Source organism: Alligator mississippiensis, chromosome 11 (assembly GCF_030867095.1).
Source record: "Alligator mississippiensis isolate rAllMis1 chromosome 11, rAllMis1, whole genome shotgun sequence".
NCBI classification, from domain to species: domain Eukaryota; kingdom Metazoa; phylum Chordata; order Crocodylia; family Alligatoridae; genus Alligator; species Alligator mississippiensis.
In genome coordinates, this window is record NC_081834.1 from 43,394,385 (window position 1) to 43,538,563 (window position 144,179).

A 144,179-nucleotide genomic window follows, 5' to 3' on the forward strand; every position below is an offset into this window, starting at 1 on the left:
GACCTTAATTTTTAATCCAGAATATTACCTTGTCTATGACACCATAACTACTTGGCTTCTTTAGTACCCTTTCTGATGGACTTCATAAAATTCTTTCTGAAGCTCTAAATAAACTTTGCAACCAGTTCTCCTTTATCAATGTCTTCCCTGACATGTTAAAAAAACCCTAAAACCATAGTGAAATAGTAATTTTCCTTTGCAGAAACAAATCTTATGGGAGAGATTTTCCAAGCCAGGCACAAGGACTACCTTCAAAAGCCAAATCAAAGAATACCTACAAATCACACACAAATAGAGCTCATGTTCTCTGTTGTATATGGTGAAGACATATACAAATTTGGCTGCATCTGGCCTCAGTGTCCCCATCCGAGAGTAATGACACTGACCTGCCCTATCTAAGGACAGATTTTCAAGTTGAAGGACCTCTCTTTCCATCTCCCAGAATACATGCACAAGGAAAATAACCCACAAGCTCGCATAGCCCAAGCCAGTACCATTTGAACAGCGCGACTTCAGAACCTGAGAGAGGTGGCTCATGAAAAGAATGTGTTCCATTTTGCCTAGATTTTTTTTTCTTGAGATAATTAATAGGCATCACAGGGCATGTCTACACATGCTTTAAAGCACTTTAGTTAATGCGTGTTAAATTTAGTACCTCCATTGTGAGGTATTAGGAAAATGTGTATTAGCCTGTTTTAATGTGCATTGACTAAAGAACACAAGGTGTCTGTACACAAGCACGGAGGCTGCTCCAATGCACTGTAATTACAGCATGTCATAGCAGACTTGATTAATCGAGTCCACTGGAGTGTGGTAATTACTGCACTCCAGCCAGCCGCCGCATCTCATGTATCAGTGTCCCTGCACTTCAAAATGGTGGCGGGGGCACTTTATCTAAAGCTTGTTCAATGCAGGGATGTTGATACACAAGATGCTCCAGGCACTTTAATTAGCACAGTTCTTGGAGCCACTCTAATTAAAGTGCCCCTGCACCCCTTCCCCCCCTCCCCCGAAACACATAAAAACACCCATGGTTTTTAAGTGATGCTTAATGCTCATTAGCCTATTTTAATGCACATTAGCTAAATAGCACATTTTTTTAGTGATGCTTCAATACACATTAAAATAGGTTAATGCTCATTAAAGCACATGTGTAGACACTCCCACATTCTTAATTATTTCACCTGGTGTTCACTGAAAGTGATACACACATCAGGCACCAACAACCAACTGCTAAGTAGCCAGACTCTATACAACATGTGAAGGGCTTATCTATTCGGTCAAAGACATCATTTAAAAAATGGAAGAGCAACATAAAACCCACAACTGCTGCATAGCTCTGTCTGGATTTTCATACATCCAAGCCCCTGTAGAGAATAAACCTCCAAATCAATGCAAGAATGATTCCTAATAAAGTAGTAGTAACTTTTAATCGTTTTAGATTATTGCAAATTGGCCTCTGCTGAATTTTGCAAGGTATTTACAATTACTTTTATGCATATGGCTCCCGACAGATAATAGCTCGCTGGGCTTTGTTGTTGTGGTTTTGTTTTGTTTTCTGTCAGCTGTTTTATCAAATGAAATGTTCAAGCTAATTCAGGAAATATCTTTGATCTCTCCCAAAAAGTGACAGGCAGAGAAAGCTTCAAAAAGAATACTTCCTTTTTGTCTTTCTCCATTTTTATCACCTCTAGGAGCAATCACAAATTCTAGAATGCAACTTTAACATTTTTATTTAGCTGTACTTTTCTATATGTCATGTGTTGTATATTAGAAATGTCTATTTAAATGTTAATGGTTCTGCTTTATGTCTTGCAGAGACTGTTTGGGAGGAGTTTTTTGTCCAGTCTTTGGGTGGTGCTACCCCGTAGCATAACAATGGGTGGGTGAGCATGGCATAAGCCCTGGGCACTGCCTAAGGTGGGGGGTGCCAGAATGGAGCTAGGGGGTGCCTCATCCTCCCATCCCTTGGTCTGTCCTGCCTCCCTGCACCTTCCTGGGAGCACTTCCAGCTCCAGCAGTGGGGAGGGAAAAGCAATAGTGGAAGCACATAGTAGAGGAGCAGCGGACAGAGGTGGGTTTTTTGCAGCTCAACACGTCAGCACCAAAAAAACAGATGATATCTCCCCTCTCCCAGCAGTGAATTTCTGGCCTCTGCTCCTGCCCAGGATGCAGCACTGATCAGTTATGCCTCTGGTACTACCATAGACTCTATATTTCAGAACTGCTTAGACAGAAAGGGCATTCCCAAGTAGTCGGACTATCCTTTTCTAAAGGATATGAAAATTTTCTTCAAGGATTTCATAGAGCAATAATGCATAGTTCCTGGCTTATCAAGACCACAAAAGCTAGGCCAAGAGCCTTTTACAATCTCATCTCTTTCCATACCTCTCTTTGTAGAATTAAAAAAAAAGTTTTAAACCACAAGGAGAATTATAGACACATTCTTATTAAAATTATTTTCTGTTATAAGCACATTAAAGGCTTCACTTAAATTTAAAGAAAACACATTTAGTTGGGAAATCTTTTCATTACTTGTAATCTCTTGTTTCCACAGGTGAAAACCTTTGTTTGGTTCTCAAGTACTGAGGCTAGAATATATTCCCTTCCAATAGTCATTTGCGAATGTCTTCTATCTAAATACAAGCACCTAATATAATAACTACCTGATGCCATTAATATGTCAATAGTGAGGTGTTTTATGTACAAGTATGAATCAAAAGGCTTTACTGTGGCTGGTTATTAATATGAGAAACCACTTGAGAATGAAATATTTTTATTCATTAGGGAATTTGTTTGTTACCTGGCAATGCTTAAGTTATGCTTTTTATTTAACTCAGAGACAGGGAAGATTTCTCCAAGGACTGCTAAAAAGAAATAGTGCAGCTTTCCAGGCCAGCTCTGCTTCTGCAATATGATGATATCACTGAGACTTCAGCATCATCAGTGAAATACTGTTGGTAAAAGCATTCTCAAGAGTAAATGCCATTGCCATTTACAGTACTAACAACTAATCCTGCTAACAGGTTGTTCCTGGAAGGAAGACCTGAGCTGACCTTTGGTGAACAGAGAGAAACAGTGGAGTTTACGTTAAATATAAGATACTTAGTATTCAATCATTTTCCTGTCCCAAGACCACATCTTCAAGTAAATGGGTGCATTTATAGGAAACATTGCTTTTTCATCTGAGTCACTCTTTAAAAGCCTTTTTAAAAACCCTCTTTAAAAAGGTTTGTTTTAAATAACTGACTTGTTTCTTCATTTTTATAGAATTTAGTTAAGACCTCTGCTGATATGTAAACTATCCAGGATCCTGAAGCCCATAAGTGAAATCTCCTTACCCATCTGCAAACCGTTTCATTATCTATAATACATACAAAGGAGACTCACTGCTACCATGGGAAGTAATTTTGCTTGATTTTAACTGAGAGAAGAGTGTCCCCAGCAGAAAGACCATCAGAAGAGACTGTGACTGAAGTAGCCCTTTTCACTGATTGCTTGAGTTTAATTTTTCTCCATTTTCCTTTCTGTATTACATATTCAGAGTTAACATGCATAAGTATTTTGCTAGCCTACACTTGTGGGGTCCCCTAGGCACAATAAATCTATGTATAACAAAAACAGTGGGGATCAAGTCCCAGGACTGATATTAAGAGAAGCAGTTATTAAGATTTGGTCCATTTTTTGTTTCTCCAGACTTATTCTCTTTTAGAATAACACCCCTTGATGCTTGGCACTTTAAACCACCTTTTCTTTCTCCACCACCACAAGGACACCCTGAGGTAATGAGCAGGCCTCTTTTCATTCTTGATCAAAAGCATCTGGGTATCAGGCCTCAAGATGTTCTTTCTGAGTCTGCAGGGCCTTTTGATGTTTGAAAGCAGGCTTGCCATAAACCAACTGCTTAAACAGCTTTTTGCCTTCCCTGAAGTTTCCCCTCTAAAGGGTTAATCATCAACCACTCACTCACTCCTTCAAGCTGCCATTCACTCAGAACCTGCCATTTAACAAGCAGCCTTTAGTGACACTTTTGATTTCAGATCCAATTTGTTCAAATCAACCCCCGGCACCGGTTCTCAGGGAAAGTTACAAGCAGGAGAAATGGGAACTCATACAACAAGGGGCTAGATTCTCCTTTCCCATATGTTCGCTGCGTACCAGGGTCACTCCACTGGTTTCAGGAGAGCAAGTGCACTTACATCAGGGAATGAGAGGAGAATCCAGCCCTAAGCTGTTTCTTGGTTCTACCTTCCCAAAGAAAAATATATTTTCAGTGGCCTAGAAATCAAAAGCAGTTCAGCCAATCTGCTTCAAGCTTTCTAGGTAAACTCTACTCTGGCTTGAGAAATGCACAACAAATTTCAAGCCCCAAACAACTGTGGGTTCATTTGGTGGAAAGGAAAAAAAAATTAGGAATTGATCCTGCTTTTACTGTAGTCAACAGCAATTGGCTGCAAGAGAAACTAGGACTAGTCACAACCTTAGCTACAGGATCAAAATCTCAGCTTCATCATTCCTAGGACTTTATTTCCCAGTTCTGCAATAGATGCTATTGTTGCATTAAATGTGATGGAACTCAGGCTCTAGCAGCTCCAGTCATCAAGCACTTCTGGTATATTGTGCAGGTCAATAAGGCTGGCACAGTGGTGTCACCATGGCAGTTCCTGCAACTCAAAGTTCATTGGCACTAAGTTTTTTCATCTTGGCTTCAGATTTTACATATCCTCTAATACAGGCAGAATGTATAGAGAAGAAGGGATTTTAAACTCCATTATGGACCTGTCTAATCCAGGGTTTTCTAATGGTCCCATTGTGAAGAGGTGTCCTCAGAACAAGAGCTGGCCACCTTCCCATATAAGCCACCTGGAATCACAGGAGCTTTGTGAAATGCACCCTTCTCATAGGTTCCCTTCCCTGTGGCAAACCAGAGACCACTTTCTTGGGATGAGTCTAATGTGGGTGGCACAGGAATACAAACTGACAAGCTTGCTGCCTCCTCAGCCCTGCCTGGTACAGCTTACCTCAGCCAGTCATGCACTGACTCTGAAATAGGGGTCTATGGACCCCATGGATGTCTGATTCATTAAAGCAGCACCTCAAAAGCCAGCATCTAAAAAGAGAACTGTCAGCAGAGTTGAGCCTCCTGGGCTGTGCTAATGGGGAGTGCCCCTGTCCAGCACTGTGCAGTAGGGCTGTGCAAAGCTCCGGGTGGTGATTCAATTCAGAGGAGATTCGGCCCGATTCAGTGGCTGAATCTCCAAATCTAAATCAAATCAGGGGACCAAGTTAAAGGTTCGAATAAATTCAAAGCTCTCCAAATCTTTGGAAAAGATTTGGAGTTCTTTGATGATTTGGGGAGTACCAGGTAGCTGCAGCAGGGAGCTGCAGCTGACTCAGAACTGGTAAGTACTAGGGGCGGGGAAGGGGGGGTGGGGGGGACCATGGGCGGACCCCTGCCAGCCCCTGACCCCCCTGCTCCCCCACCCCTGACCCCTGCCCACTCCCCCAGCCCCCACCATGGCTGCCCCCACCTGCCCCAGCTTTAAAGAAAAGCCCCAGTGCTCACCGGGTACTGCTGCACAGAGGGGCCATCCCCACTGCCCCTTGCTGCATGGGGGGCTCTTCCACCAGCCCCCCAACCTCCCCCTACTCCCCCAGTCCCCCCATGGGTGCCCCGCTTGGGCCAGCTCTGGCCCTTTAAGGAAAAAAAAAACGGAGAAAAACTCTGGGACACACCCCAGGGGGGGATGGGCCGGCCTGGCTGATTCGGCTGAATCAATTTGGGACAGTGATTCAAATCACCAAATCGAATCAGTCCCCCAAATCAGCTGAATCCAAAGCGAATATTACCTGCTTCGCACAGGCCTACTGTGCAGCAAGGACTGGGTGCTCCTCTCCTGAATTTATCTTAGAACTGGTTTATGGACCAACCAGGACTCCACTTGTTTCTACCTGGCATATGCTAGGTAGATGGCCAAGATGGCCTACAACTTTGCTGTTTGCTTCCTTACCATGTACTCTGAATCCAGAGAGAACTATTTTGTTAGATAAAGCAACGCTGTCATCTTCAAAAACAACCCAAAATAAAGAGTTCCACCGGACAGCACAGGGTGCATGCACTTCCTTCGTAGCAAGCTGCAGCAACCCAGACAGGAAACTGGCCACTGTCCCTCCAGAAAGGCTGAGTTCTTAGAAGTGCTTAAAGTATGCAGAAAACAAAGAAGTCATGTTTTGCAGTAACAGCCCCCACTGCCTTGGTAGACTGCTGCACAAGCAATTAACTTTATTGATCATGCTGGACCTGCAGGAGCGTTCACATAGCACTGACTAAATTCCCAAAGTCCTGTTTCAACATGTACTCATGGACTCAGCCTAATAAACCCTGTGATGAGAACCTTTTCTTTGGTTATTGCAAAGTCCTGGCCAGGAATCTGGAAAGGATGCATCTGAAACATTCAAGAAGCTGAAAAAATAATAGGTTTTGAATGCCTGAAGGTACGTTATTAGACCTCCACTTACAGACACAAAGGAGGGGAAGGCCATGTTGTACAACCCAGGCAAGGTTGTCTTCTCTAGCTCTAATGTAAAGGCCAGTATCTGATCCGCTTACTTAGGGGCGCAGCTATTTGGACATTATTGGTTTGACCATTCCTCAAATAGTATAAGCTCATGCTTTTCATATGTTTCACTTTCAGCCTCCTTTTCCTCTGTTATTCCATGGATTAGTAACTTAGTCTGCCCATCTGTGAAGTCACCTCCCCCATCCCACAAAATACATACATGTTAAAGGTTGATATAACAAGCCTCCCCTTTGATCTTTTGTTTTGCATTCTCCTTCTCTGGGTTGAATTTAGTGGTGTCTTCACCTTCTAGGGCCTGCTTGGTGCTTGCTCTTCCTGCTGAGACATACAAAGAGAACGTATTGGTGTGGGGCCATTTTGGATGATACTGGCCTAACTCACTTGTAAATGTGTTTTACAGATCCCACTCTATGTCCAGTTGCACAGAGGACATGACTCTGTTACTGCTCCAGCTAAAAAAGCTTTGATCCTTCATTCAATCCTGAAAGCATCAACCAGTTGTCATATAATCTCCCATGTTCTAGGAACTGTAGAGTGACTACAGTCTTATTTTGCATAGGCCTGAATCCAGCCATCAGGGTGTGACAGCTTTTATACCTAGCCTGGGTTTGCCATGGTGACCTAAAGGTATCAATTCTTTGAACCTACCCTTCCCACCAAAATTTGGGAAATGTTATTGTCCCCACTGACCAAACCAAATCGTGTGCCTCTCTCAGGATTAGCCATTGTAAACCAGGACAGGGAATGCCACAGGTACAGTGACATCTTTTAGTACATACTGGCCAGAGAAGGGAATTCTTGCATGTCTTAGGTGATCCACATCCACTTCCTGTTGGGTGGAAAGATGGTGACCATGACCTGGGCCATCCTGGAGACCATAGTAGTGGTCAAGCTGGGATGAAATGTCATACATATTGTCAAGGAATCAATCTTTGCCTCCATAGCTTACTTTAATGTGCACTTTTCTGGTGTTACCAGTCACCCTCTGTACTCAGCGCACAGAGGGTATGAGTCTGTTACAAACCCACCAAGTGGTGCTCAACATGGCAGCAACTGTGAAGGTCCCCAGCCCAGTGCGCAAGGTGCTACTGTAGTGACAGAAGTTATAATTTAGTGATGTTCCCTAGGCCAACTATAGAAGTTGGGAATTGGGAGATGGTTCCTTAGTGAGTTAAAGAGAGATAAATGAAAGGCATGCAGCAGTTGCCTACTGCTCCACAAAGGAAGTTTATTGTTAGCTATTCTCATTCATGCGTGCCTGTGCTTACTGAACCCAGGGGGTCACTTCATTAACCAAGATGGCAGCACTTATCAGTGGAACCATGCTAAAAAAGTGCCCCTTACCTTTCCCCAAGTAAGGCTGTGCTCTCACTCTGGTTCCTTATAATGCCACATTTTGGGCCAGTAGATGAAGGAGGAAATTCTTCAGTGGGTTGACCTCACGTAGGCCATAGGTAGAAGACTATGGCCATGTCTAGATGTTATCATGCCTGGAACTCTACTGCTATGCATGGGCTGGGTCTGCTAAGCACTTTGGGTTGGCTAATTAACCATGCTGAGCGTTAGTTAATTAGCCTACCCACGTTGCTAAGTGGATATGGCTACATTGCTTCCTGTTTACAAGGCAGCCAATGTGGAGCAGTGCAGTGTGGCTGAAGGCACAGTGAATTTTTCATTCAGAGGTGGTCTGTGAACTCAAACTCTGTAGCCAATGAGCTAATCCCAGCAGCAATTATACAAACCCAGGAGCAAAGTTGCCATGACATTCAGAGTCCAGCACGCTTTTATATGAAAGTTTCAGCATGTGACTGTGTTTGTGTGCATTTTAGTAGGTACTTGCAATCTCAGTCTGCTAGCAGAGCAGGAAAAGATCTTGGAGCTGCCTAGAAATCCCTACTGGAACACACCCCTGAAGCAGCAGTAAGAGGCGATCAAACTGGCAGTGTTAAATTAATCCAGATTAAAATGGTATTTCCCAGGCTGCAAGATTGTTGGAGAAGAGAGGTGGGTAATGGGAGGGCCAGGGGTTAATTATGAGCAGTATCTCCACTTTCATCCCCTTCCATAATTAGGTCAATAGAAGAACGGGGTGACCTTTATTTATTATTGATGGAGAGAGTCAAGCTTCTATTGATCGGAGGCAGGAAAGTGTAGCCTCGGTGCTTTCTGAAATAACCCAGCAAATTAGATTTTTGTTTTTTAAGAAATGAGGGTGTTTGGATGAACTCTCAGCCTCACCTGCCCCTGGAGAGGACTGAGTCAGAAGACGATGAACAAACACAAGCAAACTCAAAGAGCTGAACTGCAGCCAAGATTGATGCCAGCTTGCTACTCACTCCTTGCTCATGAATAGGATTAGTCTCTTCTCTTCTATCTCCCTATCGGCAGTAGGGACCTGTGCTGGACTTTCCTGTGGATGGGAACAGCATTGAATACCAGAGCTGATCAGCTGCCACTGGTCTCCCTGCTGTCTGACTGCATTAACTCTAGCACAGGCAATAAGGAGTGATCACGCTGGAGCTGTTGCATTCATCTAAATTAAACTGGCTGTTCTATAGGCTACACAATTCCTGAAAAGCTAGTGAATAGCAGGGTTTCTGTTTCACGTACAGCCTTCCTATCTGTTCCACCTATCCATCACCCTACGCAACTCGCAGTCACGGTGCAAATGTGCCCATTACAGGTTAATACAGCTGCACTCTGTCAGCATTCTTTAGGGAACCATGTCACATGGAGGTGTTGCATTTGGCTGTCAAGAGGTCATATGTTACTTACCCATGGATGGACGCAGGGAAACACAGATGCCATGGGCTCTCTGGGCTAAGGGCACACTTTGGCCCCAAGAAGAGAAGTTTAGGTTACTTCTACTGCGGAAACAATGGACACCCTGGATCCAACAGGAAGACCTGGATGTCATTTTGGTCTTACCAAGAGTCATTTCTTCCATACAAGTTTCTGGGCTGCTCTCCCTTGCTGTACAGCTCTCTTTGGATTTGTCATTGTCTTTCATGCCAAGCCTGCACCCCATGCCAAGGAGCAGCAGAAGCAGAGAAGATGCATCCAAACCCTGGCAGTTTGCCTACCTGAGGTGGAAGTCTCAGGGGATTGACCTTCAGGTTCTCCTAGTCCTTCACAGGCCCAAAAAAGGGCAAATGTTCCGCACAAAGAAAGACAACAATTAAAAAAAATGGCGTAAGGAATGATGGGTAAGAAATCAAGTCTGAGCTCATTCTCTGTAAGAAAAGATCCATCCCTAGGTTGAAGCCAGTGCTCTAAAGGGCACATGTAACTGAAAGAGACAGGTGCTCTACATCTTAATTATTAGCTTGGCTCTTTTCCCCCTTGCCATGCTCCAGAAGGACCTTGGTGAAAATGACTACTCTGCTTTTCTGTATATGCAACATGTCTTACTCAGCACTGTCACTGAAGACAGCTTCCCCCTCCAGCCTTGCTTTACCAGGAACTGTACTATAGGGCCTCTCTCGTCTCACCCAGCTAAAATTTCCATTGATGCCAGGGTGTACAATGGATGTTTTGCCTGAATAAAGACCCCAAGCTATGGCCAGTTGACTCCAGGGGTAGAATACAGTATTGTCAAAAAGAACCATAGAAAAGCAGGGCTGGAACAGACCTCAGAAGGTCATCTAGTCCTCTGCTCTAGGCAGGATAAAATCTTTCTAAACCACCATAGGCAAGTGCTTATCTAATCTGTTCTTTAAAACTTCAGGAACAAATCTCACATATAGCTGATGCCTGAAACATCAGAAACACTCTTGAACTTGCCACAAGTAAAGCATGGGGACAAGGGCATTGCCAATGTTCCGCCACTGCTACGACAGGAGTAGTTTGTTAAAGTACACTGCAGAGACCCAAGAAACAGGACTGTACCCTCCCTTGCAGAGAATGGCAACTCCCACATTCCATGCTGATCTGACCACAGGGTACAAGTTCTTCCTGATCCCAAATGTGGCATCGGCCTGACCCAGAGCAGAGGAGTAAGACCCTTTTAGCTAGGAACCTCAGTCCCAACAGGAGCGTCAGCATGCCCCAGTCAAAATCCACAGCCTATGGACTGTCCAACACCTGATGAGGAAGGTGAAAACAACCCAGACACCAAATGCAATCAGGAAGGAAAAAATTCCTTCCTGGCCCCATGTAGCCAGTAGTAAAAGCCCAGAAGCATTGATAACTAGACTCCTTCCACTTTGCACTGCAACTATTTATTGTAGATAAATAGACATTCAGTAGGGGTGTACAAAGCGGGCCCTATTCGATTCAGATTCAGCCCGAATCAGGGACAGTGATTCAACTCATTGATTCGGATCACTGTCCCTGATTCGATTTGGCCAAATCCGAATCTGAAGATTTGATGCTGATTCGGAAAATCAGCGATTCGGACACAGACACAGCTTTTAGTTTTTTCTACGTACCTCAAGGTACCAGCATGGCTCATGATCACTGCAATGCTATGGCACATGAAGCATCCCACAAGAGTGTGGAGGGGCCTCCACGTGCTTGGCGGCAAACCTGGAAGTGGACAAGAAGTACTTCCAGTCCACTTCTGGGTCTCTCAGGGTGTGCGCTGGGCCCCCCACCCCTGCACTGACCCGGCTCGGTGATCAGCCACGAGGGGACTCCAGGTGCCCCCCCCCCCAGACCCAGGAGGCACCGGTCGCCAAGCCAGGGAGGTGCGGGGGGCCCCTCTGCACTCTCCCTGGTGGACCTGGAAGTGGACTGGAAGTGCTTCTGGTCCACTTCTGGGTCTGCTGCCAAGCGCGCTGGGGAGCTCCCCGCGCTCCTGTGGGATGCTCCATGTGCCCCAGCATTGCAGCGACCATGAGCCGCACCTACTACCTAGAGGTATATAGAAAAAACATTTAAAGTTGTGTCTATGTCTGAATCTTTCTGAATCACTCCGAATCAATTTGGAGGTTTCCTATTTGATTCAGAGAGATTAAAGGGTCCTCTGATTCGATTTGGATTCGGAGATTCAGCCACCAAATCGGGCCAAATCTCCGCTGAATCAAATCAGGGACCAAAGCTTCCCACAGCTCTAATATTCAGATGCCCAAGTTCAAATGAATTTCCCAGGACCTTATTTCCATCCCTTTGGGCAGCATCCTAAGTGAACGAAGTTGCTCGTAGGCTCATTTGTGGGAAGAGCTCATTTTATGCAGACATGGGTGAACGCTCACAGGAAGTGAAATCTGATTTCAGCTACTGAAGGGATAGGGACAGCCCAACTGCTAGTGGATGGAGTGTCAGGGCTGCATTTAGCCACCCAGCTCATGGGCCACTGGCTTTGCTATACCTGATCATATCCTAAGACCATCTAAGCACTCTCTTGTCTAATACCACAGTCAATAATCACTGTATCATGGAAAGATAAGATCTGGTCACTACCAGCCCAGCTGGACCCAGCCTATAATACTTATGACTTGTTATGCGTGAAGGGGACAAATTGTTCCTAACCCCTCCAGTGATCAAGCTTTCAAGGATGAGTAGCAGCACAATCTGGACCTTGATATAGCAGGGAAATAGACTCACTGGCTCACTCCTGAGTGCCCGGCTTCATTTCTGAAGACCCCACACCTCCTTTACCTTTTGGCTCATTATTGCATTACCATTCACAAAATAAGGGAGCCCTTTCACATACCAACTATTTACCACCTGTGGTTTCCACAGGCTGCTAAAGCTTACAATTTTTCATTTGAAACGTTTTATTTATTTTTAATGGCTCTTGTTTCAGAATGAAAATAACTGATTTTGATGGATTGTTTTTTTTTTAGGGGGGGGTTTCCCCAGAAAACCAAAAACCCACAAACTTTTGAAGGCAAGTATAAATGAAAACTTTTTTTCTTACCTTTCAGCCATATTTCTCACAGAAACAACATTTCCTGTCCTGCTCTCTTTTGCCAAGACAAAATGGAAGAATGGTTTTGCCATGTTTAAAATATACAGAGCCCAGTATTAATGTCTACAAGATAAGACCAGTGGCATAGCATATAGAAATACCTCATTTTGATCTCACGTACACAGGAACTGTAGTGATCACTGGGTTCAGTAAAGATGTGAATGAGAAGAACTAAACAACAAACTTTAATTGTGGAGCAGTCTGCAGGTGCTGCAGGAGGCAATCAGGAGCTGTGTGACCCAAAAGGGAGCTGGGCTTACAGGATATAAGGCCAGAGCCTGAGCTGGGCCAGAAGTCTGATCCTGGCAGCCAAGATGTGAAGAACACCTGAACAGCAGGGCTACAGCCAGGCTCCTGGCAAACCCCTAAGCTAGGATAAGCAGGCTGGTTGAGACAAGGAGCAGTGGTGGTCTCATCTGGCATAGGAGTGGGGCCAGGGCCCAAAAGATCAGAGCCAAGGCCAAAGAGCAGGGCCACAGCTGAAAGGTCAGGAGAGCAAGGAGGGTCCCTACCCATAGCCTGTAAGGGACGAGAGGCAGAGCCAGGGACTCATAGCCCAGGAGGGATGAGCAGGACCAGGGAACCTGGAGGTCTTGACTGGCTTAAGAGTGAGGGCAGGGCCCAGGAGGGGCCACAACTGGAAAATGCCAGGGCCAGGGAACCTGGAGATCTCAGTTGGCCTAGGAGTGGGGCCAGGATCTAGGGAGAGGGACCGAAGGCTGGGAGGACCATAACTGGAAACCAACAGGGTTGGGGACCTGCAGCCCAGAGTAGAGTGGAGTCAGGGCCAGGGGCCCAGTGCCTCTGGAAACATCAGAAAAGGGTCAGGGACCAAGGGCTGCACCTGGGAAGAGCCAAGATGGGTGAAGTGCCCAGGTGTGGACAGAGACAGATAAAGAGTGGGTGGTAACAGCTATGAGGCCTGGGTGTGGTGTAAGGGGCAGCTGGAACCATATAATAAGCCCTTCAGGTGCTGAGTGATGAGACCTAAGCTCAGGAGTGGATGAGATCTTGCTCAGGGATCTCAAGGATAGCTTCCCTCTTCTAAGTACTTTTTTACATCAAGGCATAGCAAGTGAGCTGAAAGGGGAGACTGCTCAAGGGGCCACAGACATAACAGGAGCAGTGTGACTGCCAGGGGGTGTCACAACCAACCCTGGGGTCCTAGCCAGTTACATGGAGCAGTAGGCTTGCACACCTTTTGTCTCTACCTATCTGCTGCTCCCTAACTGAGGGACTACCCCCTAATTCCCAACTCCCTCTGTCTCCTGTTAGGGAGCATCTCTAAATGGTATCTTCTGTCACTACAGGAACCACACCACCTGCCAGTGAAACAGTCATTTCTGGAGGACAGCCCACCGCTGTTTGACAGTATGCAGTAATGTAAGGAGGAAGAACAGGTGCAAGGAAACTGCAGAGGATGTTAAGACTAATAAAGAGATACAAGTTCAGAATTTGGCAGAATAATGGGTCAAATGCCCCAGCCCAGGTAGAAACTGTCAGGGGGGTCTTTGACGTCCACGAGTGCCCCAGACTGCAGAATTACACTCTTGAAGGTGCATTTTACCCCAGCATCAGTCCCGTGCTCCAGTGCACAACATCAGCCAGCACCACAGACACCACCATTGCCTCCCTCCAACAGAACACATAGTGGGTGGGTTGGGTTTGTGGAGCTGAGTGAAGAGTGACACCTCAGTCGCCTCCCATATCCCACTGGGTTTTTGTACCAAACTGCTCACCAGGCCTGGCTTGTAAGAGCTGGTCATAGCCTAGTACCATCAGACTACAGACTGACTGTGTGGCTGTACATTCAGCTTAACAATGAGATGTGCTGCTGGCTCCCGGATCAGAGCAGCTAGTGTTCACACAATCCCCAGCCTTTGGAGAAATGCAAGAGGTTCTTCTTTTTGCCTGCCCTGGTGGACAAGGTGAATGTTGGCATCCAAGAGATGCACACATTTTTCTGCACGACAAAGCCATCGATTAGGTGCCAGCTGGAAAGAAACTATCATTGACATTTGCCACCTCCCTCAGGAATTGGTGTCATAAACTCTGGGCAGCCGCATGGCTCAGAGCAGTCAGGCAAGCAATCCACCTCCAGAATAGCTAAGAGGAGGCAGGCCATGAAGGCAATGGGAGGCCCCTGGAAATGCAGTGATAGAAGATGAGCTGGATTGGACACATTGTGCTACCTGTTCAGGCATGCAGCTGTATTCTCTTTCTGTCCCACCCCAACCTTCCCCCAGTTTGAATCCAGGCTCTTCTACCAGTTTATAATGAACACCTCCTGGTGCGGAGCCCTAGTCACTCAGCAATCCTGGCTGTGAAAGCCATGCACATCTGGCTGGGTGGCACCTCTCTCCCCTGCCAAGCTTGGAACTGGATCCAGCCTGAGGGAGTGCAATTACGGAGATTTCTCTATGCCCAGAGATTTATGCAGACTGACACGAAGGACCTGGTATGGCCTCCTTAACTCTACCTCTTGCTTTGAGGAAGCCTTCAGATTGCCTGGAGACCTGAGGGGAGAGTTGTCCTGTTGAAAGCAGCACAGGTGTCAATGATCCTGGTCCCTTCTTCCACTGCTGAGCCTGCCAATCAGCTCAGGATAGCTTCACTGTGATATGGGCAGCTGCTCCACAGCACTTGCAATAGCTCATCCTGCCCTTAAAATAACTTTGAACTGACAACTTGGAGCTGGGCTCAGCCTAACACCCAGGCTGCCAACCAGCTGATACATGTTCCTGCCTTTGCATTGCTCCTTGTCTGGGCTGGACTGAAACCTCTGCCTTTGCATAGGAGGTTTGAGCCATGATCCCCCCCCCCCCATACATTCCCTTTATTCCATCCCTTGGTTTCTTACCTCACTCCCTCCCCTTTATCTCACCCCTGATTCTCCAGACCCCGCCATCCTGTCCTGTGCCACTAGAACTATTTAACAAGCAATGAGGAGCAAAGTGAAAAAGCTCAGTCCCACACATCAGCTTCTTTCCTGTCTTCTCCCATTGGGCCAAGGGCGAAGGAGGGGAGCAGTGGCAGGGGCGTTCTGCTGGCCATATTCCTCAGGCCCTGGCATAGTGCCTGGGTGGTAAATTATATTAATGGCACTTCATGGCCATTTTTAAAAATTGCACCAAAGCTTAATTCAGGTCATATATCAAGCCCCACAAATGAAATAACAATCCATCCCCTCTCTAATATGAGTTTGATACCTGCAGGCTTTAACTTGTCTCACTTTTAGAAATATTTTTCTATTAAAATGCAGAACCTGGCTTTGCGCCCAGGAAGGACAGCTAAAAATAATATTCTCCCAGCTACAATATCAGCAGGTGATTTAGAATCGTCCCCTCTCCCCAGAGGTGGCCTGCTCCCACCTCTTTAGCCCTTCCTCTTCCCCCTTCCTGGCATCAGCATCCCAGTCAGATCTCCAGACTCAGCCTGCATGTGTGGCATATGTTGTACCTGTCTCTGCCATGCTGCTGTCATTCAGACAGAGATTTGCTGTCCTCTGGTTCAAGAGCTGGTGTGTGAAAGGCAGGCTGTTGGAAAGAGCCAGCTCTATGTCAGAATGTGATTTCACTGCATTGGTGTGTAATGACAAAATATCTGCCTGTTGCTAGATGTCAGGCCGTGACATTGGACTCCCAGGCCCTGGAGGTAATATGCAGACTGCTAAAATGTCAGGGTAACGTTTGCTGCCAGGGGGTAGACCATCAAAACGAAGAGATTCTGTTTTATTCACTCATACGCATCCTGCACTGAGGCACCTGCTTGCATGAGAACTGAAGAGCACTTTTGGAAATATCAAGACAAGAGACTATGCTAGGAAAGCACTAAGGAAAGCTTCCCTCATGCTTGCTGCCTCACCTATGGGATTGTGATGCACATGTGAGGTGTTTCAACCCACAACTGCAATATGAAGTTTCATTTCTACCTGGGAGAAATTTTACAAGCTTTGCATTCTCCTTTGCCTAAGGAAGGGCATGTGAGCCCAACAGCTTGCAAATAATGTTTTTGCAACTTTCTGGTTGGTCTAATAAAATATATTGACTCTACCACAAGAGTTGACTGCTTTCACCTTTAGATCAAGGCCACAACCTATACCCTTCAACCCACAATTGGTTTTCTTTATACCGCTGTCTAATTTTGTTCTGGATTTTGTACCTGTTGGTGCTCACAGTAGCTACTCAGGGGTCAACAAATATTTTCCCTCCCTAAATGGCCACACACAGGAAAACACCGTGCTATCTATGGCACACATGTTCGACAGAGCCGGGTAAGCTGAAAACCACACAAAGCTGCACAAGGTTCCAGCTCAACTGTGGAAGCTACAAAACAGGCACCATGATTCTCCACTGATTTGTCATTTGAAAGGATGCGCCTCTTCCCTGTTTCCTCAAAACAGCCATGGTTTCTTGATATAGACCTCCATGTTATTACCATGGAGAAGCCTGTAGCAATCAAACACTAGAGAAAACATAATATCCTCTCCCACCTGGTCACTGGCTCGCTCACATGACCTGTTACAGAGGCAACATGGTGCAGTGGCTATGGCCCAAGCCCAGGACTCAAGAGACGTGCATTCAAATCCTGACCCTGTCATTGACTTGCAGTGAGACTTGAGGCAAATCCCTTCACCAGGGCAAAAAATTAAGCAGACTAAGCCACACAACAAGCTTCCTCCTGTCTCAGGAAGCAGATGAGAAACCAGAGGTGCTCTCGGTATAAACCCTTCAGCACAGACAAGAGAGAGCTACTTTGGCTCCCAGAGAGAAAGACGGGGTGGATTCCTTCCCAATAGCTGGGAGATACTAGATAAAAGAGAAACAAATTCAAACTGGAACAAGGGAAGGTGATAATGACAATTTCTGTTACTACTTGGTGAGGGAGAGGGAGACCACATTGCATGACTGAACAAGAGAGCGTGGCTTGATCTACCCATAATAAAAGCTCCATCAGGTATGAAAAATACAATGCCCCTTCAGGAATTTGTTCTTTATTCTGCTGTTCTAGTTATTAAAATAAAGAGGAATTTTCAGGGCAGGTATCTCTCTCTCGCCTGCCTCAGCTGGAGTGATTTCTCTCCGCGCTTGGTGCTGGGTGATGGATGAGCCTGTCAAGGCATCAGGTGCAGAGGCAACAGTGGAGATGGGAGTTGAGAGAGGGAGAGAAGGGAGCAGCTTATCAGGAAGATGGAATGGAGGATGAATCCTCCCCACATGCAGCTTTCCCTTATCTGCAGGCTGAGTGACATGTGGTTGGAGGGAGGAGAGGGGACACGTTTGGGTCTTGCCAAGCTGCCTGGGATCTTGCATTGCCCTTGGGGAGCTGGGAACCATCTGTCCATAGGCTGCAAGCACATGAGCACCCAAGCTCCATTACCCACTGCAAGGTTTCCAACATGATCGATATGCTCATTTTCCTTTCCTACCACATACAGTTCCTTACTTTCCAATGCAAATCCAAAGAGACGGGGGATTTGTAGTGTGTGCTGAAGTGGGCTTGGTCTAGGCTGGAGTTGAATGAGTTTCTCATATACTTCAGTCTCTGCACCCTGCTCTGTGATCCCAACATGCAGCAACACCTTTCCGACTGCACAAAACCAGAACATGAGCAAAGCACCCTCAGTCTGACTAGCAAAAGGCCTGCTCTAGAGTTCCCAACCTTGCTCAGCACTTGTCACCCTACCTGCAGTACTTTTCATCCAGATCTTACCTTAATCCCGTATCGTAGCTCCTGGGCCTCACTCACCACTGACAAGGCCCCTCAATCCAGACCCACGGCTCCTTCATGTTTCACTTTCTACTTTACTTTTCCTCAGCCTCTCCACTGCTCCAACAATGCTCTTTGGCCCTGATTTGCACCATTCCCTACTGGCCTTACTCATAGAGTCCTCTGAATAATGAATGTCTCTCACACTGTCAATCAAGTTCTCTATGTTCATGTTCACCAGTGATTTTCATTATTAACAGCCAAAGTAAAATTAATTGAAATGGTGGTTAGAGGATATTAACAAATAACCCTGGGAGATCAAGACTAGGCCAACTAACCTCACCGCAATATCAGCCAAAGCTTCCTATTTTACGTTCCCTAGAATGCTTTCAGCTATTTCTTTCCTAGCCTCCCTGTCAAAGCCCCGCAGGCTCCACTGTTAGGAGAATATAGTCACATCTCATTCACTGAACACTGACCTACGTAAGACAGACATGCTCATATATTATTTCCTTTGGGGGAATAGACAAATTATGGGCTAATCTGAATCACCATTCTAGTTAACAGTCTTTGGGATTTCCTTGTTCATCTTGAGGTTGAGATAATGGAGTGCTAGGCTGAGATGACCTTTGATAGATGGGCAAAGGAACAGAAGAGACCAGATCAGGTTGGTAGAAGGGACGAGGGTTTCTTATTTCCTTGTGCCACACTTAGAATCTTTCATGAATCCAATGCAGAAATTTCCCAGGGGTTTCAGATGTTCATTAGAAGGCATCTCACTTATTGGAAGACCTCAAATATATCTTGTGCCCTCCCCACTCTGTACACACAAGCAATCACACTGCCGTTGCCCTGCTTATTAGAGTGATGGATGTTACAAAAAACTGAGCCAGATTGTAACAGGGATTAGAAGAGACTTAATGGATGATAAAAAATGGGAAACAATCAGAAATCACTCCCAGAAGCCATTTTCTCCTCTCCCTTATCCTTCATAAGCAATCTTAGACACATATTATAAAAGCAGATACTCCCATTTGTGGTAATCTTCTATATAAGAAGAGTAGAGTTGGTTAGGAAATGGCTTTTATTCCCATGAAACATTTGAACAAAATTGAAAAAGTTTTCATTTTCATTTAAATCATCCTTAAAAGTGTTCAGATTTCTTAACTTAAAAAAATGCTGCCTAAACCAATCACTTCCATTTTTTAAACTTATTTTCTGATACCATTTTCAGTTTTTGGTTGCCTAAATCTGAAATGTTTCTTGTTGTCAGTATTTTGGCACACCCTCTCCTACCCAAAACTCATGGGAAAGGATATTTTTGAGGGATGGGACCTGCTCGCTATGGCCAAAAGGCCCTGCCAGCAAATGAGGTCATTGAGACCTGGAATTGGGAATCCCTGGACTATGTTTGGCTCTGCCAGATATTTAGACACTTGCCCTTCTTTGCACTTGACTGATAAATTCCCCAGAGACAGGCTGCCCACAGAATCTGACAGGGCTGCGGCACAGAGCTTGCTCCTTAGAAAAGACCTCCTGTGGGACTGCAGTAGAGTTTAAGAAATGTGTCTTTCTTTCAGTTAATGATTTATACAGTTCAGGCCTTTCTATGACTGGAGATGCCTCTGCCTGATGACAAGGAGGTCTACTGGGCTTCGCACTCCAATCCCTCATATAAACCAGGCCCAGGAAACTCTGTCCAAAAAGATCTAAGCATTTATTTATATTCTCTAAAACATACTTGTCAAGGCACAAAACACTCCAGATTCTGGAATTTAAATAATAATTAAAAATACCCCAACACGAAACCATTGATTTTAGCCCAGTGATGACTCCCCTGCCTGCTTGAGCAGGACCAGAGATGAGTGCCAAAGGCTGCAGCGCTTCCTAGTCTGAGGTCAAATAGCAGGTAGCTAGAGTTAAAAGATTTGTGCATAGGACAGGCTGGCCAGGCAATGCTGACACCCACCCAACGTTAGCGCCTCCCTTTAAGTTTCTACTTGTGAAGGCAGCTTAAATGGCTCTGCTTCTGTTTTTTGCCCCGAATAACTTTGTCTTAGATCTCTTAATTCAAATGGCTGGGAGCCTACCCAGGTCTTTATCCAACACGCACACACAAAACAAGAATGTTATCAAAGCTGCTAAGTCAAGCCCTCAAAAGTTAAGGCAAGACTTATGGTTCCTTGTGTAACCTGCATTTGACTCATCATCACTGCAGACATGTTACAGTACTGGCTCCAATTACCTGATCCCACCGTGTTCTTCTCATAGGACCCATGCCTCATCCCCTGCCCAGGGCGGGGGGTGTTCCCTTAGGTCTGGGACAGGAGTTCCATAAACTGGGTTGACCTAAATCAATTAAATCTAATACTACATCCAATCAGGTTTATCTTAAGCCAGTTTCAGCCAACTTCTGTTCTGTTACAGGTATAAACCAGTTCCAGGGGAACAAATGGTATGTGGCCATGTAAGGAAAGCTGGCATCCTAATGTATCTGCACAAAGGGGCAAAATTAAGTGCTGAGTTAACCTTGAGTCTAGTAAATTTCTGAGTACCTGACATTCAGTGTCCTCATTCCCAATCTCCAACTCCAGTTTCCAGATCCCAGTTCCCCTGGCTCCCTGAAATATCCTGTCCCTTTCCCATGTTGTTTGACCCCTCCAGTCCCACTCACCAAGCATGCCCCAGTCTGCTCCCCTCCCTACCCACCAGTCCCATGTTTGTCCTCTCTGCCTTTTAATCTACTGGCTTCATCCTCCATGCTAAATGCCAGAGGTGATCCTTCAGCACACAGGAGAGACAGATGCCTTGTTCCTAGTCCCAGTGCCTAAAGCACCTGGGAGACTCCAGACCAGCTTTGACTTGGTGTCCCTGGGCTGGGGCACACTCAGTCACCCTGGGTCAATACTGCATGTGCATTCTGAGAGACTCAAGCGTAGAAAGAGAGATTATCTTTGGACAATTTTAGCTGCTGCAACCAAAGACATTTATATTGAGTATGTGTAAATTGTGATTTTCACTGTAACAAGGACAAATCTGAGCAGGTTCTTCATGGCAATGGCAAAAGGCACACCCCTGACATGAAGGCCATCAAGTGTCAAGTGCCTGGTGCAAAGTAGGCTGGTGACACCATTGTTCAGAAGGTCACCAATCTCTGTAAGGGAGCAAAGCAACTTTGTTTTCCCCATGCCTGATTCTCAGAAATGGCTAAACCATTCTGCTTGAAATTTATCAAGAGAATTCAGTCCGAGGCAGATACTCAGCAAGCACATTTTAGGTCAGATGGTTAAAGCTGGGTAAAATCATAGGCACTTGCAAACAGGATCTGAAAACAGGGGCATCAGGCAACCTTCAATCATAGGCAGCACTGCCAACCTCGTCTATAATAGGCATCAGGCCACCATACTCAGGTGGTGTAAATAAATGTATTTCCAGTGAAGTGAATGGATTCACCCCTAATTTACACCAGCTGCAAAGGTGGCTCATGGTGCTTTTAGAGCCAGTGAAACGTGCCCCACTGGCAGTCCCATAAACTGGAGCTGTATTTATCCATCACATGGACAATGATGGCAGGTTAAAATTCTACCTTCTCAGCTGCATTCAGGGGCTTCACATTGATCCTTATGGATCATCTGTGGGGCTGAAAAGACAGGTCAGCCTCCAAGGTTCATTGGATTCTCTCATCATTATCCATCCCCAGCTTCTCCTTTAACTTAACTTTTCCAATAGGTAACACACAAGGACACAAGCAGGCTCCATGTAAAACCACAGGGCATTTTTCATTCATTTCCATTTACTTTTGGTTTCCCCAACTAAACATGCAACTTGGTGGCACCAGCTCACAGGAAATCTCAGCTTCAAAATGGTTGCCAGAAGCCTTGGAACAGACTGGCTGGCCTGACAGCATTTAGGGGCAACAGGGAAGGCACCTTGAAATGTGCAGGGCCTCATGCACTGCTCATTGCTGCCAGTGGAAGAGGTACCACTGACCTTACTGGCATGGAGACCAGCCTCTAGGAGCTTGTAAAGTGGACAGAGCAGACAATGGGGATGACTTGCCTGTAGAAAAAAATGGAGTCGTTGCTTCTGACCATTAAAAACATGGAAAACTAACTCTACCTGTAGCTAGTGTCCTTCTCCAGGGAAAACACCCCATCACTTCCCATGCCCATCTCCCTTCTGCATCTCAAAAAAGTAGCACGTGCCTTGTCATTTTGTGTATTTGAGGGCTACACCCGACCTGCAGGTCCCCCTCCTAACTTTGACTTTAGGCAGGTACAACATCCAGTTTCACCTTCTTACTGACCCCTTTGATGATGGCAGACAAGGGGTCTTACTGACCCCTTTGATGATGTGCACAAGGAGGAGAGATCTATGAAGTCTCCTCTACCCCACCCTCACCCCCACCCCACCCCACCCCACCCCTGACAAAATCCACTAGGCAAAACCTACCCCTGGCATAGCACCATTGTTCCTAATGGAGTTATCTCAGAAACAGATCTGTCCCCACATGCTTTAAGGAAGAAAATACAATCAGAACTGCTGGCTGCCATGCTACAACATTATGAGTAATAATGCACCTCCGGAGCTGTGTCTCTGTCATGACCAGGGCTACGAGCATGAACAGTTTACTTTCCAGCTTATGCACTTGATCCTCCAAGGCCCTGCTGGGCCTGTCTCCATCTCTTCTTCTGCCTGGATCTGGATTCTTTGTCTCCATGGAGCTTTAAAGAACTTGTCCGGCCCACTCTTCATCTCCTCAGGTCTTGAGATTTGGGAAGGAGCCACCGAATCTCATCCCTAAAGGCACGTTGGGGGCAGACAGTTCCATTATCCCCACACTCCCTTTGGCTGATGGAAAGGAAGGCCGATTGGAGGGGGAGAAAAAATGACTCTCAGGGTCTCTGTATTTAGGGTGCGCTGGAAGACATCTCATCCCTTCCATGCTTTTTTAAAAGCTGAATTTGGAATGTGGGGACAACCTGGAGCTTGGTCCATGATGATATGAGGGGGAAGAGCAGAGGCTTTGGCAAGCCGGGGGTTGCAAGCATGGAGGACCTCCCTGGGCAGGATGGATCTGAGGGCTGCAGTTCTCAGGGGTATCAGGAGAGCAGCAGCAGAACTGGTTCTTGCGTTATTTATGCACTATGAAGGCCAAGACATTGACATCTGGTGCCAAAATAAGGCACTGGGGCTCCATTCAGGAAAGGTGCTGGGCACTCTGACCTGACTCAGCAAAGAGTTTGAACACATCCTTAAATATAAACACGAGTTAAAACACCTTGCAGGCCAAAGCCTGGTTCCAGTCACTGCCTAGGCTCCCCCAGTAAGCCTGATTCCCCATTGCTCTACATCTGTGCCGTCACTTACACAGTGCTAAACGTGTGTGAACAGTCATGAATAAGAGTATGGGGTACCCATTCTGCACTAGTGCTGTTGAGCCTTCAAGAGAAGCAGGCCCACTGGATTTTGGGCTTCATAAGCCTGGAAGAGAAAAACTGGTGAGGCATGAAGAGTTATCTGACATCTACAGAAAAATGAGACCAACCTAGTAGCATAGCCAGGTCTATGAAGTACATGTGGGTGGAGAGGGGATGGGTTTATGATGACCTGTTGTCTCTACGGGCAGAATATGTAGTGAGGGTTGACAGGGCTGGGATGTATTGTTCATAAGTTCCTGTGTTCCCTATCATACATCCCCATGGGAGAGTCTGAAGGTATGCTGCCTGCTACACTGTGGCACCAGGTGTTGTTTGAGCAGATCCAGTTCCTGTCAGGCAATTTCTTGTTCGTTGTCTGAAAAAGAAATAAAAATTGGTGAAGAAATACAAAATTAACTGACCTGCCATGGGAGGCTGGGGAAGAGGAAGGAGACTATACAAAGAATTTGAGATCTTCCCACGAGGAGCAAAGAGCACAGCCCTCTCTAGACGCAAGTTTGTCAAAGGGCCCAGCAGCCTGGGCAACCAGTGGAGGTCATACCACATTGACTGAATATTTCCTGACAAAATGATGGGAAACTGGGTTTTCGGCTAAAAACATTAAAAACAAAATGCCAATTCTGAAATGCCACACAAGTGCCTTATGAGAGCTAAGGTAAAAGACAGTTACACTGCAGCTCTCCTCTTCCACCTGGGCCTCCAGATGGACTTAACCTTATTCTCCAGGATTTTTTCCCAGTCAACTGCTAGCAAACTTGTCAGTTCCTTGGTGGGGAACTGTGGGAAGACACTGGAAGACTATCCATTCTCAGGTGATCTTGCCCATGTACTCACTGCAATTGGGACTGGATTTGTGACCCATGTCTCCACGCTGTGCAAAATTTAAATAAGCCTATCCTTGAGGCCTGTGTGTCTGGATAGTAGTGAAAGGAGCCCATGCCAACCACTACCATGTAGATTAGTGGTTGGCATGGGCTCTCTAGTGGTTCTGAAACTCTTTAAACCTCTGCAGGTTTTCATAATTTAATAGCACCCCATTTAAAAAACGAATCTACATATAGTATGAATATTACAATGTAAACATAACATTAATTAATGTGTTATTAATTAATCGTGTTACTAAATTATAATATAGACTGTAGCATACATGGAAATCTCACTGCCTGTTCCCTACCAGGTACCAAATAGTAGAGAAGCCTATTTTATATCCCCAAGTTCATTCCCTGCAGAGCACTCAGTCACCAGTGGTGTGGCACTACACACTTCCAGAGACACAAAACCAGAAGGAAATGAACCATTGGTCTCGATTCAGCTCTCAAACAGGCATAAATAAGAAGTAGTTCCAATGAAGCCAGTGGAGTGACACCTGGGCAAACGGGAGCAGGCTCAGAGCTAGGCTTTGCAAGTGGTCACAAGGTTTGGGGCATATTTTGAGCAGACAGAAGCAACCCAGACGGAAAGCGGTGACGTAAACCTCAGTCCCACAATGCTGGCACAGATATGCTGACAGTCATGCAATTAACCGGCCGTGACTCATGGTGTAAGTTTGAAGGCCAGGCCTTCTCTATGCTGCATGGGCCTTCGTAACCCCATGTTGATTTTCCCTCTTGGAAGCATAAGTGACATGAAACTCAGGCTCCCACGCTGTCCCTGGCTCTGCCTAAGCTGCTGATGGGTGACTGGTGCATTATCAGCTGCCTTCCCAAGCAGCTGGAGTGCCAGCTCCATCATAGCCCCCGGCTGGCAGCTCATCTAAAGAAGCAGAGCAGCCCTGCCTACCCAGCTGTGATACCAGTCTGTCTCAGAGCAATGCCAGCCTCCTTGCTACCTGGCACCCCTCACTCTAGCCCGCTTTATGTTGCATTTGCTTGATGACTCTTTGCTTGGCTGACAGACAGCTGGGAGCAGCAGGTTACAAAAACACCTTTGGCACAAGGTGGCTGCTGCCCAGGGTCCTCTGCTAAAAGCCACCTGCCACCATGTGCTCCCAGCTGTGACATCAGGGCCACTGAACACAGACTGCTTGGAGCACAGGGGCATGCCTTTCTCTTCTTGACTTTGATGTTAGCAGTGCTATATCTGGATTTCATATTTATAGTGAATCTCACTCCTCTAGTCCCTTGGGCTCACAGAAGAATCCTCTAGCTACTTGCTTCTGCATGGCCTATGGGAGAGAGCAAAGGGAGGGCACCCCCAGAGGGGACATTCTCATGGAGCAGCACATTTCTGTGCCTAGCGGATGAAACCAGGACTCCTGTAAACAGTGTTTTGTCCAGGCCTGGAGTCCTGGCAGGGTCTGAGGAGGGGAAGGTTGGCCACCATCTGCCATCCTCTCTCTCACTCAGAGCCGCTCTTCTGGACTATAAGACAGAGGCCCTCTACAGCCAATGCTCACCAAGGAGCTCAAAGAACTTTGCACACTGTTGAATTTAGGTCACGACCTGTGGAGAAACTGATGTACAACCTGCTAAGGGCCTTGACCTCATTCACCCTGTGACTGAAGCAAGAAGTAAGTCAGAAGCCCTGGCTGCCAGGCATGGAGCGTAATGACAAGGTCATGCTTTCACCCCCAGGGTAACGCCAGAGGAGCTGATATTCTTAATATAGCAGAGGTTTCCCCAGCTGGAAGCCTCCCCAGTCTGACAGCTGAATCCTGAGTGCCAGGATCACACCCAGGACACAGGGCACTCATGACTGCAGGTACAAATACCAGGCTTCTGGTTGCAGTGCAAAGAGGGCCTGGTTTCCCTTTGCAAGCTTCATGCTGCCCTCCTTCTCACGGGGCACCCAGCACTGGAGGGCACCAATACCTCAGTGCAGACCCCAAATTTTGAGGACTAAAGCCACATATGCCTAAAGTGACTGGCAAGTAGAGTAAGAAGTGCCCCTTTCTGTGGTGCCTCAAGCCTGCTCTCCAGTTCACTAACACCAGAACTTGGAGATCGGTGCCTATATATAAGGATTCTTCCACCCATCCTCAATTAAATGGGCAACCTTGCTATCAGCCATATTCTCACTCCTCCTTTGGAGTGGCTTCTTCTTATAAGCTACCACAACAGGGAGAACGAGAAGCAGCAGCAGCAGCCAGATGGGGTAGAGTGGCTTAATGCTGTAGCCGGCATTTCCAAAGGTTCGTGCTTTAGTGGTATCACATTGATGTCCCCATTAAACAAGTAGAGAGATGGTTCAGAGTCAGTGCTAAGAAATCTCCTACCACTCCCCTTTTCCCAGAGGTTGATTCTGCCCATGAAGCATGGGCTGGACAGAGACAGAGCTTGCGTGCATGTTTTCAAATCTCCTTACACAGGACTGAAGAAGGGGAAAAAAGAATAAAGCAGCAGGAGAATCCTACAAGAGGCCATTATTCAGGCTACATTTCTGCTGAAAAAGCAGTCAAAGAGCAAGCAAAGGGACTCCTCAAAGATAGAGGGTTAAGCAAACAATCTGCATGGGAGATGAAAAGTGAGGAGGCAATGAAGACAAGCACATGCAATCTGCTGAGGCTTGCAGGGAAAAGATAAGGCCAGAGAGAGAAGAGAAAAAAAAGCCAGGCAAGTTAGTCCTCTAGCTAAAGGTGTGAAGGGAAGTAAGAAAAGGCTTTTTATTAATCATTCAGGATGAAAAGAAGCACCAGAGAGAAAGCAGGGCCATTAATAACGAAGGAGGAGGAAAAATTAATGGTGACTTAACAATGGCTGACAGACCAAACCTCAGTTAAAACATCTGCTTTGAACAAGAAAGGAAATGTATTTCAACCACTGAGAAGATCCCAGGAAGAAAATAAGTTGGCAAAGAGTAGGTGTGAGAATATACAAAAAAAATCTAACTCTGCAACCCAGCTGAGCAGGACCCTTCGTTTTAAAGGCATTGTCTAATTAATTCAGGATGAGGATTTTCAGAGCTATCAGCCAAAGTCAGGAACCCTGTTTCCTTTGATTTTCATTGAGAATTCAGCCCCTAGCTGCCCTGTGGAAATCTCCTCCTCAGAGCACATGGGACACGTTTGGTTTCATCATGGAGAACTTTCAAAGTAACAATCATTTGAACATATGTAGTTCTAATCTTCCCAAACGCAATGAAGAGCAGTCTTGATAATGACTATTTCAAAGGCCCAGCTGCTAGGAATAGTGAAATAATAGACGTTAATAGGAGGGAAAAAAAGTCACTGAACAGCTAAAGCGTAATGGATCCATCATCCACAATGGCCCCATGATTGGATGAGATAAGCTCATGACTGAAGAGCAACAGGCTGAAACAGATCCTGAGCAAAAAGTAGGCCATGTGAATGGGCAGAGGAAAATGCATGGATGAATTAACAACCATAGTGCAGTCTCGTTTGCTGGAAAATAGTCTTAGGATCTTTACTGATGCTACGCCTTCGTATCATATCCTTGCCTAATGCTTCCTAGCATCTCTGGTTGGCTAGGCAATACCAGCCCACCATGGCAGACAGGGACCTGGCCTCAGCGAGTCATGCCTTCAACACCTCTCAGCTGGACTACAGTGAGGCAGGGTGTTTTGTCATAAAGCCTTTGACACATAAGAAACTCCAACCCAGAGCACTGCAGCACATCTCAGCCCCGCACATGCCTGCCAGCCCTTCAAACCTGCCCTCTACCTCTCTACAACAGCACTCTGCAAAATTTTTATTCATATTCAAGGGTTCGATTCTTATCTCTGAGGTGTTCCTTGGCTAAGGCCCAGGACATTGAAAGGATTGTCTACAGCTCTGGAATGCAAAACACGGCTGCACACTTCACAACAGACACAGTGGAATTTCCTCTAACAAAGGCAACAACTCATCCGTGCAGGAGACAGAGTTTTCTTGAAGGCTGGACTGAGACTCTGGAATGAATTCCCCTAGGAACTGAAGACAATCACACACCTCCCCATCTTCTGTACATTTAATACACTCCTAGCAGGTGCTCAGACACTACACTGATAAGTGCGGTATATGAATATGGCAGGAAGGGAAGGGAAGCTGCACTAGATACTTCGAAAAATACATTTTAGCCAACCTGACTTTTCTCTCTAAGAGATTACAAAATCAATGGATGATGGAAATGCAATAGAGAGAAAAATAATGTGCTTGGATTTTAGTGATGATACTACTGAACTTAGCTAAAAGTCTTACTGGAAAATTGGATTGTCTTGGGATAAAATCACTGATGTGAACTGAAAAGTAGCTGAAAGTCCATGAACAAAGAAATGGAGCTAAGCAGAAATGGATCGATGCTAGGGGCGGTGTCAAGGGGTACAGGGCGCAGACCAGGGCTAGCTCTGGTCTAACTTAACATCTTCATAGCTTAGCTGGCAGTGAAAGCCAATAGCTTGCTAATAAATTCACAGCAGGGTGACACAGAGCAGTGAGGCGCTGGAAACACCATGGAGATAAAGGGACTGGGACCGGAAACACACTACAGAGTTTTGCCAGCATCACTAGGTTGGTTAAGGGTGTGAGAACATCAGCGCTCAACCGGTGTCGCTTTGACAGCCATGCACAGCTATGGTCAGAGAAGAAGGCCTCTTTCAGTTTGGTTTATATTGTTGTGGAGATGGCATAGCTAAAAAAACCCTTCTGATGGTGAAAACAGACTCTCCACTTGGAGTGGAGGAAGGGAGGAGGCTGCAGACGCAGCTGTCTCTGTATAGCTACATCAGTACAGGTTCCACAGCCTTGGAAAAGCCACTTGAAAGATCAGAAGGGCCAGAGTTCAACACCATATAGCAGAGCAGGGTGGCCAACCTGCAGCATTCACACCACCATGGGTATGGGCAACTTCTATGAGTGCGACGGATGAGACAGGAAGCATGGGGCAGGGAGCAGAAAGCAAAGCAACAGAGCAGGCAGGGGAAGGGGATTGGAGTGGCGCTTGGGGAGGGCTCAGGGCTTACCTTCTGCCACACCTGCCAGAAAGGTTGGCCTCCCACTACACTGGCACAGCACCTGGTAGCATTTTCAGGGTGTGGGACAGAATGATCCAGCTTGGGTCACAAGCAAGTGGGTAAGCAAGCATCCGGACCCAGCCACTGCCACCGCAGCACCGGGAGAGCTCCAACCACTGAAGCGCCACATTTGAGAGCTGGATTAAATGGCTGGATTTGGCCAACGGGCTGTAGGCTGCTGGCCCCTGTATTAAAGCTTTCAGTGGGAAGCTGTGCTGGTTCATCAGGTGTTCAGTTAGTTGTGTATGCTGCCAAATGGCAGCTCTCCCTCCAATGGACCCTGCAGGCAAATGCCGATGGCAAAAAGAAAATGCCCCTTACCTTCTTTGTTCTCTGCACTCTTCAGAGGCTGCAAAGCTGTTGGAAAGAAGAGGAAAGATACAGAATGGTGCTTAATTCGCTAATGAGGGCTCAATATGTGACAATTAGCAGTAGACTTAGCATTAGGAAATAGACAAGACCTGACCATATCTCTGAACGATAATACAATCCAGGATCCCTCTTTCCCTCCACCCACTCAGTTTAAATCAGTAACCCTAGCAGCTGCTCCTGACTGTTGTTACAGGAGCGTTTGTTGTCTGCATATATGTAAATAGAGTTAACAGATAATATGCCAGTAGATCGCACTCATGTTTATGTAGCATGAGTTTTATACATTGCAAATGGCTCCCTGTGCAGCTGTTTCTATCAGTTCTTAACAAAAGCCAGCGTCCTGATCAGGCAGAGAAAGCCTGCTTCCTTTTACACAAACATTTTCCAGCCCCTCTTATGGAAACAGCTGTGGCAACATGAAAACGGTGGTCGCTGCATCTTCAGCTTCCAAATTTCAGCATTCACAGAATCCAAAAATTAACCACTGAAATTTACAATAGAGATTCAAAAATCAATCTTGTGTTTATTTGGAGGTGGGGCCAAACGACTGATCTGGGGAGAAGGGGTGCACGGTTTATCTTCCAGCAAAATTTAATGAAGGGGAAAAACATCTCTTTGACGATTCACAGCATTTATCAGCTTCCCACAACAACTGTGCTAGCCAGCTTCCACCACAAACCAAGCCTCACTCCTTACATCTTGCAAGCAGCAAAACCATCAAGGAGATGGGATCCCAGGCACGCTGACTCCCAATGAGAGATTAGGCACGAGCCAATCTGTACACAACAAGGCTATTGTTGTGCTCAGAGCAGATAAAGGGAATCACCAGGCATATAATTAACTCATTTGATTACAGCAGAGCGCTGCTATCGTTTTTTATTAAAAGATAACATGGCTTATCAGGGACCTGCCAGTCTGCTTGTGGGGTGGAGGGGTTCACTGACAAGCCAGCTGGGCTGACTCAAAAAGCTGCAGAACAGGATCTGGGTACCCGCATAATAATGTATGTCAGCAAATGCGTGCAATAGAGTGTGCGGGCATGTTGTGCATATGTGGCAGTGTGTACAAGGTCAGGCATCAGCATGGTATTGCATGCACACAAACCATCTGTGCAACACTTCATACCACTATACCATCTCTTTGTGTATCCATCTACCTGCGGTAGAACCATGGGCTCCTCACACAACTGTTTATGAGGCATGTGGAGGTGTGCGACCCGATATACGTGCATGACTGTGCCCATACAGCAGCATGCACAGAAGGTGCAGTGTGCATGGCTCTATGTACCTATGTTTGGGCCTCAGTGGCTTTACGTACAATGCGCACAGTTCACTGCATATGTGAACATGCATATGCAACATGCACATGGACAAGTATAGGTAGACAAACTGTGCACATGTGACCTGTGTGCTCTAGTACACACTCATGACTGCACATCCAAGAGGTGGCACATTGGCTTTATCTGCTGTCAGACATAATCTCAAGGCCAGGAACTGCCTTTACCCTTAGCACTCTCATGAGTTTCATGTTGTTGAGCACTGTGGGATTGACAGCCTGGGAACCGTCTGCTTGTGTGTAGAGGTGGGACCTTGGCAGGGCATGCTTCCAGAGCACAGCTCCCTGCAGACTGGATAGTGGGTTACCACAGAAAGGATGGGACAGGTCAGTCTCCCTGATCACAAAGCCCCAGGGAAATTAAATCTCAACTGCCAACTGGATTTAGCATGGGATGCAGTACACCAAGAACAGTCACTAATAGCATGTGCAGCCAGGCAAACCACTCTGTGCTCCAGTTCAGCAAGTAGGGTAGTGCAGGGAGGATAAAAACAATCCATCGTCTTCTTGGGTTTCTCCTTTATCAACCCTGCCCCTGACATTAAATCCAGGCTTCTCCCCCCAGCACCAGGCACCTATTCAAAGAACAGTACCTTTTTGAGACCTGACTCACCTGTCTTGGGTTCTTCTCCGTCCTCGTCCTGATCCTCCATGCCTGCAAAACAAAAGCCATGTGTGTGAGAGAGAGAACTGCACAGAGAAATCACTTGGTGAATGGAAAAGGTTTAAGAGGCTCTGCCGACGGTCCACAGTCCTAACCCACCACTGTGCTGCTATTCTGGGCCTGCCCCTCCCCGCAATTCCAATGCCCTTCACTTTTGGCCCAAAGCCCCTGCTAAGCCAGACTTTCTCTGCACCTCCCATTATGCCAGTGCCCCTGAGCCCAACCAGCAGTGCCACCACTATTCCAATTCTGTTCCATGCTCTCCCTACATGCACATGGCTCTGCTCGTGCCCCACTGTCCCAGCCTGCCCTCCCACACAAATACAGCTTTGCAGGTCCCAGCTATCCCCACCCCAGCTGCCAAGGGAAGAGGGTTGAAACATTTCCCCTGAAGAGGGGTGGATGACCCACACATTTGTGTTCATCAGCCCCAGTAAGGGGGGAGGGGCATGGAGGATCCTTGAGATACTAAATGATGGCCTTTCTACACCTGCTCACTGGATCAAATAGATACAGGCAGGGCCTTGCCTGAAGTAATGACTTATTAGCAGCACATATGGAAACAGGGGTATGTAGAGGCAGTCACTTGATGTGCTTAGTGGACCTCCCCCAGAGCAGGAGCCAAGGAAGGGGCTATGCCTGCCAGTCTGACCCACCTTTGCTAGCTGTGTTGGCCTCTGCCAGGAACACGGCATGTCTGAGAAGTTGGAGTATGCCTAGAGATAGCCAGAGCCTTTGGGAATGAGTCATAGAGGAGGAGACCAGCCCCAGGCTGCCCCCTCCATTATCTCAATGCCAGAGCCACTCCCAGGCCAAGGCTTCTGAGCTGTGAGGCATTGCAGCAAGCAGCCAATGCTTTGGTGCCACGGCTGCCTCGCTAGCAATCCCAGAGCAGAGCTGGGCCCAGTGACTGATGACTGAGATCTCCTCCCGTTAGAGGGGAGGCAGATCAGCCTGAAGTGGCATGGACACCTGGCTCTCCCCCACCAGCTTCTTTATTTATAGCAAAGCTGCCATCTGGAGCTATGCTTGGAGAATGGCTGAACGAGGCTCAGTGTTCCCAGACTGAGAGCTTAGGGAGGGGACGGGTCTAGAGGCCTGCAACAAGCCTCAGGCTCCAGAATTGGTGTTGCCCACAGAGCCTTTGCTTCACAATACAAAATGGCCAAACAAGACTGCCTCTTCCACTTCTACCCTTGCAGGTAGCATGAGTGCAAGCTGTACCATCAGACAACCCCTTCTAATACTTCTGCCAGCATTAACACTGATAACTCTGGATACTCTGCTACTCATGGAAGTGCCCAATCCCCTTTGACAGCTTGCTGAATTCTTGGCATCAGTGACTTCCACCCACAGTGAATTCTGTTGTCTAATTGCATGCCCTGTGAAAAGGAAGTATTTCCCCAAGTACGTGATACATGTGCCCCTTTTCAATCTGGTGGAACAATGGAACACTTCCTTCCATGTATGTTAGTTGCTATAGGTTCATATACCACCTAGCCTCTTGCAGAAACAGCTAAAATTGCTGCCCCCCTCCCCCATGGCTCTGGTTAGGCAGTAGGAAATGCCCTCTAACTACAAGGAGAGTTAAGTGCTGGAGTAGATTACCGTGGGAGCTTGTGGAACCTGTCACTGGAGATTTCTAAGATAAGGTAATATAAGCATCCGTCCGGGATGTTTTAGCAATATTTGATCCTGCCTTGAGGCAGGGAAGTGCACTAGATGAACTCTCAAGGTCCCTTCCCACTCTATTTTCTATGTTTCTAGTTTTATGGTGCCAAAAGTCTTGGGTTCATATTCTGAAGCAGCCTTGGCACCAGTGTGAATATTAACCCCGGTCTATGCTACGCAAGAGATCAGCCTAGAGGATCAAAACAGCCCCTCTGGCCTTAAAACTATTAATAATTTGTTACTCTTGGTTTGGAAGACATGGGAAATACACGCCCCCAATCCACCTTCTCTAGATGATTCATTACAATATGCTTCCTTCACTGGCACAGCCTTGGAGAGGTAAGACAGTGATAGAAAAATCAGACATTTTTTCTCTCCCTCCTGAAGCACCAGAATCAATGGATTCCGTCTGCAGCATCCTCCTTGCTGCCAGAAAGAGGAGGGCAAGAATTCAGTAAACCTGGGTGGGGTTTTGCAGGGCCAGGCATCAGAAAAAGCCATCTTTTGCCTTGAGAAAATGAGCGGGCTGGACCTAAAGTCAGCAGGGGACGATGTACAGGGCATACCAACAAAGCTGTTTTTCCAGCCGCTTTGAGCACACTGCCTTTTTAAAGGTGCAAAGATCCCTTTTCCATGCAAATGCCCCTCTGTAAATAAAGAGCTGAGAAAAGGACAAGGATGCAGAAACTACAGAGCGGGGGGGGAGAATGATTTTTCAAACAGGGCCTTTCAAAGTGCTTCCTGGGAGACATCGGCAGGGCTTTAATTAATTCTTTCAAAACTGAACACATGCAGGCAGGGATAAAGGAACAAGAGAGGCAGAGCGGAGAGCATCTGTGTCTCATGCTATTTCCTTGTGTCAATACGCTTGACATTTCCATGGTGGCAAGTGCTAGAGGCATCTTCTTAAATGAGAAGCTGTATGTGTGCATGTGAGGCGGACACAGACACAGAGAAAGCCTGCTTGTATGAGTGTGTGTATGTGTATGTGTTTGCATTTGTGTGCGACAGGGTGTGCGAGTGTTATGCGCCTGTAAGAGAGAGATTAAAATCTGAGTATGCCTCTGAGAGGGAAAACAAGAGAAACAGTGTTTGCTTTTAAGTGCATAAAGAACTGAAGTGTGTGTGTGTGTGTGCGTGTGTGTGTGTGTGTGCGCACGCACACACGCACACATGCGTGCCATCCTATGCGTGTTTGCAGCTGACTACCTGTCACTTCAGAAGTTGCCTCTCTTCCACTGGGGGAGGATGCTGCTTCAGTGAAGAAAATGTCAGGCCAGATTGGGAGGCAGGTTCTGCACGTCTGTCTCTTGGCTCATGCCACCTTGCTGCTTCCAAAACGTCTGCCACACATCCCGCACCAACAAACAAGAACAATCAACCCTCCGGGGCAGTTCAGCTCCTCAAGCAGAGGCTGGCGTAAGGGTCTCAGTAGATGCGTCTATCACCAGCATCAAAGGATAAGATGCTGCTGCCAAACTAGGATCTTACTCCCAAGGGTCTGAGAGGTCTGAGAACACCAGACAACCTCATTTAACCCAAGGGATAGGGGCACATCATAAATCTGGGAATAGGGTCTGGGGCAGATACCCAGTGCATACAGTACAACAACATAACGTAAAAACCTTGGTTCGCTGAGGCATCTCAGTCAAAGGGATTAATTTTGTGATCAATTTTTGGACACATCATTTTAGTGACAGCACTGCAAGCTTACATTCTGCTCCCACTAAAATAGCACGGCTACAAAACCAGCCACGTGAATCTAGAAACCTGCCTTTCACAGTCATTTTGCTTCACCTTCTGGCAGTAATAATGCCTTGCCCCTTCCTCCACAAATCTCACACTGCTGGGATGAGTTCAGCACCATGCCCAACAGCAACAATCCCTAACTCTTCCCTAATGTTTTTTACCAGTAAATCTCAAAACACTTCACAAAAGAAGTCACTATTACTGCCCTCTTTTACAAATGAGAAAAGCTAGTACAGGGAGATGAAGGGACTTGCCAGGGGTGAATCTGGCAGTATAACCCAAGTCTACCAAACACAAGTCTTGTATTCTGTCTGCTAGGTCACACCTTAGGCCAGTGCAGAACCCACCCTTTCCAAGCTAAAAAACCAGGCACAAATGTTTAAAGGCTCTCTTGCTGACTGGGTGGTTTTCCCTGGTCCCTTCTCAGCAGGAAACAGGTGTGACTGGGTAAGAAGCCCAACCCGCAGCTATGCTTTCTGCCTTTATTCAGCTCTCTGCTGAATACGTGGCAGCAGATAGAAGAGCCAGGGGAGGAATTCCTAGACTAGCTTGGCAGTTTTCACTGACATTTAAATGTTTTCACAGATTTTATGGACAAACAATTTTCCCTCTAGCATTCTCCTCTTTTCCTTTCTTCCGACAGGCCATAAGTTAACCTACAACCCACATATCACTGGGATGAGCAGTGAACGTCATCCGCATATCAAGCCAATTCCCCTGCTCCACTCCTCTCCCATCCCATTACTGCCTTCTCCAAACACACAGCTGGACCACCTTCCCATCCATATGAAATGGCCAGTGCCTGGGTGCAGCTGAAAAAAGGATGTTAGTAAACATGCTAATAAATGTACTGGTTAGTATACAGGAATCTGTCACTGCCCTCTCCTGGCTGGGGGCCTAAAGGAGAAAAAAGCCCAACTAACAGGACCAACAGTCAGATCAGAGTCTGGTGTTGCACCTGTGGTAGATACAGGGAGGCAATGTGTTTCATCCCCATTGTGGTGGGTGCATATGTTTGCTGGTGGCTGTGACATTTGGAGAGCTACAGCTCCTCAGCGTTGCGGCTTCCCAGGGACATTCTAGCCACACTCATTTCACCCAAATGTGATCCAGAATCACAGAAAATGAGGGCTGGCAGGGACCTCAGGAAGTCACATCTAGTTCAACCCCTGCTCAAAGCAGGACCATCTCCAACTACAGCATCCCATCTAAGGCTCTGACTAGCAACTTGTGATGCTTGTTTGGAAAAGAGAGGGGCACCCTGAGACTTCTCTACAGAGGGGCTCACCCTAAGACTTCTCTGTGCCTGCAGGTCATCTCCACTGCTACAAATGGAAAGAGATTTCTGTTGATGCCAGGAAGCCTGAAATTAAACCACTCCATATTTGAGATAAGCAAGCCACTGTGATCCATATCTCAAGCCTGAGTGGGCAGGGGAGCTAGACCAGATATGAACCCTGTTCTGACAAGATTCTTGGGTGTTTCTGTCCCTGCTATAGGCTATTTTAGGGTTATCCAACTGGTGGCCTACTGGCCACAAGCAGTCTGTGAGGGGTTAAATGGCAGATCCTGCACTCCCACCCAGCTGGCACAAAGTCTCTGGGCTTCCCCTCCCTCCTCTGGCTTCCCTTGTAGAGTGTGGCACAGCACAGCATGGGGTGCTCACGGTGAACCCAGGGCTGCACAATATGGTGCTGTGATGAGAAGGGGTGTCCACATGGGGTCATTGCTTAGAGGCTGGACAGCCCTGGGCCATGCGAGTGGCTTAGAGTAGGGTGGTAGAGGCACATGTGGGGCCAGCAGCAGTCTCTATAGCCAGGTATAATGCAGGCCAGTGTGGCAGCAGCCTCCCCATGCAGTGCTCTGCCAATGCACCTCAATCCTGAGCAGAGGTGTCAGGGTTGAGATGTACCAGGATCAGGCCCAAGGATTGGAGCAGTCAGTCATGCCAAACCTGGATCGCTTGGAAGCACTGTCAGGGGCCCCGGGGTGAAGTGCTCTCAGTCCCGCTCAGTCAGCCAGGAGATGCCCTGAGCAGCACCTACCTACGCAAGAACTGTCTCTCACCACCCCTTTCCATTGCTCACAGTCTTATTAAACAGGGCTCAAAATGTGCCCCATTCAGGACGCTGCCTGCCAGCCTCCTGGCTTCCCCTACAGAGATAAGAGGCCTTTCGGAGCATTGCTGAAAACCAGGTATTAGCTATTAGTGACACATGCATTCACACAGAGCAGTGGGACCTGTACTGCCCCGTCCACTGCACTACAGACCTGGGTGCCATGGAGCAGGCAGCTCATAGCCAGGCATGGCAGAGACCAGGAGAATCCCACATTAGACCACCATCCCCCCGCTCCTTTTTAACACTTATCTTATAAATGCCCCTTGATCCAAAGCATAGAGGGACTTCTCACCCTTCAGAACAGTCTTCAATCCATTTTAACCCATGTAAAAAACTTATCCCAGGCACCGGATATATATCCTTATTCCCCAAGCCCTGCCCCCACCAGGGTTAGGTCCCCGGAGGCAGGTTAATCTTCTGAGGCGACAAACCAGCAGTTGTCATCCATATTTCAAGAGGTTTTCTCTGTCCAGTCAATAACTGTCTTGAATTATCAGCTTCTCTCAGGCCACAAGCCAGAAAAACATGCATTACCCTCAGCAAAGAAGTCAGCATCGACTGAGATCCAGGGAGACAGGCTCCCATTGCCTTGTGCAGAGAGGACAGCACCACGGGCATTATGGCTGCCACCTCTCAATACCCTCCTGCCCAAAAAATTCCCAAGTGCTTTAAAAGCTCTGGAGCGAAAGGAAAGGGAACTTCCCACCACTTCCCTGAAAGGGAGTCCCCTGATTCCAGTGAATTCAGTGGGATGCAAACACATGCTTGAAGGCTTCCCTGAACAAAGATGCCTCTCTGAACTGAAGGCTGACTACCTCCACCACCACCCCCTCTTGGGCTGTTTACCTGCATTCTCTTCCTCTTCCTTACAGCTCTGGCGAATCTTCTTCCGGCACACATATGCCAAAGCACCCAGCAAACCAAGGAGGCAGATAGCAAGAGCGATGGTCACCCACAGGGCCACAGCAGGGAATGTGAGGTGTTGGCCTTGAGGAAAGAGAATAGAAAACCCACGGTTGTCAGTACTATCACCAGAAGACAGGGCAGGCACCTGGAGCAGCACCAGGACCTTACGTTCTCCATCCATGGTAGGGTCACGTCTGGTGGAACAGTGATGCTAGATGCTTGCTGTCCTGAGCATCAGCTTCAAAAATGCTCAAGCTCAGCAAAATGCTTCATGGCATGCCTAACTCTGCGAGCATGACTGCAACCCTGATTTCAATAGATCTGCTCTTAGGCTTTAAATTAGACACCTTCTTAAGAGCCCCACTGAGCCATGACCAGGGGTGATACATGTTGGAGATTTCTAGACCACATCTCTGTGAATCTCAGTGGTCCACTGACCCATGTTCACTCAGGAGCTCTCACAGTCCCTCCTGATGTAGTGATCAGCAGCTGTCCAGAAGGGTCAGATGACCCACCCCAATCTCGATCCTCCTCTGATATCCAGAAGTCTGCTGGTGACCCTCACCAGAAAGGTCGTCACCTTTCAGCACTTCCTGCTTCTTTGGGAAGCTGCTTAAACCCCAATTAAACCTTAGAATCAGACTGATTCCACTTTTGAGTGAATAGGTTTCCTGAGATAAAGATGGAGGTGTCTGATGTTACGATCCAACCTTAACCTGCCCTACCATAACAGAGCAACGCAAGTCTTTGCCCGGAGCATGAAGAAAGAGGCAGTCAGATCTGAGGGTTTTAGAACAAGTCAAAGTGGTCTCCTCCTCCAGCTTCAAATGGCCAGTCACCTGGATTTCGAGCTCTGTCAAGCGAATGTAATGACTGGCTAAAACAAGAACCATGCAACACAGGTCTTGGATACACAAGTTACACAGAAAGGAGAAGGCTCCTGAATCTGTAACTGACTTGACCAACCAGCATCCCATGAATAAACCTGCTAGAAAGTGAATGAGTCCCTCTCAGATGTGTGCAGCAATAAAAAAGGATGCATAATGTATGAATTCTGACACTTAAAGAGCTGCTCAATAAAGGAGCAGTTACAACTGTGAGGTTTTAAAGTTCTCTCTGTTACCTCCAAGTTTTGTGCAGCTCCCTGGGATGATTTGTACAAGCAGCCTAATTTGCATGTCTGCAAATAATTTGCCTCTAATCATAAAATTCAGCTTAAAAAAAAAAGAAGCAATTGTGTAGGTTTAAAGCTGGTGAAAAAAGGGTCAGCAGCAGAGCTCTGGTGAATGGAGCTCTCTCTGATTATCAGCAGGCCTTATCCTTCCTGTAAAAAGGAGGCATGATCCAGAGGTTAGGGCACTAGCCTAAGGTATAGTAATAGTACTTCCCCACTGTTATAAGGGTAAACGCATTAAAGACCATGAGGTGCTCAGACACAGTGCTAATGGGACCAGGTAGGTGCTAGACAGAGACAAGAGTCACTGTCCCATCTGCTTCCTTCCACCCCTACACCCCTGACATTAGCAACCTGAACTGTTGCTAAAAATGGTTTAATTGCAAGTGCACAGTCCAAACTGAACCAGTCTCAGCTGCCTGCCCAGGGCTGGGCTCTAGTACAACTTTTGAAATGGTGCTGAATAGGATTTGGTCCTACCTGAACTTGCAGCTTAACTGTTCTTAGCACTGCCTCAAGCCACAACCAGCCGAGAGTGGGTGGACCTCCCCCAGGCAGATGAGGCCTAAACTGTCCTAACTGGAAGCAAGATGGGAAGAGGGGGTGGAGGGTGTATATGAATTAGATAAAGTGTTTTTCCAAGCAACAGTTTCTAAGCAGAGTTCATGCTACTGGGTAACATGTTTAATTTTCTCTCTTTGGAGACTGTTAAATAATAGCTGTATTAATATATTCTAGTTATTTATGTGCACTGTCCTATGTAACCTGTGTGTTTTATTACAATTTGCTGGAGGAAACCCATCCTCTGGAATCTCTCAAATAATGAGCACCTTGGAAGACTACCCCAAGGAAGCAGGTAGTCAAGCATTGTCCTACAATAGTCTAGCCCCAGCCCTGCCAATGGCCTAGTCAATGACTTTAGGTTTCACCTCTCTGTGCCTCAGTTTCTTCATACATAGAATGAGGATGATGGACCTTAACATTTTTGTAAAAGTGCTTTGTGCTGATCAGTGAAAGGTGTCCTGTAAGAACCCCGAGTGCTTAAGCCTTACAATTATGGTGATGGGCCTTGAGATTTAGATTTGAGAGAGGCATGTTTAGAAACTCCTCCTCCAAAGGGCCCAGCTGCACTTGACAGCACTGGGCACTTGACAGCACCTGTATAACAGCTTCGTGCTCTCCGGCCAATTGCAGTCTGGGAAACAAGCACTGGGTGCACTAATTGCTGCCTTCCACAGTGGGTCTGGATACAGCAAGGAAGGCAGGAAATCAGCAGGCTGAGTTACTCCATAAAACACTTCATTAACCTTTAAATAATTACACTAATAAATTCAAATCAGATGCTGATCTGTCACTCGTTAAGACTCCAAAAAGGAGGCTTAGGTGCTGCTTCAACTTTCCTCTCATGCTTTTGCCTCAAATCTAACTCCATCAGAGGCAAGAGCAGGCAGGGTCTCTTCCCCTCAGAAGGGGTCAGATACAGCCTGGCCTGCTCCTCATCCTTACCCTAAGGATCACCCTTGCCACTCAACACCATGGTAGGGATGGGGCATATGTTCCAGCAGCAGCACTAAAGGAGCTGGGTATGTTCACATGGATTAGGGCACAGAGACCTTCAGGAGGGAAAGAAAAATCAGGTTAAATTACTTTTACTGTACAGTAATGGCATAGGTACTATAGCTATTCTGCTGCCAGCGTGCTATTCCCTCTAGGAGCTGTCCCCTACACACTCTAAAGAGCCTACTACCACGACTGCTTGATAACAGCAGGATTCTTCAAGCCCAGGTAGTAACATCCTAGGCATTTTGTACCAAAGGTTCAAACCCAGCTGATGTCCTGCAATGGGGAGAGGCACTACACAAATGGAAGCTTTTGAGCTGCTCCTGAATAATAACTGTGACTCCATGTGTCTGCTTTAAATAACAGAAGATGCAGCCTGAGAGACGCAAGGCAAGTAAATTAATAATAAGATGCTTTTCTTCCTGCTTTTGTCTTTTCCTTTTATATCCTTGACGCCTGTAAGTGACTGTGATCAAAAGGGACTTGGATTTCCTCTCAGGAACAGGAGTGCAAGAGCATCAGTGATTACACAAGCTGGGAGAAAAATGACAAAGCCCATCAATCTTCAGGCATCGGGACACCAGCCAATCGCCAGCTGGAATCAGGGAGGAGCTTCTTTGCATGTCTTTAATCAGGTGGTCACACATAAGAAGTGGCACTGGTCACTGCTGGAGACAAGAGGGTGGACTGCATTGGATATATCTTCTGACCACAGGAAACCCTGCTGCTGCAGAAGATCTCAATTAACCAAGCTCCCCTCCCTGACACGCGCACACACCTACCTGTTCCCAGGAAACAAAAGTGTAGCAAATGAGCCATTTGTATTTAAATATTTATTTGTCCAGCAATTACTTCTATGGTGAAATGCAACTTGGCTAGGAGTGAGGAGAAAGAGAAGTGTGTATGATGCCTGGGCTGCTAGATAAAATACTCATCCAACATGCCTATGATGCAGAGGGAGGACTGTGAGCTACGAAATGCTAGACAGTCCCAATTGACTGGTCCTGTTCTTAGCCTGCTGTGGAGTAAGAGAGTGCTGGATTCACCACAGGCACCATAACATCCCCTGAGCACATGACAAAGTGGCTGGCATACATGCCAAACACATGGAAATGACAATAGCAGGATTACCGAGGGAAGCCTCAAGTGAACTGAACATGGTCCAATCGAGATAAAGACTAATGCAGGCAGCAACATTTTTGGCTGGAGTGCCAAAAACACTCCAACCTCCACCCACACCTCGACCTGGCATGACAGAGGCAGGGGGCGGACTATCAGGTGGATGCATGCACGCCTCCAGGCAGATGGCAAGGCAGAAGCCCCAGGCTCCTTCCCGGCTGTGCACCCCAAGGTGCACGTGCAGCTGCTGCCACCCTGGAGCCGGTGCTGGGACTCCAGAGCCCAGCGCAGCTGTTCACAACCTCCTGGCTGCCTGTCACAGCTGGCCAGAGCGGAGCCCGGGCTGCTCACAGCAGGGGCTCCATGGCTGGCAGTAGCTGCCCAGAGCCCAGGGCAGCTGTGGTGTGCTGAGCAGAAAGGCCCCACGTGCCAGGCTCTGGCACACATGCCGGGGGTTGCCAATCCCTGCTCTGACACACTGCCCACTGCTCTTCCTACCATTGGAAGACACTAGCTGAGCCCTTTCTCCAGGGCAATGAATTACTCTTCTCTGAAGACATGGGACTGGCTTTATCAGGAGAGAGGATCCAGGATATGAGCTAAGCATACTCTAGGAGGCAACCAGGCTTGACTAAAAGCTTCAATCAGACATTTCTGCAGAACCAAGGAGGACATCTGCTTTCCTTTATGCAGCTGATTTTGGTGTCCCCCCAGTCCGCTACCTACAACTTCCCCAAAATTAAACCCATCCATTTGGAATGTTCTGCGGTATATTTTTCTCCCAGAAAACAGTTACCTGGGAAATCTGGCTCGCACTGTGTAAGCACTAGCCTCTCCCAAAGCAGCACTGGTCCTCCAGCCTCCAAGCAGCATGCATGCAGCAGTACTTAGGCTTTCTGGAAAAGACACTGTGCATCCAGCCAAAAGGTTTATGCTCCATCGGGGACCCTCCTTCACAACTGAGCAACCACTGTACCAAGGATAATTAAGCACTAATTAATGTTACCAGTAAGTGTACAAGGTTATAAAGAGCTCCAAGACATCGATAAAGCTGAGCTAGCGAGGACAACTGGAAGCCATTTATAACTAGGCTGTGAGCTAGGCACCTGCATGATCGAGAAGAGCCTCATAAAGCATTTTATTGAGCAGTCAAACTTCTCTGAAAAGTTTAGCCTGGGAATTGGAATTGCCTTGGACCAAATCTGGGTCCCAATGTATGCAATGGGGCTGGCTTTCAAGGGGCCACAGTTAGGAAGATGTTTCCAGGATTCTCTTGAACAGTGCAACCGGGGTAGTTCAAACAAGCGGAAACTGAATGACTATCCCCAAATATCCCAGATGCCTGGAACAGGTTCCCTCCAATCTCCTCATTTTGCATCACCTCAGTGCTAGAAGAAGGTGAAGCAAGACCATGTACCTACAGCAAGCAGAAGACCATGAGTGGTGCCCAAGACATAAGCAGGAAAGCAGGAAGAGGAAGGGAGAACGCAGCCACAGGAATGTCTTATGTGGCAGTCCCAGACCTGGCGTGCAAGGCACTTGGCTTTCCCTGGCCTTGCTTCCAGGACTGCAGTGGCCAGAAGTGCAGCCCAGTGCCTGTCCACATACTGATCTATTGCTCCAGACTGGCACACTCTAAACATGGCACCATGCCTGGCCCCAGCGTGGCTCCAGGTTCAAGTTCCCCAGCAACACAGAGTTTGGCAGGCCGTGCCTTTTGGGTGGGGGCAGTGAAAACGCAGGAGGGTTTAACACAGGACAGCAGGGCCGGGTGAATTTCAACAGGAAGATGGGAAGATGCGGATGGGGTCCAACGGTGGGAAAGGGGCCAAGTCGCACAGTGGAGATGGCATCAACAGGGCAGGAATGATGATTTTCCTGGAATGATGATTGCCTTTACAAGGCTTCAGGGGAAGACAATTTTGGATTAGGTCCTGCTCTGACAACTCAACACAACGAGGAGCCCTGTGTGTCCCCCTACACTGTCTAACCTTCCCTGCATGGCTGGTCCCCCATTAACCACATTTGTTGGGACTCAGCTTTATGGACTGTGGCTGCTCCCCTAGCACTCACCAGCACTGCAGTAAAGGCCTCTGCTCCATGTACCCTTGACTGCTGTGGTCCCTGCCATCACCATTCATTCTTACCCAACTGGGTGAGGTGGGTGGAGCATAGGCACAACCAACCAACTCCCTGGCACATTCTGCCCCCCTTGGTTGGGCCACAACTAGAGGTGGGCATCCCTATGACAGAACTGGACCTTTCAGGTCAAGCAGTTGAGGCTCAAGTTTTAAGACTGAAAGGTGCCAGGTTCAATCTCTGCTGGGGCAACCTACCCAAGATGCAGGAGGCCCCTATAGGAATTGAACCTACAACCTGAGCAGGATGAGCCCCACCCTAAACAGCCTCTGCTTTGGGAGAGGAGAGCTAAGGCACCTTCACCTCTGCCACAGGTTTGGTAATAAAACATCATCACACCCCATGCAGGGCCCAGGATCCCCATCCCCAGAGCCTGATTCACCCCTACCAGCCAGGGCTGCCTCATCAGCAAGGCTCAGTGCCACTGTCTCTCTCTGCTCCTAATGTTGCGCTGCCAGTCTCCTTGAGTGAGCCCTATTTGCGTTCCCTGACTGTGATAAATGCTGCTAAACTCTTATTTATCGGGCCATCAGAGCAAGACAGTGTCAGAGGGAAGTGGCTAAGCTGAAAGATGCTCTCACAGCGCAGAACCGCCTGTACGATAAACAGTGTTTAATAAACTGGGCCTGTTTATATTTATGATCTGTTTTCACAGCTCCCTCTCTCTCAACTCTTCTACAAACAGGGCTGTCACCAAGTCAAAGGGCCAGCCCTGAACTGTGAGGGAGTCATCAACAATCCTCTGGTGCCACTGTTAGCCTGCTGAGACCTTAATTAACAGCATATTAGCTGCAAAAGATGCATATAATGAGCAGAGCGCTCGCCATAAGCTTCACCAAGGCTGGAGCAGCAGTTCAAAATGGCAGTGTCCTTGCTGGAAATATTGCCATAATTACAGGGATACTCATTGCTTAGGAATAACAGGACTCCATTAACAAAAATTAACATAATTATTATGGTGCTAGCTGAGCTTAAAAGTCATCTTACATTTACGCAGTCTATCCTGAAAGCATCCAAGTTGGAACAGAAAGAGAGAGAGAGAGAGAGAGAGATCCCTGCAGCTGCTTCTGGGGTTGAACATACCAAACCCTGAAGAGCTCACAGGTACCAAACAGTGTGTGAAAGGAAATAAAAAGAAAAATCCTGCTCTGTTAAACTTAGGTGATTTAGGCCAGTGGAATACAACTATCTCAGCTGCAGGCTAGATAGGACACTGGGGCATTACTTAAAAAAAAAAAAAAAAGTACTGTGGTATCTTTAATGCTCTCAAGCTGTCAGGTCCTTGATTTACATTTCAGTTGCAGCTCAGTTTCATTTCTCTGACAACACAGAGCCCCACAGTGCCAGGCTGGGACACTGGCTCCATGCTGCCTGTCTGAGAACACCACCTATGGAGCCATGCACCCCACATCCAACAGCATCTGAGCATCCTATGAGGGGCCTCCATGCAAGCAGACAGCAGGGCTGCACGCTGAGCAGAGATGCACCTGGGGCAGATTTTGAACTCATGCCAACTGGTCTCCTATATGCCAACTCCAGCAATGTTCAGGGGCCATAAGGGGAGAACTCCCTCCATTTCACAGCAGTCTGACACTGCTCATCCTCTCAGACTCTAGTGCTTATTGACAGGCCAGGATGGAGCTGGGTGCAGGGATTTGCGGTCACACCTGTGTTTTGAGCTGCTCTGAGCTCCATTGGAAGTTGCCTGGCCCCTGCAGCAGGTGACACAAAGCTACCTCTGCCCCATCCTTCCAGCCCTCTCACACAGCACAGAAGCTGCCCCTCTGTGGAAGCAGGCATCCAGCTGGGGGAAGGACTGTTCATGTGTTCCTTTTCCTTTCCACACATACAGCAGCACATTAGGGACTTAGAGTGGACAGCAAGACCCTGATTTATGCAGCAAGACTTAGGCCTGGACAGCCAGGAGGAGGCTCAGGCTTGCTCAAGCAAGCTCCATGCCCCCGGCCAAGCTGATATCTGGGATTAAGGATTAGTTCTAGCCTTATTTTCCAGGGGTCCATCCACTGATCTTTGACCTGTGGTGCCAAGCTACAGCCTGAGGAGCTGAGTTCGAGAAGGCCCCACACATGGGGCCACTGGGTTTCAGATAAGCCCATCTCTGTCCTAATGCCATGAGCTCCTGCCAGCCCCACCCTCACCAACTAACCTGTGATAGTGACGGAGGCCTGGGTCTCTTCCTGCAGCACAGGGTTCCTCACCAGGCAGGAGTACGTGCTGGTGGGCTCTAGCACCACCCGCAAGACACTCTGCACGTCGAAGAGGCCTTCCTCATTGGCCACCTGGGAGGTGGTGACGTTCTCCGTGAAGTTGTTGCCTTGGCCGTCCTGCCAGAGGACAATAGCCTCCGGGTAGCCACGGAAGGTGAGGCAAGTCACTGTCACCAGGTCCCCCGGCTTCAGGTTCTTGTTGGGCTCCAGATTCAAATTGGGTTTGGAGTACGAAGCTGAAAGGGAGGAAGTGAGCTGGTATGATGCACTGGAAGTGAGTCAGCTGGTATGATCGACTGCTATCAAGGAGGTCATTCCCTCTTCCACCCCTGAGGCTTTTACCCCCATAAGCTATTGCCACACCACTGAGGCTCACACCCGCACCCCTCCTCACACCTTTTTGGAAGACAGCGGCAGAGCAAAACAAGAGCAGTCAGGGATATTTTTCCATAATGCTCTCTGCTGGGAAGCCATAGGCATGTCACTTCCTAGGAGTAAGGTGGGCCATCGAGTTGAGTGCAGGGGCAGAGGTGCAGGTCTCCACACAGCTTAACAGCCCAACAGGCAAAGTTCTGAGCGATGCAGCCTGAGTTCAGAGACTTCCCACAAAGACAGTCACCCTGAACCCTCCACATGGGGTTTGGTCCTATCTTCTAGGCCCAGTCCCCAAACCCAGTGCACATGCATGGTGCCATTTACCCCAACAGGTGGGCAGGAATGCAGCCACACAGAGCAAAGAGTTTCTTACCCCTAGAACCAAGGTTTCCAGGGGCAGCACATAGCACAGGAAAGGCCAGGGCCAGCCACGGAGGGTGGCTTCTGACCCCCCTTTTTGCTTGGACCAGGTGAGATGGTTTCATGTACATCGCTGCTGGGAGGTATCAGTAGCATGAGCCATCCCGTCACCTCCAGGAACAATGGTTCTGGGGGTTGGCTCCAAGACCTCAGTACAGTTCACTGGGGCAATCCTCAGAGTCAATCAAAATTGGGATATTCTCCAGTGGGAAATAAACTCCATTCCTGAGCCTTCCTGGAGCTTGGAGTGCTGGAGCTCTAGCTCCATCCCAAATGCTCAGCTCTAGATTTGCAGACAACCCTTGTTCCCACCTTCTCTACCCACCCCTCTGACATTCAGATCCAGCCCATCTTTCACAAGGAGCAAGACAGTCAGGGATCTGAGGAAAGATCCCTAGGCCTCTGATGAAGGGGGAGAGATGGGTTGCCTGTGAGAAGACAACTAGGGGAGGGAATAGGATAGAAAAATCATGGAGGAGCAGGGAGAGAGACAAAAAGATTCTGTAAGAGCACGGGAGACTGCATGAAGCCCCAGGTCAGCACAGATCATCCAGGGCATATGTGGGGGGGGGGGGGGGGGGGGGGGCGCAGCGCCCTGGCCTAGCAATCTTTACAGTGGAAGCCCTTCTCCATCTCTCACCAGCCACCTGCAGCATCACAGCTGCGCTGCTGTAGTCCTGGACTCTGACAAAGCAGGTGAAACTGCCCTCGTCAGAGATCTGCACCCTCCGCAGCAGCAGTGAGACGTTGCCCTGGGGCAGCTGGTCATAGAAGAGGGCCGTGCGGTTGACATATCCTCCACCCTGGTCGGCTAGCTGATCCTGCCCGCCAGAGAAGCTGTGCACCAGGCGCTTGGTGTCAGTCAACTGCCAGATGAGACTGAGCTTGTCCAGGCTGAAGTTGGCATCGGGAGAGAAGGAACAGCAGAGGGTGGCATCTCGTCCAAAGAGGGCAACCACAGGGTCATCAGGGACCTGGATTTCTATAGCACCTGGGGTCAGAAAGCACACAAACAGGCATAGCAGTGAGACAGGCCCAAAGCTACACAACACTGTGCAAACCAGGGGCCTTAGAGCAGAAAGGCCCCAGAGAACAAGAGGTCACCTCATCTCAGCTTCCCCTTCCCCTTCCCCTTGAATGGGTGCCAAGAAATCCTTGGGAAGAAGATGGAGGATGCCTTGGGATTTACCCCCAAGACCACAGCACTGGCGTTCCTGTCCATTTCCCTCTCTGCCAATGTCTGCTCCATCACTAGTGGGACCAAACTTTCTCCTTGCCTCTGTCTTTCCCTGGCCTGGCATTACATAGTGCTCTCACTGCTCATGGGGCTTGCCCTGAAATCAGCGGTAGCTCTGTGGGGGTCTTTCAGGATTGTGATGGATATAATATGCTACCATCAAAATGCAGCCAGTTCTGAGGATGAACATGGCAGCTGCTTGGAAGCCCACAACAACCCAACAGTTCATGGTAGAACGTGAAGAACTCCCCTGAATCCCACTTGTACGGCAGGGAGGATAGGATGCATAGTATCTACCTGAATCTGACCTGGACTCTAGAGCTCTTCTGAAGTCTAATGATCACTCATGGTCAGCAGGAGAATGCTCATCTGAAAGACAGTGCTGCCAATAATAAAGCAGAACCCCTATAATGGGGGTCACATCAGCGGTGATTCCTGAGGAAAAGCACCCCTTACTGATGCACACGGATGCTATCTTTCAGCATGCCGCTTCCCTTAGACTTCTCTTATCCAAGCACCAACCCAGCCCATGCCTGCTTAGCTTTGGGTGCTTTCACACCCATCCCACCACAAAGAAAGTCCTTTCTGAACACAATGCACACAACACCCTGCAGCCATTCAACCCAAGGTCAGGGCAGGATACAGGTGATCTGACAGCCTTCCTGAGCCAGGAGACTACTCTCAGGAGGCATGGAAGATGGGTGCTGTGTCCCAATCCTGTGGCACTGCTGCCCTCAGCTGTCTGAGAGCAGTAGCTGCACCCTCTTCCAATGACAGACCTGCAGATGGAGCTGTCGCAGGGGAATCACAGCCATCCAGACCTTAAAGTAACCCCCTGCTCAGCTCACCTCTGTATTGGGACAGTATATTTATGCTGCAACTTCTGCCTTGGTGATAATCCTGTAACTCAACCCATGTCAGCTCTGCCATACTGCAAGCATCACCAGTAAACAATCCCCCTCTACTAGAAACACAAAGGATGGAGTCTCATCTGCTACAGCTCTTTGCCATTCACAGTAGGGGGGCTTCAAGCAAGGCAAGGGTCTGCTTTCATATCTGTGGCTGTAATAGGAAGAGAAAGAGGTAGTCTGCATGGTTTTTACTCTGCTTTCAGAAGAAATTCAGAGAGCAAATCAGCATTGTGAGCAAACTGTAGCTGATCCTGCACTGATACACAGCAAAGACTGAAACTTATCACTGAAGCAACAAGAGAAATCTCAGCCCTGGAGGCTACTGTTCACATTCCAGCAATGCCCAGAGGCTGCAACGAGAACCAATTTCCTGGCATGGTAGAATGGCAGAATCATAGAAAATGAGGGTTGGAAGAGACCTCAGGAGGTCACATCTAGTCCAACCCCCTGCTCAAAGAAGGACCAACCCCAACTCGATCGTCCCAGCCAGGGCTTTGCCGAGCTGGGCCTTAAAAACCTCCAAGGATGAAGATTCCACAACCTTTCTAGGAAACCTCTTCCAGTGCTTCACTATCCTCTTAGTGAGAAAGTTTTTCCAATATCCAACCTACACCTCTCTTGCTGCAACTTGCTCCTTGTTCTGTTATCTGCCACCACTAAGAACAGTTTAGCTTCATCCTCTTTGAAATCACCCTTCAGGTACTTAAAGACTGATATCAAATCCCCCCTCAGTCTTCTCTTCTCTAGACTAAATAAGCCCAGTTTCCTCAGCCTCTCCTCGTAAGTCATGTGCCCCAGCCCTCTCACCATTTTCATTGCCCTCCACTAAACTCTCTCCTGTGATAGGCACAGTACAGGCAATTAGCAAGAGAGGATCTCTGCTCCAGATAGCTTATGGACTACACAGATCATACGGTCATGGGGAGCAGGAGGAAAAAGAGAGGCACGCTAAGGAAAAGTGACTTGCCCAAAATGCCCCAGCAGGGTAGAGGCAAGAGTAAAAAAACAGGTCACTGGACCTCAAATGGTACCATAGCTGCTAGCTGCCTTTGGGCACCTTTGCAGGATATCCTCAAGCCTTGATTTTCCCTGTAAGGCTGCATTCCCTCTGTCCTGACCTCTGGGCTCTGACCTGTTTCAGTCACTCGATTCCAACAGGAAATCCACCTTTCTCTTCAACCCTATTGCATCCTCTTCCGAACCAACCGGTTTCTCCTATATGTCCACAGTTTTCTTTCCAGTCTCAAGATCTCACTCAAATAAGACACTACAGCCCTTGGTGCACATTCACAGGAAGGAATCATTTTAACTCTGGTTCTAATGGCTCTTTGCTGAATCCTATTTTGTAATTGTCTGCCAGTTTATCATCTGGTGGGCTGTGAATAAGGCACCAATCTACTCCAATGAACACCACAGGTGCAACATTTCTGGCTTTGCAATCCTCCTAACTGCCTTTCTATGGTTCCCTGCAAATCATTAAAAAGAGAGAGAAAGAGATCTGTCAGCGGCGGGCAGCTTTTCCAAGAGCCCACCTGTGTTAAACAAGGACAGACAGCAAATACGGAGAGATGGGGATCAAAGGATGACGCAAGAAATATCTGAAAGAGAAGGTTTCATAAGGGAAAAAACGAGGGGGGTGGGAAATATTGTGAAAGGAGAAGAAATAATGGAATAACTAATTGCTTGGGGACTGCAGATGCAGGAAAAGACCTGCAGAGCAGACACGGCAAGGCAGAGGGGAAAATGGAGGCAAGAGAAAAGGAAAAGGCAGGAGAGATGGAGCAAGTCTTTTTTTGTTATAAAAAGTTTGCTCCAATTATCTGTGGGGGCACATTTCTCACAAGAAAACCATGCTCTCTCCAATCTCTCAGTCCTGATCCTCAAAGGAAACTTATAAAACACTTCCCAGAGACGAGCCTATGAACTCCACTTCATCAACCTCCTGGATACTAAAAATCATAGACTAAATATAGACGCTGGATTTTACGACACACTATAACCTGCCTGTCATCTGACTCCCCAGGTACTTCTCCATTATTCACCCCCCTTCTCTCCCCCCGACCCAGCCTGTCTCTCACCCATTGACTCCCCAATCCACATCTTCACTGACTGCCCATCTTGTATGCAGCCCAGCCCAGCCTCTGGCTTCTTTACTTTTCATTCCATCCAGGAAGAGCACACACCAACTGCAGAAACTTCCTCAGGTTGACGAAGGGTTTTTGAACCTGAAAGCTTGCTTAAAAATTGTTTTCCAATTTAAGTTGGTCTAATAAAAGATATCAGATTCACCCAAAGAACCTTGTCTGCCTATGTCCTTAGACCAACACGGCTACAACCTACACCCCGCTCTAGATCAGGCACTTTTCACTGATGAGGCAGGATTCAGTGGTGCTTCAACTGTTTCAAGGAACCCACAAACAATCTGAAAATGTTCCTGCTTCCAGAAACAGAGAGAGAGGTGTCACCGCTCTGGCCTCCTGCCATGCTGCAGCTGCCCCTGTCCTTGTCTTCAAAAGCTAACAGGTACTACCTCAAGCAGCCACTTGAGATCTTGCAAGGGTCAGCAACATGCACAACAGGGCCAGGTAGCTCTGTGCAACTCCTTGGGCGCTAGATGGCACCAGAGGTTTGACTTTAGTGCGGAACTGCCATGTCAAGGAACTACAGTGACACCTGCCTGCGTCTCCAGGCTTCATCTGCCCTGGCCTTTAAACACAGAAACACCAAACCAGCTAGACCGTGTGAATGCATCAGAATAGGATTTCCCTCACGTGGTGCAGTGCCATTCATCTGCCCCTCCTATTCTAGCCCTAGGGTCCTCTCTGATCTGCCACTGCGATTCATCCCTGACCTGCAATTCATCCCCGACCTGTGGCCGCCTCTACTTTCCCACCTCCCCACTGAGTGTTTGAGCACAGCTGTAGCATCATGGATTCGGCTCTGCTTTGTCCTCCTGCCGTGAGCAGCCCCAAAGCAGCACAAAGGCAAGTGACTCACAGACAAGCGACTGTCAGACAGCCCAGAGCCTCATCCGCACAGCTCAGTCTCTTCCCACAGCATCACCTGGTCACCATCAGGAAGCTCCTTGAGAGGGCTGGAGGCAAGTGAAGTGAAGTCATTTGAATTCAGTTGGGTCTTCCTGCCCCACAGGCTTGGGCACCGGCAGCAAGAGAGATTGTGTGACCTTACAGGGCCTCCTGATGGGCCAGCCAGGGCTGCCCAAGTGTTGGAGACACCAAAGGAGAGAGCTCTCGTCTGGCAATGCTCCTGCCCAAGAGGCAGTCAGGACACAGCTACATGAGTACAAGCATGGAGGCCATCAATGCACTCAGCAATGCTGAGACATCCTGAGGGGCTTGCCATGGCTGGGCCACTACCTTACCTCACCCTGCACCTTGAGAGAAAGAGGGACCTGAGCTACACCATCTTCAAGCGTGAAGCAAGGAACAGGGGCGAACGCTTCCCCAGAGGCAGTAATACCACCTTTGTCCTCAGCTGCCTCACAGGCTCCAGCCACTGTTTGCTAGCACAGAGCATCTCCTTCTACCACTCAGGTCAGGTCTACACCGCAATGTCTTGTCAAGCGAGTTACTGGCTCCATGGATGACAATGGGATAGGGTCTGGCCCAGGAACAGCCTATGCGGGATGCACTTCTCAACCTACACGCCTCATGCCCTGTCTGCCCAGCCCCACTTACCTGCAAGACTGAACACCAGCAGTCCTGGTATAAGCCACAGGCACTTCATCATTGCTTCAGCAAAAATCATCAGCGAAGGAAGGCGAGGCCCTCTGGGAAAAGGAATCTCCCCTCTCACAGCAGCTGCTCTGAACTGAAAAGAAACATGCACAGAAAAAATCAGCATAAACTTAGGTGATTGCACGGTAACTCAGCAGGCTCTGCCAGGACTCCTGAGGGACAGAGCATCATGCAGGATGCAGACTGGACAGACCTGCCACATGCGATGAGCCCAGAGGTCCATGTAGTCCTGTACGCTGTCACTTATTATCTACTGCACCTGACCTGACATTAGCTCTACACAGCTCAGAATCCCACCTTTCCACACTAGATCAGAGCTTTGCTCTACCCTGTTTGGCCTTGAAAAAGCCACTCCCTCTCTCAGGGATAAAAAGGATGTAATAATCCTTCTGTTGGCTTGCCCATTTAGGCTGCCAGTTCTTTAAGCCAAGGTCTGTTTCTCATTAGCTACATATCCAGGGACCCTGATCTCAGGGAGGCCTCTGGTGCTACTATAACCCTTCTTCCAGCAGTGACTAGCATGTCCTTCCTCAAGTAATTATTTGACAATGAACAGCCGGCCTTAGTTACACTGGCTTCTCTCCCACATGCCAGGACTGCCCAGCTTCAGGTTCATCCTAAGCAAAAGAAAAGAGAAAGATTCCTACAGACTTCAGCTGACATCAGAGGAGACTCTGGGGGCTGAAAAACCCCTATGGGCTTGGCTGGCATGTGGTGGTGTGGGCGGGGGTCTTCTGCATGATTTCCAAGTCATGAATGTCTTCTCTTGTTAGATATTTCTCTCCTCCCCTCATTCCTTCTCCATTGTTTCACTCTGGGTACAGCTTTTCCCAGCCTCTCCCAAGCAGAGGCAGGACCCTGCTACTAAAATCTCATTTCTCTCCTCCAGGAAACAGTATTTGCCAGCTCTCATAATTTTCTTGATATTCGTGGCTTGCAAGACTCTGGCAGTCAAGTGAACACATCAAAATCACAGCTTACTCATTCTCCCCCATTCCCCCAAGCCAAATTCTAGCCTTCTTGTTGCAAAGCGAAGCAGGGAAAATGTCCCCTAAAGGCTCAAAAGCCAAAAAAGCAAATAAAACACACACCAAAGTATTATTCAAAAACGTCTCAAGATTTTTAAGTTAATCCCATGAATTTTAGAGGGCCTGACTCAAGATCTTTGAACCTCTGGGTTGGCGAGGCCAAGGAGGTTTAGGTATACCTAGAACTAGGCCCATCTCTCAGATTCGTCTTGTGAGTGCAGGACCAAGTTGCCATGATGATGGGAGCAATGGAAGAGGAAAAGGAGGCAAGAGAGAGAGGGAGAAGTGATTGCAGGTTGGTCCACAGGGGAAGCAAAGAAGAGTCAAGACCTTAAAAGCTTTGTAAGGCCAATGGTGCTTTCTTCTTTTTGTTGGGCCAAACGTAGCAGATGCCAATGGATGTAGAGAAACTCGGCCCGCCCACAAGCACCAGTTTTGTCAGGGCTGCCAAGGGGGCCCCAGATATCAGTGGCAGTTTGCATTAAAAGATGGACTCATGTTATAGCTAGGGAGATGCTGAGACCATCTGAGAGGCTTCCACAGACCTGCCAAGGCAGCATGGTTACAGAGAGCCCTAAAGACAGTCACATATGAGGCAGAGGGACAGTGAGGGAAACTCTGAGATGGGCTTTGAGAGGCAGTCCTCACACCATCAAGCCAAGACTGCAGTGGCTGGAGAAGCCACATATGATAGTGGGATCCGACCCTCCTACTGAGGCTGCTGGTCACAGACCCTGGACTCAAACTGCTAGCGAAGGCCTGTACCTCCATTTCCTGACCATATTGCCCTTCCAAAATCCCAATGCTGTTAGCCCTCTTTTCCCAAGCCTAGGCTAGGTTAGCTGATGCCACCACAACTCCAGCAGCCCAGCTAGTCTGTCCCACTGCCATAGCCTGGTGGTTTCTTCTGCCATCCCCCATCTGGAATGAGGAGGTGATGTTCCCAGCTCCTCGAGCAGCTGGACATTTTGGTTGCCATGTTAGGGTGGGGAGGAAATTATAGAGAATGCAAACAAAGCAGACAGGGCAATTGTGGAAAATTAATGTCTTTTCTGAACCACAGCTCTCAGCCTTGGAAGCCGGTGACACCCATGGAAAGCAGAAAGCATCTGTAGACAGGGGCGAGGCATGCAGGACAGCTCAGCTTTCCAGTGGCTTTGCAACCTGTTTTCCTTGCTGCTAATCTTTTGGCTAGATTTTTGGTGCTCACAGAAGTGTGGGCTGGAGATCCAATATACATGCTATGGACAGGTGGACTGCGTGGTCTCCCCACACACTTGAGCTGCGATAGCCCAGAACACCCATATACACACAGTACAGTCAGTGCACCAGATGATGTAGAGCATATAGAGAAGCCAGATAGTCTCTCGCCTGCCTTGTCCTCTGCATCAAAATGCCAAGCTGCTGTAGTGACCCCCAGGTTCAATAAAAACAGGCATGCATGAATGAGAAGTTAAGGAACAAACTTTAATTGTGGAGCAGAAGGCAACGTCTCTGCAGATCCTCTATCCGGCTCTAACTGATGCAATAGAGGGACCATCTCCCAGTTCTTCCAACTCCACGAGATTTGACCTCTCCCTAAAATATGCAGGCTTCCCTGAATCCACTGAGGAAGGATCAGTTGCCCAACAGAAAAGGGTTGAGACCAACATAGTGGTGGAGGGCTACATCTATCATCTTTGCAAGGCAGGGCAATAAAGAGCAGGCAACCAGACAGTTGTTCTCACTGAACAGCCTGATCCCACTTGACATCTCCCAAGCCCTCACCCTCCCCTCCTGCATGCCTTCAAAATGTGCAAAAAATCTCACATTGCCTGTTAGTTCCAGCTCTAATTTTGGAAGCAAAACTGCTACCAGGACCCAAGGGTTTCAACCAGGTCAGCTACACATTCGCTTCCCCTACTCTTCCTTTTCTTATGGTCCCACAGCATCTTGTTGCGTGCAACCTGCTGTTGCAATGGCCTCTCAGACAAAAGCTCTGTTCACTGCCGGTACCAACATTGTCTCTTGAGAGACTGACCAAGCTCCCTGAGGGCAAGTGATGGGAGGACAGCGCTCAGGCTCTGGGGAAACCTGGACACTGAGGCCGGAGGTCTCAGATCCTGGCCCATTCTCCTGCTGGCACACACTACTTCATGGAAAAGGGCAACCCGGAGCTGGAGGCTCTAGCTACAAACTTCCCAGCTCCAGAAGATTGCCAGGCAGACTGGAAGCTTCCCACAGTACCTCGGAGATCTTATTGCTGTTGGATGTACTTCATGGCTCCACCTTGGCAGCAATGGGAGCTGTTTTTGGGTCACAGCTTGGGTAAAGTGGTACTGTTCCAAATGCACCTTCATCACTCTAGCTCCTGGCAGCAGAGGAACAGCCACATCCCTTTCAGGTGTCCCATACAAGAGACAAGTCTAAGGTAATGTTTCCTTCATTCACTATGGACCAGCCCCAGCACCTTGGCCAACCACAGCAAAGCCCCTGCATTAGATGACTCTAGGTACCAACAAAAGGAGCCCTGCTGAGAGAATGAGCAGAAGAAAGGCCTCACTCTGTGAAGCAGGAGGTGTTCCTGGGAGCATGGTGGATTTCTTTTGGGGATCTGTGATGCAAACGGGGTGGGTGGACAGCACTTGCTCCAAGTCGTGGGAGCTAAAGGGGCTGAGGGGAATAGCGGGGTTTTCAAACCCTCACTGTTCCTGTATGGAGCTGTTTCCAGTCTCTGTTCTACTTCCATTCCAAGTGCTTATGCTGCAGCCCTGACCTAGGAAGGTATGGGTGCAGAAACCTGCTCTCTGCTCTATAAAAAAAATCTTACTACCCATCCTTTCTGGTTTCTGCCTGCCACCGCTGCAGTGAAGGAATGAGAAACAGCTAAGGGGAAGTTTGAGTAACAACCCCCTATGCATGACATCGGCCTGCCTTGGCTCTGCAGGCTGAAGACACAGACTGCAGTGCACAAGGGAGGCTTCCCTACCTTTCCCATCCTCTGCCAAGCCCAATACTCCCCCTAAATCTGCCCTGCCAGGTATTGGAGAAGCCATGCACCCTTTCTGGAAAGCAAGGGGCACATGCTGCAGAGTCCCTCATACGGGTCTGTGATGCTGACTTCAGCCAACATAGTTCATATGGGACAAGTGGCTGAAAAGATTTGACCCTGACCAACACAGCTGTGCCAGGAAAAGCCCTTAGTACAGATACAGCACCACTCACTCGTTTTGCTCATGGATGGTGGTCTAACTTTTCCAGTTCAAAGCACAGCTTTGCCAGTCCAGCTGTGCTCATGTAAGGAATGGCTTGTTGGCAGAGCACACTATTCCTACTCAGGTTAAATGTTCTTCACATAGACCCTACCCTAGCCATGCTTAAGTGTTGGACACTTGGAAAAACCTTGGAATGCCCCAATTCCACGCCCATCCCTAAACTCACTCAACTGGAGCACAAGATGTGCTCAGAGCCATGGGCTCTGGCCCAGATCAATCTATAAACAACCAACCCAATGGATATGGCTTAATTTTTCGCACACCCAGCACTGAAGTCAAAGAAGCCAGTAATCAGAAGAATCTGTGCAACTCCCCTGATGCAGTCAGCTGGTGATAGAGGGACAGAGGATCATGGGAGACATAGTTCACCCAGGAACATTGGCCAATACAAAAGAATGGTGGTATCAGCCCTCCTGACAGGCAGTGCTCCCCGGTGGAAATAAATAGATGTTTTTATTAATGTTGCTGTTTTCTCCACCTGTCTGATATGGCATTCACCAACAATGGCAATAAAACAGTAGCCTTGCCAATGAAGCCAGTGCCTATGGGGGCACTTCCATGGCTATAGGTATGGGTGTACACTCCAGTGAGCAAATGCAGCAACTTGGAAAGGGGACACACAAACCAAGACCAGGAGGGTCTGGGGTCCCCAGAGCTAGAGAGACACCTAAGAGATGCCGTGTCACTGTATAGGAGAAGGTATCTGATGGGACTCTGCTGGATAACTTCAGCAGAGATTCATACATTGCCCAATTGTTAAACTGTCCATCCACAAAAGCATCCAGTAAAATCCACCAAGACACAGCTGTGAGTCACAGTGACTAAACATAGCTGCTTCATGTGCATATCCACCCACAGTAATCCAGGGGATTGCCAAGGGCTCCACTCCCTGAGGCCGTTCTCCTGCTGGGCCTGACTGGGGCAGCAGTACAGTGCAGATGGAGTTAGTCCCACGTGTTGGCATAGGGTTACAGAATATCCATGACTAGCTTCTAAGATGGCAGAAACATGCCCCAAGCCTTATCAGCATAAGGCCCAGGGCATGTTTCTGCCATCTTAGAAGCCAGTCATGGATATTCTGTAACCCTATGAGAGAAAGGATGCCACAATAATGGCTTCTTGGCCTCTGCTACAAACACTGCATTTCTGCTTTCAGCTGAGTCCAGGGATGGAGCCAGTCCCACTGCCCTGTATGGCTACAGTGGGTAAAAGCTTCATTCCACAGGCTTTCATCCAGAGAGGAAACACAGGCAAACCCATAACAGAAGGTAAGATCTATGGGGGTGGTTGCCACCGCAGCCAGCTAAAGGCTGCAACCAGGTTTTCCCTCTTACCTCCCCTGTGCACAGGATGCCTGGAGCTCTTGGAAGCCATTAGGGCTCTCCCCATTAATGAGACATTTCCTCGACTGCCACCACATCCTTCCCACACAACCCACCAACAGAGTGGAGGAAGGGTTATGCAACAGCATCTGCTTCCTCTGCTGAGATTCCCTTCCACCCCCACCCCCATTATCTCCAAGCCACTTTGCATAAGGAAAATACAAAGCCAACTTGCAACTTCAGCTTGGGTCACATGCACAACAAGTTGGGTGGGCCTCAGGTTGCTGGAGGGAAGACTTCAGGTGCAGTTGCCAGGTTCAGTTTAGCACAATTCTTTGTCACAATGAGCAAGGCCCTGCACAGAGCTGGAATACAAGGGCAGAAGGAAGGCAAGGCCAGATGTGCATCAGGAGAAAGTTGGGAAAAGAGGCCTGATACGAGCCTAGCTGGCTTGCTGTAGCCCAAGAGGAAAGGTTCGTGGCAGGACTCTCTCCAAACCTTAGTTAAAGCTTGGGACAATGCTGCAAGTGTAAAACAGCACATATGTAAAAGAGCACAGGAACTCAAGCAGATAGTTCGCTTTGTTGTGAATGAAACTCAGCTGCCCTCACAACTCCCTCCATCAGGATGGACCATGTCCTACTAGATGCTCTTCTCCATAATGAGTTTCCTGGATCTAGTTACTTCCTCACTGGAAAGTCTCAGCTGTAGCTCTGGGCTCTTTCAAAGGACCCAGTTCTGCCCCTTAAATAGCAATAGCTAAACTCCCACTTACTTTCACGGGAGCAAGCTTGGGCCCCCAGTATGCTTTCCAGCCTTAGTTTGATTTCCTGTGTAATCAGAGCCAGTACATGCCAGGAGGCAATGAACAGACGGAGCAAAGACTGGCCGCTAGGCTCCTGTGAAAAGCAGCATTCACCTTTCATACCAGCCCCCCCCCCCGAAACCACATCTACAGCCTCTTTATTCAGCAGGTCTTGAGCATTTCCATGTGTTGGCTGGGACAGCGTAAAGCAAGCGGCACCCATGGGAGAGCTTCCAGCATCTCTATGGATGGCTATGTATAGCAAGTCCTGGCAATGAATTATGCAGGGCTTTTCCAACGACATCCCGAAGGCCCCAGCTGAGATCAGAGCCCCACTATGCTAGGTGCTGCATAGATCCACTAGGCAACAGGCTCTATCCTGGAAAGCTTACAGGCTAACGAGTTAAAGTTTCAGCAGTAAATGAGCTCTGTCTCTAGCAAACACCTAACAAGGCCTTCAGGAGGCTCACAGCAAGCGTAGTTCAATGTTTAATTAATAATTCCCTTGCAGGGCACCAAATGTTTGCCAATGCCTTGCCAGGCTTCTGCCAAAATTCGTGGGTGCCTTCAACACATAGCTACTGGCACCCAAAAAAATGGTTAACAATGGCCAGTTCAGCACAGGACAATAATGAGGTTCAGCACTAAGGCTAATACTGGTTCTTATGCAATGGCCCAGAGAGGGAGGAGCGAAAGCTTGGTCTTCTTCTAGTCAGGGGTTGCAAAGGGCTGGTACAGCACTGGTCCCAGAGACTGGAAAGCCCTAGATACTGCAGAGGAAGGGAAAGAAACCTTATAGAAGATAATTATATCATAACTCGTCCCAGGAGGAAGTTTCTTCTTTGCTTTGGGCCAGCAGAGGTTGCTTTATGCCTTGAAGCATGAGGGCTTTCAGATCCAGTCCATCTAACAGGGCGGCTTTTATGCACAGAGAGAGAAGGACGAGGGTCCCAAGCCTCTGCTGGCCCAAAGCTAAGATGAAACTTCCCCCTAGGATGAGTTATATTATAATTATCTTCCATGGGGTTTCTTTCACTTCCCCTGCAGCATGTGGGACTTTCCAGCCTCTGGGACTGGTCCTGCACCAGCCCTTTGCAACCCCTAACTACCAAAAGCCCAAGCTTTCCCTCCTTCCTCTTTCAAAGCTTGGGCTTTCTCTATTCAGGGGTCGCAAAGGGTTGGTGCAGCACCCAGCATGGGCAAAAGCAGCCTGCAGGGTCACTCTACATTAGTGGTTCTCCACTTCTTTAGACTCAAGACCCTGCTTAGAAAATGCCAACTCTTAGCTCTGGGGTGTTGGAAGGCTCTGATGGGAAGCAGCCAGGAGTAGAAGGGTCAGTGAATGGTGAAACCTGAATCAATCCTTTGACATGGGACCTAGTTTAGCCATCAAACTCAACAGCTCCTAAAGTTGCCTAAAGATTGGATTAGGAATCAGATGTCAGTTTGCTAGCTTTGATGCAGCTCAGATGAGAACTCAGCTTTCCCTGACAGCTAGCTCTCTACTGACAGATCTGCTTCTGGAGGAGACCTAAGAAGTCACTGAGTGAGTGTAAGAGAGCTATCAAGCTGATCTGCTCTAGGGCCCCAATGGAGGTGCGCTACTTACCAGAACACCCCTAGGAGTAACTAGGAATAATGGCTACAAACTAGTGGAGAGTAGATTCAGGTTAGACATTAGGAAAAAAAAATTTCACAGTAAGGGTGGCCAGAATCTGGAACGGGCTGCCAAGAAAGGTGGTACTATCACCTAACTTGGAGGTCTTCAAGAGGAGGCTAGATAGGCACCTGGCTGGGGTCGTCTGACCTCGGTCCTCTTTCCTGCCTGGGGCAGGGGGTCGGACACGATTCTTCGTGGTCCCTTCCGACTCTATGACTCTATCTATCTTTCTATCTATGAATCCTAAGAACGGCCCATGAACACTGGCCCTTAGATACACAAGGTTCATAACGGGAGATCCCTTTGCAGAATCAGAGCCTTGAGTACAAGGCATTTTACACATGTCATAGACAGAAAGACGAAAGGACGGATGGACAGAGCAACACTTCACTGCAAGTGACAAACTGGCATCTTGTTTCAACTCAATGGAGTGAGATCAGCGACAAGCCCTTTTCTCCTTCCCTTGTTTACTTTAGCTCCTGTATGATGGAAATGCCAGATGACCCGATCCCATGTTATTTTGGGCCTAGAGCACTAAGAAAAACCCATGGAAAAGGTAGCAAAACACACCAGACAGACAGACAGCTGGGTGGAGTGGGGCCCCTGTGGAACTCCAATACACAACTCTGCTCTCTGGTTCCCATCTACTGCATGGGTATGGTCCATTTCTTTATTTATAAATATAAATCCTTTATTTCGTGACTGCAATGCCATTATTATACCTCGTGGGTGGCACCAGTCACAGAATCTGAGCCTCAAGCCAATGTCGTGTGTCAGGTACCAAACCATAATAACCATCCTAATGGCACAGCCAAACACCCTGACCTGATATGGGGCCACAAAGGTTTCCATGAATGTGGCACAAACCTAGAAGTTTGGTTCTTCATCTTCTTCAATGCATTAAGGCAATGGTTTTCAACCTATGGTCCACAGACCCCTGGGGGGTCCACAGACTATGTCTCTAAAGGGTCTGCCGAAGATGACTATGATCAATCAAAAGTATGCAAATACCCACACTTACAATTCAAAGGAGTCTGCGCTTCTATTCAAAATTTTTTAGGAGTCCACAAATGAAAAAAGGTTGAAAACCACTGCATTTGTGTCTGTATTTCTGCTGAAAGCTACATCTTTATCACAGATGCTCCCTTTCCTCCTGCCATTCAACTCTAGATTAATTCCAACTGCTTTTGTATAGAAACAGTTTATCTGATCTGAAGCATTTTTATGCAAATAAGTCAAAGTAGGCACAGAACAGCTCAGTCATAAAGAGGTGCAATTTCTGCAAAGAGCAACTGCTTCAGCAGCGACTTAGCCATCTCTGTGTTGGAGTTAAAAGAGACACAATTAAGGGCCAATTTGGGCTGCCCATTTCACAGCTCCAAAGGAGAGCAAGGAGATGGAGCAGGTGAACATTAATTGTGCTGTTTTGTTTTCCCCTGTTATAGTATGACTGTTTGAACCCTACAGGTCTTACACAGCATAAAATCCTCTTTCTGCCACACAGCTTGGTCTGGATGAGACCGTGTCCACAGTAGTATGTGTGATAGACACCAAAGAAACTTCTCAGCCCCAGGAACAGCCAAGTGGAGGGTTCAGCATGGTGGGATTGACAGCTTGGCTGTTGCAATATGCAAAGCATTTGAGGGCCGTATCCTGATTCAGTGAGATTTGCATGTCCACAAAAGATAACAAACTACTACCGTTACCATCTAATGCAGTGATACTCTGAATGTAGCTGGTGCTCTTTGCTTACTATTGGCTGTTCACGTGTCTCCTGACTATCACTGAGCTACTGGAATGAATTTTTCAGCTTTGCTGGTTTTGGAACAGTTGGTGCCTGGTTTGATCTAGGCAGAAGGGATGGAAAGGATGAATTCCTGCAGTGGAGGGCTTTTCACTTTGTCCAACAAGTGCCCCAGTATCCTAGAGAGAGGGCAGTCTACAGCAGTGGTTCTCAACCTTTTTAGACTTCAGGCACCCCCCTCCTTAGAGTCAAAGCTACTCCCCATAACATTTGTGAATTAAGCGGCACTCCGTTTCAAGAACTACTTTATTTATTACAGTGCTTACCTCCTTGCAGAGGTGCCGGGCAGTGGGATGAGGGGAAGAAGAACAACCAGGCAGGAGAGCCTGAGCCTGCTCTTATCTGCTTATATTCCTACATTTCCTGCAGCACCCTTCAAAGAATCTAGTGTCATCCTTGTTGAGAATCACTGGTCTACCAGCTGGAGCACAGCACACTGGGAACAAGTGCACCCAGGTTGCACCCAAGTTGGTCTTACCAAGTCCCTGCAAAGCCCTGGGTCTCTCTGCTCCCTCTATCCAGGAACCACTGTCTTTCCCCACAGCCCAGGAGCAGTGACTATTTGCAAAGAGGTTTGCAGGCAGCCAGAACCAAGCGCTGCGCATGCCACCACATGCTGTGCACTGACATTTCCCTTCCAGCAGTCTAATTACAGCCCCTATGGCTTCATTCCTATTTTTGCCACCCTAGGAGTTGGCTATTTATAAATACACGTATTTATATTTAATATTAATGTGCTATGTTTTCAATTCACGGCAGTTCCTCTCTCCTGCCCCAAGGCTTTTCTCTTTCCCCTACCATCCTGCTGGTTTAATCACTGTTTTCTGCCTGCAGCCAGCCAGCACATGTTCTCTGGGCCCACTCATGCCCTCACTCACCCAGCCTTCAAACAAAGGAGTCTGCTGCTAACCACAGTCAGTCACCCCCAGGACAAGGAAGCAGCCTGCTGCAAAGCAATGCCAGGTATGCATAGCCCACAGGCAAGAGGAGACGGAGATGGGCTGGGCTGCAGTACAGCCTTGGTTGCTGCAGTACCTAGACTTGGCAGCTCAGCTAAAACCCTGCACCCCAGCTTCATGTGGAGGGTCCACCTTGAACCTAATCCAACAGAGCTCCCTCCCCACCATTCACTATAACTCATAGCAAACAGGGAGTGTCCATCCTTTACCGAGCCAAGGATAACATTGGCATCAGATCAAGGGGCTTTTTGGTTTTGGTTGTACTTTTTTCCCAGTATTTGGCTGGCCAATATTTGGGGCCTCAAGGCCTCATTTCCATTAGGAGGAATAGACAATGTGACTTAGGTATATTCCTTGGTGCAATCCTAATTACTTCCAGAGAATGGGCACAAAGTCCTGATTCCCTGAACTTGGTAAGAACAAACAACAGCAGGCAGGTTCCTTGCTTCACAATTTCTGAACCTGTCTTTCCAGCCAGCCTTGCATCCTAAGGACTTTTCTCACTTTTAAGGCCTTGCTCATAACTGTTTATCTGGCTTTCCATTGGCTCTTCTCTTTGCTCTTCAGTTGCTCTTTCCTGGCTCACACAACAGCTACAGCCAACCCATGCCTCAGACCTTCTGTCTGCAATCAGGCCCATGGAAGCTGTAGCAGGGCACTAAGGTGTCTGCTCCTGAGAGAGCCAGGAAGACTCCTCAGGTGAAGGGAGCTAATGATCCGCACCTGCCTAGCCAGTTGACAAGAAGGGGCAGGGCCTGGCTCCTATATAAACCACAGGCAGGAGGCCGGTAGTAGTTTCCTAGCAGCAGCTAAGATAGAAGGAGCTCCTTGCCAGAAAAGAGAAGCCAAGCTGAGATGCTAGAGTTGTGCTGGTCACTGCGGTGGAATAGAGAACCCCAGTAGGCCTGAGTGCAGTTTGGCTGGAGGCTTAAGTTTGCGTTGTAGCCCAGGGGCTCGTGTTTATGTTGTTGTTTGTGTTTGCTATTGGTTACACCGGTGGTTTGGGTGAGGCTATTAGGGGATGGAGGAGGCCTCATAGGGGACTTGCAATAGTGTGGGGACCCCAGCGCCAGTGAGGGTGCTACATATGGGGTACATAGACCCCAGCCCCATAGAGGGGCAGTTGAGCAGCCCGGAGAAGGGGGCATTGTTGAGCAGCCCCAGTGCAGGCATGGTGAGCCCTAGAGAAAGGGGGCAGCCTTGTGGTGAGCCCGAGACCGGGGGCCTTCTCAATAGTGCCGCCCTGAGAGAAGGGCACAGAAAGAGAGAGACTCAGGACTGGAAAGCCCGAGTGCCATAGAGGGTGTGAAGATGGAGAGAGGGACAGAACAACGTCCATTACATCTGTGAGGCTTGGGGCGTGGTATGGGGGTGGTAGGAGCCACATAAGGCTTGGGTGCATGGGACACCCATGACAGGAGAACCGTGGCCAAGAGGACAGAAGGTAGCCTCCCTGTAAAAAGATATAACATCAAAGACGTGGCGGGCAAAAATCGGAGGGTGCAAGACGGCCACTTGGCATGGTGAAGGAGGCGGCAGGGGAGAGCATGGCGACCCTGACGTCCTTCCTATTACAGAAGCCGACTTATTCTTTCCAAACTCAGGACTTCCCACTGTCCATTACTTTGGGTGGTAACCCCCATCGCTTCCAGCTATTTCACTTCCAAATGGATCTTACTTGCTCCTTTCATTTAGTCTGGATCCAGAGTGCATCTATTGTAATAATGTCCATGACTGACTATAGATCAAAGCCACCTTCAATAGTAGTCATTAATACCTTCTGGCATCACAGCATTATGGAAGCACCTGGAAGCTCTAGTGTCAGATCACGGTCCCATTGCTCCAGGTGCTGTTCATGTAGTGGCCAAGTTGGCAGACAACACATGAGGGACTAAAACAATGAACAGCAGGGGAAAAAGGCACAAATATCTGCAGTTTGGACACAGCGGCATGCACGAGATGATGGCAAAAAGACTCCCAGTCTCTGCAGAGGGTGATAAGTCTCTCTCGCATGCACAGAGGCCTGTAAGGTGAGAAAGTCCTTGCCACAGAGTGCACAGTCTACATGCACAGGGCAAGCAAAGTCCAAGAAGGGCAGTGAGGGGAAGGGGCTGGCCCCAAGTCACACAACTTTATAAAGGATATTCCGCAGCACTGACCCAATGCACTTCAGGCACCACAGCGATGCTACAGGACTTCAGCTCCTGCTCGGGGGATGCCCCAGCACAGGCTTACTTTAAATACGAGGCTGCAAATTCTCTTTCCATGCTAGGACGTCAGCTCTAAGCCTCCCCCGCTTTTCACTGACAATCTGCAGCGATTCCCCGTTACTACCCCCAGGTAGCGGAGTGACCCTCCCGCCCACACTGCCATTTCACACAGCAGCCTGCACGCCATGATTTTCTACATCTATTTTTAAATCTCCCGTGGGCTTGCTCAGAGATGGAAAGCAAAGCAATACTGCTCCATGGCCCTCCCAAAGTGCTTGCCCCCTCAAGTGCCCTACAAAGTATCCTTACCCCCACTTTACTATGGGGGAAACTGAGACATGGCAAAGAGGGAGGGACTTGTCCAAGATCCCCCCTCAGACCAGGGTTGTCCAACTGGAGGCTTGTGGGCTGTATCTCCCATGGCTGCTGCTGCAGGAGTCTCTGGGCTCCCCTTCCCACCTACAGACCGCTTCTTGCCCCTGTTGGAGGGTAGGGCAGTGCAGCCCATGGGGACCTGGGGAGCCTGTGGCTGTGTGATAGGGGAGGGAATCACACTGCCCTCAGTGCCCAGGCAGTAGGGTGGGGGAATCCTGCTCCTCAGACACCGTTTCCACCATCCCACCCACTGCATCACATTGCCTCACAAGCCACAACTGTCCTATCTTGCGAACGCTTATGCAGCAATTCTGGTCACTGGGAGAAGAGCAGAGATGACACAGACTCTCTCCTCCCCCTTCCTTTTCTTTCTTTGGAGCACGAGGCTGGCCAGGAATAGGTTGGTGGTGGGGTTTTTCACCACTTCCCTGACACTGGATGAGCACATCTTTTTTCTAAATCTGGCCAAAAAGGAGCCAACTCCTTCCCCTCCACCAGTCCAGGAGGCAGGAAGAAAGTGAGAGAGGGTGACAGGGCACCCCTCATTATGCTCAGCCTCTGCTTGCCTTGAGACTAGGAAAATGTGAGTTACTTCTAGGTGGATTTGCACTTGAAACTGTTCCATTTAGCAAGAATTTTCACTGACAGGGGCATTCGCTTTGGCTATGTGCCCCAAGGGATGACAAGGTCGAACAGTTATAAACTCCTACAAGACCATTTCAAGCTGGACATAAGGAAGAATTTCTTTACTGTCCGAGCCCCCAAGGTCTGGAATAGCCTGCTGCTGGAGGTGGTTCATGCACCTACATTGAACGCCTTCAAGAGAAATTTGGATGCTAATCTTGCTGGGATCCTATGACCCCAACTGACTTCCCGCCCCTTGGGCAGGGGGCTGGACTCAATGATCTTCCAAGGTCCGTTCCAGCCCTAGTGTCTGTGAAATCTGTGAGAACTGGAGTGACCCCACAGGGATAGCAGCATGGCTGGTGGCTCAAACATCAGGCTAGGAATCAGGAAACCTGGGCTCTAGCCTCAGTTCTTCCACTGCTTTGGACAAATCTTTGTTCTGCTCTCTGCCTCAGTTTCCCCATCTGTTCCTTTGGAGCAAAGCAAAATGGCAGGAGTCAGTCACTGCCCAGAGTACAATTTCTAACTCCCTTGCATGTGACTCAGTAGGAATTAATGCCAATTGAAGTGATTTTAAATGTAGGATTGGATGGTCCTCCAAAATATAAGGCGCTGGACAAAACAAGCAATAATTCAAGGAGACTCTATAGCATGTGTTATAGCAGAGGTCAGCCTAGATGACCACAGTGGTCTCCCTATCCTTACAATTTATGAATCCAGCTGGGCCCATTGATTGCTACCACAGAGGATCAACCCTGTGGGTGGCAGCCCTATGGATAGCAGCATTTCTCCATGGTGCCAGAAGAAGAGGGAGAGGCAGAGCAGCAAGGAAGAGCAGCCATTGAAGCAGGATTCCCCTCTACCTTAGGAGGCTACATCCTTTTGGACCTGCAGCTTCCAAGCCCTCCCATCTGCAGGAGCAGTTATTTGGGAATTCTCTATAAAACCAGGCTTATGGAGTTTCCTGGCTCTCTACTGCACTCCGCGGAAGAGAATGATCTCTGTAGGCAGCGGTGGGTGCTCAGTGCTTTCTCAAAAGTGGGTGCCAGTGTTTTCAATGGGGCATACAGAACCAATGGCCACTTGGGACAGTGTTGGGTATGAAGCCACAAGATCTGGGAGGGGAAAACCAGGCACATCAAAGCTGAAATCAATTTAAATACCCAGGGAATGAGTCATAGGCAACATGTAGGAGGGGCTGGGGGAGGACATGCCCCCCTGACAGTGACAGCAAGAGCTCCAGCTGGTAGGGGGGCACGGAGAGTGCTAGTGCCCCCCCTAAAATTGGCTGTGTTGGTGGCATGCCACAGGTGCACTTGGCGACCGGCTGCTGGGGGACCCCTCCCTCCCAGTTGCCAGCTGGCCACTGGCAAACCCCGCCCCCACCCCAATTGCTGGCTGGCTGCTGGGGGAGGCCCCCCCTCAGACTTGGGAGGCACCAGTCACCCATGGAATGAGTCCTAGTCTACCTCCAATCCCAGCCATGCCTTCTGAAGAGAGATCAAAGGCACGGAAGTTGTATACTAGGAAAGGAAACCTTGTCCCGCTAGATCACCAACATAGTGTAGAAAGATAATGAATGATTTGGTGGGTCTCAACTGCTGGGGGAAAAAAAGCATCACAGTCTGACCTGGAAATCAGTTTCAGAAAGACCTAAAAACTGAACAGGCATCGGGATGAAATTCCCTTGTTCTTCCCAGATGTGGTCCCTCCAGGCTGCAGGAACACAGGAGCTGTTACAGTGACTAAGACTCTGGTTTGCCCAGTCCAAAAGTAGCTGCTGCAGGGGAAGAAACCTGTGGGTAGCCACACAATGACCTTATCCTTTACCTCCGATAGAGGGCTCATGCCCCAAAGCAAAATTTAGCAAGCCCTTTGCTTTCCTGCCAGCATTAATTATTTTAGATCTGTCATGCTGAGAAATGCCCAAGCCTTTTTTCAAGTGCTGCTGCCTCTAGGATCTTGGCAAGGAGTGCCACAAGCTAACAGTGTGAAAGAGTAGTTCCCTTCACAAGTTCTTGGCCGACTGAAAGGTGGGAAGCACGTGTGAAAGTCTGCACTGATGCTGTACCTGCTCTGCGGATAAAGAGAGGACTTCAGATGCCAGCTGGCGTCTTTCACCAGTGCCATAGAAAAATGTCCATCCTCTCCAACAGAAGTGAGTTTTTCCCCTATGCTTTAGCAATAGGAGCTCTGTCAGATTCTTCGGTGCTTTGCTGCATATCTGGCTGGGCTCTTCATCTTTCCAGAGCCCTCATAACATTTTCAAAAGCATTACACAGACAGTACAGAACCACCGGTCTTGTATTTACAGACACCACAGTAAATGGAAAAACGCAAAGCTTTGGCACTGGTCACATCCTCCAATTTGCCCAACACCACTACATTGCCTCCTCACTCTCCAACACAGCTCTGAAAACTCAGCTCAAGAACTTATCCTGCTCATCTGAGGGATGAAATGGCTGAACCACCCAAAGTGTTCCCTCTCACCAGGTTTTGTCAGGCTGTATACTGTTGTCCTTCCTGCTCAACAAATAGGTGAGCTGACGGGTGACCCCCAAGTTCTATGACTCATTCTCCTTCACCTTGGGCTTTGCTTTCCCAGTGTCCAACTAGGAGCCAGCTGACTGAGCATCAGCCCAAACTAGGGTTAGCTGATGCTAGCTGACTGATGAAAGCAAATGGGGCAAGTGCAGAGATGATATAAGGAATCCTTCTGGAGTGCAAGACACAACACAAGAAATCCACTTTTTCCCAGTCCCATGGGGTGCGAGTGGTCAGAAATGCCTTTCCTCCATTCATCTGTACTTAGGAACAGTTCTCCAGACTGTCAGTCCTACCATGGTGATCCAGATATCTAGGACCTCGGAGCTGGGTTAGATGGGGCTTCCTCAAGATCAGCTGCAACTGCAGCCTCTGGGTGTCAACCTCGCTCAGTTGTATTAACTGAGCAAATCCCATTTTTATAGAGCTTTTTTGATGAGCAAGAATTTATACAACAAGAGTAAAGCTATCAAAATCTGCCCCCCATAAGTTGTCCAATAAGTCACTTTGCAAAACATATGCAAACAATTTAAAATCTCAGTTAACGCACTTTATACAGAGCATGTGGCAATTATTAAACGTAAGCCACATGCAACAACATAAATCACTAATTTCCATGCACCACTCACCAGAACACCGCACAAATTCAGTTTTTCATAAAGGAGCAGGGCATCTATCTCCCTTTCAGGAGAGGACTCCACCCTCTGTGAAAGTAACACACCATGTTGAAATGGTGTAACACCACGTTTAAAGATACCCATCCCGTGCAGAGAACCTGCTGGCATCCAACGTATACCCTGAGGAATGTGAATTACCAGCCTCTGCCCCCTCAGATGATCAAAGAACTCCATAAGCTGTGACTAACCGGCAAGTGTCGCTAAACCAGCCGCAAGTAAGAGCTATAACTGCATGCAGAAACCTAGTGTGCCACACACTCCCTATAAACAAGTTTTCCCTATATCGTAAGAGGTCCATGGGAATTCACATTCCACTTGCAATGCTATATTGCAATAAACGATGGCAGTAGGGATACAGATGTCATAGCTCAGTGTTTCTCAACCCTTGGGTCGTGACCCAAAAGTGAGTCACAAGAAATATGAAAGAGTCACAGACAAACTTTAAAAATGGATCAAGCTTTAAAAATGGAAAGTAGAAAAATGTGGAAAACAGTGGCTTTTCCCTTGCAGGCTGGCAGAGGTCCAACTTGCAAGGAGATGCTTGGGGGCCCCCGTGCCCCACGCCCCCATGCCCACACACCTAAGCCACACACATTGGGGGGCTGATGGTGGGGGGTAGTGGGTTGAGAGTGAGGGGCATTGGTTTGGGACTTACCATTGTTGTTTACAAATGGGTCCTGGTACAAAAAAGGTTGAGAACCACTGCCATAGCTGATAGTGAACCAACCTAGGAAGTCCTGAAGGACAGCAGAGGCCTGGGGTCTTGGCACTGAAGATTCTGCTTCCCCTCACCCTGCCAATGCGCGTAGTGTGTTCATAGGCAATCAAGTCACAGATGCCCTCTACAGAGAAGGAGGGTGCTTCATTGTGACTCTGGAGGCAAAACCATGACATTATGACGTTGTATTAGAGCATTATGGAACTACGATAAATTCTAGTCACCTGGCTGGAGGCAGAAGCGGCAGGAGGTGACCTGCAGAACTGGTGGCACCACTTGACTGGAGATACCATGAGCAACCACCAGCCACGTTCTGTTCCTTGCAGGTGAGTCATCCCGCAAAGACATTTTTCCTGTGGAAGTGCACCTTGTCCAACCACTCCTGCCAACACAGGGAGTATGGAAACAACTGCTTCCTTTACTACAGCAGTTCCCAATGTGTGGTACGTGTACCACCACTGGTATGCAGACAATCTGTCAGTGGTAGGTGTTAACAGATTTATTATAATTACTTTATATGACAAAAATTTGCTAGTGGTACTTAAGGTTGTGTCGTTTTAAATTGGTTGTGTGCAATTTGTCAGAGTTTGGGAACTGCTGCTTTGCTATATTTGATCTTACATGGATGAAATCCTGAGTGGTTCATGCATTTGTTGTCCAAAGCAACAACTCTGGAAACTGAAGGCCTCTGGTCACCAATAGAGTATACATCTAAAAAGACCAAAGTTAGGCTGAAAGGGGAGTTCAGTGTCCAATGCCACTGCAGTCACCGGCATCTCTGCTAAGACTCTGAACGAGGGAACAGCCAGCGCTTGCTGTGGTGGTGGCTCATGAAGAAGACATTTGGCCACTAGGAAGTAGACTGCAGCCACCAGGTAATCTGTAATACGCTACTTATTTATGGTTCAGGAATGTAGGCCCTTTTTTTGCAGGGGACATAAGGAGACAACCCTAATTGTCCAAAAAAATCACAAGGCTTAAGAAAATAATCAATGTGGAATTTGATTTCTTTGTGTCTTGGATTTTGAGCCTTTAAGGCAGGGGTGGGAAAAATATGGCCTGCAGGCTCATGCCACACTCCCACCTGCACCTACCAATGGCCACCACCCCAGCCCTGGCCAGCACTTGCAGCTTCCTGGCAGGCTGCTCCCATGAACACCTGGGTACTGCTCACCTCCCCCTGCCTCCAATGGCTCCTCTTCCTTCTGTGCCGCTCCAGGGAGCAGATAGCAGAGGGAAGCCATGGGGATGCATGCTGGACACCACATGCCCAGCCAGGCGGCAGGGGAAGCTGCAGCCAGGCGGCTCCTGCCAAAGCGTGCACGGCTCCAGCTCCAGCCACCTTCCACCCACTCGCCCACCCGGTGCAATGAGTAGCCACCTGCAGGTGCCCCTCCCACCCTCTTTCCACCCACCCTACACACCATATACAAGAGTAAGACTTTATTTTGAGCTATTATGCAATTGCCTCTATATACACTGCTCAAAAAAACATAAATCAAGCCAAAAATTATTTTTTTTAATGAAATGTTATAGCAGTTGTTTGATTTTTTTAGTATATGACTTGTTTTTTATCTATAATTTGTTAAAATATCTTCTGAAGATTTTGTGTGTGCAGCCCTCGACAGCTCACCAAAACTCATTAAGTGGCCCACTAGCCAAAATAATTGCTCACCCCTGCTTTAAGGTATGTATGCTTGGTTCACATGTCCAGGCTTTTCTCCACAACCATGAAGCTACTTGTTAAAGAAATACATGAACGCTGAGGTTTTCTCATAGTCACTTGTCTCCAAAAACTGGGGCTATCAGTAAATCAAGTCTGTCAGATGAAAGCTCAGTATTTGTTCTAGATTGGATAGTTCCTCTGTCATTATCTAAAAGATCCAACTCTTGGAAAGAATTTTCTATTCATTTCCAACATAAACCCTCCACTGAACAGCAAAAGAAATGTTGGCAGGAAAGAGCTTGCCTCCAAACTATAGCAAAGTAGGCTGTATTCCTGAGCGAGGATACGGGTCCAGCGGAGTCTCTTTTTGATTTTAGCTGCATGTGGGCTCGGAGGGCAGGGAATGCAGGGAGAGGCAACTATATATAAAGCAGGCATCTCTTCAACAGAGAATTGGGACATCAGGTTTGTTTGTTGCTGCTGGGAGGGATGAACTACAGCAAATTATCCTTCTGCTCAGAGTCTGAGGCCTGGGAATAACCATTTCATTGACAATAGGCTTGTTGTGTAAAAATCATAGGGGGGGAAAAAAAGGCTGGAAGTGACCTCAGAAGTCATCTAGCCCAACTGCCTGCTTAAGGCAGGATCTCTCATGTCTAAACCACCCTAGAAAAGTGTTCTTCTAACCTGTTCTGCAGGGGGACTAGGGCAATGCTAATTTCCAGCCACAGCAGGGACAGGCTGTAGTTGTTAAAATACATTCAAGAGATCCTTGGTGCATTTTACATCCATTATGTCTAGCCCTTTCCCCAGCAGACACAGAAAACAGTCAATCACCATCCTCTTTCTAACAACCCTTTTTGTATTTGAAGACTGTTACCAAATCCCCTTCAGTCTCCTCTTCCCCAACTGTATAATCCCAGTCCTTCCAATAGTCTTCATATGTCAAGTTTTCTAGACCTCTAATCATTTCCATTGCTCCCTAGTGGAATATTTTCAATTTGCCCGTGTCTGTCTTGAAGTGCAGCGTGGTATATCCTTGTGCAACTGTGCAATGTGCCACTTGAGCTAAATAAATTAAATATGGCATTTAAAGAAGGATTTATTAAGTTAACACCTTTGTGACACCTCCCCTCCTTGCCTGTGATTTCATTCCTGTCCTTTGATGAATCCTCCCTTACTATTTTCCCAGCACTTTGGGAACCTAGTTCACCCACCATCACAATATCGGAGCACCACATAGTCTTTAATGCATTTCTCTTCACAACATCCCTGGCCATGAAGGTCGAGAAGGAAGATTATTCCCATTTTACAGATGGAGAATTGAGGTACCACAGCATATTGAGAGGACAGTAGGCAGATTTAGGCTAAGGACACAAGAGCAAAACTTTTTTATTGAAAGGACTTTGAGCTCCTGAAGGCCAAGTAGCACCCAGCCTGAACACGGATGCCCAGAGGCCACATACAGGAAAGAGCTATAGCACAACTGAAAAGGCAGGGTATGTTTTCTTCTGTCTCTGGGTGCTGAGTCCCTGAGAAGGGCGGGAAGAGACCAAGACCCTGAGGCACACTGCACTCTCCTGAACCTGGTGTAGCTCCCATGCTGCAGCGTACTTAAAAAGGCTCTGTTTCCAACTGGAAGAAACAGCCCCTGTGCCTATCCAGCATGCCAGAGGCCACTAATAATTCAACCTAATCCCCCCTGAGAGTTTTTGTCTCAGCTGAAAGCTTCCAGCCTTGGAAAGTCTGAGCTGATCATGTGTATCTGGAGAGTCAAGTTCTATCACACCTGATGCTTGGAGCCCAATGTCTTTTCCCCTAGGCCCTTAGCACCTGAGCTCTTTGATCCTTCCCCCACGTCCCTATGGAAGAGGCTCCATTCTCTCTTCATTGTTTCAATCACCAGAGACATGCCAGTGTTTAATAAACTGGTGAAGCAATCTCCTGCACTGTTATTCCAAACAACTATCAGCCCTTCTATGCATCTTGGCTCTGAATGAAGCATCTGTGTTTGAAACTCATTGAGGTGGGGGAGAAAAAAAATCATGGTGTCATCTGGCTGCCTCTTGCCAAAACCACAGGCAGGGATTGACTTTTGCGCCTGAAATCCTGGCCGGGTAAATAATGCCCTCTCTGATCTTGTCTATGGAGTGTGGGAGGAGGAGAGGAGGGGAAAGTCGGGCCCAGGGGGCTATGCCTGCAAGATTCACGTGCTGGATGGGCCTTGGAGAATGCTCTCTGTGGCCAGTCGGCTCTGAAAACACACAAACTGCCGAAGCAATTAAAGAAACCAAAGTGCTTCGTTATTTAAGGGTCTGCACATTAAGGACAGGGTACGATTCATTAGTTAAGTGTCCATGGGGTGCTGTGGACTACCAAAGCCTCCAATCAATGAAACACAGCCCGCACATGTTTCATAAACAGCCATCCTGAGATGCTAGCTTCCTTTTGCATCCGGCTTGGCCTCCCTTCCTTCCCAAAATATGACCTTGGTAAGCAGCTGGCTCCCTCCAGGATCAACCTCCCGCTCTGTCTCCTTCCCTCACATTCTTATTTCCTCCTGCTGTGGCACAAGGCAGCAAGATGCAGGAAGTTATATTCTCTCTAGTTTTCCTGCCGGAAACAGACACCAATACTGGCCAAGTGACAAACAAACCTCTGGTGGCTCAGAGATCCCCTACCCAACCTTTTTCCTTTTTATAGAAAACTGTTCCAATGGAGCCAGAAATGCATGCAGAAAAGCTTCTCCAGAGCCCTTTCTATACTTCCCCTTCGCATCTCAGAACTACTGGCAGGAATAGAGAAAAGCCATTTAAATAGCCACTGTCCACTTTGATCTTTTCAGTTGTCAAAGTATCAGAAACTAGATTTTTTTAAAGCTATCCTATTCAGCAGTACCTATACCTTGGCAGATGTGATAAGGGGATTTTGTTGTCTTGTAAATGATTCCCAAGTCCCTGGCGTGACCCCGAGACCATCGCCACTCATCATGCTGTGCCATTCTCTCCTTTGGAACTGGAGGGTGGTACCTCACAGGCTGGATGAGAGGTTTGGGGCTGGTCCACAGACCAGATCCCATAGGCAGTGGCAGTTCATAGGCCAGATCCAGCATGGAGCTGGCACCACTAGATCCAGCTGTGGAGCAGACCCACACACTGGATCCAGCTGTGGAGTAGACCCACACACCAGCCCATTCCCATATGCTGGATCGGGCTGGAGCAACTCCGCATACTGGCCCAGCCCCACCTGTAGCCCATGGGGCTTCCTATAGGTTTGGAAATTTGGCAGCAGGGGAGTGGTGGCAACATTAATTGCTGCAGCTTCCAGAGCCAGGGTAATTAATGCTACCCCTACACCACTGGCAAATTTCCAGACTTGTGGGGAACCCCATGGGCTAGGTGACATGGCCCCATGGCCAGCTTTAGACCCTGGGCTGAAGGCTGAGTATCACTAACCTCAACTGTTTTCCCCTCTGATTTTTTTCACTAACAGGAGTCTTGGGAGATATCTAGAATGCAATCATGAGATACCTAAACTAGACTGGGTAGTACTCACGGTAGCAGAGGCTAATTTACAGCTGAAAAGCAACACAGCATAGCATACGCTTTGTGGTTATCTGTAACGAGCAGGTAGGACCCTGAAACGGAAACGTAACTTTGAAGTTAACATTTTTTAATATCACATTCAGCCTAAATTCTAGATAAAAATTCAGCTCAGCTGTTTAATCTGACTCAGTCCCCCAGGCTCTGTGTGTCACTCTGGACACAAAGGAAATGGTTGGAACATGTCCACTCCCCATCCATTCTCCCAAAATGCTGAGGCCAGCAAGCACGCTGATGAATAATCTTAACCCATGGGAACCCTAGGCAAGAATTTTTGTTCTGCCTCAGAATACATGGGTTTTTCTGGGGTCAATTTTCCAGCTTCCAAGACGTCCAACCCGGCCTGTGCCCAGAACAATGCTCCTCAACCAATGCCATGTATCAGCAGCCTTACAAGTTCTGCTTCCCAGGCAGCAGCGTAGTCAGTGTTTCCCAGCATCATAATCACATGCACTGCACTTGAGAGGAGCCAGCTTCCAGGAACCCTACAGGGGAATAGACCTGGTGCTTACCGCGCCGAGCTGCATCCTGAACAAAGCCAGAGACTGCCCCTCCCAGCAGCAGAGTTTCCCAGGCAGCCACAGCTTCTAGCCGGTTTGGTATGAAAGATGCCCCAATGCAACTGAGCCCCTTCACAGCAGCCACCAGCAACCCTGTCCTAGGAAACTGAGCCTGCAGCTGACTTCATGCTCCAGGGGCAGGAGCCCAGGAAAATCTCTCCGACCGGACTGAACAGTATTGGGAGGTGGAAAAATTGGAGGAGCCCAGCAGCTTTGTAAGGGTAGAAACCAGATAGGGCTGAGCACAACAGACCAATATGAGTTATGGGCTCTTCTCAAGACCAGGTCCTCATCAGCGTGTGATGTACTGCCAGCCCTGGACAGAAACTCCCTGGCGGTGCCTCCTCTCCTGCCAGCACCTCAGGAACCTCCCTCAGGCTGGCCATCCGCCTACCCTGGGCATGGGCCAAGAACGAGCAGCAAGCCCGCTCCTTCCAGCACGGCAATGCCAGAGCCATGGCAAGCAGCCTCGGGCACTGCCAGCACCCACCCAGCCTGGGCTGGCCCGAGACCCTGCGCTCGGACGCATTGGGAAACCAGCAGGACTCTAAACACATCTCTGTCTTCTGCAGGAAGAAATTGGTGGGATCCTCCCCCAGCCTTTTCCCTCCCCAGGCAACCATGCTGCACAGAAACTCCCGGGAGAGTCGAATCTCGGCCCAAACAGTGAAGTTAAGCAATGGTGGACTGGCCCCACGCCCCCCGGGGGCGCACACTCTGCAGCTGGTGCGCTGGGGGCCAGAGAAGCGCACAGACAGTCAAGGAATACGAACGCCTGCCCCGGCCTGCAGAGCCTTCTGCTTTGGAGTCACTGCCGTGATTTAGGAGCGTCCTCTAAGTGGCTGAGAAGCCTCCCCAACACGGCTACAGCCTGGACACCCTCCCCCCTTACGTGGCTTAAGCTCCCCAATCGTTTAAGACCCCCTCCCCCCCAACTAAGTGCCCCTGCCTAAGTGGTTTAGGAACCCCCCAATCTAAGTGGAGTGCGTGCCCCCCCCCCGCCTAAGTGGTTTAGGAGCCCGCCCCAGTCCCGCCCACCCCCGCGGGCCCGGGACCCGCTCCCGCCCGCCCGCCCCGCACACGTGGCCGTGGCCGCCGCCGGCTCCGAGCTGCCCGCGCCGCCCGCCCGCCGGCCCCGCGCACACAAAGGCCGCGCCAGCAACTCACCCGCGGGCTCGGCCGCTCCCGCTCGCGCCCCGCTCTGGGCAGCTGCGCGGGCCCGGTGCGGTGCGGTGCGGTGCGGCCCGGCCGGGGAGGGCAGGGCAGGGCAGGGTAGGGGAAAGGCGGTGGCGGTGGCGGGCGGCGCTGCCTTTGTGGGGAGTGATCTCATGGCGCCCCCGGGGCCGCGCCGCCCGGCCCGGATTGGCTGCGCCGCCTTCCTGCGGGATGCCCGGCGCGGCCGGGGAAGGGGGAGCTCCGCCGGGGCTGCGGGGGCGGCTCCATGCTGCAGCCCCCCCGGCCGGGCCGGGCCGGGCCGGGGTCCCCAGTCCCCTTCCCCCAGGGCACGAGGCTTCGCCCCCAGGGGCCGCTGCGTTGGGGCTGCACCAGGGGGCGCCCACTCCGCCCCCGTTTCCTTGAGGCGTGCCCCGGGTGTCAGGCCGCGGCCGAGCGGGGCAGAGCCCTGGTCTGGGGCGCAGCGGGCCGGGCACCCGCGCGCAGTGTCGGCCCCGCGAGCGGGGCGGGGCGGGGCGGGGTGCGGCCAGCTCCCCACTTGACACGGGCGGGGTGTCGTTGGTGATACCGCTCCCGGCTCGTGGGATGACAGGGGAGGTCACCCGCGTTTCACAGCCGTGGAGGAGAGCGGGCGGGCAGGAGGACTGCTTTGCAGACCTGGACCTCGGTGTCTTTCCCGAGATGGCAAGGAATAAAGACATGCCAAAGCAGTTTCTCAAAGGAGGCACTTGGCACCAGATCCTGTGCTGGATCTCCTCATCAGTCTTCACGCTCTGAGAGAGGTGGCTACCAAGGTGCAGGTAGGGCCACCCTGTGCCCTCCACTCTCCACCTCCCAACCTGCAGCCTCTGCAGCAGCCTGGGGCTAAACTCAGATGTGGGTTTTCTCCTGCCTTTTATTCTGGGATCCTACAGAGGCACAAGCAGTTGTTCCCCTTCATAGACTCTCAGAAATTAAGGGCTGGAAGGGACCTCGAAAGATCATCGAGTCCAGTCCCCCTGCTCTGGGCACGAATATTGCCGAGATCAAATGATCCCAGCAAGGTGTCTGCCCGGTCTCCTCCTGAAGTCTTCCACAGTCGGGCACTGCACCACCTCCTTGGGAAGTTATTCCAGATTGTGGTCACCCTTAGGGTAAAGAAGTTCTTCACATCCAACCTGAAACCATCCTCTAACAGCTTATGGCCGTTGCTCCTTGTCTTCCCCTGGGGCGACCTAGTGGACAGTTTTTCTCCCAGCTCCCGATATTCCCCCCTTACATACTTATAGATGGCCACCAAGTCCCCCTCAGTCTTCTCTCCCCCAGGCTGAACACTCCCAGATCCCTTAGCCTTTCCTCGTAAGGGTTGTCCTCCAGGCCCTTAATCATTCTTGTGGCCCTTCTCTGGACCCTTTCAAGATTCTCCACATCTTTTTTGAAGTGTGTCACCCAGAGCTGGACACAGTACGCCAGCTGGGGTCTCACCAACACCGAGTAGAGAGGAAGTATCACTTCCCTAGCCCTGCGCAGAGCACATCAGCTAATTCAGGGGCAGGCAATTATTTTGGGCGGAGGGCCACTTACTGAGTTTCAGCAAGCCATCAAGGGCCACATGGCAGGCAGCCCAGGGCACATTAATATTAATTTTCTAAATTTTTTAGGGGCCCCACGGGCTGTATAGAATGACCTGGCGGGCCACATCCAGCCCCCAGGCCACATTTTGCCTACCCCTGAGCTAATACATCCCAGTACACTATTAGCCTTGTTGACTACAGGGCCATAGTGGTGGTTTGTGTTCATCCTGTGATCAACCATAGCCCTGAGGCCCCTTTCAGCCATCGTGCAGGTGAAGACCTGTGAAGAATCCTATGACATGACACTTTTTGCCCCCGAGACAATCAGGGGCTAATTCAAGTGAGATTCTCGTCAAGCTGTGGCTAAAAGCAAAATTAACCTAAAAGCACACACCCAGGTTGATTTGGATTTGAGCACTTTGGCAGCAAACTCCAGATTTAGAGGGACAAACCCATTGTCCCACATGATGTCCCTGTGACTGGGCCATGGAACAATTGTGGCTAATTCAACTTAATTGCCATCTAAGGCCTTGTACAGACATTCAGTTTCTCCTGGGAGAGTCACTGCTTTCCCATGAGAAACCACAAGTGTACAATATTTAGTGCGAGGAGCCTTCTCTGATGCGCTGGAAATCCAGCATGTGGGAGCAGACTTGATCAATTGAGTCTGCTGGAGCACAGAAATCAACACACTTAGGCAGCCTTCTGCATCACGTATATCAGTGTCCCTATGCTGAAAAAGTGGCAGTGAGGCACTTCAAACTAAAACACATTCAATAAGCTTTAGTTCAAAGCACCCCACTGCCATTTTTAGTGTGGGGATACTGATACACCTGACACAGAAGAGTCGCTAATTAGCAAGCCTTTTAATTAGTGCATCTTGCTAATTTAAGCGCTCAGCACCACATACCAAAACACCCTTATACTCTGGGCTTTTTCTCCCAGAGTAAAAATGGTCATTACAGGTGAAAAATAACCTGGGCACAACCACGGTTAAATCACTTCCAGGAGAGTTTCTCCTGGGAGAGTGAATGTTTGTATGTGCTAAAAGCACAGGCTGACCATGGGTAGTCTGGGTTAGCCAGTCAGGGCTACCCTCTGTGCTGCTATCATCTGCTATCATTTGTTGCCAGGCAGACTAAGGAAGCCTGCAGAGCATACTGAGACGTGCACAGGACCTTCCCCTGGCTGCACAGTGTCAGCCCTGCAAGCTGTCCACCCTTCAGGGCCCCAGCATTTGAATGCCTGTACACATGGCTCTGAGTAAGATTTTTTGTTTGTTTTTTCCCCACAAAAGCAAACCTGGGAAAATTCTCCCAGATTATTTCAATGTGTGTACATAGCCTAAGCCTTGCCGGGAAACAACTGTCCTGCCAGCCCACGGTTAAACCGATGGTCTGTTTTTACACTTTAGGGATCTGATCATCCTAGGCTTTGAGCCCCCACTGGCTGCTGCAGGGGCCCATGCTGGGGCCAAAGCGGGTGAGAGCAGCCTGCTGCTCAGAGCAGCAAATCTGCTCCTGTGTCCCTGCACATACAGACACATGCCTGGGAGAGTTTAGTCTTGAGTAGTTTACTCAAGATTAAACTGCTCACATATTATTGCATGTGTAGACACACCCATTGTGGAGGACAAAGGCTGGGAGCCCGATTTTCACTTCACCTCTGGCACTCACTCACCACAGGACCATGACCAACTCAGGCCCCCACTCCATGCCCTGCCTGCACATTTTGGCTCCTGATACTATTCTACCCTTCCCATCGCTCACAAGGGGCTGGGGGAATCCAGCAGTCAGTGGCTGGGCTGCGCTCTGATACAGTGAAGCAGAGGATGGTAGCAAAGTACACAATTTTGTGGGGAGGTTAGAAAGGATTTGGGAATCACAATAAAAAGAGGTTGTAAGAGCTGACAGAGTGGGACCCCCAAAATGTAGGGATCTGTGCAGCCACCACTAGCTCTGCTTACAAGGATAAGAGATCAAGGCCTATTGAAAACACACTCAGAGCAGAAACCATTTGCAAGGAGGGGGGTCATAGGCTTCATGAGTTCAACTGCATTGAATAACAGGAAACTGGACACACTTCACGATGGGGCTGCACTGCATCATAAACCAGGAAAATGGCCCAAGCCTCAGAGCTTGACAGGAGCAGTCAGGGCTAGGAATGCCTAAGAAAGGAGTTTGTCTGCTCTCCAGGCCCAGGTTCTGGGCAGGGGGAGACCCATCCCTCAAGGGAGATGAAGCATTGTCTACAGTGGAAAACAACAAAAAAAACCCACATGATGCAAGAGGCACAGGAGTGAAAACTCCTCCTTCTTTGTACCCTACCCCCCTCCCTACCCTTGTTTATGTGGTAGATGATGTGGATCAGCTGGTGGAAGAAAAATCCTATGGGATCCCTGCAGCAGGTGCATGAGCTTCTTTGTTTCAGCTCTCTAGGCCTTCAGAAATGGGTTTCATCCTGACCTAGTTCTGATGTAGGACTTGGTGGGGCAGGTTATGGTCAGATGTGGGCCAGGATGACCTAAAATCGCAGGTCTCAGACCTATTCGTGGAACTCCAAGAGTAGAGGAGAGTAGGCGGGAAGTGGAGCACAGACTTGAACAAGTCGCCTGGGCTCTGAGCGCCCCACGACCCACCCTAGCCCTAGGGCGCTGTTCATCACAGCCCTTGTCATAGATTCATACATGTTAGGGTCGGAAGGGACCTCAATAGATCATCGAGTCCGACCCGCTGCATAGGCAGGAAAGAGTGCTGGGTCTAGATGACCCCAGCTAGATGGTTATCTAACCTCCTCTTGAAGACCCCCAGGGTAGGGGAGAGCACCACCTCCCTTGGGAGCCCATTCCAGACCTTGGCCACTCGAACTGTGAAGAAGTTCCTCCTAATGTCCAATCTAAATCTGCTCTCTGCTAGCTTGTGGCCATTATTTCTTGTAAAAAGTCAAATGCTCCAGGTGAGGCTTGAACTCACAACCTTGGCATCACTTTCTCAGTACTGCCTTATAAGTACCACATGCTAACCCATTGCACCACTGGAGCTGATCTATTACACAACTGTCCCTGCCAGTGCCCTACTCCCTCACTCACTGTGGGGGCCTCTATCTGTCCCCCCACAACAGGCTTACCTGCTGTGGTGGGCAGCGCTCTGCACGCAGCCAGGATGCTGCAGGCTGTGGCTGTATGTCTGTGACTGCGTGCACCCTTCTCCTCCCCCCCAACTTCAGCCACCCGGAGCCTGTGCCTGGGCTGCCCCGCAGCCCTCTGCACTGCCACTGCTGCCCCTTGTTTTGGTGGGTTGAGCCCCATTAGCCCTGGCCTTCTACCATCTATGGTCCCAAGGTAAAAAAAACCCCCATGCTGCAAAGTAGCAGCATAGAAATGCCTTCATGTGCGATGTGTGGCACCACAAACAGGTCTGCAGTGCAATATACCACATGTCTGTGCTCATCTGGATGTGCTCTACAACGTGAGAGGAGTGGGGACATATTCCTCCCCCCCCAGTGACAGACACACACAAACACACAATGTTCCCTTTCAGCTGTAGCCATGAGTAATCTGTTCTGTGCATGAATGTACATGCAGCCACAATACTCTGCCCCCAGAGAAGGCTGAGAGGTACAAAAGGGTCTGGTCATACAGTGTGAATGGAGGGTAGGGACAGAGAGAGATCAAACAGAGAAGGGAAGAGAAGAAGGACTAAGACAGGAGAGATGATAGAAGGAAGGAAAGGGAGGGGCAGATAGCAAGGGAGAAAGTAAAAAAGAGTAAGTGGAGGTTGGTTGAAGTTGGAGCACTTTATAATGGAGGTGGGAACATATGGAGGTGGTGTATTTCTGTCAAAAAAGTTTGTGTGTATGGTGTTTTTCCTCAGGGAAGCTTGCTGCAGATGCAGATGTGTGTCTGTGTATCAAATATATTTTCCCAAGAGAAATGGCTTCTTGTTTTTAACCTGTTTTCCAGCGTGGCTGACAGGTGATAGGCTCATTCGGTATTGCCAGCTCTTGCATTATTATTGTAAGTCTCATGCTATTTGTTGTTTTTTCCTTAAAGACCCAGCTCCTGGATTCAGATGACTAGGTGTGTCTTGTGGCCGGTCTAATCATTGGCCCACCCACCTGTCTAGGGTCATCCACCCACCTGCCTTGCCTTTGATGTAACCGATGAGTAGTTGTTCATAAGGCAGGAGGCTGCTCATTCACTGCCCAATGCTAAGGGCATAATACACAGCTCCACACCATCCCTACACTGTGTCCCATGCCTGGCAGATGTCATCACTATATGGTTCTGGCCTCACAATGGGCCTCACTCTATGCCCGCCTGATGTTCAGACCCCACCTGGATGCCTCTTCCTCAGACAGTCTACTCTACCCTCATTCTGGATGGCAGAACTCCCCAAGCCCTTTTTCCCTTGTGGCTGTGGCCCGCTCTGGGATCTTTGGCCTCACTGGCCCTGACTTTGCTTCTAAGCCAGTCAGGACTCCTTGCCTCTAGCCCTGGCCATCCCTTGCAGTGGGCACCCTGGCCTTTCTACCAGTCTGGTTCTGGCCCCAGCATGGACCAGCGAGGTTACTTTTGGTAGGTACTGAGCCACTCACCCTCATACTCCCATACGGATCTACCTTCTCAGGCCCCTCCAGACACAGCTGCCTTTTTACTTAGGCTGGCATATGCACAGTTCTTTGGGCCCCTGCATACAGACCATACTCTGCACAGCCTACTCTCACACACCTCCTCACCAGGGCTGTTGGGCCTTACACCCCTTGGGTCTCAGGCCTGATTACATGCCTGAACCCCTTGCCTGTCCCCTCTATGGGGTAACCCACCAGGTCATGGGGGCTGAGGCTTTCCAGCACCCCCATCCTCACCTTTCACTGTGGAGACACTGGTGTGACAATTCCTGGAGACCATCCCACTACAGGCAGCCCCACCACACCATCCAGCCCCAGCAGGGTGTAGTTTTAGGTCACATTGTTGCCCTGTGGGGTCAAGCTAACTCTCGGGATCTCAATATTGCACTGTTAGACAGGAGGGTGTGACAATTACACATATACAAACACAAATCAATTAGGTACATACACACACACACACACACACACACACACACACACACACGACCCACTCAGGCATGTACACATCCAAACCAGCCTAGGCACATGCATACCTATCACCAATTCAAGCACATACATTATACACCCCAAAAGTTAGACAAAAATCAATTGTCCATACTCACACACTCAGTACACATACACAAATCACTAAATCGTATATCATGCACACAATAACAATAATTGTGTATATATATATATATATACACACACACACACATACACCAGTTCCCACATGTACAACCCACCTATACATACACACAGGTAAGTTCCTAACTTGGATGGTACGGTATGTATGTGTTTGCTTGGGGTACCTGGGATACTTGGGGGAAGATTAAGGAGAGACACAGAGAGAGAGTTGAAGTGTAGGGAGTGAAAGTTGCCAGAACCAGGATTAGAACTGATGGACTATAGGGAAGCTAGCTGAGGAACTGAGGCTTGGGTTTACTTAAGATCGAGAGGCCTCAGGGTTACTCAAGGTCACTGGCGCAAGGGGAAAAGCCTGGTGGCAAGGAGGAGACAGCCAGGAAAGAGAGAGAGGTAGAAACCTGGGAGCTTGGGGCTAGAAACTGAGGCAGACAGCTGAGATATTGGGGGGGGAGGACAGATAAGTGGTGGCAAAAAGGAGACAGCCAGGAAAGAAACTGAGGCAGAAACCTGGGAGCTCAGGGGAAGAGGCAGTAGGGACAAGGCAATAACAGTGTCTGCGATCCGGAGAAAAGGCAAAGGGGATAAGACAGCAGCAAAGAAATGGGGTTTGCAAGCAGAGAGGAGCTCAGGACAGGTGTTGGAGGTGGTGGTGATCCAGAAGCAGGAGAGGGAGAAATGAAACAGAAGTTAGAAGGGCGAGGAGCAGAGATTGGAGCAGGGCCGAACCGTAGTAAAGCAAAACCCACCTCAGGGGTCCAAATAACAGTTTTATTAAACAGACAACACACCACACAGCCCCATGAAGTTATCAGTTAGGGAAGTCCAGCTAGGGAAGTCCAGCTAGGGAAGAGAAGCAGAGTCCAAGTCCTTGGTTGAAGAGGGGATAGGGGGTGATAGCTACCTATCCAGGCTGGAAAGGTGTCTTTGTCCAGCAAGTGTTGTCCAGAGGGGGGTCACTAGCAGGGCCTCTGGGTGGATAGGTGGTGTGGCATGATGCTGGTCCAGATGGGGAGGGCATCCCAAGGACATCTTCACTACCCCTTTTATGGGGCAGACTACCTATGATCTTCTATGGGGAGGGCCTGTCCAGGCAAGGTCAGTCCTGTTCCAGAGGGCTCCAGGTATTCTGACTAAGCATGTGCAGTCTTGGCACAATGGTGGGTTGCCTCATCTTTTGTTTCTTGAATGCTGAGGGTGGTTCCAATGGCTGGATCGTTGGTCCCGGTATTGGTGTTGATGGTTCGGTCATTCAGAGGGAGCTATTTTTAGATCTACTGCCATTGTCTCTCAAGTACCCTCATTCATCCCCATTCATTCAGGAACCAAGTTACATAGGAGGGGTAGGTGTGAGTCATAAGTTACACAAGGGGGCCTGGAGACAAGATAGAGACTTAACAAACAAAATGGAAACTTGACATGACTTATGCTAACTTACATATGTAGGCCTAAATCATATAATACCAGTAAAACAGTAATATAGAACAGTAAAAATCAATATAAACATAAGAATTATACAATATAAAGAAGGACAAAAAACAAAACAAATACAACTTGCTACCAAAATAAAATGCTGAAGCTTATCCTATGTCTTAGCTCACTTATACTTATCTATAGGGAATAGAGAGGGAGAGAAAAAGGTGGAAATGATTGGGAAAGGGGAGGGAATGCATTTTTAAATTTAAAAAAAAGAAAACTGGGGGTTTTGCTACAACATCCCAGGACCAGGAACCTCCTCCATCCCCACAGCCCCTACCCTGACCTCCAGGTGTTGTGGGAGCAGCAACTCCAGCTGACAATGTTACTCCTGCAGCAACTGCCAGCTCAGCTCTGAGGGCCTGGGTTTATATAGTGGCTGCCCAACCCCATCCTCCAATGCAGGAGCCCTCTTGCAGTCATGTGACCGCCTCGTTAGGCCACACCCAACCTGCCAACTGCTCCATAGCCTGCTCAAACCTCTTAAAGTGGCAGGCACCAAAGGTACCTGCCACGCTAAGCAATACATTTGTCTTTTGCTTAAAATAAAATAAAGGAAGTGTCTTATCTTCGTGGTTAGAGAAAAACGGCAACAGCTGAATATGAGGAACCCAAAGCCTATGAGGCAAATAAAAATATCCTGAGATTGACTATTTTGAAGATCTCATGCTTTGGAGGAAGACGTTCTAATTCATAATTGTTTATATTTTGATCATTCTTGAGAAACTGGAAGTTATTAACCCAGCTGAAGCTTTGCACGAATATGACTGCTGTTTCCAGTACCCAAGCTAGCTCCTTCACAACTAACTCAGGTAGCACTGCCTTCTGCCATGCAGACATACTCACTGGACACATCTACATGAGACGCTTAATGTGCAGTAGCCTAATAACACTGCACAGTAGCACATCGCAACATGGATAGTGCTAATATGGTACTGCACAGTATTATTAAGCTACTGCACAGTAGCATCACCAAAAAGGTGTTTGCTGGTTCTACTGAACAGTAACTCTAGTTAGTGCGCATTTACTTAGTACTTCATTAAGCAAGTACTAAACTTAATCACAGTCACTACTGTGCATTAATGAACGTGTAGACATGCTCAATATGTCTCAAGTTGAGCACCCAGATTCCTGGGCCATTCCCAGACGCACTGGCCAATCTTGAGAATGGTAGCAGCAACCTCTCTTTGCCTTATTATGCTGATCCCAAGAGATACAGAGATGTTCCCACGTACAGCTGATTGCAGAGAACCACAAATAGTGCGCCCTTGGAAGGACTTATAGAAGAGGTCAGGTCTTTTGGCTGATTAAAATTGGTAGAGTTTGATTTTAATTAGTAACTGTCAGTCACTGTCCATTTTTCCTCCACCCAAGAGAAGCGACAATGTGAGTCATCACAATGCTGCAAGAGGCTAACAGAAAATGTTATTTGTATTGCCGTAGCATGTAGAACCGCCAGTCAAAGACGGATTGTATGAGGCTGTACCAACATAGAGCAGAAAGATGCTCCCTGCCCCAAACAGCTTCCAGGCAGCAGAGAGTATTGACAGCTTCTCTTCACTGGCTATTCCAGTGGCATTCAATATGATCAAACCTCATGGTTTGCACATAAGATTTTTTTTCTGAATCCACCTCATGTGGTGTCTTTTGTGTTCAGTCAGCTGTGAATAAGTAGCAGTCCGTATCCAAGCTGACTTTTTTAAATGCGCAAATCAAAAAAAAAACCCAGATAACATACTTGAAGCAGATTTTGTCATAGTAGCTCCATCAAATTTTTTAATTAGATATTTCCAAGGTTACTCTTAATTAATAATGAAAAGACTACAGCAGAGAAATTTAAACACTGGGTGCTCTTGGCCCAAACAATTATTTCTAGCTAATTCTTCCTCCTCAAAAACTGAGCCATCTAAGGTATGTGCATAACAGATGTGCATAATAATGAAGCCGTCACTGAAAAATATAGAAAGGGAAAGAAAAGGCTGCAATTTGCAAGTTTAATTTTGCACTCATCCAATATTTGATCAAGGAGGCAAATGAAACCTGGAAGGGATGTGTCAATGTGTCTTGGCAAGCCCTGATCATGCTGACAGGGCTTCAGCAGCAACTTGCAGATAGCAAGCACCATGAAAAAAGTTGGGCTAGGGGTCAGCTTTCTGCTTCTTAGGCCTGCTTGTGCTTACATCGGCGGCTCCTATGGTTTCTCCCTTTTCTCTTTCATTCAACAGCAGGGCTAGTACAGACAAGGTTTAAGCCTGTCTACACTATAGATGCTGCACACTCAGAGGCCACCTGGAGCAGCAGAACCATTCACTCCACAAGAATTGCTCCACCTCTCAGCAGCTGGCGAACATGTGTGAAGACATGGCATGGTTCATGGTCCCTTCACCGGCTCTGGGGGAGTTGCCAGAAGACTGCAGACGTACCTGTGCTCGGAGGGCTTGGACGCTGGCTTCCTCCGGAATTTCCTCCTACCAAGCCAAGTAAGTGTAAACATTGGCAGAGATCACTTGCAGTAAATACACGGCTGCTTGGCATTTCACTTTATGGACACTTGAGATTTCATGGCAGCAACAGGGACAAGCCTTGGGCTCCAAAAGATAGGCATTAGCAAGTCAGCCAGAGGAGAATCTCCACAAATTGCCATCAGTATGGAGCTTAAGACACACAGGAACATTATATTTCTCTTATTCCTTGAGAACTTGTACAATTTTTTCTGGAACTAAATGGCTGTTGTGTTTCACATCAGAGGTGGCTACAAGTGATTATTGGTGAGCAATCACTGATACTGTAATTTTATTGCTTCAGATCCTCAGCTGCGGCCAAAAACCTGCCTTTGTGTGGCTTTGATCCTGGATGTACCGATCCCCTAACATAAATCAGAGCTGCTTTCCACTGGTCCCATCCTCTCTGCTGGCTGCTAAGGGAGGGACGATATATGAGCACCAGTGCAAGCTATGTTGGCAGTTTTACACGTGCTCTGGGAGGCATGGGGGGGGGAGGTGCTTTAATTAGTGAGCCACGCTAATTAAAAGCACCCAAGCATCATGTATATTGGTGTCCCGCATGTTAAAAAATGTTGGTGGGGCACTTTGAACTTAAGTTCATTCAACAAGCTTTATTTCAAAGTGCCCTGCCATAATTTTTCAGCATGGGGACGCTGATACACAGTGACACTAGAGTCTGCCAGAGCACGGTAATTTCTGTGCTCCAGCAAACTCAGTTTAATTGAGTCTGCTCCACCATGCTGGATTTCCAACACGTTGGAGCTGACTCCCTGCATGTGTATAGGCGCTAGGGTAGCTATCATAGAGGACATTCTGGTTTTCTGCTACTCTGTCCTCTGTCCTCTATTGATACGAAACCCAACACCTTTATGTCCCCTATTTTATTCTTCAAGAGAAAAATAGAGGACATAAAGGCGTCCAGTTTCATATCAATAGAGGGCAGAGGACAACTGGACTGTCCTCTATGATGGCCACCTTAATAGGCGCCCTGTGCCACTGAAGGATCTCCCTACAGTGCCCCTCCATAGGGGCACTTTACACAAAGTGCCTGCATTACAGAGGTTAAGTCATTTTTAAGATGCAAGAAGAGATATCTCTACTCAGTGCTCAAAGTCCAGTCTCACGAAGTGGCCCCAACAGGAAAGGTAATACCTCAGGGCAGGAGAGAAACAGAGGCCAGATGCCAGAGTGCAGGAGCTGAAGTTAGTAGCTCTCTGAGTCTGCAAAGACCAAAGGAAGGTGAAGAGGCAGGCAGCAGATTCTTCAGGCTGCTTTGAACTGAGACCAGAGGGCTGAGCTTCCAGCCAATCCCAAAAGTAAATCTGTGCCAGCCTCCGGCCCCCAGGGTGCTGACCTTGCGCTCTGAAGCCTTTTAAATGGGGCTTGGCTGAAACAACAGAAACCCTGCTCACTTGTAAAGAACAGCGAGGAAGCATTTCAGGCATGCATGTCCCAGGATGTTGGGGTAGGGCATGAGTCACTCACCACTGCCTGAATCGAGACACATTTAAGTTCTATTTCTGTGATGAAAGGGGAGAGAAGGGAGACACAGCAAAGGGGAAATGGCTTTGTACAGAGCCCAGCATTACTGCAGTGAACAATGGTCATTCACAAGCAACCCGCCTGTCAGTGAACGCCGGATGGATGAAGTCACGGAGAGAGTGGGATTTGGTACTGTGCCCTTTCCTCCCTGTTCAGTTTAGATCAGGAGCAAAGGTTAGTTTCTACCTAGACTCTAGTGACTGTTTATCTGTATCTTAAAACCACAGTGCAATGTGTTGATCTTGGCTGAGGACAGACCTAAAATTGTAGTGGCCAATGGTCCAACCACCCAGGATTAAAATGTACTGGCACTGATATGTAGAGATTGCTGGCTTGGAATTGGTGGGTGCTTGTAGAGCAAGACTGAGTTGCCTTGGCAGAGCTCACTTAAGACCGAAGATTGGGACAAAGGTGCTTTGAGGAAGCATTTGAACAGCACCTGTTAACCTTATAGCCAATAGGTAGCAAGTACAGTCTGTCACTCAGTTGACTCATAATTTCTAAAAATGATTACAAATGTTCTTGTAATGAGTAATTACAAACTTGTTCCAACTCAGACAGGGTCTGCAGCATACCAGAGGTTCTCTGCTGGGTCCCAAATAGCCTATGGAAGGTCTCAGCTCACCAGAGAGATTTTAGTTTCCTGCAAACAGAGATCATATTTGGATTCCAGGCAAGTATTTAGGAGTTGGAGCTAGATTGTCAGTGACACGCCCATCAGCCCCTGAGCTCAGACTCAGGCCTTTCCTTCCAACAACTTAGTGGAAGCATATGACAGATGATTTTCTTGGCTTCAGCACCAGAGCTAAACGATGCTATCCCACCCCAAATTAAGGAGAGCTGTGATGAACCTGAACCAAATGCCTTTTCATAGCCAGCTCACTTCATCCTTCCTGCCTTCATCTGGGAAATACTTTGACAGGCAGCTGTTTGCAATGGCTTTTCATCCAGCCTCTGGAAAAGCTCTTGCTGCTAACCTACTTACCACACCACACAAAATCAAAGTCCTTCCTTTGTTTTCTCTCTGTTGCCCCCGGAGTGTCCAGGATCTAAAAGTAACCATGTCAGGCCAAATCACACAGCCAGCCCTTTTGAAGAACAGCGTCTACTGCAGAAGTCATAGCTAGGGTTACCACATGTCCGGGTTTTCCTAGACAAAACCTCTTTTTGGGTCCTCTGATCTCTGTCCGAGCAGTTTTTTGAAATATGAACAAATGTCCTTTACTCTGCTAGTCCTTTTACAACATCGATGCTGGTAGAAATGCATTTCCTGGCTTGCCCTAGCAGCATGCGTGTTTACAAGGGATCCATTTGCTATGCAAAAAAGTGAGTTTTCCTCTTTAAAGGAGGAAACTGTGGGCTTCTCCTTGCAGGCTGGCAGCTTTCCAGGCTGCAAGGAGCTTTGTGGGGCGACTGGAGACAGGGGACACTACATGTGTCTGAGCACACACATGTTCATGGCTAGCCCACAGCCAGGCAGGGTGCTGGGAGCAGCCTCGGCAGCTGGATGCAGGTAAGTCCATGGGGAGCGGGTGTTGGAGGGCCAGAGCTTGGGGACTGTCTGGGGGGCTCTGTGTGTGTGTGTCAGGGGGGTGGGTGCCTGCTGGCACTGAGGAAAGGTGTCTGGGGGCTGGGGCTGGGGCTGGGGCTGGGGCAGGGTAGGGGGGGCGAGGAGGAGGTGCCTGCCCCTCCAGCAGGAGAAGGGGCGAGGTGCCCTTCAGGGGTAGTGGGGAGCTGCATGGCTGAGCCAGCAGTACTGGGGCCAGTGCCCATGGTTGCAGGGGTGGGGCAGCCAAGAGACACTGCCCAAGGTGGGGGTCCATGGCCAGGCCACGTGACATGGCACAGGAGCCCCAGCCCAGGTCAGGAGGTGCCACAGGCCTCCTCTCCTCCTCCCTCCAGCTAGACTCACTCCATCACCACCTGCATGAATCAAAGCCACCGCAGCCTCTGTGATCCACCCCAGTCGGGACGATTGTAGCTGAGGGCCCCCTTTGGCAGGACTCGGAGGAGCTGGTGGCTGCGGGTCTGGAGTGAGAGGCACCAGCAGGGCTGGGGGGCTGTGGCTTGGGAGTGAGGGGCACCAGAAGGGGCAGGGGACTGGGTCAAGAGTGTGAGGCACTGGCAGCACCAGGGGGCTGCGGGCTGGAAGTGGGGGTCAGCAGCAGGGACAGGAGAGCTGCGGGTTGGGAGTGAGAGGCAGCAGCATAGGCGAAGGGGGCGGGGGACTGTGGGTTGGGAGTGTGGGGCACCAGCAGGGCCTGGGGAGGACAGGGGACTGTGAGTTGGGAGTGAGGGGCACGAGCAGGGCCAGAGAGCTATAGGTTGAGAGTGAGGGCCACCAGCAGAGCCAGGGGACTATGGGTCAGGAATGAGGGGCACCAACAGGGCTTTATTTTTGTTTTACATTTAATTTCTGAATCAATAACACTTGTTATTTCCTGTAACACTTAGAAACGGCCCCTTCCGATCATATTACCCCCCCCCCCCTCGCCCCCAACACACTCCCTCCCATCAGGTGTCCATTGTTTTGGAACTGGAAATGTGGTAGCCCTAGTCATGGCAAAGAGTGTACTGGTTTCCTTCCCATTTGTTATCTGTAGCAGGGCCATTGCCAAACTGGCAACTAGCAGCCTTTTAAAATCAGAAGTGCCTTTTTCAAAGTGTGGTTTTCTGTTCTCTAGCAACACTGAAGAGTGCACTAGATCTTATATGCTAAGCAAGGCCAGACTTGCTCACTCTTTTGATTAAAGGTGAGGGAAAATGTCAAGGGATATGGTGGGAAATGGGCTTGCTTTGAAGCCTGGAAAATGTGGAAACAAATCCCCAAAATTGAAGTCCCAACCTTGTACTCAGCTGTAAGTTCGGCGTGTGGCAGAGGCTGTTTGCACGTCACCATAGTGCCCTCTGCTGTCTAACAGCTGATTTCACCACCATAAGGCTACTTTGGAGCTCTTTCTATCCAAACCAAGCTTCCCTGAAATGGGCAGGAGATGGAAAAAGGAAGGGTAACAGACAGGGCAATCCCAGCAGAGGTACCACAACTGCAGGATGCACTGCCATCAGATTTGCACGAGTCTGATCATGTGTAGAAAATGCCACAAGATGCATACAGCTTTTCTCTTCTCTAACTGTAGCCCCTGAAAGTTTATCAACTCTGTCCTTTTAAATCGATCTAAAAAGGAGGTGGTGGGGGCGCATGTCAACTTTGCTTCTTTGTAATATACAGAGAGAGAGACTGAAAGTCTCTTACTACAATTCTTCAGCTAGCCGAATTGCTGTCGCTTCTTGGGGTCCCATTAAGAGTCCCCCTACAACTGGTGGGCGTTTCCATGTGCCTGGGTTACACTCACTCTTAGACCAGGATCTGGGTTACAGCTTCTGGAGTAATCATAACTACTTTAGCACGATCAGTGGGTGTTTAGACCCAGCAAGAGTTTTTCTTCAGGAGCCTGTGACAGCAATTTAGCAAAGAAACTCAAAAACAACTTATACAGAAGAAAGCATTATTATTTATTCTTTCACCAAAGTATGAGGCGCACAGGGCCAAAATAAGAAATCAGGAAGTATCCTACTTACATGATCCTTCATCTAAGTTTAGCCTCTCCTTCAGAAGCTCACTCAGGTTCAACTTATTCACTGTCTCAGAAGTGGAAGAAATAGCTTAAACTATGAGTAAATCTAAAATTTTGAAAAGAGGGGTGCAGATGTTTTGATGCCTTACCACATGTAGTACAACCCATATTTTTCTCCAGTTAAAAATAAACTAGAAGCTTTACTAATAAGCTAGGGGCCTAAAGCTACATTATTCAGTTTAAGATTGAAGCAAAAACAAACACAACTTTATTGGAATGTGCATTAATTTGCTATATCATATATTGTGTATAAAAATGCAATAAGCTAGGCAAGAAATAATTAAAATATTTGATTTCATTAGTTCTGTAGTCATTAGAATTAAAAGTACATCTCTTTTTTCAGATTCATAAAACAAAATCTAGCCTCCTTGAGCATCTTGACAGTGTTTCCAATGCTTGAGTGAAAGTTATTTCCACACCTGAGTTAAAGTTCACCTGTGTTAACATTTTAACACCTGAGTTCATATTTTAAGCTGGAGTTAAAAACAGTCCACAGGGCTGTGAAATAGAAGTGATGTTACCAGTGTCATAACCCAAGGGTATGATTTTGTATGTGCTTCGGCACTGCAGAATTATTTCCCGCCACGAGGAGCTTTCTTTGCAGGGTGCAATTCTCAGTTGCATAGAGAAAACCCCGGTGCAAAGGAGTTCCCGCCCTCCGCATGCAAATTTGTGTCCCACTATTGGCTGTTTCTAAATTATTCCCACATGGCAGCTAGTGATTGGCTTGCTAGCCGTATAAGAGGCTTGAGCCGTTTCCGCCCAAGTTGGAGGACTCCACAACCATCTGGAGGAGGAGAAGGAGGACTTCACATCTTGTGAAGAGCTCTGAGTGCTGCGGAGCCTAACAAACCCAGCGTGTGCCTTAAGGAGGATACAGGGGCCTGATCAACCTCTAGCCTCTCCCCGTCGCCGCCTGATCCTTCGACGTACCCTTCCCTGCGTGCTCGTTCCACGGAGCCTAGCAAACTCTGTGTGTGTGTGTGTGTGTGTGTGTATCCAGAGCTCTTCTCCGAGTTGTTTTCTTTGGTTGATTCGACGGGCTCGCGATTTTAGAGCTTTCAGCCGGCCTTGGACTAGAGTTCGCGGTTAGAACTCTTGTCCGCTCTTCTTTCCTATCTGTAACTGCAACGCAAGCAAGTTTTCCTGCCTGCACTGCGACCATCTACGGTGTAAGTAAAATAATCTTTAATCAACCGCTACGCGTCCGTGCCTAATTCTAGTCCGCCGGCCTGCATTCCCCGACCCACGTGCCAGGGCTGCTGGCCACAGCCCGCCGCATGCCCCCGAAGGCCTCAGACCGCTCCCAGCCCGCACAACCAGGAGTAGCTAATAGACAGAAGAGTTACAGAAGAAAGGCTCTCTTGATTAGTGGACCGTTAACACCATTAAAAAGGGTAGCGGGTCATTAACACCTGTGGAATGAAGAGTTTAGAAAGCTTCAGGCAGATTATAATGAGCCATTAAATTAATGGACTCCCTCACTTCTGCCTAAATAGAAATGCTGCTGCCACTGCCAGGCACTTGGTTTTAAACTTTGGATGGACCAAGGATCGAAGGGGGTTGCAACTGCACCACTCTGCATCTGCCCTTTGCTTGAACAGCCCGCAGCATGCTCCCTCTATCTCCAAGAGCTTAGCCACACAGATGGTTTAAAGTGGTGCTAACCCAGTTGCATTTATGTAACAAGATCATAGAATCATAGAAAATTCAGGTTAGAAGGGACTGCAGGAGGTCATTTAGTCCAACCACCTGCTGAAAACAGGACCAACCCCAACTAGATCATCTGAGCCAAGGCTTTGTCTAGCCAGGTCTTAAAAACTTTCAAGGGTGGAGAGTCCACAACCTCTCTGGGTAACCTGTTCCAGTGCTTTACCTACCTCCTCATGAGAAAGTTCTCTCTAATATCTAACCTAAACTTCCCTTGCTACAACTTGAGCCCACTGCTCCTTGTTCTGTCATCTGCTACCACTGAGAACAGTCCAGCTCTATCCTCTTTGGACCCACCCTTCAGGTAGTTGAAGGTTGCTATTAAATCCCCTCTTGGTCTTTTCTCCAGATCAAATAAGCACAGCAAGCATGTAACACAAACTCCCATTGACAAAATTGGGAAATAGTTCTAGAGTTTCTAATTCTGTTAGAGTCTTTTCATATTGTAGTATATCAGGGCTGTCAAACTCAAATTAGCATGCACTATTTTCTGCCAGCACCCAGGGGGTTAATGCTGCCAACAATCACCCCTATCATTCTGATTTTTGTTGCCAACAGTAATCAAAAACTTTATATTCAGTGGTAAGAAAAGGGTGGATGAGAGACTACCTATGTCCAGCAGCCACTGTGCTAAGCCACCAGCTGCTAGCCACACCAAAGCAGAGGCTCTGGCAGCTTCAGTGAGAAGCCCCACAGACTGGATGAGCCACTGCTGCAGGCAGATGTTTGACAGTCCTGGAGTAGATGATAGTTATGTTCACATGATAGCATCTGGGTTCTGAAGTATTTTGCCAGTCCTCCAGCCATAATCCCATAATCCTGGTTGCTTTATTTGTCTGCATGGTCTCTACTGCTTTGAGGTTATGGTACCCAGATGTCACTTCCCTGTTTAAATGCTGGCATATACTCTGGTTTTACCTGCATGCACCAGGAGTCAACATACTTAGCAAGCACCCCAGTATATTTTTCTAACAAACTGTGCCAAGCTTCCAACTGGACCTGTGCTGAGGTCTGGAGAGAGACTAAGGTTCATGAAGCCCAGAGGGTTCATGAAGCACAGAGGTCCAGATATAGACACAAAGACAAATTTAAAGAAATTGCACAGAGAAGGCCAAGCAGGGTCTCAAGCAGGATCCTATGCTGTACTTTATTAAAGCAAGGTATTTGAAAGTGGCTTATAAGAGAGTTGACAACAAAAAAAAAGATAGACTTCCAATAATGCTCCAGCCACTTGTTCATATTATGGAAAGTTGTTCATAATATGGAGAGTTGGAGAGGATTTTGGCATGAAAAACTAAAATAATTATGCACATTATCATGGAGACAGTGGATAAACAAAAAAAAGCTGACTGATGCCAACTTGTCTAAAGGTGTTCCTGATGGATTTGGAGCTCTTCAGTATACAAAAGCCCAACTGAAGCACTGTATAGATGGACCTGAACACCCAGCCCTCCAGCCCTATTGCCAACCAAACTTCTGCAGAAGAGAACATGCAAGCTGATAACAGCAGTGCAGAGAAGACCAGCCCAGTAAGCATTCTTGCATTTGCCTTAATAGTAAGTGCTTGGCATTGCCTGCTCAAATGCATAATTCCCCATTGTTTTTATTCCCAGTTCTGGGTGCTGGCATCTTGCACAGATGTGAAGTACCACCCTTTCTGAGATATGTTCTCCTCCCTTTGAGGTGCAAGATACTTCTGTGCATTCCAAATACTGACCACTTTGCAATGGCCATCTGCCAACTACAAACTCTTTACCTGTCTTTTCCATTTCCCTCTCCCATCCTCCTGATTAAGCTAGTGCCCGCCATGTGCCTACCAGGCAGGGTAGATTTGAACCTTATAGACAAACCAAGTAGATGTAGATCTATATAGCACAAGCTTTCTTGGGCATAAATTTATTTCATCAGGTGCTGTAAAAGGATGTACTGGGTCTAAGGAGAGAGAAATTTGAATACAAAAGCAGAAGGGAGGGGCAAAGAGGGAGAGAAAAGAGAGAGGAGCCAGGGAAGGGGGGCAAAATAACTGACCTGACAGTTATCTTCTTAGTTGTCTGCTTCTCCTGTCCCAAACTTAGGCTCCCACCAGTGCATCCACATAGGCAGGAACATGTGTTTCCCCAGGGATGAAGAGCAGCAGCACAATATGTGCCACTGATGCAGGAAATGCCCGTGCATACACACTCTGACGTACAGCATGTCCTGGGTGGGGTATGGGAAGCTGGGGCCAGCACCTGCGCTGGCTCCAGCAGCCTTACCTGTGGTCTTGAGGGCTTTCAGTGGCTGAAGTAGTGGCAATCTGGCAGCACATAGCCTGGCCAGCAGCCAGAGCATGGCTTTAGCTGGCTGGGCTCTGTTTTCCAGCAGTGCATGCTGCTGCCAGATGTGCCACCCTGCTTTTTTAAGGCACAGTTTTTTTGACACCAGGATCTCCCAGTGACAACCCCCTTCCCTCCCCTCCTCTCCTCCCCCCCAGCATACATACATGCTGCAAATTAGCGCAGTGTCTGCAGTGTATGGTGCTGCAGACACATCTGAGGCACAACATACTGCACGTCTGTGCTCATCTGGATGTACCTCATTTGTCTACCTACCCATTGTCTCATGTTCCAAACTCTTAAAAACATTATGACAGAAATCTTGTTTTTTAAGAGATGAGCATTCTATTAATTAGTTTCTGAACAAAGTACTTGTGGCATTTTAATTATGCAGGAACTTAATTCAGTTCTTCGGTGCATGTTTGTTATCAGTACAAATCTTAGCAAGTGTTTTCTTATCGATACAAACATCAAGGTCTTTCCCCTGCAATAAAACCTTAGCAAAGCATTTGGGATTTTTATCAACACAAACCTTAGAAAGGCTGTTTAATCAATAAAACTATCAATACAGGCCTTTCATTCTTCTAAAAATACATTAAATAACCAAACTACTGGTCAGCAAAACACTGCGCTGTGCAGTTTACAAGGCACCAAGATTATTTGCTCCAAAATGCCTAAAACTCATTTCAAAACAGATTAATGGTACAGCAACCTCCAAGTCTGTCCCGGGGGTATAAAACATAATTTTAGATAGACAAAGTGTTTTAGCAGGCCTGTAATATTGTGAGACAGGGTTGCCTTCTCTCTGGTTCCCAAAGTAGAAAGACGTAGTTAGCCATGTCAGTTTGAAGTCAGGCAGAAGGCAGGGCAGGGTGCACTTTAGAGACAAACTGGTTCAGAAAGGTATAAGCTTTCATAGACTACAGCCAACTTTGTTAGATGTATTGAATGGACTTGCAGAAAGCAGGAGTTCTAACTGGAGTCTAGAATGGGATTTATACACAGAAGATGGGATTGGCACAGCTGAGAGAGGTGAAGGTGCTTTGAATAGGTCTTTAAGGATAAACAAGGCAATTAACCCACTGAGGGACATAGGGGTTACAAAAGCTAGTCCAGGTAAAGGGATAAAAATCCTGAGTCTCTGTTGAGACCATAGGTAGTCTCTACTTGGGCCTTCTAACTGGTTCCCAAAAAGACTGCTGTTGCCTTGCAGCCCCACAGAATGTGGTACCCTTCTTGTGAATAACAGCAGTGAGTGTTTGGCTGGGTCCCCCTTAGCCTTCATAAATAGTTTCTTCATCACACAGATCCCGAACATGGTCTTGAATATTAGGGCTACGTGCAGAAACATAAATGCAATCACTAACCTGGTCTCAGCAGGACTTCCTGCCACATGCTTCCCCCTGAAATGTCACAATTATGCATTAATTCAAAACCTGACCCCATGGTGTCTGTCCTTGGACTGCCTTTCTAACGTAAAATAAAATACAGCAGAGCAGTAACCCAGCATGTCCTGCGCAGCAAAGTGTCATTGTGAGCCAGGGAGGGTTTCTCACATCGTGATTCCAAAGAGTTTGGAAGGAAAAGTGGAAAATGACTTCTCATTTCCAGAGTCTCCCAGGACTGGGAAGAGGCTTTGGGGTCAGTATTCCAATTGTGGGATGGAAAAATATTATCTTTGTTACCTTGAATACAGAACAATGAGTTAGAACTGCTTACTTTTCTTGTAGGTTAGGGCCAGTGCCTCCAACATCCAGGCCTTCAAAGGCACTAGTATTAACCACTGCCCAACATCTGGCAAACCCATGAGTTTTAACAAAGAGAAAACAAAGGAAGAAACTTTCTCAGTGGAAGCTTTTGAGAAACATGGGAGGGTGCCTCAAGAAAGGAGAATGTATCTCAGGGAAGAGAAGAAAAGGTAAAGAAAGATCAAGACAGGAGGTCTCAGGGTTGCCAAGGAACTAGTAAGAAAAGATTTTGTTTTGACACAGAAGCTGGCTGGGAAAAGACTCATTATGATCGACCAGAGTCTTGCTGTAACTGGGCATGGGGAGGCAGAGGCAACTGATGGAAGTAAAGAACAAGCAAAAATTGCTATAGGAGAATATACTCCATCAAAGCTGCCACTTGCATTCTACCTCTTACCCCACTGGCACCCTAATGAATGTAAAGCAGCTGCAAAGTTCACAGCTCCTGGTACTACAAACTGTGGGTCTTGATGATCTTGGTGACTGGACCCAAAAGCACTAGGCTTATAAATGGTAATCTGTAATCCCTCTTGTATATTTACACCTCTAATGTTTTCAGTGCAGACTGATAACGTATCAGTGACAGCATAGCCCTGGTGAGCCTCATTTAAATAGGGGCATCTTGTGGACTGCTCAGAGCTTGAAAGTCTCTGAACCTCTGTCTCCCAGACCTGGGTGAGACTGTCTGCTTTGCTCCCACAGATGTTGTGAAGAATTTAGCATGTCATTTTAATAAGAGGAAGGTATTGCTTGGCTGCCTCAAGCCTTCCAGTTAGCATTTGCCTCTCATCCTTCTCATCCTCGCCTACATTCCTATTCTTGTCTCATTATAGATGCAAGTGAGAAAGGGGAACAGTAGCTATAATTTAAGGGTGAGCAAAATATGTCATGTGGGCCAGATTGGGCCCATGGAGGGTCTTTGTCCAGCCTGCGGCACATCCCTCAGTCCCACCTGACCCAAGCGCCATCCAGCCTATGGCACATCCCGCCACCCCTGGGCATGCAGTGGGGCTGGGGTGGCTCTGAAGATGAACTGCCTTTCTAAGCAGCCCAGGTAGTGGTGGCTTCTTCTGGTTGCCACTACCACTGGCCCCAGCCATGCACTACTGGTGGGGACCCGTGAGCACAGCCCTGACCCTGGCCCAGCCCTGCACCTGCTCCACACTGCCCAGCCACATGGGTCAGGGGTGACAGTGCAGAGAAGCCACAGGGCAGGTTAGGGCCAGGCACAGAGGGGCAGCCCAGGCGTGGGGTCTGGGCACCTGCAGCAAGAACAGTGGTGAAGGGAACAGGCCATTTCTCCCCCATGCCAGCAGCAGCTTCTGCCCAGCCACTGCTCAGCATGGGCTGGCAGTGAGGAGCAGACATGGGGCAGGCTGGCATTGGGGCTGTGCCCATGGGTCCCCACCAGTACCACAAGGCTGGGGCCAGCGGTGGGTGGTAAGAAGCAGGCATGGGGTGGGCCAAGTCAGGGCTGTGCATGTGGATTCTGGTTGGTCCCCTCCATCCAGGGTGAGTCCAGAGCGGGTGCAAGGTGGGCCAGGGTCAGGGCTGTGTGCTGTTGGCAGTGGCAGGGAGGAGCCACAGGGTACGTGGGCTCCGGGCTGTTGGGGGGTGCTGACCTGCTCAGGGGAGTGCCTGCGTGGACCAGTTCCCCCTGGACCAGTTCTTTTGCAACCATCCCTTCTCCTTTGTATGGGGGAGACACACTAATCCCAGGGCTTGGAGGTGGTTACCCCAGGAGCTCACGTATACCGCACCCCCAGCCCAGGCCCTGCAGCTGCCACCACCATCGCCGCAGCTGCCACTGCCACGGGGGCCCATTGGCTTCCATAGCAAGGGCAGGGAGGATGAGGGGAAGCGTAGCAGGCCTGGGCTCAGGTGTCCACAGTCTCTAGGGGAAGGTGGAACAGAGGCACCAGTAGCAAGGGCCAGGGGTGCTACAAGCCACCGCCAGCAGCAGCTACAGCCCTAGGGCTCAGCAGGCCCATCTGCCCTGCCCTGCATGTGGGGGACGGCTGTCACCCTGGGAGCAATGTGTGTGTGTGTGCATGTGTCTGTGCACGGGTATGTGCATTTGTGTGTTTGTGTGTGTACCCCACACACACCCCGCCATACCCACACATCCTCCCCAACAAACCACACAACCACAACCTCCCCCACAAACCCCACACCCCCATACCGTCCCGCAAACCTGTCAAAGGGTGGGGCTACCCTTGCAGCCCTCCACAGCTCACCAAAACTCATTAAGTGGCCCTCCAGCTGAAATAATTGCCCGCCCCTGCTATAATTGCTACAAAAAGTGCAGCCTAAACTGCTTAAAAGTAAGTGTTGTGGTCAGTTTGCAAAGCTACTTAATACAGCATAGAGAACTGTTCTATCCATAATGATCTATTAGGGGTTTGAAAATGGCACTCACTGCCCAAAGAAAGATGAGGAAGGAATCATGGAATTTTTAAAGTGTAGCCCCCTCCTCAGTGTGAAATGAAATAACTTCCAGTTAGCTTCTGCTAGATTACCTCCCATGTGTCACAGGACCAGTCTTACAATGTAGAGACTAGCAGGAGCCTAAAGGAGTGTGGGCTCTTGCTACTAGTGCTGAGCCTACACCTGCTGTATGTGGAAGCAATGACTCATAGGGAAAGAAAAGCTGACTGTTCATTTCAGATAATGCCAGTGAGTGCATCTACACATGCTAAGGTGAAGCAATAAAATCCAGCACGATAACTGCTAGAATTTATTTAAACTCCAGCACTTATCATGCCGGATTTTATTGCTCCCAGGTGCCATGTTTTCGCTTACACTCAGGACTGCAGCGTGTTGAGCCAGGTCAGAGCAACCCTGGCTGGCAGGAGGCCCTAGAGGTCAGCCTGCCAGCCTGGGGCTGTTCCAACCCGGCTCAACATGCTGCGAAGTGACTGGCTGTGGCATGAGTGTACTCCACTACAGGGCTAGCTGGCAGACAGCTCCCACACTGACGCACCCTCATGCTCCAGCCACCTACATTGGCTGCATCAGCATCTACACGTGCGCTGTTGTGGAGTAAAAACTGCGCAGTAGGATAGTACTTGTATTTACAAGTATGACCCTGCTGCAGAGTTAGTTTCCTGTGGCCTAATAGGGCCACATGTGTAGATGTGAGCCATTTACTGCAGAGCTAATTAGTCTACTCTGCATTAAACATGTTCAGTTTGTACAGATCAGTTCTACTGAAGCAGAGGTTTAACAGTGTGACTGGAAGCCCAGGGCAGCTGACACACATGGGAGCAGCAGCAATTTCTGGCTGCTGCTGCACCACTGGCATGGCCATGCGGTTTCAGCAGCAGCCATATTTTTCTGCCCCCACTCCCCATCCCAAGTCAACACCTGTGGCAACTGCCCCAGTCACCCTACCCTGGTTACCCCAATCTATCAAAGAATCCACTTTGAACTAAATCCTCTCAGGTAGACAAGTCCTGACTCTGTCTTTCCAGTCTGGTCAGAGTCTTTCACTGAAACAACCTGGGCAGCCTCAGCTCACTGAAGCCCCCTCCCCCTCTGTGGCATCAGTCATGCAATCTTCCTCATCTCAGTCTTGCCCAAACAGCCTGGTCACTAGGGCTGAGGCTGAGGAGTTTCTTATCATGGGTCTAGTCTTGGATACTGTATTTGAAAGGATGCTTCTTACCTAGGCATTGCTTGTCTGTCTTGCTTGATTTCTTTACTGCTTCCTTTATAGCTTTTGTGCTATATTTGCTAACCCAAGGAGGCTGGAAGTCCCTGCACCCACTAGACTTCTGAGGAACCTCTGCACAGGGACCTCCATGATGCACCAGACAGGGATCTACACCCTGCCTGCTCATAGGGTAGAAGGCATGTACAGGAGCATCAAGGCTCTGTCCCACTTCCATAAGGGAGCTGGACAATAAGCAGTGCTAAGGACTGGGAATTAGACTCAGGACTGTGGGAGCACTGTCCGCATACTCTTTGCTTTTGCCCTAGTGCAGGGGTGAATAGGAATCTCCATCCATATTCAAGCTTCCAACTACACCATGGAAAAAGAGACTTGATGTTCCTGATATTTCCAGGGTTAAAAGACAAGCAGAATGATTTCTTAAATCTTGCTGGGTGCCTGTAGGCAGCATAAAGCAGTCAACAAAGGTACAAACCCATTTTGTTATGTCATTACAGGTCACGTTTAAAACGTCATTATGCTAGAAAGACATGAGTGATGCTGTCTACTTGGGGAAAGGGCCTACTCTTAATTGAACCCATGTCAAGTACACTTCATACACCTCTGGATCAAAGCAACAACCTCATTGGTTTTGCAGTGTTTTGACTGGTCAAGGGAGCCTCTGAAGACACCAGTGTGCACTATGGGCTCTTGTATAATGCCTGGAAACATAATGTCTGACACTAGGAGAGGATCTGACAAAGCCAGGCCGAAACATGCTGCCCACACAAAATTCTGGTGTGGTCATAGGCTGCCTCAAGGCTGTTATTTGTACTCATGCAACATGCTCCCATTGGAGCTTTTTTTAACCTTGAGTCTCTGGACCATTCAAGCTGTATGTAAATAGAGGCCAGCATCAGCAGAAACCTGAAATAGCCACTTAACCCAAGTCTCTCCCCTGTTTGTTCTTCCCTTTCTGAAGCCAGCAGGAAATAGCCCTCTGGGCCATGAGTGGTTTATTTGAAGCACTGAAATGAGATCAAAAGCTCCAGGCATCAGCACATGGAATGCAGCCTGCTCCCAACTGTACCTGAATGCCACAGCAAAGTAGCTCTTGTTTGGGGAGGCCCTTTCAATATTAATTCTGGCAGCCTTTTCACACTTGACCCTGTCACTGTAGGGTTATCATTCATAAAGCACTTACTTCTGTTGCAGCCCTATGGGTATCTCAGGGCCCCTCAAGGGTTTGCAATTGGCAGCTGCTTGTTTTGTGAGGTAAGGGATGGGGGGCAAGAGCTCATGTCCTCCTTCCCCCATCCAGCGAATGAATCCCAATGACAGGCAAATGAGCCTCAATCAGTACTACTTAACTGGGATTCCTAACTCAGGGTCAACACCAGCCCTCACCCCTGTCCCAACTAGCATACTTTGGTAGAATAAGCCCTTTCTTCTCCAGCTACTACAGGAACTACACAATTTAATGCCCAATCCCCAACACAAGAGGCTTGTCCCAGATCAATTACCCAGTATACCCCAATATCTGTGGCAACTTTTCAGATTCAGTCACTCCGATCTCTAATGCTGACTAAGGAACCAAGTTCTCGGCTGCTCACCCAGTTCATCTTAAGCACCGTTAGGACCCTCAGCCCTCATGTAGATTGACCCCCAACAACATCAGGATCGCAGCCCATGAAGTCATGATGGAGGCTTGAAACCTTCACTGCTGTCTGCTTCAGAGATGAAAATGCAGGGAAGCCCAATCCCCTTGCCAAAGTGAATCCAAGAGCTGTGGAACAAACCAATATAAGTTCCCCTCCACAGACACAATGACACAATAGGTCCTCAGTGAGTCTCTTGGATTATCTCTTGTGATCCTTAGACTCATCCTCATCTCATGATCCTGCACAGTCTCCATCCTCTTCCTTGCTCAGTGATCATACCTGGTCTTACTCTGATTCTTGAATGAATTTATACCTGCTTCTATGTCATCTGTCCCTATTCCTCCTATGAATGCTGTCATGGTGCTGTTGTATAAGCACTGTAGTAAGTTCAATCATAGACGTATGGATGATTCACTGATGGCTGGAGCATAGTTCTTTTGACCCCTGTGCCCCATTTCTCTAGTTGCTTTGTGTAAACACCCCCCACACAGCCATTTCCCATTTACCCCTGGTTTCTTGGTTCCACCCCACCATTTGACTCCCATTCTCCATTCACTGATGAATAGGCAAAATGGAAGAATCTATCAGCTTTCTCCCAGCAAGAGGGCATTGGACAGCCAGAGACTTTCAGCCTCAGGGACCTTCAGTTTAATTTAAGACAATATGAAAAACACATAAGAACAAGAAAAAGTATGTCTGAGAGAACACTGTGTACTTCTCCTCTGGAACCAGCTGCATCCAAACTGGGACCCAATCAATGTCAGCTCCTTCCAGAGGTATTTAAGAAAGTTCAGAAACTCCTCATACCCCTTAGCTACAGACATCAGATGGGAAGGACAGGGAAGGAGACTGGAACCCTATCTGGCAGGGGGGTGACTGTATCAGGCCTCATCCACTAAACAGGAACAGGGTGGCCAGTGGGGGTCAGGATCACTTCCCAGGAACTGCTCTCCACAGCTCCTTTCTTCTCTCCTTAGAGAGTCCACATGGGAACTGCCTTTCGTGCCACGTGGTTTCCATGCTGCGCAGACCTACTGGGAAAAACTGAGAGGGATGTGGTCTTAGTTCATCCCCTGTGAGATCAGGGGCCAGTAAGGCCAGGACACCTCTCTGGCCCATGCAGAGGTCTAGATCCAGGCTGCCTGAGCCCAGGGGAAGTGCTAGCTCACACAAGCTCTTTGGCCAAAAGCTGCCAAGAATAAGAAGGTCTGAGACAGGGGGACAGTAGAGGATTGTTAGGGGCCATTGGGCCTCCTAGGTAAGGATTTGACAGTGGCTAGGATAAGAGCTGCTGCCACTTGCCCTACATCAGAGTAGCTCTGTCTGGGTCCACCTTTACAGACCATACATTTTCCTGTGAGATTTAGACTGGGATTTCCCAGGCCTTCTAGCTGGGTTCGGAGTAGAAATCCTGTTTACATTCCCTGCAATACTTTCTACTGATTTTACACTCTCAAATCAATGGCCTGTTTAAACCGTTTGGAGAACTCTTAACATGTCAGTTGTGGATTTTTAGGTTCACCGATACTTGCTTTCAGTGTCTTTGGCTCCTTCATTAACAAGTTACCTTTGGCACCTTTTTCCCTCTTGAGAGGAAGTGCTGCTCTATTTTTTTAGCTTGTGCTCCATATAGCAGGAATACACAGAATTTCGCAGTACTACCTGAGCATATGCTACACTCCTTAGCACCTGCTTTTTTCTTTGTCTGGCCCCCAACACACACATCTTACAGCAATGCTCAGCTTCTCAAATATGGTCTCATCTGCAACCTGATTCTCTGGTAAACAGGGCATGACTCTGCAAACATTGTCCAGAAGCAATCCTGTCTGGCCTGAACAAAGGAACATGGTCTATGTAAACGCAAGAACATACCTTGGGTCAGAGTCAGCTTATTGTGAAAAAAACAACACTTGATCTCAAATCAACATTTCAGACAACGATATCCTGAGATGAGTTCTTCAGCTCTTGTCTGGCTCTTGACAGCTGCCAGTAAAGTTTTGTTGCATACTTTTTCTAATAAAGGACCACGAGATACACCTCGGTTCTTGGTGCACTTGTATCAGTTTTCACTTCCAACAAGCTCCTGAGTCTCAGCCATGAGCAAACTGCCTCATTACAGCTTCCATGACCTCTGCCTCAGTAGATGCATCTACATGTTTATTTACATGCGCCTAAACTTAATGCACCTTTGCTTAAGGCACATTAAGGCAATTTAGGTGTCTGTCTACACGTGGATGTGCTAATGTGCATTAAGGCGCTTTGAATTTAGGCACAAATAGCTACATTGCATTAGCGCACGTGCAGACACACTAACGCACATTAACACAGTGTCTATCCATTGATGCACACTGCATTATTGCACATTAACATGTCTACACATGTGCTAATGTGACTTAGTTATTTGCACCTAAATGTGATACCTGCTTAAATTGCCATTTTAAAGGTGCATTAAGAGCACGCACATGTGACACATGCCCTTAATGCACCTTAAAAATGGCAATTTTAGGCTAATCCCACTTAAAAGAGGCACATGTAGATATGCCCAATGTGTCCCATTCAAATCTCAGTTTCACTTGGAGGAGACAAATGACTACAACGTAAGGTGTTATGGAATCATAGAGATGTAGGGCTGCAGGGGACTTCAAAATGACTTCTCTTCCTTCTGTGAAGTAGGATATGTGTACCTAAAACATCCCTGACAGGTGTTTGCTTAAACTGTTTTTAAAAAATGGACAATGGAGGCATTTCCACAACCTCCCTAGACAGCCTGTTCTAGTGTTTTAACATCCCAATATAAAGCTTTTCTTCACAGCCAACATACATCTTCTAAGCTTCAATGTGGTTCCCATTTTCAAAAAAGGGAGGAAGGAGGACCCAGGAAACTATAGGCCAGTTAGGTTTACCTCGATCCTGAGTAAGCTTTTTGAGAGAATTATCCTGGCGCATGTCCGTGAGGGGCCAGCAGGGGAGATCATGCTTAGGGGCAATCAACACAGGTTCATTAGAGGCAGGTCCTGTCAGACCAACCTAGTGGCCTTCTATACCAGGTCACAAAATCTTTAGATACAGGTGTAGCAGTGGACGTAGTCTTTCTGGACTTTAGGAAGGCCTTCAACACTGTCTCTCACCCCATTCTCATTAAAAAACTAGGAGACTGTGGCGTTGATATCTACACAGTCAAATGGGTCGCTAACTGGCTGGAGGGCCGCACCCAGAGAGTGGTGGTGGACGGATTTTATTCAACCTGGAGGGATGTGGGCAGTGGGGTCCCCCAGGGCTCGGTCCTTGGGCCTGCACTGTTCAATATCTTTATCAGCAACTTGGACAAGGGGGTTAAAAGCACCCTGTTCAAATTCACAGATGACACAAAGATGTGGGAGGAAGTGGGCATGCTAGAAGGGAGGAATAGGCTGCAATCGGACCTGGACAGGTTACAGGGGTGGGCAGATGAGAACAGGATGGGTTTCAACACTGACAAGTGCAAGGTGCTGCACCTGAGGAGGAAGAACCAGCAGCACACCTACAGGCTGGGAAATCCCTTCTTGTCAGTGCAGAGGCAGAAACGGATCTTGGAGTCATTATTGATGCTAAAATGAACATGGGCCGACAGTGCAGTGCCGCGATCAGGAAGGCCAACCGTACCTTGTCATGCATCCACAGATGCATCAAAAGCAGGACTAAGGAAGTGATCCTCCCCCTCTATGCGACACTGGTCAGGCCGCAGTTGGAGTACTGCATCCAGTTCTGGGCGCCGCACTTCAGGAGGGATGTGTACAAATTGGAGAGGGTCCAGAGGAGGGCCACCCGCATGATCAGGGCGCAGCAGGGCAGGCCCTACGAGTTGAGGCTAAGGGACCTGAACCTGTTCAGCCTCCACAAGAGAAGGCCGAGGGGGGATCTAGTGGCCAGTTACAAACTAGTCAGGGTGGACCAGCAGGCATGGGCAGAGTTCCTGTTCCCCCAAGTGCCACCAGGAGTGACTATAAATAACGGTCACAAGCTGGCAGAGGGTAGATTCAGACTAGGCATCAGGAGGCACTACTTCACTGTCAGGGCGGCTAGGATCTGGAACAACTTCCAAGAGAAGTGGTGCTGGCTCCTACCCTGGGGGTCTTTAAAAGGAGGCTAGATGAACACCTTGCCGGGGTCGCTTGACCCCAGCGCTCTTTTCTGCCCAGGGCAGGGGGTCAGACTAGATGATCGGCTCAGGTCCCTTCCGACCCTACCAACTAAGCTGCAACAATAATCTGATTTTTCTTCTCCTACCTCCACTGGACATAGAGAGCTGATCACTGTTCTCCTCAGGGTTGTAACTAGGGGTAGATGAGGAGGGCACTAGCTCTAGGCACCAATGGCCTCTCCTGCAGAGCCTGTGCTGCAACAGCAGCATCCAAGGTGTTTGGGTCTTTGGCCAGATAAGACTGACATCCCTACCATGCCTCTGCTCTCCAGCATTTCTGCCCAAGGTGCAAAACATGCTAGTTATGCCTCTGCTTCCTCTTATGACAACCTTCTACTTTCTGGACCCAGCTCCTTCAGCCTTTCTATAATTCTTATCAGTCCCAGTTCTCTGGATTTCCTCCAATGTATCTATACCTTTCTTAAAATGTGCTGCCCCAAAACTGAACATGGCCAAATCCTCATCAGGGCTGACTCAAGTGAAATAATTACTTCCTGTCTTTTGATGCAAGACTCCTGTTCATACATCCTGCCTTTCTGGACAGAGGCTGCCAATCTGTTATTTTAAAGTCCTTTTTTCAAAGCCAGTTTTATTTTCAGAGTAGAGGGGTTAGCAGACTTTCCACTGTTTTTTTGTTGCCTTTTTTATTTCCCTCATGCTTTCCTGAGCCTGTAATTCAAGCAACTTTAATTGTTCAGTATCGTCTTTCTGAATTGCCTCTACGAATAATTTATCCTCTTTTGGTGTAGCAGTGTGGCGGTACAATCTTATCTTTCAGCTCCAGCAAGGCAAACAAGCCCTGCTCTTCTAACTCTTCCTGTTCTTCACTATTTAAGGGCTTTATTATGTAGCTGAGTACAGCAAAATTGCCTTTTTTCTGTAATTTTACTGCAATCTAGCTCCAAACACCCAAAGAATCACAGACATCTTTTACATGCTCATTCTTTAGCTAGTATAAATGCCCTTCTATTCCGTATAAAAGTCCTCTAGCTCTTTCCACTGGCCACAGCACTTATAAGCAATTAAATGCTACACTACTAATCTTCAGAGCTTTTGGAAATGAAGTACCTACCCTTCTAAATGGGACATTGGTAATCTATTCTTGTAGCTGCCAGGTATCCTCTCCTACCCACCCAGGTATAGACCAGAATTCAAAAACCTCTTACCCCTATGAGGAAGCCAGTTAGGGCAGCTATCAGCTCTTTTGCTTTGTATGTGGACACAGAGAAACTACAGAGAATCATAGAAAAGTAGGCCTGGGAAGGACATTTGGAGGTCATCTAGTCCAACCCCCTGCCTGAGGGAGGATCATCCAAACCATCTCATACAAATTCTTGTCTAACTTATTACTAAAACTACATTTTCAACCTTGTCACACAACCACTAGGCATAGCACCGTAACCTGCCACAGGTAAAGCAGGGGGACAATGGTGACCAGTGTTTTGCTGCTGCCAGGGTTATTAAAATACTCTTAAGATAAGTGGTTGAGGATTGTACTGGGGGTGGGGGATGAGGCAATAGATTGCACTCCCTTCTCTGCAATGTGATCTCTACAGTGATTTAGGATTGGGCATCTGGTTTCTTATGTAATGGTCCTGTATCACTTTAGTTTAAGTGGCATGTTCTCAAGGAAGTGGGGTGTCTCAGGTTGCACTGAATCACTTTTGTTAAACTGTTGCATCATGAACATAACAGATTAAATTAAATTTAGTTTCCTACTCAGAAAATCCTCAGTACTGTCTCCCCAGATTAGATGTTGTACGTTTCTCCAGTGTACCTTGAGGGATCTAGCTATGCCTTGGTAGCTCCTGCGTTTCTTTTTTGCTTTCACACTGGAGGATCTTTTCTCTCACATCAGTGACAATGCATTGAATCTCTGTTTGATGGGCTTCTGGATGAGTATGTTTGCTAGCCTTAGGCTCTTTATATCTTGGAACAGAAGAATATCAGATTAGAACAGACCTCCTAGGTTATTGAGTTCAGGCAACCACATCCTATAAAATATATGTATGTCTATAGCATGTCAAGTTTTGATTAACACATTAATAAACATTAAGGCCAGAAGGGACCACTGTGCTCATCTAGTCTGACCTCTTGCAGCACAAAGTATTATAGAAGAGATGGAGATAAATCAGAGTTAGCTTCCCCCCAGATATCTATTACCTTTACCCTAGTGTAGAGACAGGTCAACATCTCTAACTTTGATTTAGCTAGTCAAGGTCAACACCAGGGGGAGCTGAAAATAAATGGTTTTCCATATGGGTAGGAGTAGTGCACATGATCCCTGGCCACCCATCTTCACAAATGATCTGTGCTTCAGCTGCAATGGGCTGTGTTGTTTAAAAGCAAGCCATTGGTGTGTAATCTGTCTAATGAACTCTTGGCTGTGCTATCCTCTCCAATGGCTTTCAAATGATCCTGGCCTTATTGTCTTCATTTCCATTTAATTAAAGGCATTTAGTCAAATGTATTGGCTTTTCTGCTTGGCTGATTCCAGAGCCATGAGCCACACAGCTGGAACCTGGGGGGAAGGCAGCGATGCTATTGCAGTCAATGCAAAACCATGATACTGCCATTTTCATTGACATTATCATTACCAGACTGCTGCCCATTCCAGGCCATGTATACCAGCTCTGAAGACTTCTACAGAGACGTATATGCTGGCTGTGTCTCAGCAAACTCTAACCATGGATTAAGAGTACACAGGAAATGAAAAGCAAAAGCCAAATTGCCCCTCCAGTTTGGCAAGCTCAGGGAGTCCTTACCTGGGATGGAAAGATAAAAGGGGGCAGTAACCCTTTGGTGGTATTCCCTTTCTTTTCTCCCCCTCACTTCTTTCCATGCCCACAGAAACCCCAGGGTTTTTGGTCTGGTGTTGGGAAGGAGGTGAGCTGGAGACAAACGTACAGGTCCTGAACTGAGAACTATTCACAGATTTCATAGACATTAGGGCAGGAAGGGACCTCATAAGATCATCAGGTCCTGCCCCCTGCCCAAGGTGCAGGAAGTCAGCTAGGGTCAAAGGATCCCAGCAAGATTAATGTCTAAATGTTTCTTGAAAGCATCTAGAATAGGTCCTTGCACCACCTCTGGGAGGAATCTATTCCAGGCCTTGGGGGCTTGGACAGTAAAGCAGTTTTTCCTTATGTCCAGCCTAAAATGGTCTTGCAGGAGTTTGTGACCATTGGACCTTGTCATCCCCTGGGATGCTCTGGTGAACAGGTGTTCCCCCTGATCCTGATGCACCCCCCTTATGTACTTATAGGCTGCCACCAAGTCACCCCTGAGCCTGTGCTTCTCCAGGCTGAAGAGTCCCATAGCTCACAGCCTCTCTTCACAAGACCTGCTCTCTTGCCTTCTAGTCATGCACGTGGCTCTCCTCTGGACTCTTTCAAGCTTGTCCACATCCTTCCTAAATTGTGGAGCCCAGAATTGGATGCAGTACTCCAGTTGTGGCCTCACCAAGGCCAAGTACAGCAGAAGGCTGACATCCTGGATCTTGCTCGAGACGCATCAGTAGATGAAAGCCAGAGTTTTGTTTGCTTTGCCAGCTGCGGTATCGCACTGGTGGCTCATATTCATCTTGTGGTCAATCACGACCTCCAAGTCTCTTTCAGTCATGGTGCTAGTAAGTGTAGCATTGCCGAGCCTATAAGTGTGATGTGGGTTTTTATTCCCGAGGTGGAGCACCTTGCATATCTCCATATTGAATGCCATCAGGTTTTCATCCGCCCACCTTGCAAGCCTATCAAGGTCGGCCTGGATCACCAGCCTGTCCTCAAGTGTGGAGACTCTTCCCCAGAGTTTGGTGTCATCAGCAAACTTGACCAGTCTGCTTTTGACACTAGTGTGCAGATTGTTTATGAAGACATTAAAGAGTACAGGTCCAAAAATGGAGCCTTGGGGGACACCACTGGTCACCGAGTTCCATGTTGATTTGGTTCCATCAACTACCACTCACTGGGTCCGACCTCAGAGCCAGTTCTCCAGCCATCGGACTGTCAAGTAGTTGAGGCCACAGTTGCCCAATTTTTCCATGAGGACATTATGGGACATCAGGTCAAAGGCTTTTTTATAGTCCAAATATATGACATCAACTTCTTGCCTTTTGTCCAGGTGATACGTCACCTGGTCATAGAAGGAAATGAGATTGGTCAGTCCATGCTGGCTATCCCTCAGAATGTTGGCTTCTATTAGCCTGTCAAGAATGGTTTCTTTGATATTTTTTTCCAAAATCTTTCCAGGGATTGAGGTCAAACTGATTGGCCTGTAGCTTCCCAGGTCTTCTTTCCTCCCTTTCTTGAAGATGGGCACCACATTGGCCCTCTTCTAATCTTCGGGTACTTTGCCTGAGCGCCACAAGTTCTCAAATATCCTCACCAGTAGCTGCGCTATGATGTCTGCTAATTCCTTTAGCACTCTTGGGTGCAACCTATCTGGACCAGCTGATTTATGGGGGTCCAGCCTTTCAATATGCTCCCTCACAAGATCCATGCTAATTCATCTTCACCTTGGTCATCCCACATCGTGTTAGGCAGGGTGGTCCCTTTGGGCTGGTGAAAAACTGATGCAAAGTAATAATTGAGCAAATTGGCTTTTTCCTGGGTGTCGGTAGTCAGCTTCCCCAGCTGGTTTAGGTGGGGTCCAATCATAGAATCATGGTCAGAAAGGACCTTGTAGATCTTCAAGTCAGACCCCCAAAAGCAATGTGTCAGAAGTAGGATTTGAACCCACACCTCCACACAAAGACCAGAACACCCAGTGGGAAGGTAATGCTTTGAGTCTGGCACCTTAGACCACTCAGCCATCCTGACACACAATGTTACCCTTATTTTTCTTTTGACTCCCCACATACCTGAAGAAGGACTTTTTATTGTCCTTAAATCAGGTAGTTAGATAGATATCAGTTGCAGCCTTGGCTTTTCTAGTTTGCACCCTGCAGGTGCAGACCACTGCCGTATACTCTTCCTTAGTGGTGTTTCCTGTCCTCCATCCATTATATGACTCTCTTTTTAGATGTAGAAGGTCCATGAGTTCCCTGTTGAGCCAAGGGGATTGTTGAGCCCTTTTACCACCTTTCCTATGGGTGGGGATGGACTCCCCTTGTGCTTCTAGCATTGCTTCCTATGGGATGAATGGGAGCAACCATTCATCATGAACTCCCCTCTGTGAGAAATCATGGCCTCTCAGGGCCTCAAGGACAAGCCTCCTGAGCTTATGAAAGTCAGCTTTCCTAAAGTAGAGGACTACTGCATTGCTGGCTGACTTGCCAGCTTTGCGATGGATAGTGAAAGTGATAAACTCATGGTCACTGTCACCCAGCTTCCCTTCGATTCTTAGGTCACTGATTAGATCATCCCCTTTGATCTACTGGTTTCCTTGATCCACAACACAGCTGTAGAACTGTATTTTGAGAAGGTTCTGGGGATGCTGGATTTTGGGGGAACTCCTGGCAGCACAGCTGAACACAGATCAGGGATTATGGGCCTGAGAGGGAGAACTAGAAGCTGAAAGATGATGCATAGGCCAGGGCCTTTGGGCAGACAGCACTCTCTCCACAGGCACCTCAATATTCCCAGGAGGAAATCAGACCCTGACTTCTGTTTACTGAGCTAGAGGAACGTCAAGAAGGACCTTGTGGAAAGGACAGATCCTTACACAGGTAGTCCCCAAATAGCAGATGGTCTGAGCCCAAAAGTCTAGATTGAACCTGGCCACTGTGAGGTTATTTAGTTAGTCTATAAGGCTAGGGACAGACATTCAAAAAGCCTGAGCCTGAATTGATTCAATATTAGCAGGTTAGCCTAACCTGCCTAGGCTGAATCAGTTTGTAACTGTACAGACATCCCTTCTGGCTGGCAGGACACTGATTACAGAGGGGTTCTCCCCCTCCTCGCTGGTATAACAGCAGGGAGTTACACAGGGAATCGTTAGCATTTATCACCCCATCAGCAAAACACAAGGATCTCTCATTAGTTCAAGCTCTTTTTAAACAGCTTTTTCCAAGGAAGGAAGAACATTACCAACTACCTGTTGATTAGCTCTAAAGAGCTGTAAGCCTGTCCTGTCTCCCTTTGTCCTGTCTCCCACAGCACGGACCGGACTGTACCTAGAAAGTGTTCTGCTAGGTAATGCTGAAAGGTGTCTGTGTGAGGCAGAGGGGAGGGGGGAATCCCTGCTTCAGCAGGGAGTGCTAAGGTGGTGCAGCAGGGGGAAGCCAGGCAGATGCTTGCAGGCTCTGCTGGAGCTCCAGCCAGGGAACAGAGGGGACGGGCCAGCTCTGCTGTGGAACAAAGAGCCCTGGCCAGCCCAGACAGTATGTCAGGATGCTGTGGGAGTCTGATTTAACTTAAACTAGGAAGGAGCCTGGGACAGACATTGCATAAATCGGTTTGACCCAAATCAGTTAAGTCTGATACAGTTTATCTCAAACCAATTTCAGCCATTTTCAAACCGGTTTATGTTCACTGAACATCTGTTCTGTTATGCGGGGTGGGTAAAATACAGCCTGCAGACCAGATTCGGCCTGCCAAGCCATTTTATCTGGCTTTCAGGGCCCCTAAAAATTTTCGAAAATTAATTTTTATCTGCCCCTGGCTGCCTGTCAAAGATGACAGGCAACCAGCAGCAGTAGGACCCAGGGGGAGCCTGTGGCAGAACCCAGCAGCTGAGCAGCAAAGCCGGCCCGGCTCCACCTTGGGCATATTCAAGAGGAGGTTGGACAATCACCTGTCTGGGGTCTTGTGAACCCAGCATTCATTCCTGCCTGTGGCAGGGGGTCAGGCTAGATGATCTGTTCAGGTCCCTCCTGACCCTAGCTACTATGAAACTATGAAACACCCTGCCCCCAACCAGAAGCCTCTGTGGCTTCTGGCCTTATGACCCTAGAGCTCTTCCCTGCCTCCTTCTGTCCGAATGGAAAGTAAGATAAGATCAGACAGAGGGAGGCGGAGAACCATGGTTCTTGCCAGGCCGGGCTGTAGCCAGCGCAGGAAGCAGTGGGCAGGGAGGATGGAGAGAAGCAGCAATGGTGGGGGAGTGGGGCGGACTGTGGGAAGCCATGCAGCGAGCAGCGGGGGCTGTGGCTGCACCAGCGGGGAGTGGCAGGGGCTGCAGCTGCGCTAGCAGGGAGCGGCAGGTAGCGCGGTGAGCAGGAGAAGCGGGGACCTTGGGGGCCATGGCAGTGGCATGGGGAGTGGCGGGGGCTGCAGCTCTGGCAGCGAGGAGTTGCGGGGGATGCAGAAGTGGTGCGGTGAATGGAGGGGGCTGCAGCAACGGTGAGCAGTGGCAAGCAGTGGGGGCTGCAGTAGGGGGGAGCGACAGGAGCCACAATGAGCAGCAGTGGCAGGGAGTGGCAGGGGCCACTGTAGTGGCACAGAGAGCGGCAGGGGCCATGGCCGTGGCAGCAGGGAGTGGAGGGGACTGCACCAAGTGGTGTGGAGCAGCAGGGGCCATGGTACCTGCACAGGGAGTGGGGGGGGCCGTGGCCCCAGCAGCATGGAGTGGTGGGGGCCACAGCAGTGGCATGTTGAGCAGTGGGGGCAAGTGTGGCAGCAGCAGGCAGCGAAGGCTGTGGCGGGGAGCAGCAGGGGCCGTGGGAAGCAGTGGCAGTGGGGGAAGTGGCGGGCAAGCGTGCAGGAGGGAAAGCAGGGTAATGGCAGCGGCGGGCGGGTGCAGAGCCCATGCAAGTGCCCTGGGACCAGCACGGACCCAGGCTGGGATGGCATGAATGTGGAGCCTGGGCACCGGGTCTGCCTGGCTGCATTGCGTTAGGCTCACATGCAGCCTGCAACCACATTCAATGCAGCTAGCAGCCCGGCCCCAGCTCTCTCTTTCTCTCCCATCCCACCCACCATACCCACACCCCACCACACACACACACACACCCTGTTACATACACCCCCTCGCCTCCCACACACAACATGCAGTAGGACTGTATTTTGAGCTACTATGCTGTCACATCTATATACACTTTGTAAACACATAAATCAGCACAAACATATTTTTAAATAAAATTAAAATAAGCTATAGTTAATGGGGGTTTTTTTGGTATATTAGTTGGAGGCTTTTTCTGGTTTCAAGATTTCAGCACCCTTCTTCCCAAAAGGAGTACTTCCAGGGAAAAAGGAGGGATTGCCAGTGGCAAAGGTCAGGGATTGGGGACAGGACTTCCAGTCCCAATACGGCAACAGGGGGGGCAGGGCAACTGTCAAGGGGTGGCCCTTGACAGCTCCCCAGAACTCGTTAAGCGGCTCTCCTCCTGAAATAATTGCAGATTTAAACCAATTTCTGATCACTTAATCAGAAGGCAGGGTGAATATGCACCTTTAGGCTAGGGACAGACATTACACAAAACCGATCTGACTTCAGATTAACACAGTTTACTACCTCTCCCCGAAGATAAGCCAGTGATAAGCTAGGTTGCTGTTTGCATGTGCATGTCCAAAAACGATTTCATTGTATCCCTATGTGCATAGATTTCAGCCTGATGCTCAGCTCCAGCCTACTTTCCTGGGGTAACACATATTTTATCCCTGCTCCTTGCAGATCTTCCTGCAAGATGTATCAAAGGAACCTTCTTCCTATTCTGTTACTTGGAGTTCCAACTAAACTGAGCACTGAGCTAATCTATTAGTGCCACCTACTGTTTACTTCTATCAATGCCATCCATAAATTTATCTCCAGATAATTCAGCTTTCTCAACTGTTTTTTTCCTCTGAACAGGAACATCTCTCCCTTCATTGCACCTTTTCTTTGGAGCCTACAGTTTAACAAGTTCTAAATCAAAAACAGGCAATCCTTCCAGAAGTTATTGCAGCAATAAATCCAGCCTGGTGAATGTAACTAGAAGTTTCTGAAAGGACACCAGTTTTACCCCTTTGACTGGAGATTAGAGCTGTTGGCACTGGTCACAAAAACATTTGAATGAAACAGAATTATTTTTCATGAATTATTTAGTGAAAAAATCAACTTTAAAAAAAAGTACATGGGGAGGGGTGTGGGGTGGAAGAGCTTTCTTTCACGTTCCTGTCCTTCTTTCCCCCTTTTCAGTGCATAGGGGAAAATGAGAAAAAGCTAGGGCTTCCTTACTAAAACAAAAAAATTGGCAACATGTCAGAACTTTTCATTTTGAAATGCTGACCAAAACAATACTTTATTTTTTATGATAATGCTTCTTTTGCTTAAGAAGCCATTTTTCCTCAGGGGAAAAAACCCAGACATTTCAGTTTTGACCAATTCTGCCAGGAACATCTGAGGATGAGAGACAGGGTGGAGTGTGCTGGAAACAGCCAAATCTCCATTACATTGTAGTGTTGAGATGCATATAAACCAAACTTTGTGTGAACCAGAAAAGCAATGCATACCCCTTCCTTTCTTTCTCCTGTCTTTGGCTCTTTCATCTTTTTCTACATTCAAGACCACTTTCTCTGCCATTTCAATCTTTATTTTTCCCCCTCTCATTTCTCAAGACAATTTTTCCTTTCCTATTCTGTCTTTTCTCTCCCTCTGTTTGAATTTATCCTCAGTAGTTTTTCTCTCTTGTCTTCACTGATCCACTTCATTCTTTCCCTACCATTGTCCCCTTCTCACATATTCAACTCAGCTCAGCACTCTCTCTCTCATCCACCTCTCTCTCTGATTTCCTTGGTCCTCTCTGATCCAATCCCCCACTCCTCATCCTTCTAGGATAAAGGCAGGATGATCCTGGGATGAGGATCTTTTAAGCCTTCTAGTATAGATGATGATCATCAAACATGGGTGAGAACGTCAGGGGTGAGAACAATCTGAAGTCATCATTACCCTCCCAATGGAGGCTGGGATATGGATTCTATGGTAATGATGTATAGAGGCTGCTTTGTGAATGAACCAGTAGGTCTTTCTTACACTGTATTCTGATCAGGTTTTCAGTCACTATCTGACTGTATTTCTTTTTCCCTTTATTTTGTTCTTGGTGATTTCCCGTTGTGGACCATTTCTGTTCTCAGGGGCTAACCCCGAACAGTTTGACCTGTTTTATCAGCAATTAAAAAAGTGAGATTCAAACTCACAGCTCCATCTGAACTCAAGTGGCATATGGCTTTGTCAGTTCTGCTTTCAAGTGATGTTGTGAGCAGTACACTTGAAAGGAAGGCAGCTGCTGGTGAAAACTCCTGGGGGCAGGCATTCTCCAGGTGCCAAAGCTTATCAATAAATATGTGGAAATAACAGAGAAACCTGATAAACAGATAACTCTGCCTGAAAAAAAAGCTTTAAAATGTCCTGGAAGGAATAGAAGTGCTTGTACCTTTTTGTTGCTCTGTGATATATAAAGAACTGAAGACTTGTTTGTTGGATTTCATATGTTTTTTTTTTTCTTTGTATATTTGAATGAGAACTATCCCGGTTTGTGGCTACCCTGTTTCTGCTCTAGGAATAACCAAAAACCTAGCGAAATTATGGCACGCCAATGGCAAGAGAATGCCCTAATCAAAGGAGAAAGGAAGGGATTTTTAAAGCAAACTTTATGGAAATCTTGACATTTTCTCCACAACTTTGTGCCAGAAAGGTCAGGCATTAGCAACACAGGGATTTGAACATGTGCTGGCATAACATTATTAATCACAAGCCCCTGAAACACTTGACAGTTGTAATTGATGTAATGCTGGTCTTTACACTTTATAATAAAACTATTTTTTTTTCATACTCTTATGCTAACAACACCAAGATGGACACAAATTACATCTGAACTCTACACTGGCAAAGGCAATGTTTTATACAAATTTCAAGTGGAAATGCACTTACAAGGCACTGAAAAAAAATAGGGGCTTCCATTTCACACTAGGCATTGTGGCATATAAAGAAATCCCACTGTATAAGGGTCTATGTATAGTATGAACCAAGGGGTCCTGGGGGAGATGCATACAAAGTGGTACCAGCAGTAGGTGTAGGACAATGAATTCTGGGATAGCTCACCAGACAACGCTGAAAGGAATGAGGACTTGCCAGTTCACACAGACATGGGTGAAGGGATCTGGTCATGTAGTATAACAAAAGTGCACTGAACTGGATCCAGGAGAATAGTTCTGTTCTACCTTAGGCCCAGGCCTCTGGCACAGTGACTCATGATAAGCTGCCATGGTTACAAAACAAGTATTAGTAATGGAGTGTAAAGATATAAATCATGCTTAGAAGCAATTGCATCACTAACTTATTATAAAGTTGGCAAAGATTTCTAATCTAGGTAGGGCCTAATATTGTGTGGGTGTTTGCAAAAATGGAAGAGCTGTAGCACAATTCACCTTGTGCTAACACATTAGCAGCCAAAAAAGCGTAAAAGGAACAGAAAGAGGAATACCTCCCCAGTGAAGCCTTTCTTTCTGACACTCATTTCCAGCTCTCCATCCATTCCTGCTTTTGTCTCCTGTCAGGAATTTTCAAGAGTACAATAAGTGCAGGAGGGGGGAGGGTGCAAAAAAGAGGATGGCTCTGCACTGACAGTGAAGCCAGTAGCAGTATAATAGATTATACTGCTGGAGAGTCCAATGAGTCATGGAGATGCACCAGGGAATTTTTTTAATGCAATATGCTCTTCAAATTGAAAAATATGTAACAGGTCAGCTATAGTACTATGGTTGTGTTTGGAGAACTAGAGGCTACAATTCTACAATACAATTCAATACAGGTTTTATATCCATTGAAGTGTGCTGCTAATAATTATGTTGGCATTATTATTTTGTAATAAATCTTTTCTATTTTTTGTTTGATCATAACAAACAGGTAATGTATTGAAGATACAGAAAAGTACCATATGTCTGAAATGAGAAAGATCCCAGATACTTATGCAACGCTGGGATTTCCACACATTGACCATAATAGGTGACTTTACATAATAGGTTCTCAGAAGCCACTCTAATTAAAGTGCCCGCAGCGTCTCATGTATTCAGTATCTCATACTTCGAAATGGCAGTGGGGGTGCTTTAACTAAAGTTTATTCGATAAGCTTTAGTTAAAGTACCCCGCCGCCATTTTGAAGCATGGGGACGCTGAATACATGAGATGTCAAGGCTGCTGGAGCAAGCTAATTAGCATGCTCCAGCACACTCGATTAATCGAGTCTGCTCCAACATACTGTGATTACAGTGTGTCAGAGTAGATGTTCCACGTATCTACAGGCCCCCAATGTTTCCAGTCCACAAATTGTTATGGCAAATAGAAAACACACATGCACACACACATAACGAGGTGGGGAGGGTAGGAATTTAGGTTGGAGATTAGAAAGAACTTTCTGACTTGACAGTGGTCCAGCATTGGACAAGGCTACCTAGAGAAGTTCCATCCCTAGAAATTTTAGACAGATGCTTGTTTGGGACGGTTTAGTTTGATCCAACCTTGTGCAGAGGGCTGGACTTATGAGGTCCCTTCCTGCCTACTTTCTAATCATAAATATAATGAATACACATACACACACATACATATCTATGTGTAACAATGACAAAGCTGGAACTGCAGCTGCTGCAGAACACTGATCTCCATGGACATGTCTGTGATTTTGGAAAGAGCTAAAACCATTCTTCAGAGCTGTGAAATAGGAGAAGGGAGACCAGGAATAGCTAAAAGCAAAATTATAGGAAGAAACATTAGCTTGATTAGTAGAACATCAAGACTATTAAAAAAGTAGAGAGAGTCATTAGCACGTGTAGAATGAAGAGCAATGAGCCATTAAGTCAGCTGCCTGAATAGAAATGCCACTGCTGCTGCCAGGTAGTTGGTTTTAAACTTTGAGTGGAGCAGGAATTGAAGTGCAATTCTATTCTGGGCAAAATAATCAACTTCTCTGCTTAAGGCATGCCCCCTCCCCCTAATTTTGGAAGGCTAATTTTGGGGAAAAGGGTTCATGTGATATATATACTTATACATATATGAAGAAACAAGAGTAAAGAGGGAAAAGAGTATGGGAATGCAAGGGAAACAAATGGAAAGAGGAATGGGGCGCTGAGTGGAGTATGTGGGTTTATTTCTTGTTCTTTATCTAAGCCTTCTTCAGGAATCTTTAGGTGACCAGTTCTAAGAAACTTCCCAAAGTACCTCAGATCTTCCCAGGGTTTGTTACTTATTGTATGCAGCATGTTCTCATTCTCATTATACTATTAAATTATCACCATTATACTAGCTTTTGAGATTTAGGGGAGGCTTATTTTTCAAACATAATAAATGTTGAAGTCTCACAAGTGGTACCATCCTATATAGCCATCCCATTTAGCATAGTAATAGCCTGGATTTGCTGAGTATAAAACCATGTATACATTACACATGCCTGCTTTGAGAAGTATAGCATAATCTCTAGAATCATGTTGATTTTAAGTCTAGAATAAAGAAGACTTGTCGGGAATGTGATAATAGACTACCTATATACAAAAGATTGTTAAAAATAAGACAGTGATATGAGATAGCTGCTAAACAGAGGAAATTCTATAAAATTTGAGGTTTTGATGTTTCAGATAGCACATATTAGCATAGGCCAAATTCTCAGGTGAATTAAGAATAGATTTGAATATTTTTCAGCACACCCCATCTCTTCACACCTCTCCAGCAATTTGAACAGGCAAAAGCCTGGCTTAACTGGTCATCTTATTTGGGTTTACACAAGGCTTGGGTCACCAAAGCAGCACAAAGCAACCAGAGCATGCTAGTGAATCTGACCTATTATCTCTGTTTTACAGATAGGGAAATGAACAGAGAGAAGTTACGTGGATTTACCAGTGTCCCTTAGGGAGCGCACAACAAGCCCAAGGAATAGAACAGAGATTCCAAAATCCCCCAGTTTTGGGCCTTAGATACAAAACCATCTCTCATTCCCTGAAAACCACTAAGAGTATCCAGTGAATTCAGGATTGAACTGGGAGTCACTTCTCCTGAGCTCTGTTCCACCAGTGACATTGGACATTTTGTGTCACTTTTCTGTGCCTCACTTTCCCAGCTGTAGAATTGTGGTGGAGCACCTTTGGGGTGCTCGCCACGTGGCAGGGGCTGCAGTAGGCTGGGGCAGAGCCCAGAAGGGAAAGCAGCCAAGTGAAGCCCCCCAGATCTCATTTTAAGGGGGGAGGTGTGTGGCAGAGCACCTTTGTGGGTGCTTGCCACTTGAGGGCTCTCACAGGCACCAAGTGGAGCCTGTTTTGGAGAAGCAGCAGGGGAAAGCTTCCCCTAGTACCATTTAAAGGGGGAAGATGTGTGGCAGGGCACTGTGGGTGCCTGCCACTTTAGGACCAGAGCCAAACAGCCAGCAGGTGCTTGATTGAGGCAGCCATTGTAGATCCCTGGCTGCTTAATTAACAGCTCAGTCACCTGCTGGCTAGGAAGGCAGTAACATTGCCTGGCTGTGAGGCTTTGTGTATCACCCTGGAGGTAAGGGAGCAGCTGTAGGGGATGGCTAGGAGGCTCCTGGTCCTGGGCATGACCTAAAACTGCACCTCCTAGGAGTGGGTGCCCTGGTGGGGCTCTCAGTGGTGCGGGAGCCCCCAGGAAATGCCAGGGCAGTTACCACCCTGGTGAAAGGTGGGTAGGGGCACCTTAACCCCTAGCCCCCACCTTTGGGTGGATTGTGTGATACTGGAGGTAGTTGGGGGCCAGGCATGGCTGTGGCCACCTGAACCCAGTGGGGTGCGAGTCCCTTAGAGACCCTGAGAGGGAAAGCTGGGGCCAGGCATGGTGGCGGCCACCTGAGCCTTCTGGGGAGGAAAGCCCCATGGCCCCAAGTGAAGGGGGTGGTGTGCAGCCCCAGGTGAGGGGGGCAGAGATGAGTATCCCCAGTGAGGGGGCAGTGTGAAGCCCCAGTGAAGGGGGTGGAAATGAGGACCCCAGTGAGGGGGGTAGTCCAAGGAAGGGGGTAGAGATCTGGAGCCCCAAGAGAGGGGGTGATGTGGAGCCCCGAGTGAGGGGAGTAGGCCCAGGTAGGCCTTTGGATGCCTAAGGCTGAAGTTTGGGCCAGAGGCCGAGTAAAGGGGGCTCAGCCCAGGAGAGAGAGGGGCAAGTCCTGACCCCGGTAAGTCCTCCACTGCTGGGAGGCTGAGTGTGGGTAAAAAGTAAGATCTTAAGTAGGACCACGACCTGCTGCTCCGGTGGGAGAGTGAGAGTCCCCTATGAGAGCCTGGAGCACAAGTCATGGTGTGAAGTACCCCAGGTCCCCACATCCAGGAAGGTGGACCTGAGAGAGAGTGTGGGGCTAGTGAGGGAGACCAGAGGTAGAGTACGCCCTCAACTGGTCAATGCTGGGGCCAGGACCAGGAAGGTCAAAAGGGCCAGGGACCCACTCTGAGGGATGCCCAGAGCAGAGGGTCTGGGGTCCCACCTGGCCTTGGAGGTGAGGCCAGGGCCTGTGTGGCCAAAGGTCCCGGGGGGGACCACGCCTGAGAGGGAGGATAGCTATAAGGAGCTCAGCAGCCCAAATGATGGTGGAGCAGGCCTTCTGAGCGGAGGAATCAAAGCGGGGGTCCTGACAGGAGGATTCTGGAGCCCAGCGTGGGGCTGGTGTGACTAACAGCGGGATGCCATCTGCAAGGCATGGGCTGCGGTGTAAGGGAGGTACGGAGCTGCAGATGGCACCCCCTGGCATCGGGGCATAATATGGGCAGCCTCCCACCTTAATTAACATCCTCATTAATTAAGAACAAGGCATGGCAGGTGAGTCAGGTGGGGGGCATGCCCAAAGGCAAGTGGGGAACATAGCACTGTGGCTAGGCGGGGTGCCCCACTGCCACAAGAATGAATGAGGTTTGCAAAGCTCTTTGAGATGTATAGTTGAAATATGCTCTATAAGAGCTACGCTGTATTATTCCCAAGTAAGAATAGGATCTCATAAAACCAGACACTGCGTGGGCATACAATAAGAGACTACCCCTATCCTAAAGAATTTACGCTCTAAATAGAAGACAAACCCCCCCCCCCCCCAACATACTTATATCTTTGTTACAGAAATGAGGTGCAGGGAAACAAAGTGACTTGCCTAAGATCACACAGGGAATCTGTGGAAGGGCACTGAATCCAGCTCTCCTGAGACCTAGCTAAGTGCCTTACCCAAAGGAGCCTTCTCCTTCTCTGAGTTGTCACTCCCTGCAAAATTTCACAGGCTGTGTCAAAGATTCATGGATCACATGCTGAAGACAAGCTGTGTCCTGAAAGCTGATGTGTAAGGGAACTCTATTATAATATGATGTCCATAAAGATAACATCTTGCATATAATTATCTCAGAGCCAAAAGAAAGAGTGGATTATTCAGTCACCTTTTATGGATGTCTAACAGTGGACACATCCAGAAGCTTAGCTCTCCTTGGGAAAGGTTTAAAATATATTATGTTTATGAAATCCTGCCCAGGCATTCCAGTTTAATAGCTGAGAGAGCATACCCCCCGCTAGGACTTCCATTTGTGGTAAAAAGAAGAAAGGGTTAGATACCTCCACTTCACATAATGCCATCATAACAAAAGCAGCTCAGTAAATCCTAACAAGAAACCTTCTTTTAGTCCCTACTTCCTAGTTATCTGCCAGTGTCTCAGATCTATAAATAGGGATAGGTGGGGATAAAAATAAGGACAAGTTTAATCAGGACATAAGTTTTCTGGAGAGTTGCACTGAAAAAAAAAATGTTATCACCTCCAAATGTCAGCCTCACTGAAGACGGGTTTTGGTGCTGATCTTTCAGTCTGACCTGTGCCGGTCGGCTCCTGCACGTAGGGGCAGCTCTGCTGGCCAGTGGGAATGAATGCAGGCACAAAAAGCTGTCCATTTGACCTGGGTTTCAGGGACAGACGTAGAAAGGGAGTCCACCAAAGTGTGCTTGAGGAAGTAATGATAAAGCTGAGTCCTTGTGCTCATCAGAGACCCAGTGGTACAAGGGTGAAAGCCATAGGGTGGCCATCACAGAGGACACTGGTTTTCTGCTACTCCGTCCTTTACTGATACAAAACCTGCCTTTATTTTTCTCTTGAAGAGGACATAAAGGCGTCGGGTTTTCTATCAATAGAGGACAGATGACAACTGGACTGTCCTCTAGGATGGCCACCCTTGCCAGCCGCATGCCCAGGGCAGGTTGTTTCGGCAACAACAGCCCACCGCCCCATGTTCCTTGTGTAATGAAGCCTGGATTCGGGCGCAGGCCTCGGTATAGGCCTGAAGCCTGGCTCCCGGAGGCGCGATGAGACCCTCCTCTTTCCTTTCCAAGAGCAGAGGGTGACGCAGAGTGCCTGGGAAGCAGCCTCCTCCTAGGCCAGCCCGGAGGGCTCCCACATGAGGGGCCTGGTTGCTCCTTAGCAAGCCCTGGGGTCACCCGGTTTCTCTGAATTAGGTGGGACCCGCTGGCCCTCAGGAATGATCTTTGCACGCAGGTGCGGGGATGTTGCTTCAGGGTGGAGGGGGGTGTGGCACATGCATGTTGGGGGATACTGCTTCTGGGTGGAGGGGGTCTGCACCAGCCAGGAGGGGGGGGCTCTGCTGGCCCTTGGCTGGCAGTGATCACTGCACACACGGGGGTATTGGGCAGGGGGGGTCAGGAAGAAGGGTTTGGCGGGGGGTGCTGCACGTGACGTCACCCGGCCGCGCTCCCTTGTCACGTGACGCGGGAGGGGGCGGTCTCGCGAGCGCTGGCGCCGCTGTCGCGAGAGCGGGCGCTGCGCTGCGGTAGGAGGTCGGAGGCAGAAGGACGGAGCCGGAGCCGCTTTGCTTCGCTTCGCTTCTCGCCGCCTCCCGCCCCCAACATGCCGGGCTCCACGCCGCTGCCCGTCGCGCTGTCCCTGCTGCTGGCCACGGCCGGCTTCCTCCCGCCGCCCGGCGCGGCGCAGAACGGTGAGGGCGGCGCGGGCGGGTCCCGGTCCCGGTCTCGCTCCCACGCGTGGGGCGGGGGCGGGGGTCGCGCGGGGGCTCCCGGGAACGAGGCAGCCCTCCGCGCCGCCGCCCCGTTGCCTGGCAACGGAAGCCGTCCTGGGGGGAGGGGGGGCTGCTTCCCCACGCCCCGCCCCGCGCCCGCCCGCCCGCGCCCCTGGCACCCGGCACCTGTATGGCACAGCTGAGGGGCCGGTCACGCAATGAATGGAGACTGCCTTGCATGCCATGGCAGGGCCCCCCTCCCCCTCTTACAAATGCCAGCATCCTCCAGCAGCCCCCTTTCAAATGTGACACGGTGCCCCTACGTGCAGCCGAGGGGCCAGTCACACAATAAACGGAGACTGACCTCGTATACAGTGGCGTGACCTCCCCCCACCCGCCCCCTTAAAAATGACTGGCCAGGTGCTGGAAAGAGCCCGCTGGCAATGGGGCTCGGGCTCGGCACCGTGACACCGCTCCGCTGCCGGTTTCCGTCCGACTCGCGCTCCAACGCGTGGCAGCCCCAAGCAGCCGGGCCCATGGAAGAAGGCGGGTGCCGGGGAGCATGCGAGAGCGCGCGCCGTCGCATGCGATCCCGGAGGTGTCGCTGGTATCGCCGAGCACGGAGGCATCGTGGCTCGGGGGTGGTTCCTGCTGGTGCGGTGTGGTTGAGGCGAAGGCACACTGGAGCAGGGGGAGGCCTGGGCTGTGCAGTCTGGAAGACAGCCTGAAGCATCAGCACGTAGCTTCAGACACATCCCTGCCGGGAAGCAGTGGCTTGCTCTGTTGAAACATTTTCAATTTTGACGGGTTTTCAACGTTGCCTCTTGGCCAGCAGAGCTTCATCTTGAGTTTTTACCTTGTCCTGGTGTCAGGCTGTTACGTTCTCATACCCGGTTAGTGCTGCTGCTGGGCGTGGGCGGTGAGAAGCCCTTCATTTATTTATTTGAGAATAGCTGAAAATGTTATTAATAAAGGAAGAAAAATGCACCGAGAAATGAAATGAATGGAGACCTGACTAAGATGTAACACCCCTAAGCTACATCCATGCTTAGAAGTCAGAAAAGAGAAGAGGTGACAGTATTGCTGAATACATTAGCTGGATTAAAGAAACTTTCAAAAGCCATTTAAGATGAATGAAAATAGTAGGTTTGTCTGCAGGGCCAAAAATTGCCAAGTCAGAGTTTTCAGAAGAGCCTGAGGGAATAAGGTTGTACATATCCCACTGGAGTGCAGTGGGGCGTAGGCCTCTTACCTCCTTTACGCCCTTCTGAAAATGCTGGTTGGAGTATGTTATGGATAAATCTGATGTTATGGATAAATCTGTCACAGAAATGCTGCCTGGCTCCTGCGGTAGCTATGCTTTCCAGGTGTCATCTCTACACAGTTTATCTTCTCTTCTGTTACTCTTCCTATTTTATCTGGGCAAGGTGAGCGGGTATCCTCATTCAGAGTTAAATGGATCCCATGCCTCTTAACCAGTGGTTTTCAACCTGTGGCCTGTGGGCTGCACACAGCCCAGACAGCACACTGCTGTGGCCCATGTGACATCCTATTAAAACATCTTTTAAATGGAGATACAGGAAGTAAATTATTTAGATGCAGCCCAGACAATACATTGAGAGCTGCAAGTGTGGCCCACTATGGCAAATAAGTTGAGAACCACTGGTCTAAGTGGCCAGCAGAGAATTAAATGATGGCAGCTGGTATAGAAATTTCTAAGTTTTCAGTGGGCACAGCATGTAAAATGTTTTAGTGTCAGTGGGTACGTGTCTGCACTTTAGTGACAAAGTTGTAGTCAGGTGAAGGCTTGAGCCTTGCAGTGTGCTGTTCACATGGTATCGGGACTGAGTGGACCAGAGACCCCAAATGCCTCAAAAGCCTATTAATGAGAGCATTTATTACTTCTTCAGTTGGCCAGGTGAAGATTGTACTAGGAAATGATTGTTAAAGCAGATGCCATGAGTTTTATGCTGAGTTGCAGGAAACATAAGCGAGCAAGCTGAACTCTGTTCTAAGACTAATGAAAAAAATGGGGCCCTTTAAAATATGATCATCTGTAGATTCAAACCTTTTACATGAACTGATGACAAGGGTCTTACAGATTAAAATACTACCATTGGTAGTAGCCAGTGAGAGCAAAATTGGAGACTGGATGGAATTACAGGTCCTGCCTTGAAATTTATTTTCTGTCAGCCAGCACTGGCTCATGAGGCTGCTAGTGTAACCACAGTTTCCTGCTGTGACACGAAGAAGGTACATTGCCACTAATTAAAATGCAACAGACACGTATTTTGTAAGCTGCTAAAAATTAGTTTACAACTTGATTAGATATGCTTTAGTGTGTTCAGTTTGGTGGTAACTTTGTTAGAAATGTGATCCCTAAATACAGTAAATATTGCATTCATGGAGTGTCCCTCTCATGCAGAATGATCCCAAACTGTTTTACAAAGTGTACCCAGGGATCGCATAATCTATTATTGATCAGTAGCCATTGCTCTAGTGAAAGGTGATACTTTTAATTGTTTTGCAGTGCACAGCAACACTACATAAGAGTTTAGGATGGGAAACGAAGAGTAACAGCAATTGAGAATGTAGGAGACATTAACTGCAGTATTTTGATTAAACAACTTACTCCTCCAACAGTTCTGTGGAATCTCGAATGGCCCCAGGCAGTCAAACTGTCTTATTTTCTGTCTCAGGCAAAAGATCATAATTGAATTACCATTGACTTTCTAGGTTGAACTGTGAAATTTCCACTCTTAAATTGTCACTCGTTTAAAATCTGTTTGGGTTTTATAAATTTTCATCAGATGGATATGTGTTTAGACTTTTCACGCAACCATATGGCAGAGGTAGGGAAATTGGCATGCTTTCCTGCTAGGAATTCCTGGGAGAAACTTGTCAGGTTTTGCAAGACTGCATTTTTAATGCATGCTAGTTTCTGTCACTTGTAGCTAGAACACAGTCTGGACAAGGCGATGAAGAATATATCATTTGAATGACGAAAGGAGGGATGGAAGAAAAGATGAAGAAGCACAAGCAGCAGCAGCTGGAGAAAGTCAGTATGTCAGGAAAAACTAAATAAACCTCAAGCTTCCAAGTCATGTTTGTTACTAAAGTAAATTTCAGAGCAGAAAGTCTCCTCTGAAATAGGGCTCACATGGGCTTTGTGTTGGCAAATGCCAAGCCTTTTCTGGTTTCTGTTTTTTAACCATTGTGATATACTCACTTCTCCAGCTGCTCGGTTAAAAATAAGTCAAGATTTAAGTGTACTTTGATCTTGATGTGTTTAGATTTAAAGGAGTGTGGCTGTAGTTTTTATTTTTTGTTTTGTTTTGTGCTTAAATCAGAAGCTGGGGCTGCAGTAAAAATCGGAATTGTTCCTCCAGCATACTGTCTTAGGAGCAGAAAATCTATCAACTTTTAAATCTAGTGCTTCCCTCTTCAGAGCTCTGGTCTGGCAAAGTGCATTTAAGAACACACAAGTTCTAGCATTATTTAACTATTTAGAGAAATAACTCTTTAAAATTGTTAGGATGACTGTGACTGATGACTGAAATGTCCTACAGGGATTTAATAAGAGCTGAAAATGAATAGGGCAATTAAAATGCACTAATACTGTTTAAAAGCCATTGCTTGACTCATACTGATGTCTGAATCAAGAGGATCCAGCTGGCTAAAAGTAAAATAAGCATTAAATGAATATAAGCATTGTCTATAAGCTTAAAAAAAAAGAGGGATTTTTTTTTTCTGTAAGAAAAGCAGCCATCCCTTACCTCCCTGTCAGTCGTGCTGCTTCTGATCTCTGGGGCTCATCTGTTGTGCCCTTTGTTTGATGGTAGGAGCCATCATGAGAGATGAAATATTGAAAGTGAGAGCTGCAGAAACATTTGTAGAGAAAACTGTATTTATATTGCTGGGAAGGAACTGAATGTGGGAGAATGTGTTTGAAGTCCTTTCCACTATCTCATAATTTCTTCTCCATCCAATCTACCTGCTCCGGCATTACTCTCCCTTCTTCCTCCCCCATCGAAAATCAAAAGTTTAGTTGTGTTACATATAGCATGTGTATAGTTTTAAAATTCACAGCAAGATTTTTACAGATCTTTGCAAGTAAATCCTAAAGTAGACAGGGTAACTACTAACTAGAATGAACTCATCAAATAATTTTAAATCTTTAGTAAAAGGTATGAGAAACCAAGAAACCCATCTTTAAGCATTGGCATGTATGTGTAGAACTGGGCACATTATGTTGGTTAGGAACTTGCTCTTGTGTGTATGAATGAGATATTTCAGCCCTCATAATGAAGTCTCTCTCTTGTTGCATGACTTTTATCCCGTGATCTGTTTCCAGTCTGGAAAAAGCTGGAGTCTTAATGGTCACTTTAACTGAGCTTTGACGGAAGGGAAAATTTAGCACCAACTCATTCTATCATGTTTTAACTTTTTCTTTTTTTTTTTTAATTTTATTTCCTCTTCTGTAGAAGGAAAAGGGTAAAAGTATCTGTTGAGTCACTGAAAAGTGTTCCTTTACAAACATACAGTGGCTTTTTGTTGGAACTACAGCAAGATTAGACTACCTTAATTTAATTGATCAAAGCCCTGGAATTCCCTTTTCACGCAAAGTTATATTAGAAAATAAACTTATGCTTAGCTCTATACTTTGACAGAATGTTTTGATAAACTTCTTTTGCTCCTGCTTGTAATGGTGAGGTGCAGTCAGGGCTTTTGCCAGTATGCACAGCAGCGCGGGAGGACTTTGTTAGAGCTATGTAGTCAGTGATCAAGTCCTAGGTTTATTATTTTGGGGAGAGAGGATGAAATTGTATGTCGCTGTAAGAAGTGTCTTTGAATGGCATTCTCACTTTGGAATGACACATTCTAACCTACCCTTGCTCTTTCACTTGAATGCACCAGGGCCCAACACCTGTCAAGTAATTCTTAGGTTGTCTTTAGGAATTCATCTGTGTGATATTGGTTGCCCTGTTTACATCCCACACAAGCAAGGAAAATACGAACATGCTTGTAGCACCATAGGCTACCATAGCCACCTAATGGAATTGCACTACGTGTATTTAATATTGCTGCTTAAAATATTTAGTTTCTTTCCAAAATTGTTTTTTAGTAATCTAAATCTTAATCCATATTAAAATAGAGAACTTGAATGAAACTGAGGGATGGAGGGGTTTTCAAAATGCGGCTGACAAAACAATATTCAGTGGCCATTAGAAAATCAAATTCAAAAACAAATCGCATCATTCAAAATCTGGTAATAATACCTGTGTAATGCAACTGTGTGGTTCCAAAACTTAAGTAGCCTAACTTCTTTAATTTTTCGTTTCAGTTCTTGGAATTAAAGTTATTGTGTTGCATGGTATTTTTCCCACCTTTAAGGCCGTGGTGTGACCAAAGCAATCAAAATCATGCTGCCAGGCATAAGGCACTACTGCCCCAGGTGCCTGACCATGTTATGCTGCTACTTTAAGGTTAAAATTCTCCTTTGGGCATGTGTTCCTTGGGTAAACCCAAATATACTTTCAGTCTAGAGCTGTGGTGTCAAAGGTATGGCCCAGTGAACTCTATTATTTTGCCTTGCCAGTATTGCCTGTGAGTCTCAGACTGCAGCATGCACTAGTCTTACAATGCATGGAGTCCATCTGGCGTGGGCTACACACAGCACCATGGATGGAGTTGGCATGTGCTGCATGCAGCCCATGGGGCCAGTCTGGGGTGTGAGCTACACGTAGCACCTGTGTCAGACTGATGCTGCATTCTGAATCTGGGGCTGATCCAGTTCAGGCCCCATAGATGGTCCTATGTGCTGGACCCAGCATGCAGGGCCAGTCTGACTGCAGCATATGTTCTAGACTTGACCCATGCATCAGACTGACCCCACGTGCCACATGCATTGTGCATGGAGTGGGGGCAGCATGCACATTGCAAATAATGCATGCAGCATGTGCTGTATACAGTGCCAGTACTGAACTGGCCCTGTGGGCTAGTTCTGGCACACGTGGCTAGTCTATGGGCTCAGTCTGGCCCCACATCCCTCATCCAGTCCTGTGGGGCCACATGAGTTAGACCCCCTTGGTTTAGAATGATTCTTTGTGATTAAATCAAACTCTTTATCTTTGTAAGTAGAGGTGCACCTATATATTGGTCCATATCGGATCGACACTAATAAAAGGAAAATTGATGTTATCGGCTTTTTTCTGCAGCCGCAGCATACGCGCAGCCTGGCAACCTGGAGAGCAGTGTCCGGCTGGTAAATCTGCAGGGGGGGGGACACGACGGGTGTTGGGGAGGGAAGGAGCATGGGGACGCAGACTGAGGCCCTCATGGTGAGGGAGGGAGTGTGGCAGGGGCAGATGCTGCCCAGCCATGGTGGGGCAAGGCAGGGGATTGAGCTATGAGTCAGGGTTGCAGCGGATGCAGGCAGATGGAGGGGGGGGGGGGGGGACAACTGCCCACCGCTTCCTGCACTCCCTAGGGAGGCATGGGAGGCATATGCCCCCCGGGTTTGTGCACAGGGTGGGGATGGGCTGTGGGCTTGGAACCAGGGGCTGTGCTGACCTCTTCCCTGCAGGGAGATGTGAGTGGTGGCATTGCTGGGAGAGGGGGCTACAGGGTAGGCTGCAGCCACCCCAATATTTGCTGTATCCACCCCATAGCCCCCCCCTCTTCCAGCACTGCTCCTACCTGCCCCAAGTGCAGCCCCAGCCCAGCCCCACCGTTAGGAAGGGGCCAGCACAGCCCCTGGCCCAGAGCCTACAGCAGGCAGCCTTCCTCCACCCCATGCACAAATCTGGGGGGCGCATGCCCCCTGTGCCTCGCCCAGGGGTGCATGCAGTGGTGGGGAGCTGCTCCATGCCCCCGGATGAGCTGACCATGGTTCTGTCCCACACCCTTACCCACCCCAGCTGAGCAGGCCCTGCCCCATTCCCTCCCTCACCGTGGAGGCCTCGATCTGCGCCACCTGCCCCGACTTACCGACCACTCTCTCAGCTGCATACCAGGTATCGGATCGGTATGGGTTGATACAGCTGGTTAGTAATTGGCCATCGGTATCAGTCAAAAAAACTTTATCTGCGCACCCCTATCTGTAAGAGGACAAGTATTGAAATTAACCAGTACTAAGGGGGAAGCTTTTTTTTTTTCCCCCCTGGCTAATGTGACTGAGAGCAGTTTTTTGCAGAGCTCAAACTTTTATTTAAAAAATGGTTTAGCTCTGGGGGCTGCAAAGAGAGCCTTCTAGCTGTGGCTGGTAGATGCTACAAACCTCTGCTGTTCAGAACTGAAACACTTTACAGTGACTTCTCTGGTCAAATTCAGTGTTGCTGTTCAGAATCCTGTGGGAAGCAAGTAATGTCAAGGGTATCTTTCACAATGCCTCTATCTGGGGTGAAAGTGTGAACAGTAGCAGGAGCTGGTACTGGAGATAATTCTGGGTAAAGTTGTCTCACAAATAGCATAATGGGAATGCTGTACAATGGTAAGATCTCTCATGCCCTTCCTTGCATCAGCTTTGAGATTGGAGGTGTGGTAAAGTTCCTTGTATCAGCTTTTGAAGTGGGGGACAGAGAAGAGGCAATCTTCTTTCCATCCCTCCATTGGCTAGGTGAGGAAATTCATTTTTGCGGCATGACAGTGGATTTATTGTTGATCCAAAGTTGGACGCTTCAGTTGGGGTTCGAGAACTCTTATAAAAATCGCAGCAGCTGATAGTAAGGTGACTAGGTCACTTACGAGGGCACTATTTTTATATCCTGTTGGTTCCCCATTTGGAGCCTTCTTTACCTCTTACTGGCCTGAGTCTTTCCCATAGGATGTCTTACTCATCCACAAAAAGTAACTTCAGTACCCTTCGAAAGTAACAGAATTCTTATTTTAGAGAGAGATTGTTTGCCCTCCTCCCCCCCCCCTTTTTTAAGCCTTTGTATGATCATAAAAGAAATGCATAGTATACAGATAAATAGATATGAGCTTGGGCAGCAGTTGCCTAGAAAGCAAGACACATGAGTTAGAGAATTAGTGTCTGTTAGCTAACTAAATGAATTAGAAGTAGGATGTTAATGTAACTTTCATATTTTTTTTCATTTATTTAAAAAAAAACACCACTTTATTTCATGTTAAGGCCTTCAGTGCAAAAACTAGGAGATAATGAGAATCAGACATGCATTTTAATAAGGGTTTAGAAATCTGTTAAACAGGAACAGCTTTTATTATCCATCTCTAGATGCTTGCCTTCAAACCATTACTATTTTTGAGTGTATATAAAGGCTGTATATAAACTAAGAATGGTGCCACTTTATTTACTGCTTGTTCACTCACTTTAGACAGATCATGTACTGTTTAGGTCTCCACTCTTAGAAGTATATAATACAGGAAACCGGAGAGACTAGAGAGGAAACAGATATACAAGGATTGGAGGGTCTGGTAACACACATTGAGGGGGAGAGAGTAAGATAAAATTATGGTTTTGTAGAATGGAGAAGGCTCAGAGAGAGCCTGAGCAGTCATTAAAAACTTTAGGTAACAGCAAAAGTAAAGAGAAATTATTATTTAGTCTGAAGTTTAGAAGGACTGGTGAAGAGCAAAGATCTGAAATGAAAGAAGTAGTAGTTTAGCCTGTACATTAGAGAAAAGCTGTTAACAGCGATTTGGTAGTAGAATAAACTCCCAAGGGAAGTGTTTGAAGTAACATTACAGCAGAGTGATAGAGTTGACAAAATAATTCAGTAAGGTTGCCTGCTCAGTTTGCAGCAGTCATATTAAAGGTGGGGGGAGGGCAGGGATTTTGGTGCATTAAAAATATCACTCATTATTTGTGTGGTCCTTTTTAAGCCTTGTCTAAGAGCAGCATGTGCACCAAACTAGGAACTGTTATGTAAAAGAGGAAAAGGATTTGCTTCACATCACCTGTTCTGCAGTAACAGGTGCATGCTCTCACCCCATAATTGGTACACTAATCTGCAGTTGCTTGGCTATTTTATTCCTTCTTTACCCTTTTTACTTTGTGGTAACAAATTCCAGTGCACATACCCTGAGTTATATTGTTTAAGTTGCAATTTTTTAACCTGAATTAGTTTATTTAACCTGGTGCAAATCTCTAATGTGAAACCAGTGCAACCCTTGTCTAATTTGCTATTTTGGGTTGAATGGATTTAACAGAATAAGCTAAACCACTTTAGAGTAAGCGTTAAACTGGCTTAAATGCACCTTGACTGACTTGATTTTTTAAGTTAGTATGTAAAAACAGAAAAGCCCTGTATTTCTGTAGTTCCCCCAAATTATAGAATCTAGAGGCTGAATGTTGCAACTGTGTATGGAATACTATATCTCGCACTTTGTATCATTTTAAGAGAGACCCTGAAACCAAAGCCCTGAATCCAGGGATAACAAAGATGTCTGTAAACCACTGAGACTAGCATTACTTGGAAAGGTGATAGTCATGAAAAGATGTCTTGATAGAGGTTTTAAAAAATTCAAGTCTCATGATACTTCCTTATTGTATTATGAGGGATTATTAGGGGGGGGAAAGTATCAGTAAATCCAAAAAGAATGGAAAACACTTGCTGCTGAGCTCAGCAAGCAGTCAGCATATGTAAATCACTGCCAGAAGAGGCAGAGTTAAGTATTACATCTGAATGACTTTAGCGAGCAGTAATTCATGTAGTTTTTTTCCATCCTAAGGTGAAATGTGTTCACTTCCCTTATTGCTGAGTTGACCAGGTGTTGGATGTATAGGGGTCTTATAATCTCCTGAAGCTGAGGTTTTCAACCTTTTTTAACAAGTACATCCCTTCAGTCTCCCAAGTTTCACCTCATGTACCCCTTTATATTTTTTTATTTGTTTTTTAAGGAGTGGGGGGTGGGGAGGAAGCAGATCAAGGCCCCCGCGGTAAGGGAGGCAGTGGGGCTGGGGGAGGGGCAGGCACTGGACAGCTGGTGCGGGGTGTGGGATAGGGCAGTGAGCGGCTTGTCCAGAGGGTGGGGGGTGGCTCCGGCCACTACACGCATGCCAGGAGGGCATGGGGGCATGTGCCCCCAGAATTGCATGTGAGGAGGGGTGGGCTGGTGCCAGGGCTGTGCCGGGCTCTTCCCGGCAGAGGGGTTGGGCTGGGCTGCGCTCAGGGCAGGCAGCAGCAGTGCTGGAAGGAGGGTTACGGGAGGGGCTGCAGCCACCCCAAAATTCACCGTAGCCCCCCAACACCCCCTCCCAGCACTACTGCTTGCTTCCCCAAGCATAGACTGGCCCAACACTGCCTTCCTCCCCGGAAGAGCCGGGTCCCTGCCCATAGTGACAGGCTACCCTTGCCCTGCACACAGATCTGGTGGCACCCTATCCCTTCCAGCAGGAGCACCCCACCCCCCCCACATTGTGGCTCAGTCCTGCACCCTGCCCTAGCTGGGAAGCCCCTGATTCTGCCCCAGCCCCACTCCCTCTTCCACTGCTGGCACCTCGATCTGCACCCCCACCACACCCCTTCCCTCACAGCAGACTTACTAGTTGGACCCGACTGCTCTCTATGCTGCCGTGCTGTGCTCCTGGCTGCATACATGCTGCACTGTAGCTGCGCACACGCATGCAGCATTTATTAGCCACATGATCAGCCAGATCAGTTCTGTGTCCCCCCATGACCTTTTTAAGTACCTAGGGGAATGCATAGCCCAGGTGGCAACCACTGTTCAGAAGTATCTTGGTAGGCTAATAGCAAAATCTCTTGTGACAAATATTTATAAAGTGTGAAGAAGACGGAAACTTTGTTTCAGTTGCTGTGGGGCAGATCTGATCATTATCACAGATTTGCTGTGCAAAGAACTGAAAGATCAATTAGTGTTTGCTAAAAGAGACACTGCAGGGCATGTACCAGAGGTCCTTTTTAGCCTTTTGCAAGCAGATTGTTTTAAATAAATTGCCATTACACTTCAGGTATTGAATGTCTAAAATAGAAAATGAAACAACATTATTCCCCTTGCTTTCCACTTTCTTCTCTAACTTTAAGCATCTTGAAGTTGCAAGCTGCTCTCTCTTACTCTGATGTGAAGATGATATTGTGTTCCATAATTATGTCTACAGAAATGTTGAATATAAAAGCAATCTATAAGGGACTAGTCTGGGATGGCACGGTTTTGTAACCCTTTGTCCAACTTAAAAAATTATTTGAGATTTTATGTCAACCTTGCAACATTGTTGCACAGATTTACAAAGGTGTTTTAGAAACTAATGGCGGTTTTGAAATAAAAGCAGCACTTCGTGTGCAGTGATCATTTACTGGACTACCTCACTTACCTGTATCAGTGGTCTCCAAGCTTTTTATGGTGAAGATCACTTTTTAGTAGTAAAGGGCACCTCAGGATCTACTGCACCCTTCTCCTCCCTGCCCCCTGGACCTTGGAGTGTCCCAGACCTGGCCGGGCAGTGGCCTTATCCCCCTTCTGTGCTTCGGCTGCGCTGAGCCCTGCCTGCCCAGCAGTCGGAGGAACATGGCATCAGGCCCTGGCCCAGCTGGGTCTGGGACTCTGTGGCCCAGGGGTGCTTGGGCAGTAGGGGCTCCTGTCGCTGGGCTCAGCCCGGTGTAGATCCCAGGGGTCCATTCCCCTCCCCCACTTATGCTCCAGGCACAGCGGGCAGCCCACAGCAGCAGCCACCTTGTTTGGAGCATAGGTGGGGGGGCAGGGGCCCCCAGGGATGGGAGCCCCCCTCCCTCTCTGCAAGCATCCCTGGGCTGTGTAGAGTCCCAGACCTGGCTGGGCCAGGGCCTGATGCCATGTTTGTCCAGCCAAGCACAGCTTGGCGCAGCAAGGGTACAGACATGGGATCCAGCCCAGCCAGGTCTGGGAAGATCTGGTAGTCCAGGGGTGCATTGTGTGGGGGGGGGTCCCCGCTGCTGGGCGCAGCATGGCAGAGGCCCTGGGAGTCCTTGGGGGGGCCCCCCCACCACCTGTGCTTGGGATGAGGTGGCTACTGCTGTGGGCTGCCTGCTACACCCGGAGCACAGGCGGGGGTGGGAAATGGACCCCTGGAGCCTCCACCAGGCTGCACCCAGTGGCAGGAGCACCCCCTGGATGACCAGATCTTACCAGACCTGGCTGGCCCAGGGCTGCCCCCACTTGCAGTGGCAGCACATATGGGGTGCACATGCACCCTGAGAGCACTGGTGCACTCCCTGACAGCCAGTATTCTTTGCTTAGGTGATAGGTGGGGGGCAGGTGGTAGCGCTGGTGCCCCCCCCCCCCGAAAGTGCCGGTTGGTGTGTGGGGGCACCAGGAGAAGCGATTCCCATGGTCCCCCCCCCCCATGGCCGATTGTGCTGACTGGGGGAGGGGGGTACCCCCACAGCCGATCACATCAACCTGGAAGTGCCAGTGGTGCGCTGCTGACACTTCCAGGTCGGCATGATGAGCCGCGGGGGACACCTTCCCCCCCCCCCCTCCCCTCCCCGGTTGCTGACTGGCCACTGGGGGTGCAAGTGCCCCCCCCCCCCCCCCGACTTAGGAGGCACCAGTCGTCCATGCCCACATGAGTCCCCACTGTTTAGCTAAGCCGTGTCTGTGTGTGGCCAGCTGCAGCGGGGCTTGAGGTGCAGCAGCAGCCACCTCTACCCCCATAGAGATGGGGAAAGAGCACCCCACCCCTGGAGGAGCCCCCCAGGCTCCAATCCTCCCACCACCCAGCTGGGCTGGGGCCCCACTTAGCTTTCCTTGCTCATGGCTGGGCCACATGGTCAGTTGCTCACCACGGGGGCCTTGATCTGGCCCCTTCCCTTCCCGACAGATCAACCTACTGGGGCTGGGGGCAGTGGGTATGTGCATGCACACATGCCCAGCTCTCCTCCGGCCCAGGATCAACCCAAAGAAGCTCTGGGATCTACGTGTCAATCAGGATCCCTGTGTTGGTGTCTACTGATCTATATAGTCATAAATGATGGGTGCATTTGCCAATGCTGCCATCAGTGTTTCCCACTGCTGTGTAGTTTCTACATAGTTGCAGACATACAGTGTAGGCAACCATTTTGTTGTTAGTTTCTGAAATACCCTCATATTATCCTAGATGCAAAATGTATTTTACCTGTTCTCTTTAGAATGTGGCAAGATTATTTACTACTTGGCCTTGCTTTTGCAGTTTTTTCTATTTAGGTCTGACTGTTCAACTGGCAGCCCATAGGGTTAAATCATGGCCCTTCAATCTCATCTGGCCACCGCTTTCCCCCATTGCTCCAGGTTCAATAGCAGCCAGAGTCTCCAAGCTCCCCCTCCCTCCTCCAGTGGCTGCTTCCTGCCTTCACCCCAAGGGGCAGGGTAGTGTGGTACCATAGGGAGCTGAGGTTGAGTCCAGGGCGGCAACCAGGAAGGGAGAGGGAGTTGGGGTCATGTACAGTGCAGTGATTGGGGCCAGTGTTCCCTCTAAGCTGCACAGAGAAGTTTTGGCTAAAAGGACAGGTCGAGGCTAGAGCGGCAATACAGGACTCATCTATATCAAGGCTGTATTCAGTGATTAATGTAGATAAAGGTTCCAGTGAGATCTTAGAAAGGAGGGTCGGGGAGACACAAGATCAAGGCCCTGACACTGCTAATATGTAGGAGTGGGGTGGGAAGAGCCCATTAAAGTGAGCGGTCAACAAGGTGGAAACCACAGTTGTGGAAACCCAAGAGTAAAGGGAGAGAGACCTAGAGCATATGAAAGGCAGCACAAAATAGCAGGTGAGACGTTTTATTTTAATGGAGAAGATTTAATGATTTGAGGGCAGTTTTAAGACAATATTAGAAAGTTGGAAAATTTTGATGGGATCAGGTTGGGGCTGGAAAGAGGTAGAACAAGTACAGGAAGCAAACAATAAATGGCCAACTTTTGAAGCTATTCAGATCAGCAACTAAAAAATCTGATGGTGAAATGTGTAAATTGTAGCTCTTACTTAAACCCAGTAGCTACCAAAAAAGGCAAACCCCATGAAAACAAATTTCAGTACAACATGGTAACGGTAATTTGATGTTGTGTAACGTTGTGAAATTGAAGATGAGTCTGGGATCCATCATTAGGAGGGCAACTTGTTTACTTTGATGTTATATAGCCTAAATGGCCCTCCAGTAAGTTTTTTCTCATCTTCTTCCTGAGGACATATTGATTTGTGCAAGACTTGAATTTAGTAAAATATCAGAATGAGTTCTGTGCTGTGTTTCTTCTTTTTAAATAAAAAGGGACAAAAGAAAAGTGATGTATATATTTTCTTTTTTTAGCATGATGCTTCTGAATTTTTTTTGCATTTAAAAAATCTGTTATGCCATTACTATGTAGCTTGTCAGCAAACAACAAATATAGTACAATGGGACCTAGCAGTAACGGCAAGATTTCTGGTATGCCACACATGGTTTAAACCTGAGGTTATTCTGGGTGGGTATTTGAGAAGATGCTTTAATTTATGCTCTTTAATTTGCTTATAAAAATTTGCATGAGTAGGGTCACCAAGTGGCTTCCCAAACACTAACGTGGCCTTGAAGTAGTACTGTAACCTGCTGGCAAAAAGGGAACTTTTTCCTATCAAAGTTAGGAAGCTGCCATTTGAAACACTTCAGTTGCATGGGAAGTTGATCAGATACCATAGTGCAGGTGAGAGCAAGATGCAAGTCTTGAGCTCTCTGCTGCTATTAGTAACAATTATATTTCACATACCTTACACTTTATATAGGCCCCTATTTGTAGTAATTTCCATGGCTGAATGCAGAATCATTTTAATAGTTTGAAATCGCACTAGAATGCAAAATAGATGGAAGAGTCACTTTCAGTTAATATTGCTGGTAGGGTGTAGAGAAGCAGAGTGGATTTGTCAAGATGAGTTTTGCCAGATGATTTGGCGAATTTGTAATATTTCTTAACACATGGCAGGATTCCCATTGAATGCAGTTGATCAAATGCTGTTTTATGTCTTGTCTTAAAAATAGCATTCTGGCTCAGCATCCCCTAATAATACTGTTTTATTATTTCAGCACTGACTAGACAGAACATGGTATTGAATTACAAGCATCAATTTTCAGTATCATACCTAAACAAGGCATGGCTCGGCTTAATTTGTGCAAGAGGAGTGGATAACAGTCTTTGGTATGGGACTTGGACAGTTTGGTAATGACTATGGGGCAAGGCAAACAAACTGATTTTTTTTAAGCTTTCAGTATTGTATGTGACTAAGTGAGTTTAAAATGAGTCAGGAAAAAATACTGGTGTTGTTATGGGGATAGGGGTATTGCATTCCAGCATGCAAGAGTGAAGGAGCCTAACAGCAGAAGGCTTGTGTGTATGGACATTTACATTTTAAGTAAAGGTTACATACATTTCAGTAGCTTCTTGAAGCCAGTTTAAGGAAGGCTTTTTGTGTAGGTTTATATTTTAGTAATGGTTTAGCAGAATCATTTTACCTTTCGCAGTATGATGGTTACAGAAAGCACTTGGTGTAGTAAGTTGCATTTCTAATTATTATGGTATAATATGCATTGGTAGCCCAGTGCATCTAGCAGTGCTGAACAATGATTGCATTGGGCCGTAATGCATTGCCAGCTTTTACAAAGACTGATTTCTTTGTATATATGCTAAGTATATGCTATGATGAAGAACATTAAGTGGGAAGAAATGATGAAACGCATGGTGCTGCTTTAATACTATGTGCATTTGTACTGTTTATACCAGACTGTAATGAAGCTATGTAGACCAACAGGGTGAACTTATCAGATGTGAATAGTGATTAGTATTCGAATATTTATTGGCCATCAGGTATTTAATATGAATAATATAAAAATAAAGGTTACTTCCACAAGCAGATTAAGATTTACTGGGGCCAGGAACCCAGCCCCACAGCACAGGGCACCCTGCCTCCCCCCTGACCTGTGCTCTGTCCCACAGCCACAGGCTCCATACCTGCCTGGCATAGCAGCCAAAGCGGCACGCTCTGTCGGCCAGGCCCAGGGAAGGAGCTGTGGCCACCCCCACCCTCAGGTCTGCGCTGGAGCTGGCACCAGGGGGTGTGGAACCACTGCCCGCCAAGCTCATGCAGCACGGACTGAACTCCAGGGGATGCCCCTTGTCTTGCTGTGACTCAGTCTGACTGCAGCGACACCTGGCAAATGGCGCCCAGCAGCCATGGCCCGCCGCATAGAGCTTGTCCAGCCTGGCCCAGCCCCTAGTTTCGTCCATGCCTCAGCATGGCCCCTGGGCCCAGGGACAGCTGACCCATGCGTTGATTTACCTATGGTTACTTAAAGACCTGGAGTTTCAGATTGTACATACTCACGCTTTTGTGGCATGCCAGTAATTGCAGTTCCAGTGGCAAATAACCAACCATCATTTTCTTCCTACTATACTCTATGTATTCCCACCCATGAGAACTTAAACAGCTTCTCATGTGAAGAAGGTGGAACAAATAAGGGTAGGGATTGAAATACTGCCTTACTAAACCAAGTAGTTGATTTAGGTCTTGTATCCAAGCAGTAGTGATTTGTGATTATATGAGCAGCTTCAGCTAGCATCACTTCAGATCACTTTCTGCACTTGTAACAGTGTAAAACAGCGTCTCCCAACCTTTTCCATCCCACGGCACATTTATAGGGCCTTTTCCGTCCCGTGGCGCAGCAGCCGAATGCAGAGCTGGGGGAGGGGGTGGGGGTGGGGAGCGGCCAGGTGCAGGGGGCAGGGGGGTGGCAAGCAGCCAGACGTGGGGGAGGGGGGGAAAGCACAGGGCTGGCTGGGGCAGCACTGGCTTTGGCAACCCCCCCCCCCCCCCCCCCCCCCCCCCCCCCCCCAAGATTCCATGTCA

General features: G+C 48.1%; 1 protein-coding gene and 2 non-coding genes across 6 annotated transcripts; all 3 read right to left on the minus strand.

Annotated features, from left to right (window-relative positions):
• Positions 1-19,270: 19,270 nt before the first annotated feature.
• On the minus strand, positions 19,271-78,783 carry CD276 (CD276 molecule). 4 transcript variants are annotated; one of them, XM_014604478.3, is made up of 8 exons: positions 78,308-78,783; positions 53,270-53,402; positions 48,064-48,414; positions 46,568-46,864; positions 38,349-38,489; positions 31,912-31,953; positions 29,913-29,948; positions 19,271-24,000 (listed from the first exon to the last, which is right to left on the minus strand). In XM_014604478.3, exons 2-8 carry the CDS (start codon positions 53,337-53,339, stop codon positions 23,978-23,980), a joined length of 960 nt encoding a protein of 319 aa, XP_014459964.1. In that variant the 5' UTR covers positions 53,340-53,402; positions 78,308-78,783; the 3' UTR covers positions 19,271-23,977. The 4 variants fall into 4 exon arrangements, with proteins under 4 accessions (XP_014459964.1, XP_019354882.2, XP_019354881.2 ...); XM_019499337.2 differs by lacking the exon at positions 78,308-78,783 and adding an exon at positions 77,093-77,122; XM_019499336.2 differs by lacking the exon at positions 78,308-78,783 and adding an exon at positions 53,523-53,567.
• Positions 78,784-82,813: 4,030 nt separating this feature from the next.
• Positions 82,814-82,906, minus strand: TRNAI-UAU (transfer RNA isoleucine (anticodon UAU)). Its single transcript is given in 2 exon segments — positions 82,814-82,849; positions 82,869-82,906. It is a non-coding gene; the product is annotated as a tRNA-Ile (tRNA).
• A 31,345-nt stretch (positions 82,907-114,251) lies between these two features.
• On the minus strand, positions 114,252-114,356 carry TRNAL-CAA (transfer RNA leucine (anticodon CAA)). Its single transcript has 2 exons — positions 114,319-114,356; positions 114,252-114,297 (listed from the first exon to the last, which is right to left on the minus strand). It is a non-coding gene; the product is annotated as a tRNA-Leu (tRNA).
• Positions 114,357-144,179: the final 29,823 nt, after the last annotated feature.

Bases quoted from the DNA above. Each gene is read 5' to 3' on its own strand.
- CD276 (XM_019499336.2), bottom strand. From the start codon at position 53,552: ATGGACCTCTGGGCTCATCGCATGTGGCAG. The intron at 53,403-53,522 runs GTCTGTCCAGTC...GTTTCTTTTCAG, and splicing joins GGGCTCATCGCATGTGGCAG to TTCAGAGCAGCTGCTGTGAG. The intron at 24,001-29,912 runs GTAAGGGGCATT...TTTCTTTTTCAG, and splicing joins GAGTGCAGAGAACAAAGAAG to ACAACGAACAAGAAATTGCC.